We start from the raw sequence: 144,179 nt of genomic DNA on the forward strand, positions 1-144,179 counted from the left end.
AAAAAGGGGTATAAGTTGTGGAATCTGGATGAAAAAAAGAGTTCTATTGTAGAGATGTAAAGTTTTATGAATCTGTTTACCCCTTTAAATCTAATGTGTGGAATAACAAAGAATTTTGTTTTTGATAATAATAATAATAATAATAATAATAATAATAATAATAATAATAATAATAATAATAATAATAATAATAATATAAATCATTTGAATTTTTGTTTATTGTTTAAAACACCTACCATGTAAAGTTTCTGAAAAAGAGAATGTTTAACTCCTAATAATGAAGAGGGGAAACAGGTTCTCATGGGAGTTCTGGTGATAATTAGCAGCTAGCTAACTCTATCCCAGCTGCCACAACCAGTGAGGTTGGTTTAAACTAACAACTAGGTAGTACAATAGAGAGTAGTAGTGGTGTCAGTTTTGGTAGGGCAGATGACATAGAATTCTCAAGTGCTGAGACCAACCCATCTGAGGGAAATAGGATAGAAACTAGAAGGTCTACTAGGAATGTTTCTTTAACTTTGAAGACTTGATTATTTTGTGTTAGATGGTAGTTAAGTATGGTATTGAAAGAGTTGTAAATTATTCTTGCTTTTCTATTGAAAATTTGTGTTTTGTGGCAAATTTGAATAAAGCGGTTAAAAACAATAAGTGTGTAGAGGGTATGAATGCTGAGATGGAAGCATTACATAGAAACAATACTTCGGTCTTAGTTTATTTTCCTATAGGTAGAAAACCTATAGAATGTAAATGGGTATATAAGATAAAGTATAAATCTAATGGTGAAATTGAAAGGTTTAAAGTCAGACTTGTTTCTAAAGGCTATAACCGAAGGAAATGGATAGACTTTGGTGAAACTGTTTCACCAGTAGTTAAAATGGTTACTGAATTGTACACACTAACAATGTGTCAAAAAAAATTAAGGTCATATATAAGAAGTTATTAGACAACATAAAATTAGGTCATGCTTTCATTTTAGACAACATATTATCAATTACTTACCTTATTTCTATATCAAACATGTACACTAAAACAAACTGTCTTTAACATTCTTTTATAAAGATATGTAACTAAATGCAAATAATTTAAATAGTATATTATAATCTGTTTTTTAGTATTTGATTTCGATCGTTATTAAACATACCCGTGTGTTCACACGGGTGTTACAACTAGTAGATCAATAAAAGAAGATGTGTACATGATTAGTCTGATTGAGTACTCTTAAGCTGCTTTTATTTGGACCGACCAACTATCAGTCAAATCGATTGACCAACGAACTAGATTATTGGTTTTATATAAATATAAAATTTTAAACTAGTTATTTAGATCAGTAAAGCAACTACTTCAATAGCCGATACCGTTATAAAAGTATTTAGTGCTTAATTTGAAAAGAATCAAAAGTAAAAATAAACATAATAAAAAATGAGGGTATTTAGTATTTTGCACATTCTTTCATCAATGCTTGATGGGTAAGCTGAGCGTAGAGATGACAATGGGTCGGATTTGGGACGGGTTTAGGTAATTCCAACCCCAAACCCGGTTAGATAAGCTTATCCTAAACCCGTCCCAAAACCCGTCGGGTTTCTAGCGGGTAAATACCCATCGAGTATCGGGTATACCCTCGGGTTTCGGGTAAACCTGTTAATATAATAAGCTTACCCGTTGGGTATACCCAACCCCAAACCCACCAGGTATCTATCGGGTAACATTACTAATCGGTTACATTTAGTATTATCACTATAAAATATATCAAATAGCTACAACGTTTACAGAATAAAATACCTATATGTATAAAAAGTGGATGTATCATATACATGCATATTTAGTATTAAAGAAATTATATGGGGTATACAATTAGTTAAACGAGTACACTTTATCGGGTAATTGGGTCGGGTAAACAGGTGTATCACCAAATCCCAAACCCGTCCCAAACCTGCGAAAAAAATAAAAACTAATCACAAACCCATCACAAACACATCCCAAACCCGATTAATCTACCCAAAACCCGTCCCAAATGTGTCAGGTTTCGGGTTTACCCATCGGGTTCGGGTTCGATTGCCATCTCTAGCTGAGCGAAGCTAACTTTAACTCAGACTTGAATTTGATGTTAAACTAGTGATATTTCCCTGCGCTTCGTCACGGGATTTTGATCGACATCTGTTCTGTTAGTTACAGTATCGGCACTCGCTATAGTAATCGAAAGAAAAAACCTTACATCGACAGAAAACAATAAAAACGAATATCGGTACCGATGATGTAACACCCCAAATCTCGTATGACATAAAGAAATAGTCTAAATGGGAAGTGTTAATAATAAAGAATGGTGAAATATAAATTCTTACCATTTCGAAAGTTTTACAAGTAATAATAAATTAGAACTCCTTATGTAAATAAAAGGGAATCAAGTTAGTATGAGAAATAACCATTTGGACACACTTTAATAGTTAAAGGACTAAAAGTGAAAATGTGTAATTAGATTTTGATAAAAAAAAAGGTGGCCAGAACTTGTTTCCTGGCTGGTACGTTCGAACGAGAGAGAGAGAGACCAAGGGAACCCTAGTTCTCCGAATTTCCACAAAATTGAAGGAGTAAAAGTCTGAATTTTCGATGCATGAGTTAGGAATCATGACCCTTTAAGTGTTATAAGTATCAAGTAAGTCGAATTTCATGTTTTAATGCTAGTTGATGAATTGTGTTATGTGAAATCAGTGATTTTTATGTGAAATTTGATGTGAATACATGATGTAATAGCATATGGGAGTCGAAATTATGCTTGAAATTGTAAGCATTAATGATTTGAAATAAAAACCCATTTGCATGTCATAGGATGATTAGATATGGTGAAACCCTATATTCAAACTAGCATGGTGTTAATGATTTAGGCAATGTGTTGATGAAATATTGATAAGTAATTGTTGTTAAAACTATGTGTTCATAGTTAGGATGGCAAGATATGGAATTATGGATGTTTATGTTAATCAATGAGTGACCTATGGAAATTGTGCTTAAGATGCTTGTACCTTATGCTAAACTTGTGATACGCACACAATGTGTTCGATGAAATGCCTAAGTGAGTTTAGTTATGGCTTTTACATGAATACTCGTTAAGTCGATGCAACTTCTTTATGATAATGGCGTATGTGATTAGTAGACACCATAATGTACTCTAAGGATTGTGAAAGTAATGTTTTTGAAAGCTAAAGTATGGGATTATGACATATAGGCACGAAGAAGGAAGAAGGCGCAAGTCACTCGAAGGCACAAGTATCTCAAGATCGCGGTAAGTTCTTTTGAACTTTATTTACTCTACTAGTAGATTTACGAATGATATTGAATGTTATTATTTGATAATACGATTCGTGCAATTCCTTTATGGATAAAGATTGGTTAGATGTAAGAGTTTATGTCAAAAAAGGTTTTAGAAGTTATGTTGTAGTGGATGCGAAATAGCAAATCCCTTGCGGATTTGGTTATGCTAACAAAGGGTATGATAAGCTATGCAAGTCGACCGGTTCAAGTTGAACAAGTCGAGTAAGGATAAGGTACCATCCGTTTTGAACGGGTGGTCATGAATGCAATAACGAATGTATGGAGTTCAATCCGTTATACGGGTAGGACGAAAGATTTATGTTGAAAGCAATTAACCCGATGTTACCGGGTTGTAAGTGGTATGCTTGAATCTCATTATGAGAGTATATGCCGTTACCCAATTAATTGGGTAGTTGAATGCGTAAAAGAAATGATAGTATGTAAGCGAATGGAGCTAAAATGTTAGTATTGTAAGCGAAATAGATTTTTATGACTAACTTTATAAAGCTTGTTGTTGAATGTAGGTAATCCTCGATTTAGGTGACTTGGAGAAACGGAGCGAGCACATGTTCATTATATGTCATACCAAGCGCTTCCGCTAGTTGCACTAATGTTTTGGGTCAAAATTTTTATTTTGTACAACTTGTTAGTAGACATATACTTTAACGCTTGATGTCTAGGTTTTTAGTCGTGTCTTGTCGAACAAGTCGTAGAATGGTATTTGTCTTTCTTATATTTAAAACAAGGGTATATCCGCTTTACGGACGGGTCATGCCCAATTTTTGTCAAAAGTATGCATTAATGTTATGATTTTGAAGTCCTCCAATTACCCTTGTAAGTTAATTTATTAAGACGAAAAAGCGGTCGTTACAAGTTGGTATCAGAGCCCAGGTTTGAGGGATTCGAGCAAAAGTAATAGTGCTTGAACTCAAACCGACGGCTCGTGTAAAAGTGTGCTCGCTCCGAGATCGCCAGTGAGGTAAAATTTTAAGTTTTTATTTAATATAAGTATCTATAGTGTGTTTATGATAAATATTTAAGTTAAGTATGTGAAATAGTAATAATGGGAGTTAAACATTAGGTTATATCAGATCTGGCGTCGCACACAATTGTGTCGTTAAGTGACACAGCTATGCCGACCACTGATGCTTGTTGCTGAGATCAGGGTGTATAGCAAGGCTGACACAGCTGTGTGACATTGTACTCAGATAATCAACACAGCTGTGTCTGGGCAATTTTTTTTCCAGTATTTCAACAAAGGAAGGGCCGTCGCCGACGGGCTTCCATGCCGTCGCCGACGCCCCCCATTGATCCGACGCACTAACTCGCTGTCTACGGACAAAATGGGCGATGGCCACTTTTTAGAACCCGTCGCCGACGGAAGTCAAAGCCGTCGCCGACGGCTGTTAGAAATGCGATCTGCTGAAATTTGTTGTTTTGCTTGTTTTTCATGATTAGGATTTTTGTATGATCTAAAAGACATTTAGATAATGATATAAGATCCTTATAAACATAAGGATAAGATACTTATGATCACAATCCGTGATCACAACGAAAAAGAATTTGTAAAGAATTAAAGGTAACGATATGAATAACATAAGTTGAATAATGAGACTTAGGTGATCAAGATTTTGAATTGTACAATTACAAGTATAGTAAACAAAAGTCGAAGTATGTGTTATATGGAAAGCTTATGATTTGTATTAAACGGAAACATGATGTTGTGTTAAGCTGGTCCGCCAGATTTTTATGTTTTTCATGTTTTAGCCAAAAGTACTTTCTGAAAGCCACTTCAATGTTTATTTAGGGTCCATGTAAGACCTAACATAATATATGTAACCACAATTAGTGGTTACGATGGAAAGAAATTTGTAAAGGTCAAAAGTAAAGTGTCGAATGACACGAATGAATGCTGAAAGTTTAAAAAGTGAGTAAAGTCTAAAATATGAGAATGCGGATGAAGTAAATACGGACTTATGAACTATGATGTACTGAAGCTTGTAAATTATGATTTAGGATCCCATACTTCTCAGAAATGCCCGTTTTATGTTCCTGTCAAGTTATAAGAAGATATAATAAGGTATGTAAAGTTATGTAGATCTTCGGCGCTAAAGTAAAATTTATAAAAGTCGAATGTAACATATGGAATAGCATGAAATGAATGACGAATGTATAAAGTGGAGCAGGAATTCGTATGAAAATTCGGATGAATGTATGCTTTGATAAAATTATGTATTAGAGGCTTGTACCTTGTACATGAATGGTGTGATGTTTATGTGAATTTAATGATTTGCTTTAGTATGATTAAGGGGCGAATATGTGCTAAATGTGAATCATACGAGCTAATTAGTAAAGGATATGTTCAAATTATGTTACATAGATGTTCCGAATGAAATTGCTAATTGTAGAATCATGGAGCATTAGCATGTGAAAATACATGTATGTGAATGTATATATATGTATTGTTTAGAGGATCACATAAACTATACCTGTTGTACAATACAAGTATTAGATACGCAAGATATTATTATTATGACCTACCATATTTAGATGAATACATGTTCAAAGGTTTGAAGTGTGTAAACGAGACAGTTGACTTTCTGAAGGTCAACAGTATAGGGATGTCATGAGATGGCCATTAGACACAATCGTTTAAGTAAAGAGTTAATGTGTTACATACTAGGTGAATTACGTGTTATGATGGATGATAGTTAGTTGTATGGAATTGAAATGAGATAACTATTAATGAACGACTCACTTATACAAAATTCTACTAACGAAAGTCGATTAACGTATGAATAGAAAGAAAGTGAACAGTCGTATATATGCTCACATAAACTAATGATATTACGAAAGTACTGATATGTAAGGATGGGAATCCGTCAATTTACTTGAGCATGGATGGCAAAAAGGGTTAAGAGGAAGTAATAAAGTAAGCATGAACATGGACGCTATAGGAAGGTGAAATTGCAATCGCTTCGAATGTATTTGCATAAAGATGTATGCGTGTTAGAATAATTGAAATTAAGTGGAACGTATAAATAAATGAGAACTTGGTAATGTTAATGAAAGGTGTGGAAAGGATAATAGTTCAGATGTTAGCTAAAGGCGCTTTGTAAGTGTGTTCGAATTGAAAATAAGAACAACCCGTACTACAATACTTATATACAAAAGTACTGGGTGGTGGTTGACCTTAAAAGGTTATATTGTAGAAGTCAGTGAATAATAATCACTTGCAAATGCTGGAAGTATTACGTAAGAATTACAACGTGTAAAGTAGAATACTCATTAGTAAAAGACATGTTAGAGAACGTAGGTGAATTAACACCTATTACGGTGAACAAACAAATGGAAATGGTATATTAAGCGATGGGCATGTATTGACCGAAGCTCGAGAAAAACATGAGAATCACCTCACTTATGTCCGGTCAAGCTAGCAAAAAGGGGTCTAACGATTCTTAAAGGAACAGATCAATATAAGAAAGAAAGAAGGATAAGAATGAAAAGTTGAATCCGTAAGCAATCACGGATCAAACCAGTAAGAATGAAGGGTAATGAATTAAAAGTTCGAATCCGTAAATGAAGATGGATTAAACGAATAAGAATAGAAACTAGAAACGAAACTCAAATGAGTCATACGGGTCAAATGGCGATCGCCATTTGAACCCGGTACTTAGTGTTCGATTTGTCAAGTTTATTACTTATAGGTGAGCATAATGTATGGGCATGCATTGTCACAGTTTGGGAAGTATTAACCGTCGCAAAGTATGAATGACGAGTCAGGGGTTCTGACTCGCGCCAGATAGGTATAAAAAGATTATATTTTTAATAGAAGCATAGGGCTCGACTAGAGAATGGTGTGTCAGAATAGGATAACTGATACCCATATGTGAGAATGTATTTACAATTAGACTTCCGAAAGGTCAAACGAAATAAATGAAGTCCTTGCAAGTATGCAAGTATAAAGTGCGAACGTGTACCTCGATACGACCACAATAAGTAAGGGGTGTTAGGCTGACCTTGAAAGGTCAAACTGCGAAAGTTGGCAAAATGACCAATAAATATGAAGGAATTCTTAGAGAGGTGATAGTAATAAAGCTAGTGGAAGGATGCTCACGAGTGAGAGCATATTTCATGAATGGATGAGACCAACTCTGGTACGGAAGGTACATATAAAGAAGTGGATCGATCCGGCTCACGGATAACTGATTTTTGCAATAAAGTCGAGGTTAGTATAATAAGTAGTTCATGCAAAGAGCTAATAATAAAGTGTTGCGAAGGATTAAATTTGAGGCTAAACTCAAAAGGTTTAATTAGTTCAAGTAACAGTAGTAACCATAGAACGATACTTTATGCTCATACTAAGCATGAAAAAGTAATTAGGAAGAGGGTAGTTTTGTTTTAATACTACTAAGTCATTAAATGTTTATAGTATGCGTATAATGATATGCTAAGCCCTCATATGAATAAGAAAGTAATTAGAAGAATGTTAGTAATGGGATGACAAGGTTTCCTTATGGTTACAATAATGAATTATATTGTGTATGATACGTAAGTGGAATGAAATAAATCAAATTATTTTCGTTAGCAAATTTATGCATATATTATGCTGAGTTAGAAAGATAGAAACGAGCCGTAAACATAGGCTTGTACGACCAATAGTATACACTTGAAATAAATTTCAATGAACGAACCTCTAGTAATGATGTATGCTAGGAACTAGCATTATAAGGTGAAAACGACACTAATAAGAGCTTTGGATCAGATTCTGACTTATATGCGATTATGAAAGTAATTTACATAATTTAAGAATGGAGGGATAATGCGTTCAAATATGTGTGCATAAATGAAACTTTTTGCCAAGATCCCGAATGTATCTAGGTCGTAGTAAGCATCGTGAATGAATAGATGAAAAAGTAATGGTAGAATTAGTCTAGTTAGAATGAGAAAGATTTCGGGGACGAAACCTCTTTTAAGAGGGTAGACTTGTAACACCCCAAATCTCGTATGACATAATGAAATAGTTTAAATGGGAAGTGTTAATAATAAAGAATGGTGAAATATAAATTCTTACCATTTCGAAAGTTTTACAAGTAATAATAAATTAGAACTCCTTATGTAAATAAAAGGGAATCAAGTTAGTATGAGAAATAACCATTTGGACACACTTTAATAGTTAAAGGACTAAAAGTGAAAATGTGTAATTAGATTTTGATAAAAAAAGGGGGTGGCCAGAAATTGTTTCCTGGCTGGTACGTTCGAATGAGAGAGAGAGAGACCAAGGGAACCCTAGTTCTCTAAATTTCCACAAAATTGAAGGAGTAAAAGTCTGAATTTTCGATGCATGAGTTAGGAATCATGACCCTTTAAGTGTTATAAGTATCAAGTAAGTCGAATTTCATGTTTTAATGCTAGTTGATGAATTGTGTTATGTGAAATCAGTGATTTTTATGTGAAATTTGATGTGAATACATGATGTAATAGCATATGGGAGTCGAAATTATGCTTGAAATTGTAAGCATTAATGATTTGAAATAAAAACCCATTTGCATGTCATATGATGATTAGATATGGTGAAACCCTATATTCAAACTAGCATGGTGTTAATGATTTAGGCAATGTGTTGATGAAATATTGATAAGTAATTGTTGTTAAAACTATGTGTTCATAGTTAGGATGACAAGATATGGAATTATGGATGTTTATGTTAATCAATGAGTGACCTATGGAAATTGTGCTTAAGATGCTTGTACCTTATGCTAAACTTGTGATACGCACACAATGTGTTCGATGAAATGCCTAAGTGAGTTTAGTTATGGCTTTTACATGAATACTCGTTAAGTCGATGCAACTTCTTTATGATAATGGCGTATGTGATTAGTAGACACCATAATGTACTATAAGGATTGTGAAAGTAATGTTTTTGAAAGCTAAAGTATGGGATTATGACATATAGGCACGAAGAAGGAAGAAGGCGCAAGTCACTCGAAGGCACAAGTATCTCAAGATCGCGGTAAGTTCTTTTGAACTTTATTTACTCTACTAGTAGATTTACGAATGATATTGAATGTTATTATTTGATAATACGATTCGTGCAATTCCTTTATGGATAAAGATTGGTTAGATGTAAGAGTTTATGTCGAAAAAGGTTTTAGAAGTTATGTTGTAGTGGATGCGAAATAGCAAATCCCTTGCGGATTTGGTTATGCTAACAAAGGGTATGATAAGCTATGCAAGTCGACCGGTTCAAGTTGAACAAGTCGAGTAAGGATAAGGTACCATCCGTTTTGAACGGGTGGTCGTGAATGCAATAACGAATGTATGGAGTTCAATCCGTTATACGGGTAGGATGAAAGATTTATGTTGAAAGCAATTAACCCGATGTTACCGGGTTGTAAGTGGTATGCTTGAATCTCATTATGAGAGTATATGCCGTTACCCAATTAATTGGGTAGTTGAATGCGTAAAAGAAATGATAGTATGTAAGCGAATGGAGCTAAAATGTTAGTATTGTAAGTGAAATAGATTTTTATGACTAACTTTATAAAGCTTGTTGTTGAATGTAGGTAATCCTCAATTTAGGCGACTTGGAGAAACGGAGCGAGCACATGTTCATGATATGTCATACCAAGCGCTTCCGCTAGTTGCACTAATGTTTTGGGTCAAAATTTTTATTTTGTACAACTTGTTGGTAGACATATACTTTAACGCTTGATGTCTAGGTTTTTATTCGTGTCTTGTCGAACAAGTCGTAGAATGGTATTTGTCTTTCTTATGTTTAAAACAGGGGTATATCCGCTTTACGGACGAGTCATGCCCAATTTTTGTCAAAAGTATGCATTAATGTTATGATTTTGAAGTCCTCCAATTACCCTTGTAAGTTAATTTATTAAGACGAAAAAGCGGTCGTTACAGATGATTTTCAGTTGAAATCGGTTTAGTTGGTTTACGTTCTATGCTGATTTGTTCAACACTGTCATATGAACTTTATTGAAAAGGGTTATCGTGACACTCTCGTACCAAACAAAATTGACACCGACTGAGTTGTCGGTACCATTATTTATTTTTATTTTTTATTTTGCTTTCGATAAACTAAGATCGTATTGCTACCATACCGTACCGAATCGAACAACATCGATATATGTATGTTTGTATGTATTTTTATGGTTTTTTTGTTTGATAACATATATCGTGCTGCTACCATAGTGAACCAAACCCAAAGCGAACGAACAACATCGGTTCGGTACCGATATTTGTTTTTACTGACTTTTCTTTCGATAAACTGACATCACGTCGCTTGCGTATCGTACCAAACAACATCTGTACCGATACCTGTATTCATTTTATGGTTTTTAGTTTCATTTTTTTATTTATTTATACAACTCCGTCTATGACGATAAATAAATATCGGTATCATTACCGAGACAATTTGAACTGATCGATACCATTTAAACAATACCGGTTTCAGTACCGGTGTTTGTTTTTACTGTACCGATACTGTAATGAATCAAACCGATATCGAATTGATTGCTAAACAAAAAACTATCAATTAAAAATAAAAAAACAAATACCTAAGAATTATTATTTACTCTTTATAACTAGAAAATCAAAAAATAATAAATTAATTAATTGCTATTTATTACTAAAAATATTACAAAAAGCAAATACTACAATTACTATTTATGAGAACTATCTATTCATGTATAAAGTAATGAGCCAGTTTGGCTCAATTCGTTTATTATTAACAAGATGATATGTTGAGATCGAGTTCGCCTCCTAAAAAACTTGAGTTAGTTTGTTTAAATTGAAACTAGTATTCAATATTTATTTTATTACCATAAGTAAAAATACTATTATTTTGGTTTCATGTGGGCTTATAGACCATGTGTATTTACGATGGAAATGAGTCATAACCTATAAAAATTTAAACTTTGGCTTCACTTAAATAACACAAACGAGCAAGCTTATCTTAGTTTGAGTTCTGCTCAATTACAAACCAAGTCAGGTTGACTTGACTCATTTACAAATCTAGTCATTGAGTCAGGTTGACTTCTTTTGTTTATAGTTTTTAATAGACAAACTATAAAATTGGAAAGTGAAAAACATTTTGTGTAGCTTTTGATAGGGATGTGCAAATCGTAGTTTGGTTTGGTTTAACCGCTAGCTCTTCGATTGTGGGATTTCCTTAACCATAAACATAAGTGATCTTCAGTTATGGTTGATTGGTTATGAAGCTTGGTTGTGGTTTGGTTCTAGCTAATTTTGGTTAATTAACCTAGCCCAATTTGAACTAAAAGAATATAGAAAAAGAATTGGTGAAATTAAACATAAATTGCCTGTTATGATTTAAAAATATTCTGAAGAACCCTACATGTTTAGTGGGGACCATTTTAATGACGTGTCAGTAGTGAACCATCCACCGTCACTTGAGGATCAAAATAATAACAACCCGCTTCATGGAATCATTTATAGCGCAACGCGTTTCATGAAACACACTTTAACAGTGAAACAATAAGCTACTCAATCCAAACATACTCTGAATACTCTAGGTTTTTCATTACAACATTGACACATAGACCAAATCCACATATAGTCATATCATATATAGTCATATATAGATATTGTTTTTTAGTTCATCTGAACGTAAGCACGTCTTATTGTTTTTTAGTTCAATGAACGTTCAATTATTGGACACCATTAACCATATATATCATATATGACCAATTTATTGGTTAATCCAATGACTTTAACTATAGCGGTTGGTTAATCTCAGATATTGTTAGGGGACTCGAGGTGATCCGTTATACCACCCCCAATCACTCGTTCTCATCAACCATACATCACCGCCACTCCTACTCATCACTCGTTGATTTGATAACGTGTCAAGTTTATCACGCGTGAAGAATTGATTTGAATTCAGTTTTGTTTTGTTTTTTAATGATTTTGATAGTGTGTGGTGAGTGATGGGTATTTCCACTAAAAACCATCACTATTGACGGAATAAAGCTCGATGATATGGCGAAAATTGATTGGATATTGTGAGTGATGAGTGAGTGGTTAGTAATGACCACCCCTATCCCTTATTGGTTTAACCTGGTTTTGTGATGGTCCAGTTATCAATAAATTTCAGTTAACAGTTTTTGGACTTTGAGTACCTTTTTCATACTTTATATACCTATAAAAATATAATAAAATATTTTCAAGGTTGACCTAAAACTGTTGAAAAGCTCAAACCCTAACCGTTTAAACCAACCCAATGAGAACTCCAAGAAAATTTAACCCTACTTTTCCTCGTGGGTCTCCAATCCTTAAACTAATTACGCCATTTATCACGGCCACATGGCACATGATCACTATATAACACCGTCTGCAACATGACCGTATCTCTCACTCCAACCTTCTTCTATCACTTCTAAAATGGCCACCATTTTTCTACCAATGATCCTCTTGGCATCTTCACTAGCCATTGCTTCTTCTTCATCATCATCAAACCAAACCCCAGATGCAATAGTCAATGAAGTCCACCAGAGCATCAATGCCTCTAGGAGAAGCTTGGGTTACCTCTCTTGCGGCACGGGTAACCCGATCGACGACTGCTGGCGGTGTGACTCTAACTGGGCCACCAACCGCCAGCGGCTCGCTGACTGCGCCATTGGGTTCGGAAAGAACGCAATGGGCGGGCGAAACGGCAAGATATATGTAGTCACGGATCCCGGGAACGATAACCCGGTGAACCCTGTTCCCGGGACCCTTCGACATGCGGTTATTCAAGATGAACCGTTATGGATCATTTTTAAACGTGACATGGTTATTCAGTTACGTCAAGAACTTGTTATGAACTCTTTTAAAACTATAGATGGAAGGGGTGTGAATGTGCATATTGGTAATGGGCCATGCATTACCATACATTATGCTACTAATATTATCATACATGGTATTCACATACATGATTGTAAGCAGGCTGGAAATGGTAATATTAGGAACTCACCACATCATAGTGGATGGTGGACACAATCTGATGGTGATGGGATATCCATTTTTGCAAGTCAACATATATGGATTGACCATTGTTCTTTGTCTAATTGTCATGATGGGCTCATTGATGCCATACATGGATCCACAGCCATTACTATTTCTAACAATTACATGACTCATCATGATAAGGTCATGCTTTTGGGTCATAGTGATAGTTATACACAAGATAAAAACATGCAAGTTACTATTGCATTTAACCATTTTGGTGAAGGTCTTGTTCAAAGAATGCCAAGGTACAACCACACACAATTTTACATTACATTTAAGTACAATCACTTGATGCATGGTTTTGACTTTTGAATGTGAAATTTTGTAGATGTAGACATGGATATTTCCATGTGGTGAATAATGACTATACACATTGGGAAATGTATGCTATTGGAGGTAGTGCAAACCCTACTGTCTATAGCCAAGGCAATAGATTTTTGGCACCCAATACAAGATTTGACAAGGAGGTATATGCATACATACACATACATATTAATATGCATACAATACCACCTAGGCTCATGGTCTAGTGGCATTGATAATTACGTACCCTCTACAAATGTAATTTGGGTTTAAATTCATGAAGGTGCAAATTGATTAGATAGTATTCAAAAGTAAAAAAAAAAAAATGTTGTAAAATATATGTACATACAACAAAGAGTAACAAGAAAGTGAGACTATTGTATATAAATGTTTGTACGTTTGTTACATTTATCGATGGTTTAATGAATGCACAGGTGACAAAACACGAGAGCGCACCCGAAAGTGAATGGAAGAACTGGAATTGGAGATCAGAAGGGGATTTGATGTTAAATGGTGCGTATTTTAGGGAATCGGGTAGAGGTGCTGCTTCATCTTATGCAAGAGCGTCGAGTTTAAGTGGCAGACCATCTACACTCGTGGCGTCAATGACTCGGGCAGCCGGGGCACTCAATTGCAGAAAAGGATCACGATGTTAATTATTGACCAAAAATATATATAGTGTTATTGCAATTTGTAATTTGAGTTATTTTGTTGTTCTATGTTTTTGTGACTTATTTTTACTAAAATGTCAACCTTTGTGCTTTGGTTGGATATGAATCAAGATGAGTCTTTCATATGGACCGACAAAATAAGTGCAAAAGAGTTGACCAAATGAATATCTATCTATTATTTCTCTAATTGCCGCCAATCCATGCATCATTTTAGGCCAATATCCCCTTGTTTTGTGTACAAGAATACATTTTTCAAACTTTATGCTTTTTCAAAGATGGAAGTAGGAAAACCATAGACATTATTAGATTAAATATTTACTTTATTTAAACAAAACTAAAATTTGTTTAATAAACTTATTATAACTTCTTTTTTTAATCATAATTTGTAGTTATTGCTAAATCACATTTCGTTTGTAGTTATTTCCAGTACCGTAATAGCAATGATCGCCAATGTAGGCTAGCCCACTTGGTAAAGCCACATGCCTCTTAAAGGGAATATCCCAAGCTCAAATCTGGGTAAGAGAGTTATTTAATTAATTGGTGTAATATAGGGTAGGAGCAAGCTTTGACATTCAGAAACAAGAAGCAAGCGTTTCGACACATTCATAGCTCTGCCGCAGTAGAGTCGCCACTATGGTCATTGATCTATTATCGCCGTTCGTACTAACAAAGTTCTCTTAATATTTTAGTTTATTATATTTTCTTTTTAAGATGGTTCGCTCTTGTTATTTCAGTGACTTCATTGTTTTTTTATTTTGTTCTAGATTGAGTGTTTGATCTTCCCCACTTTGAATCCACATTATATATGCAATATATTAGTTATGTTTATACAAAGCTCAGACTTATTGAGATTATCATTATGATAGTTAGAAGTCATGATTTGTACATTAGAATTCTTTTAAAATTATTCTCAGTTATTTTATAGTAATCGGTGTTACTTGTTTATGACTTAATGATCGTAAATCTGTCGTTGAGTGTACTTAACAAACAATACGGTTTACATATATATAATACTTTAATTCACATGTAAATATTATAACTATAAGATTTTAAAGGTCTAGAGTTTTTAATATTTTAATATTTGTTTCTTCACAACTTTGGGGGTTTTTTATCTAAAAAATAATAGAATGTGGTGATGAAGATTGTTTTTTTTTTCACAACTTTGGGGTCTTTTTATCCAAAACATAATAGAATGTGGTGATGAGAAGATAAGCTGCTGGGCCGTCAATCATGGGTGTGGCCCATAAGACCACGAGATTTCAACACCCATAATTAAGGTGAATGCAAGTACACTCCATGGCCATGCTCTGCTTTTGTTCTTGACTTCTAGAAGTACTAATTGCTTTATATCCTACACCCTCAGCTCCTCCGTCCTATGTATTTTAAAGCATTCACATCTCATCCCCATTTTCCATCTTTAAGGCAACAGGTGACTAAATGCTTGGTTGATTGGTTAAAAAAATAATAAATAATAAAATTCATTTAAATCTCATGACTGGGTTGTGGGTGCAACTTTGATTTGTGATTTTCTTAAATATTTTGAAGATGTCATATGTTGGCTAGTTAATGGTTAGTTTTTTAATTATGTTTTTCATTTTTTATAACAATTAATCCTACCTAAAACATGATTTTTTTTAATAAATTTTTAATATTTAATTATTAAAAAAATCTGAAAAGACAGTGTGTAACTTTTTTTTGAACATATCTATATAAATTTTACAAAAAACAGAGTTCCTTCAAATAAATATATTTTTTAATTAAATTTTTTATAAAAAAACGCATTATCTTTGTTTTTCCACATGTACTGATCTTACTGGTTTGTTAGATTTTTTCGATAATTTTATAAAAAATGCATTATCTTTGTATTTTATGTACCTGTAATTTTACATTTCATGTGATCGTTGTAATTTGTTTGTCATATTTATTAACTATGTTTGATGAATGTATGTGTTTTTTTATTAAAAGATTTCTTATATTGTTGTTATTTATTTTGCTTTTAAAATAAATCAGTTTCAAATGAAAATATTAATTGTAATTATTTCTAACACATTTATGGATAAATAATAAGCATAAAAATGTATATTTAATAAAAATGTTTTAAAGGTTGAGTGGTGAATCTGAGTAGAAGGTTGAGTTAGCCGTGGGGTATGGTGGGGCGGGGGTTGGGTATTAGTTGACACGTGGCTTGGGTGGCAGACATGGCTAAACCCACATTCAACACGGTATGGTGGGGCGGGGGTTTGGGGCGTGGGTTTGGTGGGCTTCGCTGGGCTGACCCGCTGGGCTATTTGAATATTATTTAAAACAACAAATTTAATTTTTTTAATATTTTTAAATAAAGAAAATTACAAAAAAATTCCTAACTTTTATATTTGTTTTTTATCTCTTCTCTCATCGCCAAGACTAGTTGTAACTCGTCACCCTGTAGGTGATCAATGGGTTGGGATAGAGATTTCAAATCATCCCGTTTTTGTTTCTATGCATCTCTAGCGGCATCTCTAGCTTCTTTGCTCCTTCGTATTTCGGCCCTTTGTTGTTGGAATACGTTGAATGTATCCAACTTGCATGAAATGTCATCCAACTGGTCGCTGTATATTCCCCTACGCGAGCCCGAACTCCCAGCTGAAGGCGTTGCCGTACCAGCTCTTGATTTTTGAGCACGCCTTCTTGCGGAATTTCTTCCATACTCAGGCCGGTTTGGGCTTGGCGAATCATCCAAAAGGTCCTCAAACTCTTGATCTCGTGCATCAGATTGTGCTTGGGACGAGGCCCTTGACCTTTTTGGAAGACGAGTTACTTTCGCTACCAATGGGGATATTCGCCCACTTTGGATGGAACTTACAAATCTCCCAACAATGCATGAAACGGAAGTCGGTCCCCACATTTGATTTGAATGTGACCACTGCATTTGTCACAATGTCGGCTTCGGTTTCACCACTTTTTGGGTTTTGCATTTTAATAAAAACAAAATTTAATATATTACAAAGTTATATAAAAAAATAACCATTAATAAAAACAAAATTTAAGAATACCTAAAGTTGGATGTTGAGATTGTTGACACCATGCCCTCGCCAATGCAACTTCTTCAAACGACCCATTTTTGTTGTTTTCGTTTGACGGTTTCAACTGCTTTATCCGCCTCGATTTTTTTCTTATGACTTCTCTTTTTGATGGGTTTGGAAGCGGAAGGACCATCGTTGGGTGGTTGAGTTTCGGGGACGGTTTCGGTTAGTGAAAGGTCGATGGAGGTTGGTGAAAGGTCGATGGGCGATTGTGTAAACGGGGTAGGTATCGAATCGTCGGTGTGTTGGAAGTTAGTAAACACACGATTCCCGAGATACGATGCATAACTCGTTTCAACGGGCATAGAAGAGTGTATGAAAAATGGACGAGGCATTGGACGAGTGGGTGGTGGGCTAGGATTATTTTCTTGGAATGCATACGGGTTGTTCGAGTCAAAAGGACGGTTGTAAGGATGCATTTTTTCGTTTTGTAGAAGGAGAATTGAAGATGTATAGAAGATGTGGTTGAATGTGATAAAAAATGGAAGAAAAATGTGAGTTTTATAGTGAAAAATTAATTCTTTTTTTTTAATATAGTCGTTGGCCAACGGCTATTTTGTTTTGGCCATACACAACCCGCCATGTCACCTCGCTTCCCCCGCCCCACGCCCGGCTTGAAACCCAAGCCCCAAGGGCCACGCCCCAACCCAAGCCCACCCGGGGTGGTGTCTTGGGCGTTTTCCCCCAACCCAAGCCCCATACCCCATGGCCTTAGCTTGGGTTGTGTAGGTTGAAAAGAGATAAATTAGTTTTTTATTAAAAGGTTAGGTTGGAGAAGGTTGTAGATGGACATAGCCTAACCATATAATAATATTAAAACCATGCGTAGTGGAAGACACCCCACCCTTGGGCGTTTTGCGCTATGTGGCGGTTTAGTCAGCAAAGGGGCTTTATGAGGCGTTTTTCTAAAATGGGTGTAGCGGGGATGTGAGCATTATGTTAAAAGGAAGAATGCCTGTGATTGAGCAAGAAAACAAGAATGCATGTGATTGGCCAGAGAATTGGAAGTTGGACGTGGATTAAAGAACGCTGGAGACCAAATTTGCCTCAATAACACCCAGGGGGGGTCATAGGGGCGTCCTTTTGTGAAAAGACCCCCAAAATTTATACCACTACGGGTGGTCTAAGAGTAAATTACAAGTTTTGCCCTTTATGTTTGTATCAAATTGCAGGCGGTGTCATTTGCCTTTAAATTTGACGAGTTTTGTCCTTAACGTTTCAAAATCTAGCACGTTATGTCTTTTAGTCCTAGCTCAGTCAAATTTTTTTTTTTGGTTAAATATGACCATGTGCCTTGCACATAAGGGTATTTTTGTCATTTTACTTCTCTAGTGGCTATTAAGTAAATAACTTGTATCAAGGGACTAAATGTGTAAAAAGATTAAAGAATAAGATATAAATAAAAAACCTAATTAACTTCACTTTCTTTTCTCTCTCTCACTCTCTCAAACGCCTCTCCACCGTCTCTCTCTCAAAAAAACTAGTGTTGTAAAAGTCGGATTCCAAGGCCGAGTACTCGGCGACTACTCGGTACTCGGAACCTTACCTTGGAGAGTTCCTACAAGTCGACCTTTATAAGTCGGAGGCGGTCAAACTGGCCTACTCGGCGACTACTCGGAATACTCGGCCAACTACTCGGAATACTCGATCGACTGCTCGGCCTACTCGGCGACTACTCGAGAATCGAGATTATGCTAATTTTGACATGAGTTATGCTAACTTTGACATGAATAATGATAGTTTTGAGATGAATTACGCTTATTTTGACACATATAAAATATCCAATAATTAATTTCTTTATATTTAACATGTCCAAGTACTCATCGAGTACTCCCTAAGTACCCCGAGTACTCCCAACTCATCACTCGGCGGACTAGGGAGCGCCTAGCGACTTCTGCAACACTGCTAAAAACCCTGCAACAAGTATGAAGACCCAGACCCAGGCTCATTACCAAATATGCGTGGATCTGCTTGCTGACTTTGACTAAGAGATGAATTGAAGAACAATGTCGTGTTATTGTGAGCCCTAAATCCCGAATTAGCATAGTGAGCTGAAAACGACGAGCCACCGTAGCCGCCATAATTGTTACCAGGCAAGCTCTTGATCTTCCATTGATTCCGATCAAACCTCCATAGATTTTCGATCAATCCTTTTTCATTTCTTCTTCTCAATTCATCATTATCTCGGTGAATTTTTCTTCAAAATTTGTTGATTCTTTTTGTCATTCTCAATCAAATCTTCAAATTCTTTATGATTTTCTGCTTATCAATGGCATCTCATTCAATTACCAGTGATGCAACATCCGTTCATCAACAATCTTTTCCGAATATCAAAAATTATGCTCTGATCAAACTTGATGATGATAATTTTCTGAATTAGAAGCATCAAATGCTTTCAATATTAAAGACCAGAATATAGAAGATTTATTTTATCAACAAGTCTTTGAAAAACAATCTCTGTATAGTATTGAATTTCATATGCCGAAACAAAACTCTCGATCAATTTCTGACTATTGTTCTCGAGCAAAAGAATAATATGATGCACTATTTACTGAGTCTTCATATTTGTTGCAGGGTTTTTAGAGAGAGAGAGAGAGAGTGAAGAGGCGTTTGAGAGAGTGAGAGAGAGCAGAGAGAGTGAAGTTAATTAGATTTTGTATTTATATCTTATTCTTTAATCGTTTTACTCATTTAGTACCTTGATATAAGTTAATTACGCAATAGTCCCTGGAGAGGTGAAATGACAAGAATACCCTTATGTGCAAGGCACATGACCATATTTAACAAAAAAATATGACTGAGTTAGGGCTAAAGGACATAACGTGCAGGATTTTGAAATATTAAGGACAAAACTCGTCAAATTTAAAGCAAAGGACACCGTCTGCAATTTGGTACAAACATAAAGGACAAAACTTGTAATTTACTCTAATATTAATAAAATCATGTTTTCCTAAAATTTTTATACCTTTTAAAAACCTTTTACATCATATTCCCCGTGTTTACCTCTATTTAATTAAATAATTCTTTTTTATTTTTTTCATTACTTTTTCTGTTTCTTCCACTCATATCCATCTACCCATAAAAAATAATATGGGGAATGAATAGTGAGAAACAAATTTTGAGGATTTGTAATTTGTTTTCCCGTATTCAGACGAGGAATGGGATGAAGAGGTGTCTTCTATGTTTTTTTTGTTTGTGATTTTTCCTCAAATTCTATGAATGAGGCTGGGAAAGATGTGAATACTCTTAGGGTATGTTTGGTATGAAGTAATGAATGAACAAAAGAATAGAATGGACTAAGAAATAGAATGGACAATGGAATGAAATAAATCATTTCATTACATTGTATTGTTTGGTTACCCATATATAAATAAATGAATTATTACTTTATACAGTTTTATAGACAAAAAAACGAGTAATGAAATACAATTAATAAAAATGACAAAATATAATTGTTACAATAATAATAATAGTAATAATAATAATAATAATAATAATAATAATAATAATAATAATAATAATAATAATAATAATAATAATAATAAGGGTGTAGTTACTCTACAAAGTGTGTTTTGTCTAAAAAGTGTAAGAAGTGAGGGCAAAATTGTAATATTTGTTTTAATTAAATTGATTGATTTATTAAATTAAGGGTATATAAGTAAATTTCATGCAACTCATATGCAACTTCCCCCATCTTTTTAAAACATCAATAAATTTTTTATACATAATTTGTTTTTTTAAAAAATTATACCATAATAATAAGCGTTTTTTTATCTTTAATATGAGTACCATATTGCTACATATCTAAAAAATTTTTATTCAAGTAATTTAACACTAGTGTGTTCTATACAGTGGCTGTGTGTTTTATATTGTGTATTTCACTGGTGTGTTTTATATTGTGCATTTCAGACACTATTGTGTTTTATGAGTGAGGGGTGTGTTTAATTGTAAAAATTGGTATAACACAATGTGAAGAAATCAGAAACTGATAAAACATAATGTCAAGAAATAATGAATGTGTTTTATGTTTCGAAATATACGAGAGGTGTGTTTAATTGTGAAAATTGATATAACACAGTGTGAAGTAACCGTAAACTGATAAAACACAATGTTAAGAAACAATGAATTTGTTTATGTTTCGAACTTCGGATGATTTAGTCGTTGATACTAATGATGTAACTGCCAATTTCGAATAGTTAATAGACATAAGTTTCCATAAAAATAGTCTTTTATTTTTATGATATAAAATCTTTCATAAATTGTTGTAATTATTCAATTACCTTAATGCCCTTTAGTAAAATAAAACTAGATGTCACATGTCACAAGGAGATTGCTTCCTACACTTTGTAGGAAAAGTAAGCTTTGTAGCCAACTCCTACTCATAATAATAATAATAATGATAATGATAATGATAATAATAATAATAATAATAATAATAATAATAATAATAATAATAATAATAATTATTATTATTATTATTATTATTATTATTATTATTATTATTATTATTATTATTATTATTATTATTGTAGATGTCTTTCCATTCCTTGAAGGAATGAAAAAAACCCCTTACTAAGGAATGAAAATTCTTATATTTAGAAAGAATCACATTCTTATAGAATGATCCATTTCATTACCATGTGATAACTGGAATTTTTTTTCATTCAATTAAAATGATCCATTCTATTTCACCTTCAATTCCCCCATACCAAACACTACCTTAGTGAACAAATAAGAGAAGTTTATATAACACAATAAAAAAAATAAAATCTAAATGGTTATTTTATTTAAGCTCCGATGATTATTAATGAGAACTAATCTCAACAAGCAGGATGGGCCGGATAACGGTTGAAGTTGGGTATAGATTAAAAGGAGTTATGACTATGTTCATTAATGAGAACTAAGCTCAACAAGCAGTTATTAAGGCCACTCGGTATGGTCCCCGTCCTCCCTCCGGCGCCGCCACATCACCACCGTCCTCCCACGCCGCCCCCCTCCGTCCCCCTCCGTCCCGTCCTCCCCGTCGGAGTTGTGTTGGTTGCGACGGACCAAACAGGTGGGCCATCCCCCCGCGACGCCAGTCCTCCCACGCCGCCCCCTCCGTCTTCCCTCCGTCGCCGGCCTTCCCTCCGTCACCATACCCACCAGCCTAATGAGAACTAAGCTCAACAAGCAGGATGGGCCAGATAACGGTTGAAATTAGGTTTAGATTAAAACGAGTTATGACTAAATTTGTTTGGGTCAAAACAAACCATTTTGAATTGACTTCGGGTTAAATTGTGACACTAGGGGGGATGGTGGCGAGTAGTGTCGGACCCAGGATTTTTTTCCAATGGGTTTTGTTTTTTTCGGTATTCAAAATTTTCATAACAAAACATTAAACATTTTTTTCAATAGATTACACATGTGTTTGACCATTGCTAGTGATTGAGTGCAAAATGAGGAGTGGAATGAGGACTTGATATATCATTACATTATTGGTTAAAAAATTGTTTAAATACTCGTCAAGGGGTGACCACTCCCTCCACTCAAGATTAGAAGAGAGAGGTTGGTTCTAATCTTCCTATGTCAAATATCATGGTAACAACACACGTATTTTATAGTGAGAGTTTATGCGTCCGTTAAATAAAATGTGGTTTTAGACACATTTTTAATGGTGTGTACATACCATTATACTCACGTAATATATTCATGAATAAAGTAAAACATGTGCAAATTGGGCACACTTTCGCCAGTGGTTTAATTGAATACACTGTTGTAACTGATTTAGACGCTCCGTTATAATTAACAATGCCTCAACAGCTAACAAACGCCGTTTTTGAGTTTTTGTATGACATTACGAAAATTTGAAGAGAATATACAAAATATTGTACTTTCCCCCCTAATTTCAGCACTAATAACAGGCATGGGAAGTTTGAATACGTCTGTTGCGTCGTTTAATGAAAATGTAATTGTATTTTCATATCCTGGGGGCCAAATGGCATTACAAAATTAGGTTCAATTTAACCCGTATATCTGAATTATATCATTTTCATTATTCAACCTGTAATACACGGATCTATAACCTAGTATTATTATACATGAATAGAAAGAATTAAACAATTACCAAAGCTTTACCAAGTTTGCCTTTCCTTGTACATTAAATACGTGTTGGCGCTAATTTAGTTATAATCTATTTTTTACGTACTCTATCTTAAGTTTTTACCATAATCAATCTAAAAAATGAAGAATCCTGCAACTGCAACAACAGCGGACACGATAGAAGCCTTCAAGGTATGGGCAGAGTCTTCCATGTATTCGGATTCTAGATCCTCAGCCTCAGGTCCTTCAGCATCAGGATCGGGTGCTTCAGCGTCTTCTTCTTCTGTTGCATCAGCACCAGAATCGGGTGGTGCTGGTGGGCTAGCGTTTGATTCTTGGGCAGATGGGCTAGGTGATGAACCGTCAGCGCTCGAGGGTGCAGATGGAGATGGAGAAGTAGGCGAGGGACCCTTGGATGGAGACGGGGCATTAGGGCGTGTAGATGGCGATGGTGTTGATCCCTTTCCTGGACCGGTTGGCGGTGATGCTTTGGGGGCGTTTGTCGGTGGATCGGCTGCGCCAACTATGGTGATGAAAATGACAAGGAGAAGAAGAACCAATGGTTGTGCCATTATGCTGCACAAATGTAAAGATTGTTTGAAAGAGGGAAGTTATATATGAATATTTAAAAATTGCATGAGCGTCTCCAGGTTTTAATGTAATGTGGAGGAAAATGATATACAAAGTGAATGAAGGGATATAAGAGAAGTGGGTGTGAGGTGTAGATATAAATTAGGGAGAGAATTATGGGATTTATTCTAGCGATTCAAAATAAATTCTAAAAATAGAAAATAACACAACTTTGATTCCAACAATTGCAAGTTGATAATAAGACAACCCATTGACTTTCCAAATTGGTCAATTACCATTGATAAAATGTACTTCCATAGTATTACCACGAAATTCTTATTCTTGAGCGGAGTTGATCGCTAAATATAATATAATGGACGTTATGTATTACCGTTAGAGCAATATGTAGATTTGTTTTTCTTTCAGTTCTCTACTTATAATTAGGTATGTGCTCTCTACTTATTAGTAGGTATGTACTGAAACTTCTTATATATATATTTTATCATTTTAGGTTTATTTTCATTTAAATAGAAAATAGCTAAAAAGAAAATCATGAAATGGGCAGAAAACCATTGAAAGTGAAATACTAATGCATATCATTTCTTATATATTTTAGGAAATCATATGGTATGCTTCTATGCGGTAACTATCCTAGAAGAATTTGCAGAATGTAGTTAAAAAAAGTGTTCGCCGGCTAACCCAACCCCTTTGCCACGGCAATATTGACCCCATACTAATGCGCACATATACAGCCTAACAGTCGCAACTCACAAGTTGCAACATTACACAAAACATCGATCCTAGGTCCAGATTCAAACACTTGCGAAATCAGAAGCCAAGTTAACCGTTTTCGAATTTTCAATTCTGATTCAACTCACAATGTAACACTTCCAAAGATACCAATTACTCAGAGTCCACCTATTGGCGGACCTAGCATATAAATAGGGGCAACCTCCGCTACGGCTTGGCGCTCCGGCGGTAGTGTAAAATTAGTGTAAATTTTGGAAAAAATTGACGTTTTTATGAGATCGTTACAGCTTTTTTATAAAACGTTACGGCTTGGCGGATTTTCTAGATCCGCCACCTAATTAACACCTTCATACCAAATAAACCTATTCGATTAAAACCCGATGTCCTTATGTTTTCCTATGCAGACGCTTTAGCAGTTTCTTCAACTTATGTTTGTTCCTCTCTATCCACCCAAATTATTTTATCTTCTTCCCTCACCCGAAGCAATCTCTTTTTCTGCTAACAGCATCCAATTTGAGAAACTGGATACAGTAAAAGCTCAAATGAGAAGCTACTGTTGAAAACAGAGGATTAGGGTTTGTTGAAGGGGATTGGAGTGGGTCGGGTAACAGAGGGTTGGGTGTTGTTTCCTAACAAACTTGAAAAAAATGTTTTGGAAAATGTATAAAAATGCCCCCATGCAGGATCGAACTACAGACCTCCAGTTTACAAGACTGGCGCTCTACCACTGAGCTATAGGGACGTTGTTGTCTTGACCAGTCGTTTATATTTTTCATAAGAATTTGAGGTTTTATATTATATTATATTTATTTGAATATAATAAAATCATAAATTGGATGCTACTGATAACTTTTTTGAACATCCGTTTTCTGAGCATATTCAAACACTACACCAAATTTTCCATGGAAGGTTTTTATTATAAAAAGTGGTTGTGAGTGGAGAAGAGATAAATTATTACTGTTTATCTGTATATTTGATGAGACACTGTTTACCCTTTATAATTTTTTAATATATTTTGAAAATGGTTATAACTGCAGGAAAGGAAAAAAAGTAATGATAAATGTATAAGAAAGTATTATTTAACTGGACAAAGAAAGAAAATGTATTTGTTTTTAGTGGAATTATAGGGTATTGTATATTTGGTGGAAGGGATGTGAATGCTCTACTACTACAGTGTGTGGTATAAAGCCCATAGGGGCTTTATCACGTCACCTCACCCCCACGTCACATAGGGGGCTTTAAAGCCCCTTCCTTTAACTTGCATACAATGGTTTAAAGCCCACATCATCATTACCTAATTATTATTTTTATTTAAATTTAAATATTGTTTAATTTTGATATATTAATTTTTAACTCATAATTTAAACAATAAAAATAAAATGCCATATTTTAAATAAAAAAATACAATGTCATAATTTAAATAAAAAAAATGCAAAGTCACTAAAAAAATCACTCGTCGTCTTCGTTTAAACTGTTCATCATCGTACAACGGATCTTCACAAAAATAATCTTGCATTAAACGTTCATGAGCACCTAACCGATCTCGTTCAAGAGCCGGTTGTCTGTTACGCGATGTAGAGGATTGGGCTTCTTCTTGCAAATAATTAATCGTCTCTTGCGTAACTGCGATAAACATATTGTCAATAACACTTAAAAATGATTGGATAGAATTTATGTGGTTTTTTGTGAGTGGTATGTGTTTTAGTTTGTGATTGGTGTGTGTTTTAGTTTGTGATAGGTTCGTATATATATTTGAATTAATTTTTTTAAATGAACGTTGCATAACGGTTATATTGACCACTCACTTCGAAAATGCCAATTTTCTTCTGTTAGCACAATGGCGAGGGCATGATAGCGCCCCCCATTTAATTGTCTCGGTTTGGTCCATAGCCCCTCGGGGCGCTAAAATAGGTGATGTGGCGGTGTGGCGTTAAGCCACACCCCCTTTTTTAAAATTCCACTTTGAGGACATGCACCATTTTTATGAGAATAAATATCGTACCAGTAGACCAGTAGATTATACGTGAGTGTATGCGCATTGTACAATTTTTTTAAGAGGGAAACTACAATAACAATGGTGCACCGCACAAGACAATTAGGGGTCTGGCATAGGGTGGAAAGAGACAGAACATGTATGGACCATTCGTAATTTTTAAATCTTAGAAACTAGAAATTAAATATAAAAGATAATGATAAAACACTAAATCGTTTATCTATTCTTTAATTAATTATTGGTGGTTGAGATGGCGGTGGTGATCTGTGGTGGAGGATAGGGGTGTTCAGAATTCGTTTTGAATTCGAAAAATTCGAAATTCGATTTAATTCAATTCGATTATCAAAATTTCGTTTCGATTATCAAGAATTCGAATTTGAGTCCCATAAACGAATCGAATACGAAATTATAATTTTAAATTCGATTCGATTCGAAATTCGAATTAAAACTGTACATCGTTCTTATGCTTAACACAATGTCACATGTAATTGACATTGAGTTAACTCAGTGCATCATCCGGTTTAAGGTGCTCCCATCTAAGTATGTTAGTTCTGACGAACCAGCTATGGCCAAAGCACTAAACACAGTTCCAACTGCTGTTTATTGGAGTGTTAGAGGGATTATCTCTTGTGCCGAACATATTACTTGCCTCCCCGCAAGGGACACGAGTATAAATAATACTTTAAATGTTATATAAATAATCCAGATTAAATAAAAAAATGTGATAGTCAAGTTTAATGACAATTCAGGTACTGAATCTTCCTTGGTCCTCAAGATCAACCACCTATTTGAGTTTCTCAAGAAACAACTGTAAGAATGTAATCGTCTTACAAGCTATTAGTGTTTTATAAAAAAAGATAAATAGAGATGACCGTGTTCCTGTTTGATTGATGTCACACCCCAACCGATGGCGGAAACATCAGAGTGAGACAAACGAGATTGCTCGAGACTTCATAACACTATTGTGACAATATTCAATTCGAAACCGATTTCATTCATAGATAATAATTGTCAAGATACATCAAAGGAAATCAAAGTACAACATGGAAAAGATAAAATACAACAAAGTTCAACAACATAACAAGAACATAATCTAGTATTTCGATATGTGTTTCTAAAGTCGTCCCTACTAGATTTCATCAAGATCATCATCATCAACCTTCAACATGTTTAAAAGTATAGTTCAACATACAAGGCATTGGCGAGTACACAAGTTTAATATAGCATAAGTATGTAAAACAGTTTAAACGAATCCACATGGAAAAAATAGTTTAACTAGATAAATGTATCATGGCATGCAATTTAACAAGTCAATCCTCTGATTACCGCATTAAATAAACTTAACATGACCACAAGTCTACAGGCGGTGCGTTACTCCTATAGCGCTATACATGTTAAGGGGAGGCTCGTACAAAGTTAATGACAAGTAAATCACACAAGAGAATCATCCAAGTATACAAATCAAGTATCATGTATTTAAGCATGTATGATGGATTGTTTGTGTTTGCATAAAGTATAAGTGTGTTTGCATATTTGATAGGTTAAACATATTGCACCCAAAAAGTGTAAAACATAAAAAGGGCGTTCGAGTGTACTCACGGTTTTGCAAAGCTTTCCTTTGGAATCCCGTGAAGAGTTCGAGTGTTGGAGGATGGAACTCCGAGGTCACCCTACATGGGGTAAACGAAGGTGTGTGAGTAACGGAATCAAGACAAAAGATTCGGATTGGAATTTAAAGTACAAAAAGTATATATGCATAAATGTATATCTAGCCTAAGTACTCGTTTTGACACTAAGTTGTATGTGATTTCATGGGTCCTAGTTTGCCCATTAGAATCAACAACGAGAGACTTAAAATCATAGATAAAGTAACCTAAGTTTATGATGAATAATCACAAACCGATTATCATCATAAATTCAGCCATGTTCATATATATATATATATATATATATATATATATATATATATATACACACACATATATATATATATATATATAGTTATAATAATAATCCTAAGCTAAGTCCATCATGAGTTTCATAGATTGTCATATAAGTCAAGTATGGAGGATTAACCTTATTGTATGATTCACCAATACACAAATCATCACAAGGATGATTCGGATGGTCATGAATGAAAAGAAATAACAACTAACTAATACATCATCAAGTAGTCAAGTAAGACTTAACTCGGGTGAACCACCACAACATGGAAAGAGTTAACTAAATGCTGGAGGCTAGACGAGGTTATGTTACATTGAGACTAGCAAGCTACTTGAGTGTTCATACACAAGGTACACAAGGAAGGTAGTGGAACTAGCTTGGAAAGCGAAAGCTCCCACGGTTCACACTTTTACAAGACAAAAGTTCAACCATATGGAAGATGGTAAATTGTTGATGTTTTCAACACTTGGAATATAACATGTATAAACTTAAAGTAAAAGAGTTTTGAACTCACTTCTTGGTGGAAATCAACCTCTACACAAATCCAAAACTGTGGACTTAGTTGTGAGCTTGGTGGGTACAAGATTTCACCAAGCTTTAGCCAAGAACTACAAGGTACAATAACTTTGAACAAAACAGAATTTAAATCTTACTTTGGACCTCAAATATGGTCAGATTTCACCTTAGTTTTCCATGGCAAACTTATGAAAATATTCATAGAGGTTATCCAAGTAAAATGATAAAAGAAACAAGAAGAACTAAGTAGTGAAGTGAGCTAGAACTCACTTAAAAGTCTTGCAAACTTTCTGCCAAAAATCAGAATTCTTGAGTGTTTTTGAGAGGATTTGAGAGTGAATTTGGTGTTTGAAAAATGAAAATGAGGGTTAGGGAGGTTGTATTTATAGTGGGGAAGTTAGGTTAAGTGTTAATGGTGTTTTAAAGAGAGTTAGGTGGAAGTTGGAGTGCAAAAATAGGCCAATCCGTGAAACAAAAGGAGCTGGCTGCGGATCGTCCCTGCAGGTGCGTCGTGGAGCAAAGGGGGTGCCCGTCCATGTGTCGCTGGTTGTTTCAGCCGAGAAAACTTTCAATTTTTTTTACAATTTGGCCCCTAATGTTTGATATGTTTGATGTTTTAAGGTATAACTTGTATATAGAACATATAATCAACTGTCAAACATGAATAAAAGTATAGATTTAGTATTGCAAATATATAATTAAGTATTTTAGGTTTAAAGTGTATAAAAACATGTATTTACGATAGTTTGTTTGTAAGATAAGTATGTGTCTATGAGAATGATGAATATGTATCAAGTATGTGAATAAATCGAATGACAAATAAGTACGAATAATCAATGTATAATTCTTATAAACTGATCAAGTTTTATTACGATTAATGCCTCTGATTACAATGATTTGAAACGGAATACGATTACAAGGGAATACAAGTTTCCAAAAATAGAAGTACAAGACAAACTTTCAAATTAAGGAAAGTTACAAAAGCGAGGCGTTACAATTGATGCAGGAAAGAGGAAGGAGATGGATTTCAGAAACTCATTTCACTAGCGTTTTGAGATGATTCATATCAACAACATGAAAATCCTCAAGATCTTGTTTAATTTCAGGGATGACCCGCTGCCACTTTTCGATGGGGCTACTAAACAAAGGGTTTGTTGAATATTTCGTATATACGTGTATTTTATTTATTGGTTTTCTTTAACTAATTTCCTGTTAAACTTTGACCTCAAACAAGCCAGGCTAAAAGTTTTGAGGAAAAGGAATGAGTTGTTGTTGATATCAGGGCTAGACTTTTCCCGTGATGAGCTGTCAATTCTTGAGCAAATTTACAGTGAGTCGCGTATTCAAGGCTCAAGGATTGATGCATTGTATGATTTGGTGTGGGTTCCTATCGTGGACCTTTATATTGAATACACTAATGCTGATAAAGACCAATTCGAGATGGTCAATCTCCCAAGATAAAATTTTCTAGTAGGCAAACACTCCCAAGAAACACGATAAAGGAGTAGAACTTTTTTATCCAAAATTTTCTCTCCTCTTTTATCATTTCTTCAATCTATTTAAATACATAATAATATAATATGTATAACTGAAATAAACATGCATATGAGCACAGGTTAGACAAGGAGTTCAAGGTTGGCGACATGGTGTTTTTGCGGCTATAGAATTATCGCCAAAGTTCGGTACAACTTCGTTTCTCAATGAAGTTGTCAAGACGTTTTTACGGTTGCTTATTGCTTAAAACTGCCAACTATTTCGAAAATTCATCCGGTATTTCACGTTTCTTTGCTACGTGAGGCGCGTGGGAATTCAGAACACGTTCCATTACCATTGGGCATTGAAGAAGAGCACCAGTTATATCAGCCAAGCTACATCATTAAGTCTCATTGGTTAAATGGGAAACTTCAACTTTTGGTCTCTGGGAAGGTCAAGAGGTAGTTGAGACAACATGGGAGTATCATGCAGATCTTCGTTCACGTTTTCCAGATTTCCAACTTGAGGACGAGCTGTACTTCGAGGGGATGGCAGTTGATGCGGCCCAGTACAATGACACGACCCAGTCCACTAACGATATTAGCAACAGGCCCAAAAGGAATCTCAAGAAGCCTGCTAGACTCATGGAATGATCCAACCGATTCGTGTACCATGACAAAACCTCGGTGATAAATTTACCGGTGTTATCATCCATTCGTTCCCCATTCGTGACTTCCAGCTTTCATTATGTTGCATAATAAGTGAATTGGTTGAATAACAAGGGCTGTGATGTTATTAGTCCACAATAGCATGCATGTTATGTCAATGTATTCACAAGTTTGTTTGGTCAAGTTCGTTAGTTTGTGGGAATACTTAAGCTTGTGTTTAGTCTTGTAATCGGAATTTAGTTAATAGAAATTTCCGTTTCCCTTTCTAGATTCTCTCTTGATCTTAGTTGGATCTTCTCACATCATTCGATTTATGGTATCCTCGATAGGGGTATCTAGTATTCGATTTGGATTCAAGAAATTTGAAATTCGACTAGATTCAAATTAAGTTATCAAGCTTCGAATTCAGTCTTCAAATATTCGAGTTCCATTCGATTGGAATATGAGTTAAGTAATCGAATTCGAATTTACGATTTTCAGTTCGATTCAATTCTAAATTCGAAATCAAATTATACACATGGAAAAAACCTTTTAGTTTATAGTAATTTAAAAAAAAGTAAAATAATTTATCATCTAGGGTAAATTATTCACAACAAAAATATAGGGACTGGTTTGAGGATATATGAAAGTTCTGGGGCTATTATCATACTTTAACAGTTTGAAAATTCTTTGCAGTTTCCTGTTCATTCACTCGCATTTCGTTTAGAAACCCTCAGTTTACGTAAGCCTCACCGGTCGCCGGAGAATCGCCACGAAACCGTCGCCGGTCGCCGGAAATTAGCTTCAGCAACTTGCTATCCAGGTTAGTATCATCTATCATCAATCGATTGTATTCGTAACACGTAAAAACGTTTAACAAATCAGGTATTCACTTCCGTAGTACGTGATTTGTCGTTTGTGGAGATAATTTGATCATATTTGACCTAAATTACAACGTTTACGATCGTCGAGTTCATTACATTTGATTATCTGGTTAATATTTGATACAAATTGAGAGTAATTATGAAGGCCTTATATGTTGTTATTATAGGTTATAAGGATATTTAGAAGGACGACCAGGTATTTTATTAGGTTCTTGTTGTTGTAGGAGCTTAGCTTTCGGTTTATACGAGGTTTTATATGTCGTTACTATAGGGTTTTCACCATTTTCCTGTGTGGTTGTTTTACTAAGAATTATTTTATTTATTTATTTATTTATTTATCATTTTTTGTATCTTTGTTTTATCTGTTTTTATTTATTTACTTATTTATATTTTTACTAGATATGTGCCTATATATGTATGTTTTCCTGACTCATATCTTGGTTATGGTTTTTGGAGCTGAGTTTCACCGAAAGTAGCCTCTTTATCCTCTAGAATAGAGGTAAGAGTTAAGACTTTCCTACTCCCACCCACCTCACCAATATGTGGAACTATCTGGATTAGGTTGTTGTGTATAGTAATTTTGTTGAATGTTAAGGAATCAACATCAATAATTCAGGTACTTAAGTTCATAGTTATCTCCCATGCATTTAAAGGAAATAAGTTTATTAAGATTCATACAGTATTTTATTACATCAAAAGTAGGTCTAAACCATACATCAGTTTAGACCATAAGATTACACTTAGGTAAACATTTGCACTCTTCACACAATATATATTTATTTTAGTACAATACAATCATTTGCCACTGTGGATCTTCTTAGTAAATAGTAATAATAATAAGCAGCATCAGAGGTCGCCAGATCGGTAGTTTTGGATTGATGTTGCTTGATCAGTAGGGTTCTAGAAGGCCGGTTTGGTCATGGCAACAAAGGAAAGCAATGTATTTCTCCATCAACCGATGGCACTCAGGGCAACGCATGCCTTCAGGGATTCTGCCTGCCGCAATGGGAAACTCAAATCGGCAGCAGTTATTTGCTGCGACATGAAGCTTGTCGTGGTAGTCTTTAAATGACAAATCAAAGCCCCTTGAGGGGATGTGCTCCTTCCAGAGGTCAAAGTCAATAGGAGTTTGCAGCATGGTGGATCCATGACCATTGGTTAGAATCTGTGACCCTCTACAAAGCAAAGCCCATGATCCATCCTTGTCATAGCTGAGTAGTTTCTTGATCTGTAGCATTATGAGGTCTTGATCATCAGCGCGCTTGAGTTGGATCTTGGAGAACAACATGCTCTCTATTCGGGTCCAGAAATACCACATCAGGGAGGTGTCTTGCCAGCAGTAACTGAGCTTTTCTACGTTGATGGTGGCAATCGCTCTACGCACATTTTCTATTTTCTTGCTTTTTCCAACATACGCCATCTCTAATGGGATGCGTGCAGCAGTTGCCATGGCCCTTGCATTGTTTGTGAACTTGCGAATCCACTCGATGTCATCCCCTCCATACAAGAAAATGTATTTGCCTTCGCTTACCTAAAAACATTAAAGTATATCCATTTATTAGTTGGAAAATGTTGAGTTACACTACCTCTTACAGAGTTGAGCTTAGGACTTGGGATCAGCCCAGACATAAGCCTGCGCTTGGCCTAGGATGGGCTTGTACTTTAGCCATGTTTTCATCTATAGCTAGTATCTATAATTTGAGGATAATATATAAGTTAAATGGTGAACTGACCCAATTGAGTATGGTTGGGTCCATGCCGCTGACTAGCAACTCTAGCCTCCAAGTTTCATCCCTCCACAATGCTTCCTCTCTGGCTGTAGTGAAAGGGAAGGCGGTGCTTCCCCAAATCCACATCATGTGGAGTGCATTTGGGCTCAACTCTCTTCCCTGTGGGTCCAGAACAACAAGGATCGGCTTGTTCCTAAAATGCCATCTGTCTCCAATGGACTTCTTAACCACCCGGTCAATATTTGAAGGGTGATTGACCGAGTACCATGGCATAGTGCTCCTCATTTCCTCAAAGCGTCTGTGCATTGCATCAGTGTACTCAACATACGGGTCCACAATAGGAACCCACACCAGATCATACACAGTATCCATCCTCGAGCCTTGAATACGCGACTCACTGTAAATTTGCTCAAGAATTGACAACTCATCATTTGACATGTCTAGCCCTGATATCAACAATAACACATTCCTTTTCCTCAAAACTTCTAGGCTGACCTGTTTGAGGTCAAAGTTCAACAGGAAATTAGTTAAAGAAAGTTATTAATGAAAATTCACGTAATATACCAAAATATTCCACCAACCCTTTGTTTAGTAGCCCCATCGAAAAGTGGCAGCGGGTCATCCCTGAGATTAAGCAAGATCTTGAGGATTTTCATGTTGTCGATATGGACCGTATCAAAAAGCTGATTAAATGAGTTTCTGAAATCCATCTCCTTCCTCTCTCCTGCATTAATCAATGGGAACATTGTCATCTCTATTTTTATAAGATATTTTCATAAAATGTTGATAGCATACCTATAAGACGGTGACATTCTTCCAGTTGTTTCCTGAGAAACTCCAGTAGGTGGTTGATCTTGTGGACTAAGGAAGATATTTCCCATGACTGCATATCACTGGATGATATCCCATACCTGAAGTCATTAAACTTGTTAATCATTATCTTTTTTAGTTAATCTGGATTATCTTTTTGTAAGATAAAATATTATTTACTCGTGTCCCATGCTGGTGAGGTTAGTAATCTGTGCAGCACAAGCAATAATCCCTCTAACATTCCAATAAACAGCAGTTGGAACTATGTTTAGTGCTCTGGCCATTGCTGGTACCTCATAACTAACATACGTAGATGGGAGCTCCTTAAACTGGATAATGCACTGAGTTAACTCAAGGACCGAGTGAATGAGTCTGTTGAGTGCATCAAATCTAGGCTTCAATGGCGCCGAATGCTCCATGATCATTGGTACTTGTTTAAGAATAGCCATTGATTTTGCAAGTTGGTTTGATGAATAGATTTGAGCCAGAAGCCAGAATTCACCATAGTTTAGAGCAAAAGCTGCAAGGATCAGTGTCAGCTTGGCGTCCCAGTGGTAGTTCCCTACCGTGTGGAATAGTGAAAGTGCTATTGAGTGTCCATCCCCGCCAGTTAAGCACTTGAATGACATCTATAACATATTAATGACTAAATCGCGTGTTGGACTTAAAAGAATGAGAATATTAATATAGGTGTACAGTTTTGAGATCAAACCTCACAAGCAAGCTTGTCAATTATATGTGACAATAAGTTAAGCATCACAACTGTGTTGGTTTGGTGAGATTTGCCCACATCAGCATGTGCAACCTTCAGACGAGTTCAAGAACCACGATCATCATTAAGTCATTAACATTAATAGTAACAATAATAATAACAATAGAATTACCAATGAAGTAGAAGCATCTTCGTCAATGGCAGCTTTAATGGTAGCAAGTCGAAGAATATCTTCGACAATGTGGACAAGTGGTTTGACATCAACATCAGTGCCATCAGGGAGATGGGTATCAAGCACTTGCTTCATGATAACATTATCATCCGAAGCGCTAAAAATCGAGTTTCTTTCACCTTGGTTCAGCTGCTGCGTCATTGGATTAATCGTGGAATTCAGCATTGGGTTATTTTTGGGAGCCATTAGCAGTTGCTGGTGCATGGGGTTAGGTGACATACCCAGCAGCTGCTGTGCCACTGGGTTAGTCACAGGACCCATAAGCGGCTGCTTTTGGTGTTGCTGGTGTGGTAGTTGCTGCTGCAACTGGTTCATTGCTGAATTGACCACCCCTGTAAAGGGGTTGGCGGTGGTTGTTAATGGGTTGGTGGCTGTTAAGAGCCGTTTCTCAGGGTTGGTTGATGGTGAGGTTTGGTTGGTGTAGTTGGACAGTGATTTGTCCATTTTGGTGCAACAAAGTTAAAGCTTTTGGGTCTAAGGATTGGTAGTTTGGTTGTGATGATCCTTTGGACTTGGTTGGCTTTAAATAGTTACTAAATACAGAATAAAGTGGTTTCCAAAACAGGATTAATGTTCCTTTCTTCTAATGGAGTCAAGAAAACCTTATGTTAATTTCAAGATTGTCACTTTTGTAATCTAGACTCTTATTCTTACACTTTGGCAGTTGTCCCTTGTACAGTTGTGCATAAGCATGTGTAGTTCTTTAAAATGTGTATTTTTGTAGACCGACCTTTATTATGGTATGGGTTTAAGGTTTTAGTTGTATATGACTGCAATAGTAACAGGTTAACCTTTTGTAATTCAACAGGGGAGAAAGGGGAAACATGCTTCTGGTTTATTAATGTTTTTTTGTCTGGGAATATAATAATGAAATGGAAATATTATATTCCAAGAGTACGATAAATATTTCTAGATTCGGATGTTGCTTACTCATCTACTTCGATTGAGGAACTTAATCCTATATCTATATATTATATATATAATAAGGAAAAGGTTCAAATACATAGCAACTCTCCTAAAAGTAGGAAATCATACGTAGAAAGGGTATATATCCAACGGACGGACTCCGATTGTACCCATTTTAGCGGCATTAGAACCGTTCCTTGAACTTTACAATTTTAGATTTTAGGTTTTTGCTTTTTGCTTTTTGCTTTTAGACTTTGAGTTTGTAGATTTTAGAATGTTTGTTTAGATCATTGTGTCTTTTTATGAGGCATTGCATTTTTTTTTTAATTTTCGTCATTGTGTCTTTCTTGCGATTAATTATGTCTTTTTCCTCAGCATTCTGTTAAATTTCTTGGCATCATGTTATGTTTTACAATCCATTATGTCTTTATTGATATTCTAGAGTTAGGAGACTTTGTAGTATCACTTTACCCTATATGATAATACATATTAAATAAAATGTTATATGAGATATTTTTATATAAAATGTAGCAAGAAATTTATTTATTGATTGGAAAAAACTCATGGTTAAAATTAATCTTATACTTTTTAAGGTCTAACAAAAGAAATAGTTTCCGCGACCTTTTAGTTCTACACAATTGTTAATATACTTCGTTGTCTTTATAAAAGAATTCTACCATAGAAGTCCAACACGCGATTCACTAGTTGTTAATATACTTCGTTGTCTTTGTAAAAGAATTCTACCATAGAAGTCCAACACGCGATTCACTAATTAGTGAATCATACCTAGAATCAACACTGCATCAAATTAAAGTGAATAAATTTGAGAATTGGATAGGTGAACGTTAATAATCGACGATAACCATCATGAGTAAAGGTCGACAATCGGTACTTTCTTGGCGAAGAAAAGGAAAAGAGAAAAGATATTGAAACGTTATTTGATTCTCCGTGGATCAAAAGATTTTTGGATGGTGCTCTAATTAAAACTCGAGATGGGTTTTGATTTTCATGTGTGTTATTTACTCTATTGCATTGTTTCTTTCATTTTAGTTTAGGTGTTCTGGAACCTTCAATTTGAAGATTTTCATGTGGGGGTTTGCTGTTAGTATTCTGCTACTACTGATTGAAATCGACAGATAATCTGAAACAGAAACAAATAAAGTAAAAGAGACAGTAATAGTGAACGGGCTTGTTTTTGACACAATTCCCTTAAACATATTCGCGGTTTGTTCCTAGGGTACGCCGGTTCGAAGCAGCAACAGCGCATTGCCGGACTTGAACACTTGCCTGAAATGAAACAGGAGAGATGTTGCAGAGATTGAGAGAGAGGAAAAGATATGTTGTTGGTGTGTCTAAACTGTTTAGCTTGATCTGATTTTATAGTGCCAGAACCATAACCGAATTCTGGCCATTATTGCAGTGAATTAAAACCAAATAATGGTGGTCATTTGTACATCAGTTTTAAAACTGATAATAATAACCGTTTAAAAATTGAAAACTAAATAATGATCATCATCAATACTGAATAATCATTTCAGTTTTAAACTCATTAAAAAGAACAACATTTATTAGTCTCGAGTGCAAAAACTGCCTCACGCGGGCCCAGGTTTTTGGAGCTACATTCATGTCCGCAGGACGTGCGGGCACGCATGAGTTCAACCAAATTCCAGTTCCGAAACTCAATTTTTGCACCCCCCCTCCGCGCGTGCGGGTAAGACTTGTGGTAAAACATGTCATAAGGCTACAATTGTTTGGTAGATGTTTTACCTTATAAACAACCATTCCCTTTGTTCCCACATCAATATGGGACAAGGTGTTTTACCATTTTGAGACTTTCATTCATACACACCCAAAACTTCCAACAATTCCCCACATGAATGGAGGTCGATCTCAGAAACACCATTATTTCAATTAGATTTCAGCAGTTGAGTTTTGCATACGATATGTAGGTGTTACCCTTTGAACCTTCGCTCATGAAATGCACTTAGCCCACTAGCTCTAAGTAGACATCGATGTCTTTGAACTCGTCTGCCGTTTGTGTAGACAACAATACACTTCACACAAGACTTTCCCTCACAAAGTCAAGTCCTCATAGTTATGTTCGTTATGGTCATGAACATGAGCCTGGTTCTGCGAGAGCCATTAAGTATTGTGCCCCAACAATACCCTTCGAAGTGACCCCACTTCTCTCTCACATAGGTGATTAACTATGTATGGTTACCTTAGTCGAATCATTAAAAGCCAAGGATAAGCTCACACTTGTCACTTTTAGGAATGGACTAGGAAGTTTACGAAGCTTTGTAATAAACTCCCTTTTAAATACGTAGGGTTATCCCCCACAGTGACCTCACTAATTCATACAATTTGGTTTTTCTATTGAACTCAGTTCTTGGGATCTCCAGTATGTTGAGTTAGGTTTCCTTCATATGAAACTTAATTTTTCAAGGGCTTCAGTCCCATTCCCATGGACGACTTCTGAACTAACTCTCTACTTAGGCCTTTTATTAGCGGATCCACGATATTATCCTTTGACCTCACGTAGTCAACAGTGATAATTCCTGGTACGTCACATGCCTCGCGGTCATTTCCGCATGTGGTATTTTGGGAGTGTGACAGATTAGTCCAAACGTTATGTGATGCGTTAACCATATGAAAACACACGTTTCGACATATCTGATTGAAGTCAATGTAATCTATATAAGCATTGCAATTGGATCAAACAAAAAGTAAATCAAATTTATACTGTACAATCATAACGTATTATATGTGACCCGAGTCATACATAGAAAATGTAACGGGCATAATGGAAAAGCTAACACATATAATCAAAAGAGATGAATTAGAGCTTTTGAAAAAATGGAAAAAAAGAAACCACAATTTGACTCCACTCGGTTCGAAACAAAATTTACAAAACATCACTTGACTCGTTTCCGAAAAAAGTTTACGTTGAAACATACACCAACTCAAATATATACCGAAACATACATAAAAATATGCACGTAAAAAATGTTTTTTACACGAAAACGTATTATATTTGACCTGACACGTTTCTAGAAAAAGTTTATGTCGACACATAGAGCAAATTGAATTTATACTGGTACGTACATAAAAATATACACGTGAAAAAAAATTGTTTAAGTAAAGGAGGTATAACGGTAAACTCGAAACAAATTATTAGTAACAAACTTAATAGGTTAAATACGTTCGTAAAATTATGCCAAGTAGCACTAATGCCAAACCACTGCCAACGAACACCAACATCAGAAGAGCTTGTAAAAATAAATTAAATAAAAAAGTAAAACATAACACCGAACAAAAAAACATATGTAAAATCGTTGAACCACGCAAGTCAGTTGTGGCGTGTTAATGCGAAACAATTAGACAAAAACGTAAAACGTAGAAAAGAATAACTAGGTCGATCTAGGATCCGCGCGTTGCGACGAACTTGTCAAACGGAGAAAAATAGACGCGTTGCGACTTGCCTATCAAACGGGAAAAAACAGGCAAAAAAAACATTGAACCCCACACGTATGTTGCTGCGTGTTGACTCACAAAATTTAGAATGAAACGTAAAACAAAAACTTGCGAAAGATGAAAAGTATGGGGAGACCAAAGTTGAAAATAAAATAGTATTGGGTTAAATTGAAAAGTTGAAAAGCCTTGGGTTAAATTTAAAAAAGCCAAAGGGGTTAAAATATAAAAGATAAAAACAATTAGATTGAAAGTGAAAAATACAAAAACTTTTTTGAAAAGCTCCCAATGCACATGTTACAAGTATATAAAGCAAGAACATGTTTCTAAGTTATAGTTTGGAAATATAACCAAAATAAGCCTTGAACTCTTATTTGTACAAGTGGTCTATGCAAAAGGTACAAGTAATCTATGTAGGAACTCGCTTAACAACTTTATCAGCTCATTAAGCACAATATACAAGCTCAGTGCACAATTCTACTATATAGTGGTCGATTTCAGAAAAGTGCTTGTATTAGGGTGCTTTATGCGAGCACATTATGCGATTTAGAGCGCATCAACCTCGCATCATGTAATCGCAGCGCATCGTGTCACCTGATGCAATGCATTTTAAAACCAAGCCTAGCATAACCATGGATGGTTGACTGTAAACCAATTGAAAAACCAATCATGGGATACAGATAAGAGGAAGAGAATTTGCAAACAAAGAATGTATTAAAGATTGGTGGGAGAGTTGCCATCTCTTGCCTACACTCAACCAGGCATAACTTACTTTATGGGGTGATAAATTAGTTTATGCACAGTCCACAAACGAAACATAAAGGTTGCACTCAAAATAGTGAGGTATTTGAAAGTTTCACCATGAAATACTATGATATGAGGCATGCTATTTGAAATATTATGGCTCGGGAAGTACTTACATCAAACAACAACCATACACAATAAATTCCACAAATAGCAAAGTTACCAGTATAGTTTGAGAAGGGTGAGATGTTGGCAAACATTACCTCCACCCTTAGAGAATGAGAAACACTCAGCTCCAAAACAAACAACACCTGATAAATATATAGAAATAGGAAGCTACCACATGCAAAGTCCCCCTAAAGTGTAGGAATAACTATGCCCCTAACTAAGACACTATTGTATCCTCTCCTAGAAGTGCTTAACCTTAATTCTACGCCTCCATGAACTTTTATCCTGGACCATGTCCTTAGAGAGGTGCAACTCTAGTGAAGGTTTGCATTATTCTAACTAGCACGTCATTTGCCTCTTTTTTGATATGCCCAAACCATCTCAATCTCCCCTTCTTTATCTTATCTGATAGACTTGTCACTTTTAACCTTTTCCTAAAAATCTCATTTCTTATGGGTCTATGATAGAGACTGAATTGAATAGAGATGATGAAAGCTAAATCTGTAACCATATTGACAGATTGAAGAAGACAATACAAAATAATAACCACCAAAGTGGCCAGGGCTATGCCCTTCTCAACGCATAAGCATGAGCCTAACAACTTACTAATTTCTCTCCCCCCCTTCACTAATGACTAATGTCTTATTTACAGAAGTAGCAATTACACTAATCCCCCTTACACTATTACAATATACTAATACGTATGTAATTTCTATCAATACTCCCTCCATAAGCCAAGACTTGTCCTCAAGGCTTGTGAATAGAGCCCCCAACATGAAGAACACCCTCATCCGAATGCAAAATCAGCTCGTCCCTTTCATCCCATTCATCATCCCCAAGTAGTAAGACAGAAGACTACCCGCTGGACACTTGTGGCTGGGACTGTAAACCTGTCCACATTTAAAACACAAGCCCTTCTTCTTCCGATCCTCCCACTCGACACGAGATAAGGAACGAATGCCTCGATCATTGACACCCCCTTGCACATTTGCAGCCCCATCATTTCCAACACTTTTAGATCCCGTGGTACCCCATACACGATGGTTGATCCCCGAATCCATAGAAGGCAGCCCGGTATGTGACACATACCGAAAACGAGATATCAATGAACCGGATTTGGATGGTCGAAGCATCAACTCCACATCTTTAACAAAGTACATAGCATCCACACAAGTAATAGGGCGATGTAAACAGACTTGTTGCTTGACATCCTCTTTCAAACCCGCAATGAAATAGCCAATAGTTTGCGACTCCGGCAAACGAGGGACCAAGGATAACACATACTCAAAATCACCAATATAATCAAAGATGGAATCTGACTGCTTAATAGTAGCTAACTGTTCATACGGATTCTGAATTGAGAGACCAGTGAAACGTTGCAACAATTCGGACTGAAATTGGAGCCAAGTCAAAGACGGATGAACCTGATTGATGATTGTGAACCAATGTTGAGCAGCATCAATCATACTCAGTTGAGCAAGCTGTAAACGAGAAGCCTCAGGAGTCTGATTGAGATCGAAGAACAGGTTCGCCTTCCGGATCCAGCCTTGTGGATCAAAACTAGAGAATTCAGGCAAGTGCACCTTCTTCACAGCCCATGGTAAGCCCGACGGTGGATCCGAAGAGTTAGATTTGGGATCGAGCGTCGAGAACACTATACCTGAAGATCCAGGACCTGATGAATCATCCACATGCTTCTTCTCCTGCGATTTCATCCATGTTAACACAGCCTTACGAAACTCAGAGGATTCCAGACGATCCTCTTCCAAAATCTGCAAGGAAGCCTTAATTTTGGCAACGTCGGCTTGTAACTGCTGAATCTGTTGATCATGAACATCCAGACGAGCGTTATGATTCACCATAACGGAAATGGAAATTGAAGTGATATTGGAATCAGAAAAGAGATCGGAAATAGAATAGGAAATCTGAATCGGAAATTGAAACGGAAATCCAATCAGAAATCGGAAATCGAATCAGAAATCTAAATCAGAAATCTGAATCGGAGCAGATTTGAAACGAATTTTGAGCAGATCTGAAACAAATTAAAATGAACGAAGGTGACACAGATCCGAAAATTGGATCTGAAACCAAACGAATGGGATTCGAGCAGTGGTAGAACAGAAGTGGCAATTGAAGAACAGTGAAGTTCGAGAAGAACCAGGAGGAAGAAGAAGAATGGCGAAGGTGCAATGAAAACAGAGGAAGAAGGGAAAGCTGAATTGAGACGCTAAATTTGAAGAATCATCTGAAATTGAAGATGAATGGAGAGCAGAGTAGGCAGGTCGGACCAATGATAGAGACTGAATTGAATAGAGATGATGAAAGCTAAATCTGTAACTATATTGATAGATTGAAGAAGACAATACAAAATAATAACCACCAAAGTGGCCAGGGCTATGCCCTTCTCAATGCATAAGCATGAGCCTAACAACTTACTAATTTCTCTCCCCCCCCCCTTCACTAATGACTAATGTCTTATTTATAGAAGTAGCAATTACACTAATCCCCCTTACACTATTACAATATACTAATATGTATGTAATTTCTATCAGAGTAACCTCGTGTGACCACACATCCATCTCAACATCCTCATCTCTGCTTCTTCCATCTTGTGCGCTTAAGTCTTCTTGATGGCCCAATAGTCTGTCCCATATAACAAAGACCAAAGCAGGTAAAATTGCAACCCTTTAAATTTTCTCTTTAATTAATTTAATTAATCGAGGGTCTCACAAAAATATTATGGCTTAGGAAGGGAAGAACCGACAGAAGTTGGGTTTACATTCTTTACGACACGTAGAGGTGGGCAAACACTTTATCAAAATGAAGCTAGAGACTGAGTTGATTGAGTTGCCGCATGTTTGATCAGAAGAGCAGCTAACGTGAATGGGTGAGTCTTCAATACCACATTGTGAGAGTTGGGTATTGGTGATCCCACTTCTCAACTTTAGGGCAAATGTAAAAATATGTGCTAAAATAAGGAACGAAATTTGCTAAAGTTATTGAAAGAATTAGTCAGTGAATTAAATGAATATAATAAATACGAAGACACACATGTTTTATATACGTTTTTTAAATGGCATACAATCGTATGCTATAGTTGGAGTGAATTTTAGTAAAAAGAAAACACTTTCAAGTGTACTGATTCTTTGCTCTCCTAGTCAAAACTGAATATTAAATGAAGTTAACCCATAAATCACCTATTATAATCCAATTTGTGTAACATCATTAAAAAAATGCTTGTGATAGATGGTAGAAAGTCCTTATCACATGTTCCCAACACTTGTTAATATGTTGACAAGACTAAAATTTTTCAGAACCATATTCAAATAATCGAAAAATGTTTTAAAATTTTAATATGTGATCAAGAAAATTGGGTCCCCTTACACGTGAGGCCCAAAGGTAAAACTTATATTTTCTATACATTCGAGTTACACTACCTAAATAATGCTTGAAATGTTAGAATTATAGGCATCTCTCATGCACTCAAGTTTATTTAAGATTAATAAAAGATTTTATTACAACAAATGCAGATCTAACTCATACATCAATTTAGACCCATTACACACTATATTCTTAGTTCAGTACAATAGAAACACAGCAACAATCATTTCACTCTTTTTTATTTTTGCATAGTAGTAATAACCAGCATTAGAGGCTGCCAGATTGATAATTTTGCATTAATGTTGCATGATCAGTAGGGTTCCAGAAGGCCAGTTTGGTCATGGCAACAAAGGAAAGCAATGTATTTCTCCATCACCCGATGACACTCAGGGCACCGCATGCCTTCAGGGATTCTACCTGCTGCAATCGGAAACTCAAATCGGCAGCAGTTATTTGCTGCGACATGAAGCTTATCATGGTAGTCTTTAAATGATAAATCAAAGCCCCTTGAGGGGATGTGCTCCTTCCAGAGGTCAAAGTCAATAGGGGTTTGCAGCATGGTGGATCCATGACCATTGGTTAGGATCTGTGATCCTCTACAAAGCAAAGCCCATGATCCATCCTTGTCATAGCTGAGTAGTTTCTTGATCTGTAGCATTATGGTGTCTTGATCATCAGCACGTTTGAGTTGGATCTTGGAGAACAACATACTCTCTAATCGGGTCCAGAAGTACCATATCAGGGAGGTGTCTTGCCAGCAGTAACTGAGCTTTTCTACGTTAATGGTGGCAATCGCCCTACGCACATTTTCTCTTTTCTTGCTTTTTCCAACATACGCCATCTCCAATGGAATGCGTGCAGCAGTTGCCATGGCCCTTGCATTGTTTGTGAACTTGCGAATCCACTCAATGTCATCCCCTCCATACAAGAAGATGTATTTGCCTTCACTTGCCTAAAACAAGAAGTACGTCCGTTAGTTAGTTGGAAAATGTTGAGTTACACTAATTAGCTCATGCATAGTTGAGCTTAGGACCGGGCCTGGACCACAGTGGACCTAAGATCAGGATGGGCCTAGGATCAGGCCTGGACAAGACTATGAGTAGGAACAGGCTATAGTTGGAAAATGTTGAGTTAGACTAAGCTCATGCCTGGTTGTGCCTAGGACCGGGCCTGGACTAGACTATGCGTTGGACTAGCCGACTAGGCCAGACCTAAGACTGGGCTGATCCTAGGAACGGCTTGTATCCAGGCCCATCTGTACACCTCTAGTATCCATAGTTAAATGGTGAACTGACCCAATTGAGTATGGTTGGGTCCATGCCGCTGACTAGCAACTCTAGCCGCCAAGTTTCATCCCTCCACAATGCTTCCTCTCTGGCAGTGGTGAAAGGGAAGGCGGTGCTTCCCCAAATCCACATCATGTGGAGTGCATTTGGGCTCAACTCTCTTCCCTGTGGGTCGAGCACAACAAGGATTGGCTTGTTCCTAAAGTGCCACCTGTCTCCAATGGACTTCTTAACCGCCCGATCAACATTTGAAGGGTGGTTGACCGAGTACCATGGCATACCATTCTTCATATCCTCAAACTGTGTGTGCATTGCATCAGTGTACTCAACATACGGGTCCACGATAGGAACCCACACCACATCATACAAAGCATCAACCCTTGAGCCTTGAATACGCGACTCACTGTAAATTTGCTCAAGAATTGACAGCTCATCGCGGGACAAGTCTAGCCCTGATATCAACAACAACACATTCCTTTTCCTCAAAACTTCTAGCCTGACCTGTTTGAGGTCAAAGTTCAACAGGAAATTAGTTGAAGAAAGTTATTAAAGAAAATACAAAATATCCACCAACCCTTTGTTTAGTAGCCCCATCGAAAAGTGGCAGCGGGTCATCCCTGAGATTAAGCAAGATCTTGAGGATTTTCATGTTGTCGATATGGACCGTATCAAAAAGCTGATTAAATGAGTTTCTGAAATCCATCTCCTTCTTCTCTCCTGCATTAATCAATGTGAACATAATTATCTCTATTTTTATAAGATATTTTCATAAAATGTTGATAGCATACCTATAAGACGGTGACATTCTTCAAGTTGTTTCCTGAGAAACTCCAGTAGGTGGTTGATCTTGTGGACTAAGGAAGATAGTTCCCATGACTGCATCTCAGAGGATGATATCCCATACCTGAAATCAGACATAAACTTGTTAATCACTATCTTTTTAGCTAATCTGGATTAGTTTTTATAACGCTAAAGATTATTTACTCATGTCCCATGCTGGTGAGGCTAGTAATCTGTGCCGCACAAGCAATAATCCCTCTAACATTCCAATAAACAGCAGTTGGAACTATGTTTAGTGCTCTGGCCATTGCTGGTACTTCATAACTAATATACATAGATGGAAGTTCCTTAAACTGGATAATGCACTGAGTTAACTCGAGGACCGAGTGAATGAGTCTGTTGAGTGCATCAAATTTAGGCTTCAGTGGCGCCGAATGCTCCATGATCATTGGCACTTGTCTAAGAACAGCCATTGATTTTGCAAGCTGATTTGATGAATAGATTTGAGCCAGAAGCCAGAATTCACCGTAGTTTAGAGCAAAAGCTGCAAGGATCAGTGCCAGCTTGGCGTCCCAGTGGTAGTTCCCTACCGTGTGGAATAGTGAAAGTGCTATCGAGTGTCCATCCCCGCCAGTTAAGCACTTGAATGACATCTGTAACATATTAAAGATTAATTTAATTAGTAATCACATGTTATCTTTAAAGAAATGAGAATATTAGTATAGATGTACAGTTTTTTGATCAAACCTCACAAGCAAGCTTTTCAATTACATGTGACAATAAGTTAAGCATCACAACTGTGTTGGCTTGGTGAGACTTGCCCTGCAGTTTGCCCACATCAGCGTGTGCAACCTTAAAAGAGTTCCAGAACAAGGATCGTTATTAACAGTAATAGTAACAGTAATAGTAATAATAGTAAAACTAACAATACCAATGAAGTAGAAGCATCTTCATCGATGGCAGCTTTAATGGTAGCATGTCGAAGGATATCTTCGACAATGTGGACAAGTGGTTTGACATCAACATCAGTGCCATCAGGGAGATGGGTATCAAGCACTTGCTTCATGATAACATTATCATCTGAAGTACTAAAGATCGAGTTTCCTTCACCTCGGTTCAGCTGCTGCATCGTTGGATTATGCACAGGACCGGTCATCCCGTGTTGCCTTGGGGCATGCATCGGATTAATCATGGAATTCAGCATTGGGTTATTTTTGGGACCCATTAGTTGTTGCTGGTGCATGGGGTTAGGTGACATACCCAGCAGCTGCTGTGCCACTGGGTTAGTCACGGGACCCATAAGCGGCTGCTTTTGGTGCTGCTGCAACTGGTTCGTTGCTGAATTGAGCACCCCTGTAAAGGGGTTAGTGGCGGTTGTTAACGGGTTGGTGGCGGTTAAGAGCAGTTTCTCAGGGTTTGATGATGGCGAGGTTTGGTTGGTGTAGTTGGACAGTGTTTGGTCCATTTTGATGCAACAAAGTTAAAGCTTTTGGGTTTAAAGATATGTGGATTGGTTGTGATGATCCTTTGGACTTGGTTGGCTTTAAATACTTACTAAACACAGAATAAAGTGGTTTCATAAACAGGATTAATGTTCCTTTCTTCTAATGGAGTCAAGAAAACCTTATGTTAATTTCAAGATTGTCACTTTTGTGATCTAGACTCTATTTCATATACTTTAATCATTTAGAATCAATGAAATGTTGTGTTTCATGCAGCCACTTTGGCAGTTATACCTTGTGCATAAGCATGTGTACTCTTTTAAAAATGTGTATTTTTGTAGACCAACCTTCTTCGTGATATAGTAGTAAGGTTTAAGTTTTTAATATTATATTGACTGCTAATAGTAACAGGTTAACCTTTTTGTGATTCAACAGGGAGAAAGGGGGAAACATGCTTCTGGTTTATTTATTGTTCTTTTTTGTGTGGGAATATAATAAAGAAAATGGTATAGATTTATTACCTAATTAAGTTATGTTACCAAGTCTATATTATTTTTATTTTTAAAAGTGATATTTCCCTGACCGTCTACATATAACCGGTTAGGCTATAGAATATGGTTGGAGCCCCATGGGGCTTTATCAAGTCCACCTAAGCTTCACGTCACCCCATGGGGCTTTACAGTGATGTATCTAACGCATGACAAGGTGCATTTGATTTTTCAGTATTAATTGGTTTATACAATGAGCTTTGAAGTTTGATACACTGTTGATTTAAGGTATGGTTTGCTAATGTGATATGTTTTAATTACACCGGTATATAATATAATATCGTTACAAAAGTGCTTTTAAAGCATTATTAAGTTGAAGTAGTAAAATGCCAAAACTACCACATAAATATTTGTGCATTCTAAGCGTCCTACAATGTGAGATAGACAGAGACAGTTATGCGGCTACATAATCATATTATGTATTACAAATAGAACATTATATACAAGTGGTTTTCCCGTTTTCAAACTTAGAATTGATTATGTAGTGAATGGTTCTCTCAGAAAGTATTGTCTTTTTTTGTAGTACTTAGCCTTTATGGTATATAAATATATTTTCTATTTGTATAATATCTTATTGCTTCATAAAAATTTCACATTTAATGAGTAATTTCGTATAAAACATAAAATTTGAAGCGAGTAAAATCATATTATAAGAATTCGATAAGATGATTCTACCCACCTTCACCTTTTTTAAAACGACATGTTTAGATGTGAACCCATCCTGACCTAGTACTCTGTCAACCCATCCGTTCTACCAGGGACATATAGGAGCATAGTTACATAGATTGCAGTTTGCTCCGGTAAGGGAACAAAGATTGGGTACAAGATTCACTAGAGTGGACTTATTCGGTACGGAGGGGTTAGGTTCTATGGGGTAAGATGGAGTCAAGTTCGGTATACCCAATTCAAAACATAAATTACCGAAACAAAAAATCCAAATTATAAAAACAAAAAATCCAAATTACGAACACAGATTAGTCCTAGTCGGGAACAAAACAGAAAGCAAAAACACAAAAGTTCTAAATTTCTAATCTAAGCGCTACCTTTTTTCCTTTCCTGTTCTCAACGTCTTCGTAATCGAGATCTTCCCAAACCATTTCTTTTAAACGAGCACTTGATAGATACTTCTATATATGTGCTATTCGGATTTATTTATAAGAATCTGAAAAATGAGATTAAGTCTAATGTTGGAGTGAATAAGACAAGTTTATCGTTTATGCAATTTAAACGATTCAGCTTGACATTATGCATTATGGATACAAGAGTATGTACTCTAGTTTCTCTCCGCCAAAAATCTACTAATCGGTTGGGAGAATTCTTTTTTTTGCTACTTCCATATGTAGCCCACCAATCAATTCCATCCATTGTCACGACATCAGCTTGTGTTGCGGTCCTTTCATAACTTGCAACTTTCATCACAGAGATGAATTTTGTCGATCGGGTTGGTTTATCTCCTTTGATTGTGATCTTTTTACCACTTGGTGTACTTACTTGTACTGACTTTTGACCTCATAATATACTGGCACGATTGGCTACCAACCAATCCATTCCTAATACGACATCAAAACCAGCCAGATTCATTGGGTAAAGGTTAGCAAAGAATTGATGGTTCAGGATTTCTATTCTTGCTCCCTGCAAGATTTCACTTATCTTAATGGATTCTCCGTTGGCTGTCTCTACCAGACAATCTTGTTGAAGTTTGGCTAAGGGTTGGTCAAGAAGTTTGTAGAAAGAAGTATTGATAAAACTTTGATTTGCACTAGAGTCAAACAATACTTTGGCAAATATATTATTAACTAAGAACGTACTGGCAATCACATCCGGAATCATCTTGGCTTCCTCAGCTGTCAGAACAAAGGCTCTGGCATTCTTCTTAGGTGCTTCAGTTGTCTTGGCCTTGTTGGTTGTGGCTAGAGCTAGTTTCGGACAGTTCGGTCTGATGTGCCCACTTTCTCCACAATTGAAACATATTCCATTGCTAGGTTTCCTCCTACAGTTTTCTTCCTTGTGTCCCGGCATTTTGAAAAAGTTGTAGTATATAGAGAATGTTCCAGAATACTTTCTTTTGCAATATCTACAATAAGGTGTAGAGGAAGAACCTGTTCCTTTTCCATGGTTGGAATTACCGTAGCGAAATTCTTGGGTAAGATTTTGAGCTACGTTCTTTCTCTGGTTTTCCTTTTGTGTACGTACCAGTTCATCAGTCAGGGTATTGGCTAGTGCTACTGCTTCTTCTATGGTTTGTGGTCTAGCTGCCTTGACTACGTGTCTAGTCTCACTAATTAATCCCCAAATATAACGGGAGATTAACACTGGTTCAGGTGAGGCTAAGGTTGGCACTATCCTAACATATTCAAAGAATATGGTAGTGTAACCTTTGCAGTCTATTCCAGTCATTTTGAAATTTAGGAACTTATTGGTGATTTGTTCCTTTTCATTAGGAGGACCGAATTTTCTTTCAACCATTTCCTTAAAGTTGATCCATTCCATATTATAAACTCTGTCATTTCCCCTAGACTGGAGAATAGTATTCCACCATTCTATGGCTGCATTTTTGAAAAGATTAGAAGCAAACATAATCTTATCTTCATCTGCACATTTACTTATTTTTTTGACTGCTTCTGTCTTTTCTATCCAACGTAAGGCTGCAATGGCTCCTTCATTGCCTGAGAATTCTATTGGTTTGCAAGCCAAGAATTCTTTATAAGAACAACCGTAAAAAGCGGTTCTTCTTCTTTTGGGGATTGGAGCTTGGATAATAGGTTCGTTATCATTGTTCACACTGTGACTTGGTTCAGTGTGTTGGCGTTTACTTCCATTATTTTCTGTCTTTTTAACAGTCTTGATAATATAAGGCATAGCATCTATAATTACTTGTGCTACTATATGTTGGATGACACTGTTATCTATTTGGTTTCCGTTATTCTCATTATTCTGGTTTTCCTGATTTACTTCGTTGTCCATCTGAATTTGGGAATATTTAGCAAGTATTAATTATCACAGAATGAATTTAATATAATTACTTATACATAATCACACAAACAAATTGATCAAAAACGTCGATCATTGTGACTTTTACTCTTTTCTATATATACATATATGCATCAATTACATACTACAACTGGAAATCAAATATACTAGTAGTTATGCATCCATATCTATTATATATATATATATATATATATATATATATATATATATATATATATATTTTTTAAAGTACAAAATTACATATACATCTAGGCATTATTCTAGGTGTCATGTATCCAATCATGTATATCGCGCTCGACATGTTTCCACATAAGCTTTTCTCCTATTAGTCGAGTTCTATCTCTTTCCTCTACTAATTCATCACCCAATGAGCGAAGTTCCTCCAAATTTTCCTGCCTCATAGGTGGCATGGGTGCTGGTATTGGATGAGGGTGTTGGGGGATAGGTTGTCCATAAGGGTATGGGTTTCTTATTACACTCTTCGTCCACCATTCGCTGCTCCAAAAAGGATCTAAAGGGTTAAGGTCAGTGTACTGAGTTATGGGGTTTGGTGGGGGAATTCTGGGAATCTCTTAGGGATCTATATCTGGGAGTGGAAACAGATCTTCCTGGTCAGGCTCTTGCATCTGTTGGTCTGGGAATAAAGGTAACAGTGGCGGTTCAGCTATTTGATTTAGGTTAGAGTCTACTGTTGTAGTGGCTAACATGTGGAAATTAGCCAGCTGTCTATCTAGTTCCTCTTCCAAAGGTGGCCTATTGACTGTCTCCTGAATCTGTGCATTTGCTTCCCTATTAGCCCTGACTATCGCCCTCTGTTGTTGTAACTTCTTCACTCTTTTTCTTCTCTCATGTGCTCCTCTATTAAACCAACCTCTCTTTTTAGTAGTAAAGGGTTCCTCAGACTGTGCCATAAATATAAATATCCCTTCCTCAGTATCAGCTGAGTATCATGAGGGATTAGATTGAGATGATGTTCCCTCATCTTTTGGTGAACTATCTAAATGACGATAAGCGTCTGAAGTTCCTTGCTCACTTATACTGTAAACTAACAAATAGTCAAATAACACAAAACACATAATCACATAAGTTATTTCCTAACACAGAATTTAAAATTTAAGTGTCAGCATAACACTTCTTTTTGGCTTAAACCAGTGGCTGTAGCTCTGATACCACTCTCTGTCGCAGCCCCCGACTCGCACCCTGGGAGCGGGCGCCGCGAGGACAGTATCAGCGGTATCGGTGTTTATTAATTTGGCAACGGAATACATCAGGACCGTAGTTAGAAAATATTTTTATCAGAGTAAAACACCAAACTTTTTATAATGATAATTTATTGGGATAAAACCCAAGTTCATTTGACAATACATTTGTAGGAATAAACCCTAATTATTGAAAACAAAAACTTCTTCTTATTTAGGTAACTTTTATAGCCACTTTTCCAAGCCTTCAGTGCTCACTAGCTGGCTTCTAATGGCGTTCACACTGTGTTACCTGAAACGCGTTTTAAAAACATTTTATCAGCAAGAAATACTGGCGAGTGCATCCTAGTTTAATCAAAACAATTTTTATCACTTTACAATATTGAGGGCATCCGCAATTACATTTGTTTATATCTACAGTTACTCATTCAGTATTGTCAACACCTGACCTGTGGGTCATATTAACCATTGGCTATCTCTTTGTCCAACGGTAACGTCTTTCATATTTTGTATACAAAACCCCAACATATCGGCAGTAATTGTAGAATCACAAATACTCAATTACTGTTAAGTGTAATTTAAAACATTGAGGTTTTGGTAAAACATTTTGACTCACACAAGATTTACAAAAAAGGTGTCAAAAAGCAGATGTACTGTCACACCCCGATTTTCACACGTTTCACCAGTGGGCCTGGTGGGGGATTACCGTGACGTAGTTGGCAACAATACAGTCAAACAACACAATATATAAATGCACAGTAGAAGCAAAAGATAGATATATTTCAACTGAATGTTATTGTAATATCATGTATCACAAACAGCTGAAAATAATCCACAGGGGATCAAAAATAAAATAGGAACATTGTTCAACAGCTTGACGTCCAAGCTTGCGAGACTTATCGTGGACGCTAGGAGAAAGCCAGCCTAGTTCGTTTAGTACCTGCAGTTAACCTTTTTGGAAAAATACGTCAGTTTACACTGGTAAATACATTCAACCGAGACATGGTTATTAACCCCCCAAAGGCTTTAAGCAAACAAATCAAATTTCTAATGGGTCATCTTGACAATACTTAACCACTAATCGATTAAGGTCAAATGCCCGACCAAGCGGTATTTTATATAACGTACCCCAAGCCCGTATAGGGAAATAAGTTAAAAGTATTTACCTTTGCAAGTATAATTCACAAACAGCTAGTGCAAGTAGCTTTTACCGGGTCTCCTATTCTGGATTTTGAAATAAAAAACGACAAGGTTTGACCCGTTTCTGCTAATTTATGTAAACTAGTTACATAAACCGAACCGAACGCGTAAATGGCGTAACCGGTGACCGTAAGAGTCTTATACAGGTTTCCTAAGTCAATATGCTCTAAAGAGGTTGTGATATCAGTAGGATACCTTCCATTATGCCCATAACGAGTTTAATCCCAATATATGCCCCGTAGGGATATTTTGGTCACTTTAAAGATTATAAAAGAGATTATTTATACTTCTGATGATCGGGTCTGAAATAATCAGTAAAACCACTCATTTTAACAAGTCATATCAGTAGGCAATAAGCCTTACTTGACAAAATGGTTTTAAACTCAAACTATGCGTTTAATAGGCGTATATAGTCGTTTTAAGCGATTTTCGAGTTATACAGGAAATCTGAGTTTTCTGATCAGGTTATAAAGTTCAAAATACTTTATTTATTATTTAAAATCAGTAGCAACCGGATTCGTGTCAAAATACCATGTAGAACTCATTTTAGGTCCGAAAAGGGTATATTCGGTATTTACCGAATCAACGCCATAACCGCAGGTTATGAGCAGGTTAAAAATAATTAAAAATCTTTAAAAATCTCAAAATATTATATTACATCAGTGTGTAAAAGGTTTGGTGTCGAAATTTGGGTCTAGATAGGCTTTATGCTAATTGCGCCGTTTAATTACTAAAGTTTCCTTAATTGCGCTATTTAGCATAACTCCTATTCTGGACCTCGTATTGACATGAAATTTTAGGGACATGTTTAGAAATCAGTAACTAAGGTTACTGTCCTTTCATATATCCAAAATTCTCGTTTTAAGATGAAAAGGGCATTATGGTCAACTTTTAAGCATATAACGGAAATGTGCAAACGACTCGGACAAACAACGAACCAGCCACAGAGGGTTATACCATCATGTAACCTGGTCCTAAGAGAGTCCTAAGGCATATCTAAAACATACCATATCGGTTCAGAACTGAAGTCAAAGCAAAAGTCAAAGTTTTGCGACTTTCGGTTCCAAACCGGGTCAAAACAGTAAATGGTCGGATCAAACAAGCTTAGACCAGTTATAATACTTACTATCAAGTTATATGAGTGATAAAACAGGTTACATGCCATCTACATTGTTAATTATGCGTTAAATCGAAAATTAGCATTCTGTTGACTTTTTTCTAAGCAACTTTGACCAGACATTTGGACTAGTTAGAGTGGGAATCAGAGGGTGCCCTTTAAAGTTTTAATGCCCACATAATTACCAACATATAACTACCTTTGATTCGAATAATCACTGGACCATTTGTGATTAATCGTTAAGTCAATCGTTAATTACGACGGATAGACTTTTAAGCTAAAACTAAGCAAAAACTTAACTAAGAAAGGTTAAGCATACTTACTGAAGTCTAGTGAACGACCAGAGATGCTTAGAGAGGACTCTTGTGCTCCAGAAAGCTCCAGGAGTGAAGAAATGAGGTGTGAGCATTTGTTACAACATGAGTGGCCTTTTATAGTGATCATGGATGCATTAGATCTTGACACACAAGTCTACAAGTGTAACCAGTTCATCAACAAGTGTCTCTGAGGCCTAGGGGTCGTTTAGGGGGCGCCCATGCTGTTGTAATAATGGTTTAAGTCGGTTAAAACACCAAACAGTGCTGTTGTTGCCTTTTTCTGTATCTGGGAGGCTGACGCGGCCTGCGTCAAAGGTCCTTCAACCTTTACGCGGCCCGCCTGAATCTTCCTGTCAGAACCCATATCTTTTACTGTCCACGCGGCCCACATAAACTTGGGATAACTCTTACGCGGCCCGCCTGAGGCCTGCTGTAAGATTTTTCAAATCTTTTTCATTATTGCAGCTGGCTCTTGGCGTTTCGAAGGGGTAACTTTGCACTTTGGGCCTTTCTTATTTACGTATAAGGGCCTCGTGACTTTTATCCGCTTTGTTAAGTCCTCGGTTACTTTGTTACTACTCAAAAAGTCATAACTTTCAATGTTGACGCTTTTAACCCCTCATGTACGCATTTGATCACAACTTTCTCATTTTATAACGGAACTTTATGAAATTTATATCGTGCATTCTGGTGAGCGTAATTTACCATTACAAAGCCTCGGGTTTGCTAAAGGGTCACTCAGAGGTATAACTTAAACATGTTGACACATTTAACCCCTGTAGTTTGTAATCTCTCACTTTCTTCCACATTTCGTTCCGTATGATCCATGATTCATTCGTTTGAAGGTACGAGCATCATGCAGGGTTACTGTAAAGTATATTTATCCCTTGTTGACATTTTGAACCCTTGAATTCACATACTTTCTATGTTTGTCAACTTTAGTCCCTCGGTAGTATTTATTATGACGTGCAAACTTATGATACGTGTCAATACATTATAGGACGCAAATTTTCGAGGTGTTACATCCTCACCCCCTTAAAAGAAATCTCGACCTCGAGATTTTACTGAAACAAATGAGGGTACTTTTCTTGCATTGTGGATTCTACTTCCCACATGTACTCGGGACCTCTACGGGCATTCCATTTTACCTTTACAATCGGTATGTACTTCCTTCGAAGCTTCTTAACCTGTCGATCCTCGATCAACACAGGTTTTTCAACAAACTTCAAGCTCTCATCTATGTGTACATCTGTATGCAGTATAACTAGTGATTCATCAGCGAAACACTTCTTCAGATTGCAGATGTAGAAAACATTATGAATACTTCTGAGCTCTTCTGGTAAGTTTAACTTATAGGCAACCGATCCGACACGTTCGATGATCTCGAAGGGTCCGATGTATCTCGGGCTTAACTTGCCTTTCTTACCAAATCACATCACTCCCTTCCAGGGTGATACTTTAAGCAATACCTTGTGACCTACTTCGAAGTTAAAAGGTTTACGCTTCAAGTCTGCGTAGCTTTTCTGCCTATCTCGGGCAGCTTTCAAACGGTCACGAATTTGGACAATCTTGTCCGTCGTTTCAAAGATTATTTCTGGTCCTGTCAACTGGACATCTCCAACTTCCGCCCAACAGACGGGCGTTCTACACTTTCTACCATATAAGGCTTCGAAAGGAGCAGCCTTAATGCCCGTATGGTAGCTATTGTTATACGAGAACTCGATTAAGGGTAGGTGGTTATCCCAACTACCACCTAAGTCAATCACACATGCACGAAGCATGTCTTCCCAGGTTTGGATTGTACGCTCACTCTGTCCGTTCGTCTGATGATGGTAAGCCGTACTGAAGTTTAGACGTGTGCCCAAAGATTGTTGGAAACTTTTCCAAAAATGTGACGTGTATCTGGTATCTCTGTCAGAGATAATAGACACAGGCACGCCATGTAGAGATACAATCTTATCTACGTATAATTGGGCTAACATGTCGGAGCTATAAGTCTCCTTAATGGGTAGGAAATGTGCTGACTTAGTCAGTCTATCAACTATTATCCATATCGTATCGTTTCCTTTCCTTGTCTTCGGCAACTTAGTGATGAAATCTATCGTCACCATTTCCCACTTCCACTCGGGAAGTTCAGGTTGTTGCAGCAAACCTGACGGTTTTTGATGCTCAGCCTTGACTTGCGCACAAGTCAAACATTTAGCTACATAGGTGGCTATAGACTTCTTCAAGCCTATCCACCAAAAGTTTGCTTTCAAATCCTGGTACATCTTGTCAGCTCTAGGATGAACGGAGTATTTGGAACTGTGGGCTTCCTGGAGGATAACATCTCGTAGTCCTCCAAAAACTGGAACCCATATTCGTCCATTTAACCTTAGAATTCCGTCCTTTCCATAGGATAACTGTTCTTCAGTTACTCCTAGCTTTTCATTAGGATAGTTAGCTTCCAGCACAGCTTCCTTCTATGCAACTAACAACCTTTCATTCAAACTATTCTTTATCTCAATGCTCTTGGCATTGATCCTTATAGGCTTTACTCTTTCCTTCCGACTCAAGGCATCGACGACTACATTCGCCTTGCCAGGATGGTATCTTATCTCGCAATCATAGTCGTTCAAAGTCTCCATCCACCGTCGTTGCCTCATGTTCAAATCTTTTTGGTTGAACAGGTGCTGGAGGCTCTTGTGATCAGAATAGATCACACATTTGATGCCATATAAATAGTGCCTCCACAGCTTCAGTGCAAATACAACGACACCCAACTCCAAGTCATGGGTGGTGTAATTCTTTTCATGCACCTTTAACTGGCGTGAAGCATAGGCAATAACCTTGCCTTTCTGCATAAGAACACAACCCATCCCGATGTGTGATGCATCACAATATACTACAAACTCTTCTATCCCGTCCGGCAATGTCAACACAGGTGCATTGCTTAGCTTCTGCTTAAGGATATCGAAGGACTTTTCCTGCTTAGGACCCCAGTTAAACTTAACATTCTTTCTGGTCAAAGAAGTCAGGGGTGCAGCAATCCTTGAAAAATTTTCAATAAAGCGTCTGTAATAACCTGCCAATCCTAAGAAGCTGCGAATTTCTGTGGGCGTCTTCGGCTCTTGCCAATTCATGAAAGCTTCCACCTTGGCGGGATCCACTTGAATACCATGCTCACTAACCATGTGTCCAAGGAATTGGACTTCTCGAAGCCAGAATTCACATTTAGAGAATTTGGCGTAAAGCTTCTCCTGTTGAAGTAGTGAAAGAATACAGCGAAGATGCTTCTCATGATCAGCTTGGTTCTTTGAATAGATGAGATTGTCGTCTATGAAGACGATGACAAATTTGTCCAAGTATGGTTTGCAGACACGGTTCATGAGGTCCATGAATGCTGCTGGTGCATTAGTGAGCCCAAAAGGCATCACTAGGAACTCGTAATGACCATAACGAGTCCTAAACGCAGTCTTGTGTACGTCTTCATCTCTAACCTTCAGTTGGTGATAACCTGATCTTAGGTCAATCTTAGAGAAGTAGCTTGCCCCTTGAAGTTGATCGAACAAATCGTCGATCCTGGGTAATGGATATCTATTCTTGATAGTGACCTTGTTCAGCTCACGGTAATCGATGCACAGATACATCGATCCATCCTTCTTCTTGACAAATAAGATTGGTGCTCCCCAAGGAGACGAACTAGGTCTAATGAAACCCTTGGCTAGCAATTCATCCAGTTGTGTTCTTAATTCCTTCATCTCTGTTGGTGCCAATCTGTAGGGTGCTCTAGCAACAGGTGCTGCCCCAGGGATAATGTCGATCCTGAACTCCACTTGCCTATCTTAGGGTAAACCAGGTAGTTCTTCGGGAAAAACTTCAGGGTATTCAGAAATAACAGGGATATCTTCAATCTTGGGTTTCGGCTCATCGATAGTTATTTGTGCCATGTAGATGACACGACCCTTCTTCAGACACTGAGAGGCCTTGAGCATAGATACTTGCTCCGGCAACCCATACCGGGTATCTCCCTGAATGGTAAGTGATTCACCTGATAGAGTCTTGATCACCACTTGCTTCTTATTGCAGACAATCTGGGCCTGGTTATGATATAACCAGTCCATGCCCAAAACTATATCGAAACCGGCTAACTTCAAAGGAAGTAGGGTCAAAGGAAAAGAGTGGTTCTTAATAGATATGAAACATCCCTCTAAAATGGTTGAGGCGGTTTCTAAGGTGCCATCAGCTATTTCCACCTCATACTTCACACTTAAGGTCTTAACAGGTAAATTCAGCAATTTGCAAAACTTATTGTCTACAAAAGATTTATCAGCTCCTGAATCAAATAGTACTCTTGCATAGACATCATCTATAAGGAAGGTACCTGTGATCACATTATCGTCCTGCACAGCTTCCTTTGCATCCATTCTGAAGACTCTCGCATTGGTCTTCTTCCTTTCGTCAGCTTTCTTTGCATTCTTTGGGCAATTTGTCTTAATGTGCCCCTTCTCATTGCAACTGTAACACGTTGCGTCCTTCAGCTTCTTGCATTCCAGGGTCTTATGTTCCGTGGATTTGCAAATCCCACAACATCCCGACTGAGATTGGGATTTGGAGTCAAGTCTGCATTTCCCAAAATGGTACTTCTGGCAAGTCTTACACTTGGGCTTATCTCCAGATTGGTGCCCATCTTTTCTTGAACCAGATCCCTTCCTATGGTCATTGCTTCCACGGTGCTTCTTGTTTGATCGACGAGAGTTGTCGTCATCATCATGCTTCCTCTTCTCGGCATCCTTGTTCCTCAGCGATCTCAGCCTGACCGCATCCAGAGTGAGGGATAAGGATATATCAGCTACTGATCTGAATGTAGCTGGCCGAGAGGCTTTCACACTCGCCTTGATCTCCGGAGCTAAGCCCCCTATGAAACGAGCTATTTTTTTAGGTTCCGGGGTCACCAGATAAGGAACCAACCTTGACATCGTGTTAAAGCTCGTAAGGTAAGCTTGGCAATCCAGATTCTTCATAGTTAATGACAGAAAATCCAACTCAATCTTTTCCACCTCATGTTGAGGGCAGTAGTTCTCTCGGATGAGGGCAATAAATTGATCCCATGACATATCGTACAGTGGAATCTTCCCAGTAGTTTGAATCAATGATCTCCACCAGGCCAAGGCCTCACCCTTGAACGATTGCGACATAAACTTCACCACATCCTTTTCAGCGCATCCGCTGATATCAACCACCGTGTCCATCTCATCTAACCATGTCATGCAGTCTATCGCTCCTTTCTCCCCTGTAAAATCCCGGGGCTTGCATGAAACGAAGTACTTGTAGGAGCAACCCTTATCACGGGGTCCTTGGTTCAGCACAACCTTTTGAGACGGGACACTGTGATGGTTTGAAGAGTGACGATCGTCATCTTTCTTCGGTTCTTCCTTCTTGGAGGGTGGTGGCTTGCTATGTGCCTCAGAATGAGTCTTGGGCCTAGAATGTGGTGCGGATAGCGTCCTACTTCGAGACCCGCTATATTCCTCATACTGTCGTTCTAAGGCCTTTGTAACAGCGTTTTCTACTAACGCTTTCAGTTCAGCACCCGTTATATTAATTTGGGCGTTATCATTTTCATTCTCCTTTGGATGACTATTTATTTCATCCGAGTCAGCCATTGTAATCTTGAGCTGCAACATAAGATAATGACAAAAGTTTTATTCGGGAGTTTATTATGGAATTGCCCTTTTTGGCGATTCATTAACCATGGTAAACATAGACCATATTTGGTTAATTTGTTACTCACATTTATTTAGGATTTTAATATAACTTATCCTAATTACAAACAATGTTGTTAGTGGCACAAAAGCCTAGTCACAGGGACATTTTAAATTATAAGCCAGAATTTCAGAGAATCAAGGCATAAGGGTTTGAACATAGTTCCTTACCCTTTTCTGACAGGGAGTCATAGACTACAACTGTCTTTCGTCTTATATGACAATGAGTATGACCTGTAGGCACTACATCACTAAAGGATGCTTGATAAGTGATCATCTTAATTGATGATTTAAACCCATGATTTATAGATCATTAAGTTAGGGTTTGGAATCCCTTGAAGGATCCTTGTGTAAAAATGACACGTGTGATTTTAACGAATTACGTCTGCCAAGAGTGTTAACATGTTTACAGAGGTTAACAGGAATTTGAATCTTTTAATCCGATCTTACCATCTTGGCCGGGTCTTATAATGACACGAAGGCTAGGTTACACCATTAAGATTCTTTATTTAATACATGGTAGGCAGATTAATTTAAAAAGGAATGATTTTTTATTTATTTATTTCATATAATTATGCATATAATGACAAAGATGAAATATATAAACTTAGCATTCCAATATATATAAAAAATAGTACACACTGCCCTAAACGGGACTTTTTTTATAAACAAATACCTACGCACAGGTTAAACAGAAACAAGTCCACGCAGGGACCAAATACAAGGATAGATGTCCACACAGGGACTGAAAGATAAGTCCACGCAGGGACTGAAAGGCAAGTCCACGCAGGGACTAAACACACAATAAATGTCCACGCAGGGACTAAAACAAGTCCACGCAGGGACTAAATACTAAGATAAATGTCCACGCAGGGACTTGATGAAATAGGAAATACAATAGTACATATAGAGACTAATGATCTCGCTTCTTCTTCTTCTTCCCTTTTAACAGGTTTGCTAGGCCTTTGAGGAATCCACGATTGTTCTTACGCTCTTGCTCGAAATCTCGTTCCACCCTGTTTAAACGGTGGAGGATTTCTTCCTGTTCCGGTGTGGAAAAACGTGGCTGCTGCGACAGCTGCTGAACCGGAGGTCTAACAGGTGCTGGATACCCATGAGCTGAGTATCCCAGTCCCCAAGGATTTCCATAAGGTCCTTCGGGATGGAGGGCGTTGTAATTTGCCGCTACCAGGTATGGGTCGGCATCAGCATAATTATAGTGGGTGTGAGTCGGCAGCTCAAACGGGTTATATGCTGTGGAACCGGCGTACGTAGGTATCGGGTTATCATAGCCGAATGGTGGCGGAGGTGGTGCAACTGGTGCAGAATTCACCTCTGCAGGTGGATTAGAAGGTCCACCCATTTTTGGGTCTTCAGGCAGTGGCGGAAAATGACTTCCACTTGAGTGACGAGGGGTGCTAAAGTGAAAATCCTCTGCTCGTGTGGACATCCGCGCGCCTGTTCTCCTACGCCTTGGTGGATCCGGAGGTGCTTGATGAACTGGTGGCGGTGGAGGCGGTGGCATAACTGCCACGAAACGCGAATCCTCGGAGGGATCCTGCTGCTGCTGTTGTTGTTGCTCATGAGGCGATAAATGGTGAGAGGGTGTAAAGTACCACTCACACTGGTTGGACCTCGCTTGGTAACTGTCTGGACCCTGATAGGGTGTTCCATGGAAGGATGATCCATCAGAGATCTCGATTGGATGGTTGGGGGTACCTCTTGCAGGCTCGACGGGATCCGTATCCTCGTCCATGTCCATCGCATTGTCTTCGTAGAAATGGTCCTCTGGTCCTAGTGGGTTAAAACCTACTGGTTCCTGGACAAAGTTTGCCGGGTTGAACCGGCCCTGAAAGACAGGAGTAGGGTCGCCAAAGGAATGGTGCGAAAGGGATCGCTGGAGAGGTATATATGAAGGTTGAGGGTTATCGGGCTCGTTTTCTGAATTCGGCCCAAAAGAGTGACGGTAAGAAGGTGTCGAACTGTGTGAGGCAGACCGTCTAGCAGGCTCGAAGAGGTTCCTTCTGTTCCTCTGGGGTTCGGCATTCCTTGTGCTGGAAGGAGCGCGCATGTGTGAAGGTCCGGCCTCGTGATCATTGTGGGTAGTGGTTGGCCCTTTGCCTCTTCCTCCTCTTCTGATTCCTGGTGGCATATTTCCTGCTTTCACAATTGAAATAAATAACAAACAATAAAGACAAACTAAAGCAACAATTCGGGATTGTCCTAAGTTCTTGTCTAGACTCGATTACGTGCAATTGTGTCATTGAGATTAAACACAACAGATAGTGTTTAATTCACTCAACGTTGGCTCTGATACCAACCTGTCACACCCCGATTTCCACGCGTTTCACCAGTGGGCCCGGTGGGGGATTACCGTGACGTAGTTGGCAACAATACAGTCAAACAACACAATATATAAATGCACAGCGGAAGCAAAAGATAGATATATTTCAACTGAATGTTATTGTAATATCATGTATCACAAACAGCTGAAAATAATCCACAGGGGATCAAAAATAAAATAGGAACATTGTTCAACAGCTTGACGTCTAAGCTTGCGAGACTTATCGTGGACGCTAGGAGAAAGCCAGCCTAGTTCGTTTAGTACCTGCAGTTAACCTTTTTGGAAAAATACATCAGTTTACACTGGTAAATACATTCAACCGACACTTTTGTAAAAGGTTTAATAAAAATTGATTTGAATGCACGTGGCACAAACTTTTATAACTTGGGATAGTTAAATATAATACTTGTAAACGAATTACATGATTCTTTGTGTTCAGTGGCCCGTTCCGTAGACCGGGTTAAAGACTAATAGACACACCACAGGTATAATACCCACAAGGTTAAACCCTAAGTGAGATACCATTTTTCATATGCAGCTGTCAGGTGTACGCCTACACCCCGTGCTTAGGTCGTGGCCATCTCGTAAGATGATGCCAGGGATATCCGAGACATGGTTATTAACCCCCCAAAGGCTTTAAGCAAACAAATCAAATTTCTAATGGGTCATCTTGACAATACTTAACCACTAATCGATTAAGGTCAAATGCCCGACCAAGCGGTATTTTATATAACGTACCCCAAGCCCGTATAGGGAAATAAGTTAAAAGTATTTACCTTTGCAAGTATAATTCACAAACAGCTAGTGCAAGTAGCTTTTACCGGGTCTCCTATTCTGGATTTTGAAATAAAAAACGACAAGGTTTGACCCGTTTCTGCTAATTTATGTAAACTAGTTACATAAACCGAACCGAACGCGTAAATGGCGTAACCGGTGACCGTAAGAGTCTTATACAGGTTTCCTAAGTCAATATGCTCTAAAGAGGTTGTGATATCAGTAGGATACCTTCCATTATGCCCATAACGAGTTTAATCTCAATATATGCCCCGTAGGGGTATTTTGGTCACTTTAAAGATTATAAAAGAGATTATTTATACTTCTGATGTTCGGGTCTGAAATAATTAGTAAAACCACTTATTTTAACAAGTCATATCAGTGGGCAATAAGCCTTACTTGACAAAATGGTTTTAAACTCAAACTATGCGTTTAATAGGCGTATATAGTCGTTTTAAGCGATTTCCGAGTTATACAGGAAATCTGAGTTTTCTGATCAAGTTATAAAGTTCAAAATACTTTATTTATTATTTAAAATCAGTAGCAACCAGATTCGTGTCAAAATACCTTGTAGAACTCATTTTAGGTCCAAAAAGGGTATATTCGGTATTTACCGAATCAACGCCATAACCGCAGGTTATGAGCAGGTTAAAAATAATTAAAAATCTTTAAAAATCTCAAAATATTATATTACATCAGTGTGTAAAAGGTTTGGTGTCGAAATTTGGGTCTAGATAGGCTTTATGCTAATTGCGCCGTTTAATTACTAAAGTTTCCTTAATTGCGCTATTTAGCATAACTCCTATTCTGGACCTCGGATTGACATGAAATTTTAGGGACATGTTTAGAAATTAGTAACTAAGGTTACTATCCTTTCACATATCCAAAATTCTCGTTTTAAGATCAAAAGGGCATTATGGTCAACTTTTATGCATATAACGGAAATGTGCAAACGACTCGGACAAACAACGAACCAACCACAGAGGGTTATACCATCATGTAACCTGGTCCTAAGAGAGTCCTAAGGCATATCTAAAACATACCAAATCGGGTCAGAACTGAAGTCAAAGCAAAAGTCAAAGTTTTGCGACTTTCGGTTCTGAACCGGGTCAAAACAGTAAATGGTCGGATCAAACAAGCTTAGACCAGTTATAATACTTATTATCAAGTTATATGAGTGATAAAACAGGTTACATGCCATCTACATTGTTAATTATGCGTTAAATCGAAAATTAGCATTCTGTTGACTTTTTCTAAGCAACTTTGACCCGACATTTGGACTAGTTAGAGTGGGAATCAGAGGGTGCCCTTTTAAGGGTTTAATGCCCACATAATTACCAACATATAACTACCATTGATTCGACTAATCACTAGACCATTTGTGATTAATCGTTAAGTCAATCGTTAATTACGACGGATTAACTTTTAAGCTAAAACTATGCAAAAACTTAACTAAGAAAGGTTAAGCATACTTACTGAAGTCTAGTGAACGACCAGAGATGCTTAAAGAGGACTCTTGTGCTCCATAAAGCTCCAGGAGTGAAAAAATGAGGTGTGAGCATTTGTTACAACATGAGTGGCCTTTTATAGTGATCATAGATGCATTAGATCTTGACACACAAGTCTACAAGTGTAACCAGATCATCAACAAGTGTCTCTGAGGCCTAGGGGTCGTTTAGGGGGCGCCCATGCTGTTGTAATAATGGTTTAAGTCGGTTAAAACACCAAACAGTGCTGCTGTTGCCTTTTTCTGTATCTGGGAGGCTGACGCGGCCCGCGTCAAAGGTGCTTCAACCTTTACGCGGCCCGCCTGAATCTTCCTGTCAGAACCCATATCTTTTACTGTCCACGCGGCCCGCATAAACTTGGGATAACTCTTACGTGGCCCGCCTGAGGCCTGCTGTAAGATTTTTCAAATCTTTTTCATTATTGTAGCTGGCTCTTGGCGTTTCGAAGGGGTAACTTTGCACTTTGGGCCTTTCTTATTTACGTATAAGGGCCTCGTGACTTTTACCCACTTTGTTAAGTCCTCGGTTACTTTTTTACTACTCAAAAAGTCATAACTTTCAATGTTGACGCTTTTAACCCCTCATGTACGAATTTGATCACAACTTTCTCATTTTATAACGGAACTTTATGAAATTTATATCGTGCATTCTAGTGAGCGTAATTTACCGTTACAAAGCCTCGGGTTTGCTAAAGGGTCACTCAGAGGTATAACTTAAACATGTTGACACATTTAACCCCTGTAGTTTGTAATCTCTCACTTTCTTCCACAGTTCGTTCCGTATGATCCATGATTCATTCGTTTGAAGGTACGCGCATCATGCAGGGTTACTGTAAAGTATATTTATCCCTTGTTGACATTTTGAACCCTTGAATTCACATACTTTCTATGTTTCAACTTTAGTCCCTCGGTAGTATTTATTATCACGTGCAAACTTATGACACGTGTCAATACATTATAGGACACAAATTTTCGAGGTGTTACATGTACTCACATTGTTGACTTAGGTAAAACTAAAGCTTTCTGGTGATTCTCCTGGTTATTATCTATTAAAATCAAACAATGCACACGTATTAGTAAAATAACCCAATTCACATTAACCGTACAACTCGAGACAGAATTCCAATGACTGAGTCGGGCAGAGCCGACATGCATTACAGAATCCTAGATCAATCGAGTGTAACACGAGATAGAATTCCAACGAATGAGTCGGGCAGAGCCGACATGCGTTACAGAATCCTAAATCGACCGTGTAGGGTAATAGCAGGGTTATAGTACTTACAACGAGGCAGAGCTTCGCTTTATAGTGGGTATTATGCCTGGGTATAGTAATTACTATTCAGAAATAGAGAGAGAGTTTTCGATTTTGAATGTTTGATCAAATGAGCCGAAGCCCTCCATTTATAAGCCTGATGGCCACTCTCTCACGCCCCGCGAGAGATATAGTTAGGGCCTTCGCTGCCCGCGAGAGCCTAAAAGGCGGTTGTAGGTCCGGTGAGTCAGGATAGTAGCTTCGACAAGTGTTTGGACACGTGGCACTAGGGGGGGGGGTGCATCGTAAGCAATTGAGCTCGCGCCCCATGAAAGCCAAAGGTTAAGGGGTTCGCGGCCCGCGAGCGACTCCTAGTCTTGGTTTTTCTTGTTTTTAACAAGTACAAAGGTATATCGGGTCCGTTTCTTGCGTACGGGGTATGTAAGGAACGTTTAGGAGTGTCCAAGAACCTTTTAGGAGGGTTGTTATAGAAAGTACCAGAGGGGAAATAAGGGATCATAGGTGATCATGCTAACTTGCGTTTGGATTCAAATCAGAATGTTCATACGAGACACATTTTGAAAGAAACAATTCAAGATTACATGTGATTGATTCAAGCAAAGAAGAGAAGGAGAATGTGGAGACACAAGATCAAGAAAACTTGCATCAACAATTAGCGGGGTGAATGTTGGAATAACTGTTTGATACAAGTGTAGGGTTATTTGTGTTGTTAGTTAATAGTTATATTCAGTGTTAATTATGTAATTATGTCAAGTTGTAAGGGTCAAGTATGTAAAGTTTGTGTTGTTAGTTAATAGTTATATTTAGTGTTAATTATGTAATTATGTCAAGTTGTAAGGGTCAAGTATGTAAAGTTTTAATCATAGAAAATGATTAGGATTAGGGTTACGTTGGTATGTGAAGAAACACGATGTTTCATCCATGTTGTATGTCTATGACGTGATGTAAACATTCAAGAGTTATCAATCCCCTAATAGAAATTCTCTATTCAACTCTTTTCTTTTGTGTTCTTATCGCATGAATTAATTTAATGTTGCCAGAGATTCAAGACATTGTTTAATAAACATAATTAACAACATGCTTTTGGATGATTTTAAATTGGTACTTTAGGATCTATAAGATAAAATTATGCTACTATATTAGTTACACTGCCTTGTAAAAGAACCTTACCAATAAAACCCCGATGGGATAAACCTAGTGGAAGGAAAAAAGTGGAACATTTAAGATAATAACTTTATCTTGCAAATACATCTATCTAGAACTCAATATAAAGTGTCACTTAGTTTGCAAGATACATCAATGCTTTAATGCAATCAAGTATGGTATTTCTAGACCAAGTACTTCACCATCATCTTCATAGGGAAGGTAAAGATCTTTTTCTATGCCAGGTGATCGATCGGAAAATCATTAATGTACTCAAAGAAGAGTTTTCCCATATAAAATCTTCTAGACATCGTTTGATTGATGAGAAAATGTTACATATCTACTTGCGCTACAAGTTGAGAAATAATTATGTTGTTATTTAATGTCCTTTAAAATTTTCTATTTATTTTAACGGTTCATCATCACCATTGTAATAAGTAATTATAGTGAGCCTTAAGAGTAAAATTTCGATAAATAGATGGTGCTCATTTATTAAACTTACACTCTTTTATATATAACATACTAGTATGATGTCTATGGGTGTTCGAATTGTAGGTTCGAACTTGTTTAATTATTCAAGCCGATTTAATTTAACCTTTAGTGTCATCTAGCCATTTTGGATATTTTTGTGTATACAATCTTACCTAGTTTTTGTAGCTATTATTTTTCATCGATTACATATGTTGCTAAAGCATATATAAAATACATCATTTTACGCGTGCTACATTTTTATTCGTATTGTACCATTTTGTACATAATTTATTAAGATCTCATATTTGTTTGTTATTTGAGTTTCTTCTCGAATGTTGCTAAACCCTTTATCCTCCTTTAGTATTTTGTTATTTATTTTAGATTTTATTAATAACCTCTTCTAAGGTTTTATGTGCAACCCCTTCTAGGTTTGTGTTTTTAACCACTTCTAGGTTTTGTATGCAACATGTTCTGGGGTTACGTCAACTGCGTTACTCTTCTCTTTCTGTGTTAATGGGTTATGTCCTTTGGAACCGGTTTACCTCCCACATTTTCTTAATATTGTAATTGTTTTGTGATTACTTCAATTCGGGCAGGTGAATTTGTTGATGAGATATGTGATTTTATCACTTTATTTGTGTTTGTGAGTGCATTGGTATTTCATTTGCTATTATTTGCAAATTCAATCTCTTTTGGACTTTTGACCACTTTAGAGGTTATAATTTAATTATGATGCATTTCATTCCATGTTTTTCTTATATTACCTATCTTTTCTTGTCTTATCTAATCTCCCCCTAAGACTTGGAATGTCTTATTAGATAGTCAGCATTTAGTGGTGTAAACATGTCCCATTTTGGTATATTATGCTGGCGGTATTAATAAATATCGCGCACAACCAAATATAATTAGTTAAGAACAAAGTCGGTTCTCTTCTCGAGATCAGTTGTAATGGGGAAGTATATGTGATTGGCAGTTGGTCTTAAACTTATTGGTGTAGTGGTGTAGGAAATAGGATGATGTCATGTAGAGATGACTATAATTATGGAGTTGTTAAAAAGCGATATGTTGGTCTAGTGCATGTCACAGAAACACCCACAATATGTCTTAATCTGCCATTGATGAATTCATTGCTTCATGAATTGAGTTTGACAAGGGTTAGAGGTTAAGGTTATGATGACCAAGCAGTTATTGCTTGCAAGTTGAATGGATTGAAAACCTTAGTTTGGAAAGAAAACTCTTCAGCATATTATGTACACTATATTGCGCACCAAAGAGGTATGGTATTAAATGAACCTTTGGCCAGACATAAACGGTCGACCATCTTGAGGATACTGATTTTTTATCTTACTTATTATGTTTCTAGTATTATTAAATATTGTTTACTAACCCATTAGCGAAGTCCAGCGCAATGTAGCTGATCATGCTACACTTTCTGGACTGGAGGACTTGTAGAGATTAGCCCTAATTGGATCGGGTCCATTGAGGTTAGGGTTCCAATATGGTGGCCCATGTACGTATAAGAGGTCTCCATCTCTTTTCTAGGGCAACATGTTGATGCCCCACCACTTGTTGTGATGGGAGATCTCCGGGCAGCCATATGTACTCCCCCACGTCTCTTTCCCTTTCTTTAATGCAGATTTGGAAACAATGGATGAAGACAAGGTGTGCTTCAAATCTCTTGTGGAGGACGGTTTTAATCATCCAAGTGATTCGGTGCTTCTTCACCCACAACTTCAACTAATTGTTGTAGCCATTGCAAGCAAACATATTGAAGTTTGAAAATAAAATATGATATCTACTTTGACGAACATGGTTTGTGCATCTTGTAAATGCCATGATATGATACTAGAAAGTCATAAAAGAGAATTTGGAAGGCACAATGGGTGATTTGTAAGTTGATACCGGAAAAGCAGAACTGGTTAAAATCAAGATATATCTCATGCAAAAGCCGGAGATACTTGTTGGAGTTCTCATCACAAAACACTTGTGCGTTTGGTTGGTTTGAATTCATCTATTTCTAAAGTGTTTGAACATATTGAAAACAAATTGTCCTTATTGCTAGCAAAAAACAGGCATATGGAAATCCGTTATATTTGTAATCATTTGATTTCTGTTTAATTTGCACTTCATGATGCACTTGTTAGTGTTATAAATTCATTGTCATAGGATCTTCAAAGGAAAGATGAAGATATCTTGAATGTAATTTGGATGGTTAATTCAGTCAAGCTACGATTACAAAAGTTTCAAGCTTGCCCTTTGATTCACTTATGAAAGAAATCAAATCTTTTTGTGAAGAGTATGACACTGAAATGGTCAACATGAACGACAATTACATTAACCTGAAAAGTCGAAAACAAAGGACTAATATCACCAATCACCATTATTATGAGTTTGGTAGTTATGCAAATCCAATAGTTTGGCGATTGTTTCAACAAGGTAGCCTCTTAATTACGTATATGACTTCAAGCCAGGGCCGTTCCAACCTTTCTGGAGGCTCAAGGCGAAATGAAATTTTGGGGCCCTTTTTCCTTCTTGATTATTATAGACGATACTCCTTTATCCGTATTTGAAACCAACCAATAATCCAGCAAAACTATAACAGAGAGTGGTCTGTTTGTATAAGAATCAAACAAATCTAAAACAATAAGTTTGCACTGGATTAGGTTCAAATGTGAACAAAATCTCAAGAGTGAACTGCGTGAACTGATCTGGGCCCTTGATTTTTATGATCTTGAGATTAAAGTGAGTGGCATGATGGTAATTATTTGGTTAATTTTTTCATTTAATTAAATACAAAAAGGGTATATGTGTAATTTCAATCTTAAATTAATTGCATAAATCTCTCACAAATCAAGTAATTAATTATCCTCTTAAATTGATTGCATAAATCTCTCACAAATCAAATCAAGGATTAGGAAAGATGTAACTTTATTCAATTATTAAAATAAATATTTGTTTAAATACGATGTACACATGTGTATTCTGATTTAGCCCTCTTTTTAATGCGATGTACACATGTGTATATCGTCTGTTTTTGTGATATCTCAGAATTTTTTTGTATTGAATGTTGATGTACACCTGTGAATTACTGTACACATATGTACGATGCTGAGTACACATGTGTACTGTTCTATTTATATCCAAGTACACATGTGTATGCCGTTGAAATATGAAGGTTACGTGGATCTTAAAAATCAAAATTTGAATTCTGGTGATGAAATCTGAAATAAAAATTAAAATTGAAATCTGGTGATTTGTTGTTTGTTATGATAATTATCTTATTAATAAAAAACATGATGTGGATAATGAATTTAAATTAGGAAAGATGTAACTTAATTCAATTATTAAAATAATGATTTAAATCTAATTTTTTATATAATTACAATCCTACCCTTAACAACTAAAAAGGAAATCAAGGGTCCATATCTGTTCACGCAGTTCACTCTTGAGAGGTTGTTCACGCTGGAACCCTACCCAGTTTGCACTAATATTGATGGTTAGCATATTAAGTTTCTTTTAAGTGGGGGTCCTATTTTTTGGAGGCCCTAGGCCCAAGCCTGATTACTTGTACTATAGGTCGGCCGGCTTCAAGCATACAAGGACTGATCACAGTCAAGATGCATGTTGATCATAATTTAATTCTATTTTTTGCTTGGTAACAAGCATACAAGGACTGGTTTGAACACATACGAAAATTGTGGGGCTGTTGTGAAATTTTGGTAAAATTGTTAGATACGTAGTTATCTCCCATGCATTCAAGCTTTATTTAAGATTCATAAAATATGTTTATTACATCAAAAGATCTAACTTATACATAAGTTTAGACCCAGCACACACTATATTCTTATTTCAGTACAATAGAAACACAACAACAACAACCATTTGCCACTATTTATTTGCTTACTTATAATATCACCAGCATCAGAGGTTGCCAGATTGGTAGATTCCCATTACTTCATCAGTAGTGTTCGAGAAGGCCAGTTTGGTCATGGCAACAAGAGAAGGCAATGTGTTTCTCCATCAACCGATGGCACTCAGGGCACCGCATGCCTTCAGGGATTCTACCTGCTGCAATGGGAAACTCAAATCGGCAGCAGTTATTTGCTTCGACATGCAGCTTATCATGGTACTGTTTAAATGATGAATCAAAACCGATTGAGGGGATGTCCGGCTTCCAGCGTTCAAAGTCAACAGGGGTTTGCAGCATGGTGGATCCATGACCATTGGTCAGAATCTGTGATCCTTTACAAAGCAAAGCCCATGATCCATCCTTGTCATAGCTGAGTAGTTTCTTGATCTGTAGCATTATGAGGTCTTGATCATCAGCGCGTTTGAGTTGGATCTTGGAGAACAACATGCTCTCTAATCGGGTCCAGAAGAACCATATCAGGGCAGTGTCTTGCCAGCAGTAACTGAGCTTTTCAACATTGATGGTGGCAATCGCCCTACGCACATTTTCTTTTTTCTTGCTTTTTCCAACATATGCCATCTCTAGTTGGATGCCTGCGGCATTTGCCATTGCCCGTGCACTACTTGTGAACTTGCGAATCCACTCAATGTCATCCCCTCCATACAAGAAGATGTATTTGCCATCTCTTACCTAAAACATAAGGTACATCCAATTATTAGTTGGAAAAAAGTAGAGTTACACTAGGCTCATGATTAGTTGGGCCTAAACCAGGTTGGGCCTATGACCAGGCCAGGCCCAGAATGGACCTAGGATCAGGATGGGCCTAGGACCGAGCCTGGAGCTAGACTAGGCGTAGGACCAGGCTAGGCCTAGGACCGAGCTGGGCCTTGGATGGGCTTGTACCCACTCCCATTTGTGCATCTCAAGTATATATCATAAGAGCATAATAAGTTAAATGGTAAACTGACCCAATCGAGTATGGTTGGGTCCATGCTACTGACTAGCAACTCTAGCCGCCAAGTTTCATCCCTCCACAATGCTTCCTCTCTGGCTATGGTGAAAGGGAAGGCAACGCTTCCCCAAATCCACATCATGTGGAGTGCATTTGGGCTCAACTCCCTTCCCTGTGGGTCGAGCACAACAAGGATAGGCTTGTTCCTAAAGTGCCACCTGTCTCCAATGGACTTCTTAACCGCCCGGTCAATATTTGAAGGGTGGTTGACCGAGTACCATGGCATAGTGCTCCTCATTTCCTCAAAGCGTCTATGCATTGCCTCAGTGTACTCGACGTCCGGGTCCACGATAGGAACCCACACCAGATCATACAGAGTATCCATCCTCGAGCCTTGAATACGCGACTCACTGTAAATTTGCTCAAGAATTGACAACTCATCATTGGACATGTCTAGCCCTGATATCAGCAACAACACATTCCTTTTCCTCAAAACCTCTAGGTTCACCTGATTGAAGTCAAAGTTTAACAGGAAACAAGTTAAAGAAAGTTACTAGAGAAAATACATGTATATACGAAATATTCCTCCCACCCTTTGTTTAGTAACTCCATCGAAAAGTGGCAGCGGGTCATCCCTGTAATTAAGTATGATCTTGAGGATTTTCATGTTGTCGATATGGACTGTATCAAACATCTGACTAAATGACTGTCTGAAATCCATCTCCTTCCTCTCTCCTGCATCAATTAAACATGAACATAGTCATCTCTATTAATATAAAATATACTTAATAAAATGTTGATAGCATACCTATAAGACGGTGACATTCTTCCAGTTGTTTCTTGAGAAACTCAATCAGGTGATCGATCTTGTGGACTAAGGAAGTTAGTTCCCATGACTGCATCTCAGAGGATGATATCCCATACCTGAAGTCAGACATAAACTTGTTAATCACTATCTTTATAGTTGATCTGAATTATTTTTTATAACGTTAAGTATTATTTACTCGTGTCCCATGCTGGTGAGGCTAGTAATCTGTGCAGCACAAGCAATAATCCCTCTAACATTCCAATAAACAGCAGTTGGAACTTTGCTTAAAGCTCTAGCCATAGCTGGTACTTCAGTAGTAACATACATAGATGGGAGCTCCTTAAACTGTAGAATGCACCGAGTTAACTCAATGATCGAGTGAATGAGTTTGTTCAGTGCATCAAATTTAGGCTTCAACGGTGCCGAATGCTCCATGATCATGGGTACTTGTCTAAGAACAGCCATTGATTTTGCAAGTTGGTTTGATGAATAGATTTGAGCTAGAAGCCAGAATTCACCATAGTTTAGAGCAAACGCTGCAAGGATCAGTGCCAGCTTTGCGTCCCAGTGGTAGTTCGCTACGTCGTGGAATAGTCCAAGAGCTATTGAGTGTCCATCCCCACCAGTTAAGCACTTGAAGGCCATCTATAACATATTAATGATAATCAAAAGGGATCTTCTTTAATCAAGTGTGTTGGTCTCTACAGTAGATGAGAATATTAATATAGGAGTACTATAGTTTTAAGATCAGACCTCACAAGCAAGCTTGTCAATTGTATGTGACAATAAGTGAAGCATAGCAACTGTGTCGGTTTGGTGAGATCTGTCCTCCAGTTTGCCCACATGATCAGTGTGTGCAACCTAAAAAGAATTCAAGAATCACAATCATCATCCACAGCAATAGTAAGAGTAATGGTAACTGTAATAGTAATAATAATAACAATAGTTATACCATTGAAGTCGAAGCATCAACATCAATGGCAGCTTTAATGGTAGCGTGTTTAAGGATTTCTTCGACAATGTTGACAAGTGGCTTCACATCAACCTCAGTGCCATCAGGGAGATGGGTATCAAGAACTTGCTTCATGATAACATTATCATCCGAAGCGCTAAAAATCGAGTTACTTTCACCTCGGTTCAGCTGCTGCATCATTGGATTATGCATTGGACCCATCAGCTCGTGTTGCCTCGGGGTATGCATTGGATTCATCATTGAATTCAGCATTTGGTTGTTTTTGGGGCCCATTAGCTGCTGCTGGTGCATTGGGTTAGGTGACATACCTAGCAGCTGCTGTGCCACTGGGTTAGTCATAGGACCCAAAAGTTGCTGCTGTGCCACTGGGCTAGTCATACGACCCAAAAGTGGCTGCCGTTGGTGCTGCTGGTGTGGTAGTTGTTGCTGCAACTGGTTCATTGCTGAATTGGCAGCCCCTGTAAAGGGGTTGGTAGTGGGTGTTAACGGGTTGGTGGCGCTTGTTAATGGGTTGGAGGTGGTTAAGAGCCGTTTCTCGGGGTTCAATGATGGTGAGGTTTGGTTGGTGTAGTTGGACAGTGATTGGTCCATTTTGATGCAACCAAGTTAAAGCTGTTGGGTTTAAGGATATGTAGTTTGGTTGTGGTCATCCCAGGACTTGGTAGGGTTTAAATACTAGGTAAAAACAGAATAAAGTGGTTGCTTCAAATGGGGTAAAGAAAACCTAATGTTAATATCAAGATTGTCACTTTTGTGGTGTATACTCTATTATTTTTTACACTTTATATCGTCTGGAGTCAAAGAATCTACAAGCAAGATGGAAAGAATAAAATGTGTATTTTTGTAGACACAACCTTTTCATGGTATAATATTGTAGTGTAGAGGTTTAAGGTTTTTACTTTTATATTAGTGCTAATAGACTAATAGCATTGGGTTTAACTTTTTGTGATTCAAACATGCTTCTGGTTATAATTAACGTTCTTTTTGTTTGGGAATATAATAAGAAAAGGTTGATTTGTTACTTAATTACACAATATTAGTAAGCCTAAAGGCTAAACTAATATGTTATATTCAAAGAGTATGAAGAGATATTTCTAGATTCGGATGAAGCTTACTCGGATATCGTGGAATCATAAAAGTATTGATAAATTTACACACATATCGTCACATATAAAAGTATTGATTTTTACTTGATTAAAATATATTCCCACGTTCGGTCACTGATTGGAATAAATTAATGGTTAATGGGTGAAGAATGATTTGCTTATTGATGATTAAACTTGATTTGTTGGCAAGATTAATTTAATTATCAAGTTAAAAATGACTGGAAGTATAATTTAGAAAAGGTTAACACTTTTTTATTCAAATCTAAACAGGAAGTTTTATCACCTCTTTCTTAGTTTAAAAAATCGTTAATATATACCATAAAATTCAGAAATTCTATTTTTTTTTTTAATTTTACATGAGTTTGCTATATTATTTTAGGAAACAATATTTTTTTAAAAGGTTTGATACATCTATTACAACGTACATATAACCTATTACACTGTTACGTCTAACTTACTACAATGGTGTCTCTAACTTTGCGGTTTTAATTGGTTTTGTAAAGAGTTTTGATGTTACATAGACTAGAGAGTACGCTCAACATTCTATACATGATTTGCTGATGTAATGAAGTTTGGCAAGTACATATCCCTGTTATAATGGTGTGTATAAATTACCATTACAATGGTGCACACGACTTTATGTCTATTGGTATAAGAAAAAATAATTTAGTTAAATTGCTTCAAATGGAGTCATGAAACCTAATGTTACTTTCAAGCTTGTCACTTTTGTGGTGTATACTCTATTTTTTTTTTTTTTTTTCACTTTTATCATTTGGAGTCCAAGAATCTGCAAGCAAGTTGGAAAGAATGAAATGGTGTGTTTCATGCAGCCACTTTGGGAGTTGCACCTTGTGCATAATGGATGGGTACACTTTTAAAAATATGTATTTTTGTAGACACAGCTTTTTCATGGTATTAGGTACATTACATTGTAGGGTAGATGTTTTAAGGTTAACCTTCTGTGATTCAAACAAGCTTCTGGTTTATTAATGTTTTTTTTTGTCTGGGAATATTATAAAGACAACATTATAGAAAACGTATTTTGCGTTTATAAAAAATTGCAGGTTTTAACGTCTGTTACAAAAATCACGCTGTCATCTCTGTTTCAGGTCTTATCCTTTAAGGCAACCTTCATTAGTTTTTATAGTTAAGTCATATCAAGTGATTTTAAGCGTGGGTAAAATTGTACTTTAAACCCACCCCCTTTAAAAGCAAATTAATAAAACAGTCTGAAAAAATAGTTACCACGATCATTAAGTTTTGACTTTAAGGATGAAAATCACATGATATGACTTAACTACAAAATGTAACTGGGTTTACCTTAAATGACGAGACCTGTAACATAAATGAAATGTAAAGGATAATTAACAAGTGTGATTTTTAAACATAAAAATTCAAACCAACAAGTATTTATAAACATAAAGGAAGTTTTCTATAATTTTTGTCTATTAAGAATATGATTTATTATTATTTAAAAATATCTCACTAAGTGTGAAATCCAAAGTAACATCTTACTTCTAACAAATAATTGCAATCAATGTCACGTGTCATTCTCTTTTTCAACATCACAATTTTACTTACATTTTGTTTTAATATATTTTTTAACATTCTCTCCGTAAACCTCACAATTTTACTTATATTTTATTTTGCCCTATTTTTTTAATAATTAATACATGGATACCACTTATTATACATGTAGAAATAATTCTTTCATGATCTTTAATAATATGAATATTTAAATTTTCGGTAAATCAAATATTCAATATCGTATTTTATGGTAATTGATATAATTTTAGATTTATACCTAACTTATCTCCAAATTAATTTTTGTTATTATCCATAACTTAATTTTATTATTTAAAATCCTTCTTTAAACAAGTTTACCATCAAATCTATACTATATAATAAAGAAATCATTTTTGGGACACTTGTCGTCACATTAGGCCATGTTTTACAGATAAGTATTATTTTAGTTTAATCTTTTCTAATTAATTATAGATAATCCTCCTACTAAATATTATTTAGTATATAATTTCTTATGGATAATTATTATTTAGTTTAATCTCCTTCTCATTTATAATATTATTTATTTAACTAATAGAGTAAACTACGATTTTGGCCCATGTGGTTATATCACTTTTACTTTTTTAGCCCAAAAAGAATTTTTAACATCAACCATTTTGGGGACATTTGTCGTCATATTAGGCCATGTTTTACAGATAAGTATTATTTTAGTTTAATCTTTTCTAATTAATTATAGATAATCATTCTACTAAATATTATTTAGTATATAATTTCTTATGGATAGTTATTATTTAGTTTAATCTCTTCTCATTTATAATATTATTTATTTAACTAATAGAGTAAACTACGATTTTGGCCCCTGTGGTTATATCACTTTTACTCTTTTAGCCCAAAAAAATTTTTAACATCTGAGCCACTGTCTTTTTTTCTAATTTTTTTGGCCCCTAACGTTTTTTTAACCCTTTTGGCCCCTAACATTTAATGGATGAGGTTAGTGTTATGGGGTTAGAAAAAAAAAGATGTTGGGGGCTCAGATGTTAAAAAATTATTTTTTAGGCTAAAAGGGTAAAAGTGATATAACCACAGGGGCCAAAATCGTAATTTACTCTAACTAATATTATTTATCATTTATACATTTACAGAGTTTTAAATAATGGGTTAAATTTATTGAGACTTCATTAACAAATTTTGCTACAACAAAATAATCTATTTATATCAATCTAAATTTTTATCTATACTATACTATATAATAAAACATTAATGTGTGACACATGTCGTTCATTGTAGGTATGTATTTTATGATTTTCTCGCCTCACTTCTAAACTTATCTTATATTAATTAAATAAATAAATGAATAATCAGCTAATATTAAATTTTATCCTACTTTAAATTTCGAATACCATTCTTCTATTTTTCTAATAAAATATTATCCGAAACTGTAAATTATTAATTTAAAACATTTTAAATAAAATAAATTATTTATCACGAAAACCAAACTTTGTGTTGATATATTAAATATTTTTATTTTCACTATACAAAATTACATTTACTAACTTTTTTATTATTTGGTATATAAAATTACATTTATTTAACTCGTGTAATAAATGAGGTTTTTTAAAGATGTATTATTTTATTATTTGGTAAACAATATTACATTTATTCAACTCGTGTAATACATGTGGTTTTAAAGATAAAATTTTTTTATTTGGTATATAAAATTACTTTAATTCAACTCGTACAATATGGTTCTTATATATATATAACTTTTTTATTATTTAATATATAAAATTATATTTATTCAACCCGTGTAATAAAGGAAGTTTTTAAAGATATAATGTTTTATTATTTAGTATATAAATTTATTTACTCAACCCGTGTAATACACAGGGTTATAACCTAGTATAATAATATGTTAAATTATATAAAAACGTGTAACTTAATAAAAAACAGTTTAAAAAATTTAATAAATACTCATACTTTTTCATCTCATATTGTAACATTTATCCAGCCTTAATAATTTACAACGAGATCAAAGAAGACTATTTTCTCTAACTATGTCTTTCGTGATAAGAATAAATAAAATTTAAGGACAATCTCTATCGAGAGTATGTTTGTTTTTAAAATGACAAATGTTTTCATATTGTCTGTACGTGGCTTTTTCAGAGTCAAAAGTAAATATTGACTTAAATTGTTAATTGTTGATAAAAATGATAATCTTTAAAGTAGGACATATAATGTTGTCTACCAAATAGTTTTTGAGATTTGTAACATGTATTTGTATTAATGGATGTAAACTGTAAATGTAATACTAATTTCTAAATATTAGTTATTACATGTAATTTAATATGTAATTATTAAACAAGAATATAAACTACCTAGTATTATATTAATGAGTATGGGAAATAGTTCTATAGAGGAAGGTTAACGTACATTATGGCTTAACGTACATCACGTACGACAGGTAATTACGCACGTTCATTTTAAAATCACGCACGTTATAACTTAAAAATCCAAAATCACGCATGTTGAAACACAATAATCACACATATTGAAAACATTAATCACACATGTTATATAACAAATCACGCACGTTGTTGTACGTGAAGTACGTTAAGCCGTAATGTACAATATACTTTTTCTAGTTCTATATTCAGAAGTAGCTTACTCGGATGTAGTGGAATCATACAAGTATTGACTTTTTATGATATCATCTTTCTATATATGTTCATATACTAGATGGTTGCATTTTGATGCAGTACTAGAGAACACAGACAAACACTGCTAATCACGTAAAGATATTATTATTATTTTTTTTATGAAATAAAAAGTAAACTATAGAACTAACATACTCAAATTAAAGAGAATAAAATGTTCATTGTTTTTATGTTGTAACTTAAAGAAAATATTAACATATGAGAAACGTTGTTGCCGCTTAAAGATCGTGAAGACACTTGGTGTAAAAGTCAACAATATATTAAGAAAGATTGTACCATATCTTTTAAAAGTTGTATTATTTAAACTCTTAAATTATGTAAAATTACCCTTTGTCCTCCTTATATGTATTATAATATAGTACTAGATGTAAAACCCGTGTGCAAACACGGGTGGTTTTTAGAAAACCATGCATACTACATTTTATTAAACGACGAATGACTATACATTTTTTAAGGTTTAATTAAAAATAGATTATAGAAAAGGGAACATCTTTTAAATAGACCTCCTCCTTGAGATCTCCGTGTAAGAAATGGAGACTTCACGTCTAAGTGATGTACCTCCCAACCTTGATATGCTACTAAAGCCAACATTAGTCGAACTGTCTCTATGCGTGCTACTGGTGCAAAGACTTCATCAAAGTCTATCTCATGTTGCTAAACATAACCTTTTGCTACCACCCTTGCTTTGTATCTTACAACTTCTTCATTAGCATCCTTCTTAGTCTTGAATACCCACTTTAATCCTATGGTCTTGGGATCTCTTGGTAATTCTGTCAATTTCCAAGTGTTATTCTTGTTTATCGAGTCTAACTTAGCCTTCATTGCTTCAATCAATTTTCTGTCATTAGATGCTTCCTTGTAATTCCATGGTTCTTCTTCAGCAAATAGTAATTCTTGTGGATCTACTTTATTTCCTCCACCTTTTCGTATAGTTCTTTGTCACTAATACTCCCTCTTGTACTTTCAGATCTAGATGGACCTCTATTTGATAATCTTCTTGAACTTCCTCATGAGTTCTGATTGTACGAATGTGTTGGCGGGGTTACATAGGAGTCTGGATTATTTTCTGACTGATCCACTCCTGAATCTTCATGATGTGGCCCGCTACTATTAGGACTACTTGGTGCATTTTCTTCTAACTCAGGTGGGTTGTCATCTTTTTGAATGACAAAGTTTGTCCATTCGGGATTCCCTGAATCTACTGTTTCCATATAACTATTGCAGTTCCATGGTTGACCTTCCATGAACTTTACATATCTACTGACACATATCTTGTTCTTCGCCGGATCATACAATTTGTCTGCCTTTGATCCTTCTTCTATTCCAAGATATATCGTAGGTTCACTTCTATCATCAAATTTCTTTTGTTGAAGTCGTAGTACCTTAGCGTACGCTGTGCAGCTAAAAACCTTTAGGTGTTCCAGATTCGGCTTTCTTCCTTTTAATGCTTCATACGGGGGTCTGGTTTACCAAAGCCTTCACTGGAATCCGGTTTAACACATATTGAACAAATTATATTATGAACCAAGGAATAGATATTGAATAAACTATTAGAACCAAAAACAAAATAAGTGAAGACAATTCACAAATCATAGAGGTTAATAATTGAAGCTTTCTGTACCATAATAGATTAACTCCATACAAAACAAGTTCAAATCTCACATAAGAAGTCACCGCAAGAAGATAATCACGTGCGATAAAACACAAATAGCAACCAAACAGGGCTAAAGTACTCATAAAAAATAAAGAGTGAATTAAAAACTTTGTTCTTTATCTATATAGAAAATTTTAAGCGGTGTCTTTTGTTTTTAAAATTGACGAGTTTTGCACTTAGTGTTTTAAAACGCTACACGTTATATCCTTTAGGCCTAACCTAGTTTATTTTTTCAGTAAAATGTGACCATATGTAGGTCACATGAGGGAAAATTAGTCATTTCACACCATTCACAATTTCCCCTAATTAATACCCACCTAAACCCTAGTTCAACAGTTCATCCCCAACACACATTTGCTGTTCACCAACTATTCAACCACCCACCCACTGGTTATCATCTTCTATATATAATTATATTTAGTGTGTAATCCATTAATTTGAATTACAATTACGTTCATGTTGATAACCCAATGGCTGCAATCTTGAACCGACCTTCAAAATCATTGACCGACTTTCAAAATCATGCACCAACCTCACAAAACACATCAAAATTGAAATCTCTAATCTTTCGCATCCAAGTACAAGGGTTAAATAGTATTTAGTATAAAATTAATCTAGAAGGTAGTTATGAAGTTCGGGGACCAAAACTGGCAAGTCAGAAGTTTGTAACCAACACCCCAAGGGAATCGACATCTCCCTTGGGTCACACTCTTTGGATCGCAGGAACAAAGAAAGAAACAAGGGATGCGGCTTTTGATTCAATAGACACACCTCTTCATGTTTATTCACAGCCACAAGATTCAAGAGACGCACCCGTTCGTGACAGAACACGTCTTTACACTCACACCCTTTGAACACTATAAATAGGGATAGATTTATTTACAAAAGATCCACGAACCAAAGAATTGATATTGAATAAATTGTTAGAACCAAAAACAAAATAAGTGAAGACAATTCACAAATCATAGAGGTTAATAATTGAAGCTATCTTTACCATAATAGATCAACTCCATACAAAACAAGTTCAAATCTCACATAAGAAGTCACCGCAAGAAGATAATCACGTGCGATAAAACACAAATAGCAAACAAACAGGGCTAAGGTACTCATAAAAAATAAAGAGTGAATTAAAAACTTTGTTCTTTATCTATGTAGGAAATTTCAAGCGGTGTCTTTTGTTTTTAAAATTGACGAGTTTTGCACTTAGTGTTTTAAAACGCTACACGTTATATCCTTTAGGCCTAACCTAGTTTATTTTTTCAGTAAAATGTGACCAAATGTAGGTCACATGAGGGCAAATTAGTCATTTCATCCACCATTCACAATTTCCCCCAATTAATACCCACCTACACCCTAGTTCAACAGTTCATCCCTAACACACATTTGCTGTTCACCAACTATTCAACCACCCACTGGTTATCATCTTCTATATATGATTATATATTAGTTTGTAATCCATTAATTTGAATTACAATTTCGTTCATGTTGATAACCCAATGGCTGCAATCTTGAACCGACTTTCAAAATCATACACTAACCTCACAAAACACATCTAAATTGAAATCTCTAATCTTTCACATCTAAGCACAAGGGTTAAATAGTATTTAGTATAAAGTTAATTTAGAAGGTAGTTATGAAGTTCGGGGACCAAAACTGGCAAGTCACAAGTTTGAACCAACACCCCAAGGGAATCGACATCTCCCTTGGATCGCAGGAACAAAGAAAGAAACAAGGGACGCGACTTTTGATTCAATAGACACACCTCTTCATGTTTATTCACAGCCACAAGATTCAAGAGACGCACCCGTTCGTGAAAGAACACGTCTTTACACTCACACCCTTTAAACGCTATAATAGGGATAGATTTATTTACAAAAGATCCACGAACCAAAGAATTGATATTGAATAAATTGTTAGAACCAAAAACAAAATAAGTGAAGACAATTCACAAATCATAGAGGTTAATAATTGAAGCTATCTTTACCATAATAGATCAACTCCATACAAAACAAGTTCATATCGCACATTAGAAGTCACCGCAAGAAGATAATCACGTGTGATACAACACAAATAGCAACCAAACAGGGCTAAAGTACTCATAAAAAAATAAAGAGTGAATTACAAGCTTTGTCCTTTATCTATATAGGAAATTTCAAGCGATGTCCTTCGTCTTTAAAATTGACGAGTTTTGCACTTAATGTTTTAAAACGATACACGTTATATCCTTTAGGTCTAACCTAGTTTACTTTTCAAAAAAAAAATGTGACCACTTGCAGGTCACATAAGGGCAAATTAGTCATTTCAAGCGGATATATTCATTCATTATAAATACATTCACATTTTCTTTGCAAATTCTACAAGAAAATTCAACACAACAAGTAGACTATAAATGGTTTGTGGCTTAATTGACTTTACTCCATACACAATATTAATCCTTCATCTATATATATGATAGTTTTTTCTTTCATTTTAGGTTTTACTCTTTGTTAAAAATCCAAATTTTTATTAGTAGTTAAGTAATTGATGAATATATTATCCGTTTTTATATAAGTTTTGTCTCTTCATTATACTTACCATACACCTCCATTCAAATTAATGGATGGAGAACTTACGATATATATATATATATAGGGCAATGATAAATAAAAAATCTACTTGAGTTGAAGAAATCCTGAAAACCTAATAACAACCATTGATTAAACAAGATGAATGGTTGTGATCCATTTGCAGTAAAAGTAATCACACTTTTACTAAAATAATAACAATAAGTACAGACAAGGGCATTTTCGGCATGGAGGACAAAGTTTGTTTCTTTTGAAAAAAGTGTAATTATGATGACTAATTAATATAAAAAAAGTTGTCAGAATAAAAAATTAAAACTTACAAATATCTTGAAGATATAATGAATATTATATGTGGCTTTGGGTAGTTGAACAAACAAAAAATACATAGAGCTAAAATAAAGTCAAACTTTCTCTCTCTTCCTGTGATATCTTGAAACACACAAAAGTCTCTCTCATATTCCTCCTACATCCACATTTTATTTCTCTTTTATTCTCATATTAACCCTTAAAAAACATTTTATTATATATTATAAAACGTAAGACATATGTTATATATAAATTTTAGTTATTAAATATATGCAACCTTTAATTTACATGATTTTATCTGTAACTTCAAAAATAAATGTTACATACATCAAATAATTTGTTTTTTTAGAATTGTTAAATATGTTACAAGCAAAACATATATGAATATAGGATTTGTTACATTGCTAAAACCCACTTACGTTGTGTTACATAAAAACCTTTCTAAAAAAATAGGAAATGTAATAAACAAATATTTGAACATTTTTAAAAAAAGAAACACAAAAAAACACCGAGTAGTTTTTTTTTAAATGTACAAATTTCAGGTTACATAATATATATGTCCAAAAAAAATGTAACATACGAATTTTCAACATACATTTTTTAATTATCAATTTATGCCACATTTATAATAACACACTTTATTTCTGTAACATAAAATATTACATAGAAGCATAACATATAATTTTTACATGATCAAATGCACTTTATTTTCTGTAATGGACATTATTTTTGTAATATGAAAAAATGTAACAGGCATTTTTGCTTTGATTGATTGTTACATTTCTAACACAAAAAAAAATGTAACAACACACTTTGTTTCTGTAACACTCACTTTGTTTTTACAATAATCTGGGGAAAATGTAACAACACTTTATTTTTATAACAGTTATTTTCAGTCACGTGCATTATTTATGTAACACGAAAAAATGTAACATGCATTTTTTAATTATCAATTTATGCCACATTTGTAATAACACACTTTATTTCTGTAACATAAAAAATTACATAGAAACGTAACATTTAATTTTTACATGATCAAATGCACTTTATTTTCTGTAACGGACATTATTTCTGTAACATAAAAAAATGTAACAGGCATTTTTGCTTTGATTGATTGTTACATTTTTAACACACAAAAAAATGTAACAACACACTTTGTTTCTGTAACAGTCACTTTGTTTTTATAATAATCTGAGAAAAAATGTAACAACACACTTTATGTTTACAAACAGTCTAAAAAAGTGTAACAATGCACTTTATTTTCAGTAACGTGCATTATTTATGTAACACGAAAAAATGTAACATGCATTTTTTCTTTGATTGTTACATTTCGTAACTATGTTCAACATCAAACATCTTTTGAATCATCTTCAACATCTGAAACATCATCTTCAAATTGACATGGTTGGTATAGATCTGAAACAAATTTTACACAAAAAAATTGATGCATTCAATAATAAAAACAAGAAACCCATAAAACAAGAAATTAAAAACCTCCATCTTCTTATACAAAAAAAAATTGCATATCCACAAAACACAACAAAAATGCAGACTAAAAAAGTGCAGATTTGCAAACAAAGCTGAAAAAAAAATACTTATTCACCTTCTTGAACAAGATTTTCGAACAAACCCCTTCAGCCTCCTCAAAAACGTAAAAAAGTTTGTAATTTCTTCAGATCTTTCCTTGGTTTCGAACAAAACTTCAGCCTTCTCTTCGATATCTGATTCATCATCTTCTTCGTGTACGATTTTCTTCAAAATAAACCAAAGAGGATTCTCCTTCATGGGGTTTGAAAAGAAACATGATAGATCCAGATCTAGATGACGGGTCCAGATCTAGATCTTGACGGGTTTAAAAGAAACATGATGGATCCAGATTTAGATGGCGTCTACATGGATCTAATGCTCATCAGTTTCTCTAATTTCATTTTTGATCTTGTTTTATCTATATTGGAACAAGAAAGAGAGGGGGAAAAGTGTGCTAGAGAAGAGAGATGAAGGAGGAATATGAGATATGAGATCTTTCAAAGATGCACATCATTTTATGTTAAAAAGATCTGGTGAGTTTTAATTGTAGAGAGAGAAAATGTATATAAAAAGAAAGAGAGAGAATGCATCATAACTGTTACATTTTCTGCCATCATGCGAAATGACGTATATACCCCTCACTTATCAATGTGGCAGATATGACGTGGATGAATCCTAGCCACATATGTGGGTTTCTTGAGTTTTCTCAACTGGAGTGAGTTTTCACATTATAATTAGCCTATATATATATGCCTATATATATAGGGTCAGGATTTAGGAAAAACGGTTAAAAGTGTGAGAACAGTGAGAAAGGTTATGGATCGTTCGATCAAAACAATTTATGGACTAGATTGGCGCGGTGGCATTTTCATAAATCACATAAATTTTATTACGTGGACGCGCTTCATTAAGGGTAAAAAAAGGTAAAACATCCTTTCTTACATAAAATGCCATTGAAAATATAAAACGCCAAGTAAATACAAAATGCCAATTTTATTACTGCATAATTTTTTCTGTGTTTTAGTTAAGATCTTAGCCTACAAAAACGCCATAAAACGTAAAACGCCATAATATATAAACGCCAAGCCTTACATCCGGATAATTGTTAATTGAATTTATTGTTATAATAATACCCCGCCTAAACTATGCGCCAAAAAAATCCTATAAATAGAAACGTCTTACCACCTTCCGTTGATCACACCAAAAAAACACACAAAACACAATGGTTCCTAAATACCACTCATTGTAAAACGATAAAAGTTGAGAGAAATCAACGATGGCAAACTTCTTTTCTTTGATACTCAGTAATGTTCTGCATGAAGTTTCGCTGAATGGTTTGCTAGGTGAGGGGAGTAAGATTTTGCTGCATGAGATGGACAAATTTCAAGAAAAAGGGACTGATGACACCCATATGTCATTTTGTCTTCTTTGTTCTTGAAGAAGGTTTGGATCAGGAGAAGAGACCGATCCCAGTGTAAATGCTACTTTGGCCGCGATGATGATAATGAAGATGACGAGCAAATAACATCCACCCACACGGAGTCGATCTATGTCTCCAACATCCACAAACCCACTTCAACACATGAACAAGAAAATAAACCACGCCAAACCCAAAACGTCATTTATTTGTGACAGTTCTTGTAGTTTCAAAAGAAGAAAGAGACTGATGACAGTGAAGATTTGAATCATAAATTGCTTCTATTTGTTTGTTTTTAATTTTCTTTTTCTATTGTTTGTTATGTAATTTTCAGCTAAGAACAACAATACATTAATTCTCTAAATACAAAATATAATAAAACGCCAAACGGGCAAATGCTTGTGAAACGCCATCATGCCATAAAACGCCCAAACTACCAAACTATAATAAAATTACTTTGGACAAGTACTATTATAATAAATCTAAAAAAAGGTTAAAACAATGTGCAAGAGAATAAAACAAAGGTGTCATCTTATCTAAACGTCATTGGAAAACAAAACACCATAATTACAGTCGTAAAGATAGGACATGTTACAGCCATAAACATATAATCTGAAACAAAACACAGTAACTGCAAACAGTAAAATGAAGCGACGGAAACATAATTACTAACATTTATTATATAAAAAGCCAAATACATGGGGAATTGAATTTATTTATCTTTTTCAAAACGCCATAATTACCTGTCACTGTGCGGGAAAAAAAGTCATTATAAAAGTAGAACATGAGAACATAACTTAACACGCCAAACATTGTCTAAAACGCCACATATTGTGCAAAACACCAAAAACTTTTAAAAATGGCTAAGGTTATTGCATGGAGGTTTGAAAGGTCGGAGAGACGTTTCATCCTAAAGTTCTCTGATAGGAGAAGGGTGAAGGTCAGGACAATCAAAGCCATACTTGGTATGCATGAATTGGTTCAAAGGGATATCTGGCCCTTGGGGTTCCAATGGACAACGATTGTGAAATAACTCGATCGGTAATAAAAAGATTGCAGAGAAAATTTCTGGCAGAAGATGATGATGATGATGATGATGATGATGATGATATTGACGGTACTCCTCTACCAACAGTTAGTAGTTGGGTGGTGCATGAAGAAGCAGGAACGGTTGAAGTGAGTTATCGACACGGGGTGCATTATTCATTGCCGATGGAGGAAATGTTGAAGACAGAGAGGCTATTTCTCCTTGAACAACTCTGTGATTTAGCACCTTCGAACGATGCAAGATCCAGGGTTGCAGTGATATTCAAGAATAGGTTGTAGCAAAGAAGAGACGAGGTGATGGCATTATACGCTAATCTAAAATTTGATGATGATGAATCTGAAGAAAGTGATGAACAAAACGATGGGTACATCTCTGATGTAATCCCATCCACAGAAGAACTCTGTGATTTAGCACCTTCGAACGATGCAAGATCCAGGGTTGCAATGATATTCAAGAATAGGTTGTAGCAAAGAAGAGACGAGGTGATGGCATTATACGCTAATCTAAAATTTGATGATGATGAATCTGAAGAAAGTGATGAACAAAACGATGGGTACATCTCTTATTGTAATCTTATGAAAATATTAATCAATGGTAATCAATTATTAACAAACGCCAAAAAATTGACATGGGAAACGCCATAACGCCAAAAAAATTAAGTATCAGACACAAAAAGAATTAATTCAAAGTGACAGATCGAAGAAACAATAAAACGCCAAGTAGTTAATGAATCTAGTTAACGCTAGAATTATCTTAGACGCCAAAAATGAAGCAGCATGTTACAAGAAATTGGGAAATAAAGAAGATTGAAAAGACAAAAAAACCCCCTAACGCCCTGATCATATCCCGCGCCACGTGTTAGACCAGGATGCATTCTCACCGTTCTCACACTTTAGGGCGTTTTCTCCTGATCCCGTTTATATATATAGCTAATGCGTTCCACTTATTGAACAGGGTTCTATGGTCAGTCCGTGACCCCTGGATGCCGAAGGCGTCCTTGGGGTAATCTCGTAGTTCCTACGGGGTGGAGATGACGGGGTCGGTCCATGGATTTTCCTTCCTTTTGCCGTATTTCGCTCAAAGGGTTGAAGGGAGATAGTGCATCAAGCTGTTCGCAAGGGCCAACTTGATCCTCTTCCCCAGGGATCCCCGATAAGGGAACCCTAGGAGAGCCGCCGACTCCAACTACCGTCCATGTACGATCCATACTAGATCTGACCAACTGCCCATCCTACCTCCTCTACGTTCTTGACAGCCCATCTTTGTCTCAGTAGAGTCTTTCAGTGGCATGTTTCGGTCCTCTTCCCCATTACTTAGAAAAAGTGAGCCACCGGTTCAGGTACAAGATACTATCATTACCGCCTGGACAATTAGACATCCAACCCGTAATCGCAATGACCCAATTGCAAGAGCGGAGCTCTACCAACTGAGCTATATCCCCCCGAGCCAAGTGGAGCATCCATGAAGGAGTCAGACGCTTCTTCTATTCTTTTCCCTGGCGCAGCTGGGCCATCCTGGACTTGAACCAGAGACCTCGCCCGTGAAGTAAATCATCGCACCTACGGTCCAACCAATTGGGAGAGAATCAAGGTCTTCCTTTTCGGGAGCGATTCATCCTTCCCGAACGCAGCATACAACTCTCCGTTGTAGTGCGCTCTCCAAGTGTGCCTGTTCCAAAGCCAGGTCCTCAACAGGGGAAGAAGATGAGTGGATGGCTGGTTCGATTACGGAGAAGTAAATAATCAATGATTATGCGGCTGTACCTAATTACCCAGGACAATGACACTAGCTAACAAACTGAGAGAGTCAAATAGATAGATGAATTACTTGCTAAAGGAAAGGAAAGAAGTGGAATCAGACTCAGTTTCAGTAGCCGTATTTGATGATGTTGATGTTTCAAAGTCACTTCAGTAATTTAGCATTGAAGATAAGGACAGAAGAAGATAGGTAGTTTTCCGCCCTAACTAAAACATCTAAATCTTAATAGGATGCAGCTCGTCCCGATCTGTCTCCGGTCGTAACTAAGATAGATCTATTAATCTCCGAGAAGTCCTAAAGCAGAAGTCATCTATTGAGGACAGGACTAGGCAGACGGAGGTCTAGGAGCTTGAATAGCTTACTGAATTAGCTCAGTAAGGCCTACAGCTTCGCTTGAGTCTATAGGAGTTCAGTCGGGAAGATCAGGGCAGATATGCCCCGGAAAGCAAGAAATCCCTAAATTCAGTCAGTTGGAAATCTGATTTAGGGTAAAAGGCTGGTTTAGCTCAACAATTGATAGATTGCTTTATATTGTCCGCTTCGTTCTATTTGCCGCTAAAAGCATTCTGTCCTGATGGTTTTAAAAACCTAAAAAGATGGCTGTTATCACCTGCTGACGAAGTGGTGAGGTTTGCCGAGAAAGAGAATACACTAAAGATCCCCTAGCTTCTAAAAGCAGAAATTCTCACAGGCCTTTATTTCGAAGTTTCAGATTCGATTTCAAGGCAGCTTTTCTTTAGTCCTCAGGATATGATTCTTATGATTCTTTAGTATGTTACCAGGGGCTGAGCTCAATAGCAACTTACTCAAAGACTAAGACTTAGACTTTAGCCTCAGTATGTTCCTACTGTGAGGATAGGGGAATCCCCGGTGGTAAGGAATCCAAATAGAATCCAAGGGAATAGACTTCCTTGCTGCCGAACTTATCAGAAGAGACTGGGCCTGTAGAATGTAGAAAAAAAGACTATTTCGATTTGAGTATTAGAAACAGAATGCCTTGGTTTAGACTTCTAAGGAAGGGCTTTTCTTTTGTAACTACCTAATCCCGGTCAATGGCCTGACTAAAGAAATTGCTGAAGCTGCAGTTACAGAGGGGAGAATTGGAATTGAATCCAAGGCTTTGCCTCTAGGATCATCTTACCTTCTAACTAAGGCAGTTTTCTACTAATTCAATTCAATCGATGTTTTCACCTTACTTAACTAGAGAGCAGATGCTGGAGGGGAAGGAAGACCGGGCTTTCGCCCCAGGCTTGAGCCTTTAAATGAAAGGTATAAGCTATGATGTGATAGGCACGAAGTCAAGCAACCTATGAGTAAGTACTCCCGGTCTATACCTTGGTTAAAGTATCTTGCCAGGTATGCTAAGCTACATTGGTTTTCTATCCCTAAAGAGAATAGGCATCTTATTACGGATAAAACTACGTTTAAGCCTGTTACATGAATCAAGTTTTCATTTTCTCCGGAAAAGCCCCTTTCCAGCTGACGCTGTCAGTCCACTAACAGCGGTATACAGTAAGTCAGTATAAGTCAGTACAGGAAGGGCACATGAAATAGACAACTACTTACTAGGCTAGGGTAGTAGTTTTTTCATCTTCCCTTTATTTTACTTTACCCTAGTGGAAATTCATTTTTCAAAGTTACTAGGTAATTAGTGAAGAGGTTGATAAAAGTGACAAGCTTGGTGGAAAGCTCTTATCTTAGGAGGAAAAGCTAAGTATGTCCGAGTAGTCTTGATATTGGTTGGTTTGAGGTTTCGTTAGTTTTATACTAACAAGCAAGCTTCGGCGACCGCTCGACCTAGCGCGTTAGCCCCAGTACTATATATAGGGAAGGCCTATGCGAAGAAAAGGCATGCCCATCATCAAAGCAAGCCCAAGTCCATGCAAGAAGGCCCTCCAGATCTGTCCAAATTAAAAGCCCGTCAAAGGCATATGAAATCATGCAAAGGATCCGAGCCCATCCAAATGATGTTCAGCGGGCTAAACCCAAGTAGCTCTGGCCCATGATCCAAGAGACCCGAAACTAGTTAATCATGCTATCCTTACCTTCTAACCAATCGGCCAATCACGCTATCCTTACCTTTCAACCAACCCCTTCGATTCAGTTTCTGCAGTAGTACAAAATCTCGGACCCGATGGATGCATATATATATATATATATATATATATATATATATATATATATATATATATATATATATATATATATATATATATATATATATATATAGGGGAAGGTTCATTTGAGAAGAAAATTAAATTAAGAAGAAAAAGAACAAAGGGTACAAATGTAAAACATTAAATAGTTTTTCTCTCGACTCATTTATTATTATCTTTGGCTAATTAACTAGTCATAAACACTATCATCCTACACACTTAAATTTTTGCTTACACACATCAAAATTTATCCTACACGTTTTGAAATTTATCCTACACATATTGAAATTTATCCTACACAGCTCGTAATTCATCCTACACACCTCGTAATTTATGTTACACTTTAAATTATATATTTTTTTATTTTTTTGAAAAATATGTTTTTTTGAAAATAAGTTAAAAATTTAATGTAGTTAGCTATTAAAAAGGAAGAGTACCAATTAATGATCCATCTAAGTTTACCAATATACCCTTACACTAACATTATTAAATACAAAAATTAAATGAAGTAAAATGAAACATTCTTATTTGTTGAAATTTCTTCTTTTTTATTCTTACAAAAAATTTCTTCTCATTTGAACTTTCCACTATATATATATATATATATATATATATATATATATATATATGGTAAGGTTCATGCGAGAACCACCTTTATTGCGAGATCCACGAGAACCAATGTGAACACAACCTAAAATAGCTAAAAAAAAACCTAAAAAAACCTAACCCCCACCCCCCCCCCACCCCCAAGCTAAAATGCTAAAACCTAAACCCTAAAAAAACCTAAAAAATCTTAAAAAAATCTAAAAAACTCAAAAAAAAAATCTAAATTTTTTTAACATTAAAAAAAATTGGCTACTAAAAGTAGCAATTTTTTTATAAAAAATATTAAAAAAAATTTGTGTGTTTTTTAGCTATTTTTAGGCATTTTTGGTTGTGTTCACATTGGTTCTCGCGATTCTCGCAATAAAGGGTGGTTCCTAACGGATCTTTGTCCTATATATATATATATATATATATATATATATATATATATATATATATAGGGTTAGGTTCATTTCTTAACAACCCCCTTAACTGTTGAACGAGGGATTTGAACCCAGGTCTCACCAACATCCATACATACACAAAACCCTTAACTATGAACACTAGTGATATAATCCTAGCCCATGATTGTCAATACACAAGTGTAAATCAATGACTAGGATATGATGATGAAAATACACTAGTGTATTTTACGATTTGATGATGTAAATCAATTGACAGGATTTGTTCACTCGGTTCACAAATATATTAGTGTTCACTCTAGAACGCCACCCTACGCGAATAAATTACGCATATTATAAAACTCAAACCCTAATCACGCATGAACCAACATCACATACTCACGCATGAACAATGAACATAATTATGCATGCCCTAATCACATATGAATAAAAATCACATAATCACTCATGAACAAATACCTAATCACGCATGACTACCCTAATCACGCACGTTATTTTTTTGGTCGTGTATGCTTTGCACGCTAAGGGACTTTTGTATTCTAAACGTTTTCTATGTGTGTGTGTGTTTTTTAACTTAATTTTTAGAACTAATCACACACATGGTCCTTGTGGTATACCTAAATTATGTATACAATTATCAATCTACCGCAATGCGTGGGTAATCAATACTATTTTTTTAGAGAAAATTGCCTGGATAGTTCCTGTGTTTTTCCCAAATTTAACCTTTAGTTCTCAACTTTCTAAAATTATACTCGTGTCCCCTCTTGTTTAAGTAATTCTATTTTGATCGAAGTGTCACACCCTGGCTTTGCGGAAGCGTGGTTAATTTGGTGTGACTTCTTAATACCATAGCTTAATCATAACAAAGCTATATGAATTAAAAATATGCAAGATCATCCATTAAAATAAAATATCAAAACATTGTCTTAACGGGTTAACACCCTATCAACCACAAACTTGTCCCACAAACATTACAACCCTAAACATAACATAACATAACATGATTCGAGGACTGTGACTTGTCCAGGAAAGAGTCACATTCCCCAAACCCTGGATGACCTTGGTGACTAATGCAGCGGAAAACATGCCATACCGTGCCAGATCTTTAATTCCCTGAAATACATGTAAGTTGAAAAATCAACAATAATGTTGAGCGAGTTCATGCGAAAGTGAGTAAATAAACCTTTGTATTTATCAAAAACCCTGGTATGTAGCAAATAAGGAAAAAGAGATCACCAATGGTTTGCAAGGCCATTGATATGTGTGAAATGCAAGTAGGAAGGCTCAAACCTAGCAAATTTATGCGTCGGGAACAAAGTCATCCCAAGGTCCGTTATGCTGGACCTAGGACTGGGCTCGCTACACCCAAATAGATCTACCGCTCCTGCCCCTTGGTCCTACCCTGAGGATTAATGACCTCAAGTTTCCGCCTACCCATTCACATGATCTAAAAGTAACCCTCCTTACGCTAACCATACCATGTATAAAGTAATCATAACCATTGTAACATGTATTTCACCCCCGCAGTTTAGAAAACTGAAAACAGTTAAGAGAAAAGGGGGACATGAACTCACAGTCAGTGCGTCGCTATACCAAGTACTCCGAATGTCAGGCAGCTGTGCAACGACCTACATGTGCTAATTCTATTAGACGGATGGCCGTGCCTTAGCTTTATAGTTTAAGTTTTGGGAAACAGTTAGACAACCGTTCCTTGTATATACTTGGTAATTAATTTCCTTCCCAAGGATGGGGGATTTAATACATGTGTATTTGTATCATCTCATTAAGTCCCACTTAATACATTTTTACTTCTCATTCCAAAATATAAATATTTTTCTCAAAAATATTATATTTTCTCTTCACTTAATACTTTCCAAAATAATACGTTGACAAAATACGCGTTTATGAATATTTCCGTATAAAGCGTAAGTTACGTTTTAACGATTAAGTGGTAATAGTAATTACCGTTGTAACTTATACGTTTGTCGTGTAAGCGTTTGTATTATTTTGGGTCCGCCAACGTTTGTAAATATTATTTTTACTCTAAAAATAATATTTGTATATTTTCAGAAAATAATCATAAACAGTGTGGTGAAAAATATATTTATCGAATAAATATTTATCACGTTTAGTTTTTTTTGTGAAAATCCCACCTCCGATTATTTAATAAATAAAGTCATGGCGAAATATATTTTGAAAACATCTCAAAATAGTTTAACACTTGTAAATAATTCTAAGTGTTATATTTTTAGAAAAATTTCGCCAGAGTTTCCCCTGTAACTGGAGGTGGCCACGCTTTCAAGCGTATCATTTTCTTTTACAAAATCATTTCAACACTTCTTTAAATCAACCAACCAATTTCCGACACATCAAACTAGTTTAAATCAACCAACCAATTTCATGTAAATCGCATTATTACATGAACTTGTAGTTTTTCCGAAAACTATAGTGTAGATCTCCTTATATTTGGTGGATCTATGTGTAAAATAGTTTAATCTTGTAAAAACCCCGTTTTTAGAATAAATCATTCTTTACAACTTCCCGACAACTTTTATAAAAATTGTTATTTTGTCGAAACTTCTTATTTCACAAGCGTTTATACACTTGTGGTTTGTAAAATCATATTCATTAGTTTGTCATCCGACTTTTATAAAACATGATTTTCTCGACACCTGGTTCTACGAATATACCACTTGTACATGCGTAGATCCGCTAGTTTTAAATACTATTTTACAAGTCAAAATACTTTTACACAAGTTCATGTCTTCCGTGTGGTAGAGTTTCACCTTTTAACCCTTGTACCGATAGAAACAAGCTTATGTCAAGATCTATGATCTTAACAAAGTCGGGTTAAACGATGATCAGAGCCACCACAACGTAGATCGGGCCTCAATAATCAACATATTCAAACACTACAACTTTTACACAAGTCATGATCTTTTATCCAACAAAATTCAAGTTTTAGTAAACTTTAAAGATTCAAAAGATGGGTTTCCGCATTTTAACCGTTATAAATCATATTAACCACTTTAGATATGTTCGAGAGTGAGTTTTAAACATTATACCTCTAGCTCGGGGCTAGGGAAGAATCTAGGCGAAAAGGTGGTGGATAAAAGCAAAGTAACGAGGTCCTTCCGCTTCCGTTTGCTCCAAGCTTCCTAATACGTGACCCGTGAAGCTTGTATATACTTGGAATGGATGAACAAGAGTCGACAAATGATGGATGGGGGTGGGGGGCCTTCGGCCAAGAGTGGGGAGTGCAAGAGAGAGTAGAGTGTGTTGGTGAAATGTGGTGTGAGATCTCATGGGTTATGTGAAGGTATTTATAGACAAAGTCATGTTCTTGATCCAATGGTTAGTGTGCTCCCTAGATATTAAACATAACTTAATTAAATAATTAAAAGTTGTACTCTCTAGTTACATGAGGACCAAACCGGCCCAAGGGGGGGGTCCTATGGTTCGATTTCAAGTGTGTAGTTAGGACTTAGTTACGTTAAGTAGGTTAACTTTAGGGGTTAACTCCGTTAGTTGTGTGATGCGTTATATCGCGGGTGTTAGGGTAATCAGGGACCCTAACTGGCTCAGAAAAAGACTAATAATATTTCTGGCAATATTTTTATGTTCCGGGTATAGTCCGGTTGCTCGGTTGGATAGTAATCCGTTAAAGTGCTTAAGTAATCTTTAAAGCGTCGTAAATGATATTTTTAGCGACACAATTTATTCTGCAAAGTGTCAGGAATATTTCCTCATGTTTTGGCACTTTATTAGTTAGCTAGAAGCTAGTATGTTGAATAAAGTGTTGTGTTTCGTGCTTAGAGTACGTTTTAGGCACATCCAATCATTACATCTTATTCCTAGAGACGCAGTTATACAACCCTTGTATCCCTACACACACTATGGGTGTAGTAAAATATTTCTGGCTCATATAGGCCTTTAGAGGCAGTGTCTGCCTGATGCTGGCTATATCAGCATGTTCAATAGGTTATCCGTTCAAATGCTACTGTGCTTTTGTGCATCATGTTTGTCACTAAAGTTCAGTACGTAAATAATGTAGTGACGGAAATCAAAGTATGATGCAGATATGTACAAATATCAACAGTCAAGTAGCAGTTCATCAGTAATCTCAGTTAAGCACAGTAATTAAGCAGCAATTAATAGTTAATTAAGTCGTACGGATACCTGGTTTAGTGAGGGTTGTCACATTCTCCCCCCGTTAGAAAAATTTCATCCCGAAATTTTAAGTTCTGCTTGTAGAAGCAGGGTTCTCAGGAAATAAGTGGGGGTATTTCTCTTTCATTCGGTCCTCACGCTCCTAGGTGAATTCAGGACCATGTCTAGCATTCCAACGAACTTTAACGAGCTTGACACTGCTCCGGCGGGTCTTGTTAACTTTCCAATCCGTGACCTCGACAGGTTCTTCAACGAAGTGAAGCGTGTCATCAATATGAATTTCGTCGGTAGGAATGGCAACGTTATCTTGTGTTGGACTCTTCTTCAGATTGGATACATGAAATGTATCATGAACACCATTTAGTTCGGCAGGTAGGTCCAACTTGTATGCTACTAACCCGATTCTCTCCAAGATCTTGAATGGTCCAATATACCTCGGGTTCAACTTTCCACGTTTCCCAAAGCGTGCCACACCCTTCCAGGGTGATACCTTCAACAAAACCATCTCACCAACCTCAAACTCTAGAGGTTTCCTGCTTCGATCCGCGTAGGCTTTCTGCCTGTCACGAGCCGCGCTGATACGGTCTCGGATTTGCGCGATCTTATCTGTGGTTTCCTGTACCATTTCAGGACCAACCAACTGTCTATCACCAGCGTCAGCCCAACAAAGCGGCGATCTGCACTTGCGCCCATATAAAGCTTCGAATGGCGCGGCACCAATACTGGTGTGGTAGCTGTTGTTGTATGAAAACTCAACCAGGGGTAAATGCTTATCCCAGCTACCGCCCAAATCCATCACACATGCTCTCAGCATGTCTTCTAACGTCTGAATCGTCCGCTCGCTTTGACCGTCGGTCTGCGGGTGAAAAGCTGTGCTCAGATTCAACTTGGAGCCAAAAGCTTCCTGGAAGGATTGCCATATCCTTGACACGAACCTTCCGTCTCTATCAGAGATAATCGAGAGACGTACTCCATGGCGTGTAACAATCTCTCTCATGTAAATTTCGGCCATTTTGCTCGTATTATCCTTCTCGCGGATAGGTAAGAAGTGTGCTGACTTCGTTAATCGATCCACTATCACCCAGATAGTGTCATGGCCTCTTGGCGTTCTTGGCAATTTCGTAATAAAATCCATAGAGATTTGTTCCCACTTCCACTTGGGGATCTCTGGTTGTTGTAGAAGTCCTGAAGGCTTCTGGTATTCTGCCTTAACCTTGGCACATGTTAAACATTTGCTCACATAAACAGCAACATCGCCTTTCATCCTAGGCCACCAATAGTAATCTTTAAGATCCTGGTACATCTTATCCGCTCCCGGGTGGATAGAGTACCGCGATTTGTGAGCTTCATCGAAAATAACCTTCCTTAAACCACCAAACAAAGGAACCCAAATCCTGTTCTCAAAACACAACGTTCCTTCCCTGTTTGGTACCAATAACTTCTCCATCCCACGGAGATACTCTTCTGCAAGGTTTCTTTCCTTGAGAGCTTCTTGTTGCGCTGCACGAACGCGCGAGGAAAGATCGGTCTGAATAATCATCTCCAATGCTCTAACCCTTATGGGTTTGATCCTCTCCTTACGACTTAGGGCATCGGCGACCACATTCGCCTTCCCTGGGTGATACTTTATCTCACAGTCGTAGTCGTTCAGCAACTCGACCTATCTTCTTTGCCTCATGTTCAACTCCTTCTGGTTGAATATGTGCTGGAGGCTCTTGTGATCGCTGAAGATCGTACACTTCGTACCATAAAGGTAGTGTCTCCAGATCTTCAAAGCGAAAACCACTGCGCCAAGCTCCAAATCATGCGTGGTATAATTCTTCTCGTGCACTTTCAGTTGGCGTGACGCGTAGGCAATAACCTTTTGGCGTTGCATCAACACACAACCCAATCCTTGACGCGAAGCGTCGCAGTATACCACGAAATCATCTGTACCTTCTGGTAGAGCTAAGATTGGCGCGTTACAAAGCTTATCTTTCAATATCTGAAACGCTTCATCCTGTTTGATTCCCCAATCAAACTTCTTATCCTTCTGCGTGAGGAGCGTCAATGGTTGAGCGATCTTTGAAAAGTTCTCAATGAACCTTCGATAATAGCCAGCCAAACCCAAGAATTGCCGAATCTCGGTTGGCGTCTTTGGCGTTCCCCAATCTTTGATCGCCTTGATCTTGGTGGGATCCACGTGGATTCCATCTCTGTTCACCACGTGCCCAAGGAATTGCACTTCCCTTAGCCAAAACTCGCACTTAGAGAATTTGGCGTACAACTGTTCTTTCTTTAGCAGCTCCAGAATGGCTCTAAGATGCTGCTCATGCTCAGCCTTCGTCTTTGAATAAATCAAAATATCATCGATGAATACAATCACGAACTTATCCAAGTACGGCTTGCAAACCCGATTCATCAAATCCATGAACACGGCAGGTGCGTTTGTCAGACCAAACGGCATAACGAGAAACTCGTAGTGTCCATATCGAGTTCTGAAGGCTGTCTTTGGGATACTCTCCTCCTGTATCTGTAACTGATGGTATCCAGATCGAAGATCGATCTTTGAGTAAAAGCTTGAACCTTGAAGCTGGTCGAATAGATCATCGATTCTTGGCAGGGGATACCTATTCTTGATCGTCAGCTTGTTCAACTCTCTGTAGTCAATGCACATACGGAAACTACCGTCCTTCTTCTTCACAAACAAAACTGGAGCTCCCCAAGGCGAGAAGCTTGGTCGGATAAATCCCTTGTCTAACAACTCTTGAAGTTGTGTCGACCGTTCTTGCATCTCAGACGGAGCAAGTCTGTAGGGTGCCTTATCCACAGGCGCGGCGCCTGGAACTAAGTCAATGCGAAACTCCACTTGCCTTTGAGGCGGCAATCCAGGCAAGTCTTCAGGAAAGACTTCTGGATATTCCCTTACGACAGGGATGTCTTCGATCTTCGGCTCAGCAGCCTTTTTATCTACAATGTGTGCCAGAAAAGCAACACATCCTTTCTGTAAACACTTTCTCGCTTTCAGGCAGCTAATCATCCTTAACGGCGTCTCACGCTTCTCCCCATGAACAACAATGGTCTCACCATTATCGGTCGGGATACGAATAATCTTCTCGTGACAAACTATCTCGGCCTTGTTACTCGATAACCAATCCATCCCTACTACCACGTCGAAGCTTTCCAACTGGACTGGTAGTAGATCCAGAGCGAACTCACGCTCTCCCAATTCGATTGCGCAACCTCGAATCACCTCGTTAGCCTCTACTAACTTCCCATTCGCTAATTCGATCGAGTATGGAATATCTAATTTACTAGCGGCTAAACCAAGCATATTCTTAAATTCTAGCGATACGAAGCTGTAATCGGCACCAGTATCAAACAAAACGGATGCATAGCGTTGGTTTACAGGGAACGTACCAGTGACTACATTGGGATCCTGGCGCGCTTCCCATGCTTCTATGTTGAAAACTCTTCCACGTGCTTGGTTTAATTCTGGGCAATTCCTTTTGTAATGCCCAACATCACCGCAGTTAAAACATCCGGGCCTCTGCCCGTTCCCACCATTGTTTCCCGCTTGGTTGTTTCCCTGATTTCGATTCATGGCGCCCGCTTGGTTAGCATGATTGGTACGTTTTCCATCACCTCCCTGGTTTCCTTGTGGGCGGTTCCCAGCACCACCACGGTTGTTCCTATTCCCATATCCTCCTTGGCCTCCCCGGCCAGCAGTGGCCCAACAAGTCTCCTTCAGGTGGCCAGCCTTCCCACATGCTTCACAAACCTTTAACCCACAACGACCAGAGTGATGTCGTTGGCATGAGTTGCACTTGGGTTGTGCACCCATATATCCCTTACTTTTCTTTCTCCCACCAGCTGTATCTTGAGCTGGCGCATTCGATTCCCCTTTCTTAACCACCATCCCGGTGCCCTGCTTGAAATTTGAAAACTTCCTCTTGTTTCCTTCAGATGAATCCACATGAGTCTCCTTTTTCTTGGGCTCAGTTTCATCAAACTTGTTCAACCGAATTGCCTCTTCGGTGAGAGCCACACTCAAATCAATGGCTTCTGTGATAGTTGCAGGTTTGGAGGAGGTCACCATGCTGATTATTTGAGGAGCCAATCCCCAAATGAAGCGTTCAATTCTCTTGAACTCAGGTGTAACCATGTAGGGTACCACATGCGACAAGTCGTGGAACCTCTGAACATACTCTGCTATCTTAGAACCTTCCATTTTTAGATGCCAAAACTCGGTCTCCAATCTCTGAATTTCAGTGCGAGAACAGTACTTCTTGCGCATGAGTTCTTTCAGCTCAGTCCAGGTCAGCGCGTAAGCAGCAGCTTCGCCAAGTGTTTGGACTTGTAGATTCCACCATGATAGGGCTCCATCCAAAAATAGCCCTGAGATGTAAGTGACTTGTTGATCCAGCGCGCATTTGCTCATGCGAAGTACGGATTCGGTTTTCTCAGCCCAGCGGACGAAAGCAACAGCACCTCCTGTGCCATCGAAGTTTACGGGCTTGCAGTCCAAGAACTGTTTGTAGGTGCACCCATGCGGTGGATTGTTGTTGTTGCCCGTGTTGCCAGAGTTGCTTCCACTCATTCCTCCTTGAGAGGCAGCATATTGAGCAATAGCAGCAGCAATGACTTGCTGTAGTTCGTCCTGAGTCGTAGGCATTGGCTGAGGTTGACGTCTTGGCGGCATCTTCTAAAGATGTATACGTCGGTCAGGCCATAGTAAGCATACGTATATAGTAATAGTAATAGCACATAACATCTCATGTTATCGATATATCACACACAACATCCCATGTTACGATCATTATACACACAACATCCCATGTCACAAATATTATATACACAACATCCCATGTCCCAACATCCCATGTCACAAAAATATAAATAAGCAATCAAGTGAATCAGATATGGTGAGAATACCGCGATTGCCATATATATCGAGACCACAATGTAGTAAGTGTATCAGTACATCACTGTGTCATACAATCATCAATCAATTAGGGGCTACATCACCCCTGTCCAAAAACTATATCATGTCAGTGTCAAATACATCAAGTACATCAAATAAGTGTCAACAAAAGTCAGTATCATCAGCTGGTCTCCAAAATGCTGTGCAGTCACAATCGCTGTCGTCTCACCAACGTCTACCTATATAGCACTGATGAGCTCTATGCGGATGGCGGGGGAGGAGGGGGAAAGTGAGGGTAAAGCAAGCGGCGTAACAGAAGCCAATCCTCCTCCATAGCCTGCTGAGTGCGAATAACAGAAGCAACCTGCTGCTCTAGTGTAAAGAGACGAGCAGCAAAATCTGGGGATAATGATCGACCTGGCTGAAGAGGGGAGTGTATCTGACCATGGCATGAACATGGTGGCAGCTGAGCTCTCTCGAGCTCCTGGAGACGCTGCGTGTGCGACTCATGCTGAGGACATCAAAACGTCCTCTATAGTGTGTCCAACATGAAACGAATGGTATGGGTCAGTAGGTGGCATGGCTGATGGCGTCGGCCAAAGCAAGGGCTCACTGGTGGGGTCAAATGGCGCCACATGAAATGATGAAGTAGAGGGTGGAACAGATAACATCTGAGGCATGAAGGGAATAGACATCAGTACGTGCCCAAAAGGATGGGCTGAAGAGCCCTCTCCAGGCCTCGCTGGAGGTACGAACTGAGGAACCTGAAAAGTAAAATCAATAGGTCGTGTAACAGGGATCTGAGGGGGCAAAGGTGGGACGTCCTCCTCAGCAGGTATCCAACCGTGCTGAGCATCCTCATCGGGTGGATCCATGCGGTCTGCAAACAGTGCGTGCTCAGGCTCGAGTGGAATGGGATCAAATGGAGGAACAACGACAGGGTCAACTGGTGCAACAGGATGGTCAACCGGTATATCAGCAACAAAAGGTGGATCAACAACAGGATCGATAGCAACAACATGATCACCCTCCAGATGATCATCAACGGGCGGGTCAGCCAGAACGGGCTCAACTGGGATGCCAGCATGTACGGGGTCATGCTCGGGCATAGGATCTAGAGCAGCTGCCTGCTCAGGAGCCAAGGCAGGCTCATGGTCATCAAAAGCCATATCAAAGTCGAACTCAGGATCAATAGGGTCAACTGGATCAGCGGGATCCTCCATAGGCTGGTCCATCGGGATAAACTCAATGTCGTGGTCCGGGTCGAATCCCGGAGGGAAAATGGGATCAGAATCCTCTATGTCGTCATGCTCAAATGCAAAGCTCGGAATAGGTGCTGCTGAGGATGCCTGGTCAGGATCCGAGTCGTGTGCAAAGTGCTGTGCGCTCACCTCGTGAGAAGGTGCGGATGCCACAGACTCAAAGGAGTCTGGGACCGGTGAATGTGCGGGTGAGTCCTCAGCAGGGGCATCAGCGATCATCAGAAGATCGCCAGCGGGACGAAGGGCTGCATCCGGAATCTCATCCTCAATAGGCTCGTCCTCAAACAAATCGATATCGCCGTCAGCCTCGGCGTCGAGTAGCAAGTCATATGCGGGATAGACAGCTAAAGGAATAGGAGCTGGTATCACAACTAGGGGTAAGTACTCAGCAGGGGGGTCATCAATAGGCTCATCAGCGCCATCGGGCAGAGCGAAGGGCTGGAAGTCATCGTCATCAGTGCTCGTGTAATCGGAGGTATGCACCTCGTGCTCTGAGGATATAATGTCGTCAGATACTATGGGTAAAGGTCCGGTGGTATCCGAATCACCTGTGCCTGGTGAATCCATGTGTCTGTAACAAACACAAATATGCACAAATAATCAGTAAATCAGGTAATCACATAAGCTACCAAATAATTATCACATAATCCTCCTAGTCCCACTAGCCAATTTTTCCCAGCCTCCCAGACTGCTCTTCCTAGTCCCACTAGCCTCCCAGTCTCTCAGACTGACTCCCTAGTCCCACTAGAAAATTCTCCCAGCCTCCCAGACTGACTCCCTAGTCCCACTAGACAACTACCTCGATCCATTGGACCGAGCCTCGGCCTCCCAGACCGAGCCTCAACCTCCCAGACTGAGCCTAAAAATAATAAATAAAATGCGCTCAACATTTGTTTATGAAAAGGTTTTGGATCTGGACTTAAGTGGTATGCAGTAAAAATGTTTTCGTGAGAGCCCTAGTGATCATAGTCTAGACTCAAGAAGGAATCCTAGTTCGCTATGATCAGAGCTCTGATACCAAGCTGTCACACCCTGGCTTTGCGGAAGCGTGGTTAATTTGGTGTGACTTCTTAATACCATAGCTTAATCATAACAAAGCTATATGAATTAAAAATATGCAAGATCATCCATTAAAATAAAATATCAAAACATTGTCTTAACGGGTTAACACCCTATCAACCACAAACTTGTCCCACAAACATTACAACCCTAAACATAACATAACATAACATGATTCGAGGACTGTGACTTGTCCAGGAAAGAGTCACATTCCCCAAACCCTGGATGACCTTGGTGACTAATGCAGCGGAAAACATGCCATACCGTGCCAGATCTTTAATTCCCTGAAATACATGTAAGTTGAAAAATCAACAATAATGTTGAGCGAGTTCATGCGAAAGTGAGTAAATAAACCTTTGTATTTATCAAAAACCCTGGTATGTAGCAAATAAGGAAAAAGAGATCACCAATGGTTTGCAAGGCCATTGATATGTGTGAAATGCAAGTAGGAAGGCTCAAACCTAGCAAATTTATGCGTCGGGAACAAAGTCATCCCAAGGTCCGTTATGCTGGACCTAGGACTGGGCTCGCTACACCCAAATAGATCTACCGCTCCTGCCCCTTGGTCCTACCCTGAGGATTAATGACCTCAAGTTTCCGCCTACCCATTCACATGATCTAAAAGTAACCCTCCTTACGCTAACCATACCATGTATAAAGTAATCATAACCATTGTAACATGTATTTCACCCCCGCAGTTTAGAAAACTGAAAACAGTTAAGAGAAAAGGGGGACATGAACTCACAGTCAGTGCGTCGCTATACCAAGTACTCCGAATGTCAGGCAGCTGTGCAACGACCTACATGTGCTAATTCTATTAGACGGATGGCCGTGCCTTAGCTTTATAGTTTAAGTTTTGGGAAACAGTTAGACAACTGTTCCTTGTATATACTTGGTAATTAATTTCCTTCCCAAGGATGGGGGATTTAATACATGTGTATTTGTATCATCTCATTAAGTCCCACTTAATACATTTTTACTTCTCATTCCAAAATATAAATATTTTTCTCAAAAATATTATATTTTCTCTTCACTTAATACTTTCCAAAATAATACGTTGACAAAATACGCGTTTATGAATATTTCCGTATAAAGCGTAAGTTACGTTTTAACGATTAAGTGGTAATAGTAATTACCGTTGTAACTTATACGTTTGTCGTGTAAGCGTTTGTATTATTTTGGGTCCGCCAACGTTTGTAAATATTATTTTTACTCTAAAAATAATATTTGTATATTTTCACAAAATAATCATAAACAGTGTGGTGAAAAATATATTTATCGAATAAATATTTATCACGTTTAGTTTTTTTTTGTGAAAATCCCACCTCCGATTATTTAATAAATAAAGTCATGGCGAAATATATTTTGAAAACATCTCAAAATAGTTTAACACTTGTAAATAATTCTAAGTGTTATATTTTTAGAAAAATTTCGCCAGAGTTTCCCCTGTAACTGGAGGTGGCCACGCTTTCAAGCGTATCATTTTCTTTTACAAAATCATTTCAACACTTCTTTAAATCAACCAATCAATTTCCGACACATCAAACTAGTTTCAACACACCAAACTTGCCGACTAGTATGTAAATCGCATTATTACATGAACTTGTAGTTTTTCCGAAAACTATAGTGTAGATCTCCTTATATTTGGTGGATCTATGTGTAAAATAGTTTAATCTTGTAAAAACCCCGTTTTTAGAATAAATCATTCTTTACAACTTCCCGACAACTTTTATAAAAATTGTTATTTTGTCGAAACTTCTTATTTCACAAGCGTTTATACACTTGTGGTTTGTAAAATCATATTCATTAGTTTGTCATCCGACTTTTATAAAACATGATTTTCTCGACACCTGGTTCTACGAATATACCACTTGTACATGCGTAGATCCGCTAGTTTTAAATACTATTTTACAAGTCAAAATACTTTTACACAAGTTCATGTCTTCCGTGTGGTAGAGTTTCACCTTTTAACCCTTGTACCGATAGAAACAAGCTTATGTCAAGATCTATGATCTTAACAAAGTCAGGTTAAACGATGATCAGAGCCACCACAACGTAGATCGGGCCTCAATAATCAACATATTCAAACACTACAACTTTTACACAAGTCATGATCTTTTATCCAACAAAATTCAAGTTTTAGTAAACTTTAAAGATTCAAAAGATGGGTTTCCGCATTTTAACCGTTATAAATCATATTAACCACTTTAGATATGTTCGAGAGTGAGTTTTAAACATTATACCTCTAGCTCGGGGCTAGGGAAGAATCTAGGCGAAAAGGTGGTGGATAAAAGCAAAGTAACGAGGTCCTTCCGCTTCCGTTTGCTCCAAGCTTCCTAATACGTGACCCGTGAAGCTTGTATATACTTGGAATGGATGAACAAGAGTCGACAAATGATGGATGGGGGTGGGGGGTCTTCGGCCAAGAGTGGGGAGTGCAAGAGAGAGTAGAGTGTGTTGGTGAAATGTGGTGTGAGATCTCATGGGTTATGTGAAGGTATTTATAGACAAAGTCATGTTCTTGATCCAATGGTTAGTGTGCTCCCTAGATATTAAACATAACTTAATTAAATAATTAAAAGTTGTACTCTCTAGTTACATGAGGACCAAACCGGCCCAAGGGGGGGTCTTATGGTTCGATTTCAAGTGTGTAGTTAGGACTTAGTTACGTTAAGTAGGTTAACTTTAGGGGTTAACTCCGTTAGTTGTGTGATGCGTTATATCGCGGGTGTTAGGGTAATCAGGGACCCTAACTGGCTCAGAAAAAGACTAATAATATTTCTGGCAATATTTTTATGTTCCGGGTATAGTCCGGTTGCTCGGTTGGATAGTAATCCGTTAAAGTGCTTAAGTAATCTTTAAAGCGTCGTAAATGATATTTTTAGCGACACAATTTATTCTGCAAAGTGTCAGGAATATTTCCTCATGTTTTGGCACTTTATTAGTTAGCTAGAAGCTAGTATGTTGAATAAAGTGCTGTGTTTCGTGCTTAGAGTACGTTTTAGGCACATCCAATCATTACATCTTATTCCTAGAGACGCAGTTATACAACCCTTGTATCCCTACACACACTATGGGTGTAGTAAAATATTTCTGGCTCATATAGGCCTTTAGAGGCAGTGTCTGCCTGATGCTGGCTATATCAGCATGTTCAATAGGTTATCCGTTCAAATGCTACTGAGCTTTTGTGCATCATGTTTGTCACTAAAGTTCAGTACGTAAATAATGTAGTGACGGAAATCAAAGTATGATGCAGATATGTACAAATATCAACAGTTAAGTAGCAGTTCATCAGTAATCTCAGTTAAGCACGGTAATTAAGCAGCAATTAATAGTTAATTAAGTCGTACGGATACCTGGTTTAGTGAGGGTTGTCACACGAAGTACCACTCGATTAACTCTATTTAGTAGATGTTGGTGATCTTCACTACATGCGCATTGTCCGATGCAAAGTCACACTCGAATGCTACTTCATTCCATACATCATCTTCAGTCACTTTCTTGATTCCACCTTTGACAGTTACCACTCGGTGTAGCAAGATGAGACTTATTTCCCTACCGTCAACCAACGTCGGTGGCATAGTATTTTCTTTGAATATCCCGAGGAAACTTGGTATAAACCATAAGAGAATCTCCTTAAAAGTGGCGCCATAGAACCTTTCATGCCCGACCAACTCTTCATGTAACAACATTAAATCCAACGCTTCTAAGAAACTTTCAACAATCATGTCATTTTCAATGACATCCTTGTCACACCCCAACCGATGGCGGAAACATCGGGGTGCGAGCACTAAGCGTTCAGATTGCTCATGAGAATTCCATAACATTATTGTTTCAATATAAATTAAGTAGATTTCATGCATAATTGTCTAGAATTCAAACATCACCAAATATCACATTACAAAAACCCATATCATAATTTTTCAAAAGACTAAATTAGCTAGAGTGACGTTTCTAGGCATTCCCCTAGCTTGATTTCCATGTTCCATCTCTACCTATCAACCTGCAACATGTATTAAAATATCAATACAAAAGTATTGGTGAGTATACAAGTTTGATAATAGAATAATAGATTAAAACAACTCATATCCACAGTGTAAGCAATAAAAATAGTTTAAGCCGTGCTAGTGTCGCAGTCCACGCAGTGATAGCCCAAGTATCCTGATGCTTTAGTGTTTTCCAAAGACTCAAGGTAAACTAGAATCCTCCTAACAATACCCCCTGAGAATAATGGGAGAGGTGCACCCCCTATAGAGCTACTATTGTTAAGGCGGAACTACACACCCTGGATTAAACGTCACATAGCACAAATAAAATACTAGAATGCACAAGTTTTCACATACACATAGGATAGAGTTTAGACTGCAAAAGATTCAAGTTTATATAGAATAATGTTACACCCCAAAAGTTTAAAGTAAAAGGGGATCGAGTATACTCACAGTGATTGCTTAACAGTCGCAACTGTTATTGGATCAAAGGGAGCTCTTTTTAGAATTAGCCTGATTAGATTACAATAGGATAAGAGTCGGGCGGAATAACGAGGTTGCTCAAAGTGCCAAATTGGTCATTGGATCGGATGGCTGTCCGATCGGATGGCAATCCGATCGGATTGCCGGTCGACCGGATGACACATAAGTGTGAGAAGACAGATGGCTGCCCGATCGGATGGCCATCCGATCGGGTTGCTACTGGGTGAAAGAAGAATAGGATGTTGCCCGATCGGATGGCCATCCGATCGGGTTGCCACTTGACTTGTAGTTTGGAAACGAGGGTAGCTACCTGATCGGACGACTGTTCGATCAGGTTGCCACTCGATCCGAATGGTAAGCACTCTAGGTCATCTCAATCGGATGGTTGTTTGGTCGGACGGCTGTCCGATCGAATTGTCATTCGATCAAGACTTCCCAATTTTGAAAAGTTATTAAGTGTGGAAATATTTCAAGGGCAAGTGTCACCTGATAGGGTGGTTGTCCAATCGGACAGCTGTCCGATCGGGTTGCCGCGCGATCGGGCGACCCTTGTTCTTGTCTACCATTTTTGTAAGAATTTCTAACTTTCTAGTTTAACGGTGACGGTACGACACGTATTGAGACAACGGTAAACCTATCAGCTCACAACCATTCTGATCGGTGGGAACCACCCCTGACCGATCAGTTATATGTCTCTGACGGGTTTATGTCGGAATCTGTGCTTTGCTCGTCTTTTCCGGTAAGGACATAGACCAACACCAACTCTAGACTATTCATCAGATCTACAGTTAGTGTAGACCCGGTTCTTACCGAATAAAGTAAAAGTTTAAGAAAAGATGATGGTATTCAAGTTTTATAGGAAAAAGTCTAGATTTAGCTTGGATTTAGTGTGAAAACGCATGAAATAGCTTAGATCTGAGCTAGATCTTGCTCAGAATGACATCACATGGCAGTTTTTACAAACCTCCATGATGACATCACCCTCAAGAACTCAGATCCGAGAGATTTCACGGTGAAAAAGGTGATTTCAAGTGAGAATCACGTAAAGAATGATGTGTAGAGCGAGAAATACAAAGATCTAGCTTGAAACGTTCCGAAATCGATGAGAAAATGAAGAAATGAGAAGGTAGATTGCCTGGTCGAGCAGAGTTGTCACATCACTGAAAATGGTGATGTGACAGGTCTATTTATAGGGGAAGAGAGTGTGTGAAGGAGACAAGTGTGCACGGGTCGGATGGCTGTCCGATCAGACGGTCATCTGATAGGGTGACAATCCGATCGGATGATAATCCGATCGGATGGCAATCCGATCGGATTGCCATTCTGGCCAATCCAATCTTTCCGCGTTTCCCGTTTTTGATTCGTCTTACGAGTTAGATTAGGCGTTGCGTATTATTTGAGCAATAGAATAAATAGATTACAATATACATGTCAGAAGTTTACAAAATTAATAGATTCCGCCAGTGACAAGGCTCTAGTCTCTCGTTCAACCAAGAATCAAGTTTCACGAGTCTAAAGATTCAAGCACCAAATTGATTTAGACATTCCAAACATAGATTTAGGCATTCCATCATAGATTTAGACATTCCAGGCATGGATTTAGGCATTCCAGATATAAAATTAGGCATTTCAATCATATAGATATAGATATTCCCAAGATATAGACATTTCACATAGATTAGGGGCTTAGAATGACAAATAGACAAACTTCAGGGACTAATCTTGACAAAGTCCTAAAGTTTAGGGACGCTGGGCGTTACAGTCTCCCCTCCTTTAGGAGATTTCGTCCCCGAAATCTTAGATGAAGACTGCTCGAAGAGCTGCGGGTACTTGGCCTTCCTACCACTTTTCAGCTCCCAAGTGAAGTCGGCACCAAGCTTTTCCTTCCCATCGAACCTTAACAATGGGAATTTTGCTGCGCCTCAGACGCTTGACAGCTTGATCCATGATTTCGACCGGTTTCTTCACAAATTGAACAACTTCATTTATTTGTAAGTCCTCAAGGGGAACCCGAAGTTCCTCGTCGGCTAGGCATTTACGAAGATTGGACACGTGGAACACCGGGTGCACATTGTTTAGTTCTTGCGGTAAGTCGAGTCTGTATGCCACTTTGCCAATCCTTTCAAGTATCACGAAAGGCCCCACATAGCGAGGAGCGAGCTTTCCCTTCTTACCAAAACGAACTACCCCCTTCCAGGGAGATACTTTGAGTAGAACTCGGTCACCAACGGCAAATTCTAGAGGCTTGCCCCTTCTGTCAGCATAACTCTTTTGTCTGCTCCTAGCCTTAATCAAGTTATCAGGATCTGAAGAATCTTATCCGTTGTCTCTTGAATAATCTCAGGGCCAGTGAACTGCTTTTCCCCAACCTCATGCCAACTGAGGGGAGATCGGCATTTTCGTCCACACAAAGCTTCGAAAGGAGCCATCTGAATACTGGAATGATAGCTATTGTTGTACGAGAATTCTATCAATGGTAAATGTACATCCCAGTTACCACCAAAGTCGATAACACAAGAACGGAGCATGTCCTCCAGGGTTTGAATAGTACGCTCGGTCTGTCCATCCGTCTGAGGATGAAAGGTCATGCTAAGATTCAAGTGCGAACCCATAGCGGACTGAAATGTTTGCCAAAGACGTGAAGTAAAACGACCATCACGGTCAGAGATTATGTCAAGAGGGATGCCATGACGGCATATAATCTCATCGGTATAGATCCTAGCAAGTTTCTCCACTTTATAATCTTCACGGATAGGAAGAAAGTGGGCTGACTTAGTTAAACGGTCAATAATCACCCAAATACTATCATGAACGGCAGGTGTACGAGGTAACTTAGTAATAAAGTCACTAGCGAGACTATCCCACTTCCAAATAGGGATCTTAGGCTGCTCTAAAAGTCCAGAGGGATGCTGGTGTTCAACCTTCACCTTCAAACAGGTAAGGCATTTTGAAACATACACATTGACGGGTGGTCCGTTGGACAACCCTTAATCATGTTAAAAGACGAAATAATCCTTCACTTAATCGTGTAATTATCTTGAATTAGATAACTACTGTTGCTTATGTTTCAGGTGCGGCTTGGAGGCTTAAAGAGAGAAAAATGCAGTTTTAGAAGCTCTCGAGTCGAACGGGTTGGAGGTGCGGAGCAAAAGAAGAACAAAGCATTGAACTCAGGCTTCCACCGTAAATTACGGTCCCACCGTAAGTTACGGTGGACCTGAAAATCATTTGGCCTCCACCGTAAGGCAGTCTCTTCACACCGTAGCAATTTGAAGTTCACCGTAAATTACGGTGATACCGTAATTTACGGTGGAGCCTGACGGAAAAGTGTAACTGCCACTTTAATTAGTTTTGATGGGGTCTTTTCATCATTCCTCATCATTGGACGTTTGTGAAACACTTGAGGGGCGAATTTTGGCTGTCTGGCTTGGTTTTGAACAATTGCTAACATTCGGTTTGTGTTTATGATTCCTATGAACATTAGATTTGTTGGTATGATGATTCACCAAACTATGTCCGGCTAAACTTTTCGGTGATCATCTTAGGTGAAGGTTTCTCTTGAACTTTTATGTGTTTATTTCTGAATTTCTAGAATGATAACTTGCATTGCTTGAATATCATGGTGTATGTTTAATTTCTTGTAACTTGTTAATCGATATTGCAATTTCTAGTCTTACTCGTACGTTCTTGGTGCCGTTGGCAATCGAGATATCACGGGAAGGGTTAGGGTTGGTTATTGATTAATTGGTCATCGGGAAACAACCTCGCGTTTATATAATCCGAGTACTTTGTTCCCTTTTATCACTTCAATTATCTATACACGAGTTATGTCTATGTAACTCTTTCTAGTTGGAATTACACACAATTGTTTAGAGAAACTGAAACCTAAGATGGTCATTGTTCTCTCCTAATCTGTTTTACAACCAACATTCAATTTGCTCTTAGTATTAATTTAGTTTTCCAAAACAACAATCTAAATCACTGAGTTTTAATTTTTGCATTTTAGTCTAATCTTAGTTTAAGTGCAAAGCTATACAATCGACATACTTTCCACCTACTCCCTGAGTTCGATACCCTATTACCACTATCTATAGTTGTTTTTGGGATTAAATTTGATTGTGACCACGACATCACGTCAAATTTTGGCGCCGTTGCAGGGGAGTAGTGCGCAACGTGTGTTAGTTTAATAGTTTTGTTTTGTTATTTTCGGGTTTATGCTGGTTGTGTTTTAGTGTGCAGGTACTTCAGGTGTATGCATACTAGGGGCTCTCACAGGTCATCACCGCTATCGTTTGATCCAGAAATTGAAAGAACGCTAAGACAAAACAGAGTTTTAGTACGAGAAAACAAGATCATTGGTTCACCCACTTCACCCATCACACCGAGAAACATCATGGCTGATTCTCAAATTCCACCTACAACGGGTCAATCATCCTCATCCTTTACACCTACTTCCACCCAACCATCACCAAACACCACATTACCTAACACCACCGCTGAATTCACACCATCCAATGTCACTCAACCAATCACCACCCACGTTGAACCTACCGTTACCTATAACCCTTCTACCACAATTCCACCCTTATCCCACTTCTTTCCCCCAACTACGGGTCAATCATCATCCACTTTCACAATTGCACCAAATTCAACCATTGTGCATACTACTTCATCCTTTAGACCACAACAATCGGGTTTTCAGTATTCGACCATCCCATTTGGGCAAACTTCGGGAATTCAAGGAGATGGTTATGATGAGGGATTTGAAGATTTTGAGGGGTATGATGATGATGGTTACGCTTATGGAGGTTATGGTGATCAAGGGGAGTTTGGGTATGTGCAAAGTCAATCTCAAGGGATGGCAAGTGTTGGTGGAATGCCTCAACAACAACTCATACCACAACACATTCGGCCAAGACCACAAGGGCCACCAATGCAACAACCTATCCCATTGCAACAAGTCCGGCCACAAAATGTACAACCTAATGTTCAACAATTCCAAAGGCAAATTCAACGCCCACCGATGCCGCAACAGCAATTTTAACAACCAAATGCACCACAAGGGTATGTACCAAGGCCAATGGGTCCTATTCGCCCAAGGGGTAGGTTTGGTGTACCAAGGAGACACCTTAGAGAAAATGTGAGGGGCATCGAAGCACATTTTCGGCCGGTAATCACTCAAAACCCTTCACCGGTAGTCATTCCTCATAATGATCAAGGGCGAACATTTGAAGTAAGGACCAACTCTTTGCAAAGTTTACCAAAGTACAAGGGGTTGGTAACGGAGGAGCCTTACTTTCATTTAGAGGCTTATGACTCGATTTGCAACACTCTTGGGAGTCAAGGGTTTTCGGCCGACGATATCAAATTGGTATTATTCCAATTTTCTTTGGAAGATAAGGCAAAGAAATGGTTTTACACGTTACCTTCGGCATCCATATATACATGGGGGGAGATGCAACAAACTTTCTTGGATGAGTTTTACACCGCCCAAAAGACTAACGATGCAAGAAAGGGGTTGAGAAGCTTCCAACAACAACATGGTGAGATGTTTCACGAGGCGTTTGAACGCTTCAATATGATGATAAAGAATTGCCCTCACCATGGAATTGAATTGTGGGAGTTGATGAATGCCTTTCACGAGGGGTTGAGTGCCGAAGATGCACGTGATTTGATGTCTATTACCGGTGGGACTTTTGGAACAAATTATGAGAACGATGATTGGGAGTTCTTGGAAAGCATGGCAACTACATCAAAGAGGAAAGCTCAAGCCTCAAGAAGAGCCCGACCGGCCATTGCCCGACCTCAAGTGCACGCCATAGATGATGGTAATGTTCAAACCACTAACCAAATTTATGATGTTTGTGCTTTGTGTAATGAAATAGGTCACGCGGCTGAAAATTGCCAAGGGATGTTGGAAGGGCAATACGAAGAGGTCCATGCGGTTCAAGGTCAAGGTCAAGGAGGGGGTGGTAGGAATTACAACAACATGAACTCTAATACCTACCACCCCGGGTTGAGGAATCACCCGAATTTTCAGTATGGGAACCCTTCAAATCAAGCCAACCCGAACTTTCAAGGTAGTCAAGGTAACTTTGGTTCACGCCAATCTTACAATAACCAAGGTGGATACCGAGGCGGAAATAACCAAGGCTATCAAAAACAATATCAAACGGGTCAAGAACAAGGGGGTCTTCGGGTGGAAACGAGATGATGGAGATGCTAAAGAGTATGCAAATGGAGATGCAAAAACGGAACCAACTTGATGAAGTGCGAATGCAAAAGGATGAGGTTCGTGACAAAAGCATCCAATCACTAACAACCCAAATGGGTCAATTAGCAACCGATGTGGCGAAATTGAAGAAAGGTAAGGGTCAACTTCCAAGCGACACTAAGGTAAACCCTTCACATGGTTCGTCACGAGATAATGTTAATATTAATCATGTTAGTGTTTTGAGAAGTGGAAAAGAATTTAAAGCTAATTTGTCACCCGAATTGGTTGAGGGGGTAGTTGAGGATGTCATGGGTAATGAAAGTGATGATGAAATTTCACCGGTTAAACCAAAAGAAACAATTGTTAAAAAACCGGGTTTGGGTGAAAAGGAAAAGAATGAAAAAGTTGAGGGTGAACCGAGTCAAGTCCCGTTTCCATCGGCCTTACTTGACCCGGGAAAGAAAAATTTTATTGTGACGAGAGGTCCTCAAAAAGAGGAGATGTGGGACATGTTTAAACAAGTAAAAATAAATCTCCCACTTCTCGATGCAATAAAACAAGTCCCCGCTTATGCAAAATTCTTAAAAGAATTATGTACACAAAAAGGCAAAACAAGAAGAAAGTGCCTAAGCGGGTGGATTTAACCGGGCAAGTGAGTGCGGTTTTAAATGGGGAGCTTCCTCCTAAGCTCCAAGATCCGGGCACGCCATTGATTAATATACAAGTTGGTAATTTTCAAATGGCTAAGGCGTTGCTAGATCTTGGAGCCGGAGTTAGCATTTTACCGGGGGCTTATATGACCAATATGACTTTGGTCCGTTAGCAAGGGTGGAGACAACGGTTGTTTTGGCCGATTTGTCTCATAAGCTACCTCGGGGTATGGTCCAAAATGTAATTGTAAAAATTGATGAGTTTTACTACCCGGTTGACTTTTTAGTCTTGGATTACTCATCGGCGGACCCTAAGCAACAACAAAATATAATTTTGGGTTGGCCATTTTTGAGCACCGCACATGCTATTATCGATTGTAGATTTGGTACAGTTGATATGGCTTTTGGAAATAGAAAAATGCGTTTGAATGTTTTTACTAACAATTCTAATGCTAATGGTGTTGATGAGTGTTTCATGGCAGATATAGTTGATAGATGCAACCCGCATGAGTATGAGGAGGATGGTTTGGATATTTGCCTGTGTGATTTTTCTGAACAGGTACATGCTTATGCACTCCGAGTTGAAGAGGAAGCGCAAGATGCGATGGCGTTGAAAGAAGGTCGACCACCATGGACCCACCAGTTTGAAGGTCTACCGGTGGAGATTGATTCGGGTACGAAACCATCATTAGAGGTACCTCCAAAGTTGGAGCTCAAAGACTTGCCTAGCCACTTGAAGTATGTGTTTTTAGGGGATAATGACACTTTACCGGTCATTATTGCCTCTAATTTGGAGTTGGCACAAGAGCAAGCGTTGATGGAGGTTTTAAAAGAGAACAAGGGAGCTATTGGATGGACGATTGCCGACCTTAAAGGAATTAGTCCATCCATTGTCATGCATAAAATCATTACCACTGAAGATGCAAAGCCGACACGAGAGGCTCAAAGGTGATTGAATCCGAACCTACGGGAGGTAGTTAAAAAAGAGGTAATTAAATGGTTGGATGCGGGAATTATTTATCCAATTTCGGATAGTGCTTGGGTGAGTCCCACCCAAGTTGTGCCTAAAAAGGCCGGCATTCAAGTAGTCAAGGATGAAAGTGGTGAACAAATTGCCACCCGACCGGTTACCGGGTGGCGTGTGTGTATTGACTACCGGAAATTGAATGCCGCCACTTCTAAGGTTCATTTCCCGCTACCATTCATTGATCAAATCATTGAGAAACTATCGGGTCAAAAATACTATTGTTTTTTAGATGGGTATTCGGGTTACAACCAAATCGCCATACACCCGGATGACCAACACAAGACCACTTTCACTTGTCCATATGGCACCTTTGCCTTTAGGCGAATGCCATTTGGCTTGTGTAATGCTCCGGCAACTTTCCAACGATGTATGATGAGTATTTTCTCGGACATGGTTGGAGAGTCGCTCGAAGTATTCATGGATGATTTTTCCATTTTTGGCACTAGTTTTGATGCTTGTCTCAACGAATTACAAAAAGTGTTAAAAAGATGTGTTGAGAAAAATTTAGTGCTAAGTTGGGAGAAGAGTCATTTCATGGTGCAAGAGGGCATTGTGTTGGGTCATGTGATTTCGGAAAGGGGGATGGAGGTGGATAAGGCAAAAATACGGGGAATATCATCTTTGCCACCTCCGAAAAATGTTAAGGCGGTAAGGTCATTCTTGGGACACGCGGGTTTTTATAGACGTTTCATTAAGGGTTTTAGTGTTATCACCAAACCCTTATGCAACTTGTTATTAAAAGATGTCCCATTTGATTTTACTAACGAGTGTATGCAAGCTTTCACTGTTTTGAAGGAACACTTGGTCAAAGCTCCTATTTTGCAACCACCTGATTGGTCAAAGCCGTTCGAGATAATGTGTGATGCAAGCGACACCACTATTGGTGCAGTTTTGGGTCAACGGGTTGATAGAAAGCCGGTGGTGATTTACTATGCAAGTAAAACTTTATCCGAAGCGCAACTTAACTACACCACAACCGAGAAGGAATTACTAGCGGTGGTGTATGCTTTGGATAAGTTTCGCTCGTATATTTGGGGGAGCAAAGTGGTGGTTTATTCGGATCATAGCGCGGTCCGATACTTGATGGAGAAAAAGGACGCGAAGCCTCGTTTGATTCGGTGGGTCTTATTGTTACAAGAGTTCGATCTAGAAATCCGAGACAAAAAGGGAAGTGAGAATGTAGTAGCGGATCACTTGTCTCAGATTCCGGTGGAAGGAACCGATGATGTGAGTGAAATCAATGAAAGTTTTCCCGATAGGCAACTTTTAGCCGTTTCCACTTTCGTTGCACCGTGGTATGCTCATTATGTCAACTATTTAGCCACGGATGCCATTCCAAGTCATTGGACCAAAAAGCGTCGACAACAATTCATGGTCCAAGTAAAGCAATACATTTGGGATGAACCGGATCTCTTCAAGATTGGACCGGATCAAGTTATACGAAGGTGTGTGCCCGAAACAGAAGTGTTGGAAATTTTGACCCATGCCCATTCGTCCGCATGTGGGGGTCATTTTAGTGGGCATAAAACAGGCTATTGGGTTCTTTCATGTGGGTTTTATTGGCCCACCATTTTCAAGGATGCGTGTGAATTTGCTAGAAATTGTATAAATTGCCAAAAGATGGGTAGTATATCGAAGAGGGATGAGATGCCATTACAACCAATCTTGGTTGTTGAGATATTTGATGTATGGGGTATAGATTTTATGGGTCCCTTCCCGAATTCGAATGGCTTCTTATACATTTTGGTAGCGGTGGATTATGTCTCGAGGTGGATTGAGGCTATTGCAACACGAACGAACGACCATTCGGTTGTTTGTAAATTTGTTCAATCCAACATCTTTTCTCGCTTTGGAATCCCGCGGGTTATTATAAGTGATGGTGGTTCGCATTTTAAGAACTTCAATTTCGGGAAATTATTGAAAAGGTATAGCGTGAACCACCGAGTTGCCACACCTTACCATCCGCAAACAAGTGGACAAGTCGAAGTGTCCAACTGTCAAATCAAAGAGATTCTCATGAAGACGGTGAGAACGGATAGAAAGGATTGGTCGAGTAAGTTAGATGATGCGTTGTGGGCATACCGAACGGCCTACAAGACTCCTATTGGCACAACGCCTTACCGGATGGTGTATGGTAAGGGTTGTCACTTGCCAATGGAGTTGGCACATAGAGCACATTGGGCGATTAAGACGGTCAATGCGGATTATGATGAGGCGGGTAAGTTGAGAAAGTTGCAATTGAGCGAGATAGAAGAGATTCGAGATGAGGCGTATGAATGTGCATCGGCGTATAAAGATAAACTCAAAAAAGTGCATGATGCAAAATTGAGAAAGAAAACATTCGAAGTGGGGCAAAAAGTTTGGTTGTATTACTCAAGATTGAAAATGTTCGCGGGCAAGCTTAAAAGCAAATGGATGGGTCCGTACGTCATTCGGAGAGTTGGGAGATTTGGTGATGTAGACATCCAAGACGAGCAAACATTGAAACAACAAACGGTGAACGGTCACCGCTTGAAGCCGTACTTGGAGGGGAACGACATCAACAACTTGGAGCTTGACAAAGCGGGCTACATCTTGCGCCCGGTCGATGAGGAACAACCATGAGAGGCCCAGGTTTGGTAGTGTACATAGTAGTATTTTGTTTTGTTTGTTTTGTATAATTTGCACAATTGCCGTATTTCTTCGAAATCCGTGTTTGAAACAAGTGTAGGGACGTTCGGGTCACGAATTACTCTAACATTGTGTTGAGGACAACACGGGATTTTTGAGGGGGTAGGGTAATTTTTACAAGTTTTTGAAAAAATTAAAAAACATAAAAAAAACGGAAAAAACTAAAAAAATATAAAAAAGTCACCTAAAAAATTTAATTTTTGTGAAACCTTAGATGCCCAGTGTGTACCGTAAATTACGGTATGGCCGTAATTTACGGTGGTTGTTGAAATATTTTGGGCTTTACGGTATTTCATTACTGATTTACGGTGAAAGAATTGAGGTTCAGGTCTCACCGTAAATTACGGTGAGACCGTAATTTACGGTACGGTGAAATTTCGTTTCCGTCGTTTGGGGTTCCGTATGTAACATAAAAAAAATAATAATAATAAAAACACAAAATCACGTGAGTTCTCCTGGCCACACATTCTTACTCTTTCTATCACCATCCAACTATCATTATCATCTCTCTCAAGACCCACAAGAGCTTCTTCTTCACCAACCTTCAATCCTCCATAGCTCCTTCAATTCTTGTCCAAACTAAGTGAAATCGGAGTCTAGTTTGACTGATTTTTCACGTAGTTTCTGATTTTGACAAGAGACTTACAAGAAAACGCTGTTTTTGGGTCCGAATCCCAAACCCTAGTTCGAAATTTTTTTAGGGGTTTTTGGAGTTTTTGTTTCACAAGCACTTGTGCATCTTCAAAACAAGGTATGGAAGTTTAATTTGTGTATTTTGATGGTGCATTGTGAAGATTGAGGTTATTGTGATGTTTGTTCATACCCACTTGCTTGATCATAGTGTTACTTCCTAATTGTTCTTGAACATGAGTATGGTTGTAGATGTAGGATGTTTAGTAAAGTAGTGAACTTTTGGGGATTTCTACATTGTAGAGACACCATGCCCAAATTTTTGAAAAACTCATACATTGTAGTTCACTAGCATCTACAACCATAGTAACAAGCAAGTGTGGGGATATTTTGGAGAAAGGAGCCTAATTTTGTTTTGTTTGCTTGTGTTGTTTGTTCTCATGTGTGTAGGAAAATGGTTAAGACAAAAGAAAAAGCAGGATCTAGTTCGTCATCATCAAAAGGGAAAGGCAAACAAGTGGAACAACAACCGAGAAAGAGACAATTTTTGGGCCGGGTGGATGAAAGTGAGAGCGAAGAAGAAATGGAATTGGATCCAAGTGATAAGCCGTTGTGGAATTCGGGTCCATTGGATTATCAAGCAGAGGAGTGGCAACCGACACTTTACCATGACAGCATGAATAAGTTGAAGAACAAGGCAGCGGCCTTCATTTGTGAACGAGAGGTTCGGGAAGTGGAGTTCCAACAGTTTGGGGTGTTTGATAAGTTTCGGACGTTAGGATGGGAATCGGCGCTTAAATGTTTCGATAAAGACAAAAGCAACTTGTTTATGACCGAGATACAAGAATGGATGGCGACCTTGAAATGTCACAAATTTAACAAGCCGTCACAGATGAAGTTGATTGGTGAGGTGCACGGGGTACCGGTGGAGATGTCATTTGACACTTTGAAGAAGCTCGGGAAGTATGTCAGTCTCCCGGCTCGTGATTACATGGTTCCCACTCTCGATGATCTCTTGCTTAAACCGGAGAAACATGTTCGATGGAATGATATGTTGGCAGCAATATTTTTACCCGGTAAATACAGTGGTATTCTATACCGGAAGAATTTAAAAACTGAAGCTAAATTGTTGCATACAATCTTTCTTCTCAATGTCATTCCAAGAAGGGGAGACAAAGAGCAGGTGAGGTTTCTGGAGGTACCCGTTCTTTATTCGTTAATGCATGGGGCTCCACGTTTCCCGATACGTTATCTTATCATGAACCACTTATGTATCTGCCGGAATAAGTATGGAAGAGACATCGTCCCGTATTGTCGAATAATTACGGGATTGATGAAACAACAGAAGGCGATAACATCTGAAGATCGGGGAGCAACAAAAAGGCACCAGCCTTTTACGTTGGATAAGTTGGGGAATGTTTGGACGTATACTCAGACGGAGCGTTATCACAAGTTAAAGTCGGAAGGCCAAAGGTGGAGAGCTCTTAAGGCGAATGCGAGAGATTTGTTACCGGGTGAAGAGGATGAACCCGAGAGTGAAGCAGAGATCCCAAGCGGGGATGAAGATTATGAGGAGCAACCGCAAGGCGGGGTGAATTTGAATGTGGGTCAAGGGGGTCATGGTGGAGGTTACGGTGGTATGTTTTACGATTATGCACAACAGTCTTATGAGCCGGGTTGGGCTTATAACGGTACAATGCAAGAAGTGATTGAAAGTCAACGTCCTCCGGCATCTATTTTTGATACATGGTCGGGGTCGGAGAGGACGTTGTATGATCAAAACACGAGGAATAGTGCAAGTATAGAGCGGTCGTTAAAACATAGCTTTGATCACCAAGAGTCATGGAACCGCACATTGGTGTATTCCCGAGAGGTGGAAACGAATAATAGATACTTCGACGATCAAGCGAGGAGGATGCATGCAGATTGGCATGCCGGAAGGCCGGTTGTTGAGGATCCACAACATGTGGATTATGCCTCGTTACCGCCTTATGATGGTAGTGTCTCATATCCGACTCCACCGCTTCACCATTCACAATGGCTTGACCCGAGGCAGCAAGAGGGAGCCCAACAACAAGGAGGGAGTAGCAGCGGCGCATTTGGATTTGGAGAATGGAATGACATGATGTCATCCATTTTTGGACCTCCAGGACCGCGCTACTATTAGTCAGGTGGTATTCTCTCTTTTGTATAATTTGCGCATAGTTGTAGTTTTATTTTGTTTATGGTTGGGTGGTTGGGTGGTGTATGATTGTGTTGTTTTGTTGGGTTGGTGCTTGTTGGTGGTGTCATGTGTTAAAAATATATATATATATATATATATATAAAATATAAAATGAAAAAATACAAAAAGAAATTTGTGGTTTGAGTGAAGAAGCTTTTGTTGATGTGGAATGAATTTAGTGATCAAAGCCTCCTAAAGCCATACATTGGGGTCAATGTATCCCAAGTGTGGGGATGGGGGGAAATTTTAAAGATTTTGAAAAATTTTGAGTCAAGCGAAACGATGTGAAAATTTGAACACCCTAGATTAACCCCAAGTTGGTGCACCGGCAACCCTTGATACCTTTTTCATTCTTGGTGAGAGTTGTAGCCACACTTGTACATAAATAATGATTGTCTTTGATGAGAGTGGCTACGGGTGGGGGTGCATTAGAACTTGTGCTTGAATGCGATTTGAGTCCTTAGTTAGACATGAATGTAGAAAGGATAAGGGCATTTAGGTAGCCTCGTCGTTGGTGTGAGCGAGTGTGGGATTTGGGGGGTTGGACCTCATAAGTTATATATATGAGCATGGTTGCGAGAGGGGCGGGGGTTTGGACATTTAGTTGCCCAACTTTGTGCCTAAAAGCCTATCATTTGTTACCCCTAGCTACTTACCTAAAAATTTGCCAAATTTGACCCGGTCTTTTAGTATTAGTAGTAGTCGTAGTAATGTAATGTAGATATGTGATGCTTTATTGCATGGTGCTTGTTAAAAAAAAAAAGAAAGAAAAAAAAAACAGAAAAAACAGAAAAAAAAATATGAAAAAATGAAAAGAAAGGATGTTTGTTGCCTTGTATTTAGTAGCTAGTTTGGTAGTTGTTATCTTGGTTATTTGTGTAATAAAAAGACCGGGTCGAATTTTCGCTACTTCATATATATCCCATTTCCTACCTATACACCTAGCCACGTTACAACCTTGAAGTCCCTTTGATTTGCATTCATGTTTGGCACTTATAGGAGGAGGATCGATTTAGGTACAAGCCTATGATTGTGCAACCACCCGTTTGCCTATTGTGTGTCTAGCTTATCATTGCTAGTATTCACTTGTAGCCGAGAGGAGAGATTTAGAGAGGGGTGCATTGGTTGGGTGTTAAAAAGGGGTTAGTAAAAAGATTGCATGTTTTGTTTGGTTTAATTTGATCACTTGTTTTGAAATTGATTTGATGAGTTGCTTGGGACAAGCAACGGTTAAGTGTGGGGATGTGACGGGTGGTCCGTTGGATAACCCTTAATCATGTTAAAAGACGAAATAATCCTTCACTTAATCGTGTAATTATCTTGAATTAGATAACTACTGTTGCTTATGTTTCAGGTGCGGCTTGGAGGCTTAAAGAGAGAAAAATGCAGTTTTAGAAGCTCTCGAGTCGAACGGGTTGGAGGTACGGAGCAAAAGAAGAACAAAGCATTGAACTCAGGCTTCCACCGTAAATTACGGTCCCACCGTAATTTACGGTGGACCTGAAAATCATTTGGCCTCCACCGTAAGGCAGTCTCTTCACACCGTAGCAATTTGAAGTTCACCGTAAATTACGGTGATACCGTAATTTACGGTGGAGCCTGACGGAAAAGTGTAACTGCCACTTTAATTAGTTTTGATAGGGTCTTTTCATCATTCCTCAGCATTGGACGTTTGTGAAACACTTGAGGGGCGAATTTTGGCTGTCTGGCTTGGTTTTGAACAATTGCTAACATTCGGTTTGTGTTTATGATTCCTATGAACATTAGATTTGTTGGTATGATGATTCACCAAACTATGTCCGGCTAAACTTTTCGGTGATCATCTTAGGTGAAGGTTTCTCTTGAACTTTTGTGTGTTTATTTCTGAATTTCTAGAATGATAACTTGCATTGCTTGAATATCATGGTGTATGTTTAATTGCTTGTAACTTGTTAATCGATATTGCAATTTCTAGTCTTAATCGTACGTTCTTGGTGCCGTTGGCAATCGAGATATCACGGGAATGGTTAGGGTTGGTTATTGATTAATTGGTCATCGGGAAACAACCTCGCGTTTATATAATCCGAGTACTTTGTTCCCTTTTATCACTTCAATTATCTATACACGAGTTATGTCTATGTAACTCTTTCTAGTTGGAATTACACACAATTGTTTAAAGAAACTGAAACCTAAGATGGTCATTGTTCTCTCCTAATCTGTTTTACAACCAACATTCAATTTGCTCTTAGTATTAATTTAGTTTTCCAAAACAACAATCTAAATCACTGAGTTTTAATTTTTGCATTTTAATCTAATTTTAGTTTAAGTGCAAAGCTATACAATCGACATACTTTCCACATACTCCCAGAGTTCGATACCCTATTACCACTATCTATAGTTGTTTTTGGGATTAAATTTGATTGTGACCACGACATCACGTCACACATCAATGTCCCTTTTCATACCAGGCCACTAGTAGGTCATATGCAAATCATGGTACATCTTATCAGCGCCTGGATGGATAGAATAACGGGATTTATGAGCCTCATTCATAATGATCTCACGCAGATTATCGCGATCTAGCACCCAAATGCGATTTAGATAGTACTAAAGACCATCAGATTTAGTTTCGAGCTGATTGACGTTAGCACCAAGAACTTCCACAGATAGACTTTCTTCATTAGCTGATGAATACTGCGCCTCACGAATACAAGCATGAAGATCACTAGAGATGCGGATAGCATTCACATGAGTTTTACGACTAAGAGCGTCAGCCACTACGTTCGCCTTGCCAGGATGATAGCGAATTTCGCAGTCGTAGTCGTTAAGTAATTCCACCCAATGCCTCTGTCGCATGTTCAGTTATTTTTGGTCAAAGATATGTTGAAGACTCCTGTGGTCCATGAAAACCACGCACTTTGTACCATACAGGTAGTGTCGCCAAATCTTTAACGCAAAAATCACCGCACCAAGCTCCAGATCGTGAGTAGTGTAGTTTTTCTCATGCATTTTGAGTTGGCGAGAGGCGTATGCAATGACCTTGTCCCGCTGCATGAGCACACAGCCCAGTCCTCGGTTCGAGGCATCGCAATATACCACAAAATCATCATTCCCATCGGGTAGAGTTAAAACAGGAGCATTACACAAAAGGTTCTTAAGAGTTTGAAAGGATTCCTCTTGTTCGGGACCCCAAACAAACGGCTTCTCCTTTTGGGTTAGAGTAGTAAGAGGAACAACGATTTTTGAAAAATCCACGATGAATCGGCGGTAATAACCCGCCAATCCCAAAAAGGAACGTATTTCAGATACGGACCTAGGCGTACTCCAATTCTTCACTGCCTCGATCTTAGAAGGGTCAACATGAATACCTTGACTACTAACAATATGGCCAAGAAACTGCACTTCATCAATCCAAAACTCACACTTAGAAAATTTAGCATATAAGCGTTCACCACGTAAAAGTTCGAGCATAAGACGCAGATGGCGAGCATGATCGGCTTTAGACTTAGAATAAATCAGAATATCATCAATAAAGACTATAACAAAATGATCAAGATAAGGCTTACAAACACGGTTTATAAGGTCCATGAACACTGCTGGTGCGTTGTTCAAGCCAAAAGGCATGACTACGAACTCTTAGTGCCCATATCGAGTACGAAACGCAGTTTTTGGAATATCATCTTCGAGAACACGCAACTGATGATATCCAGATCGAAGATCGATTTTGGAAAAACAGGACGCGCCTTGTAGTTGGTCAAACAAATCATCAATGTGAGGTAGAGGGTAACAATTCTTCACGGTCAGCTTATTAAGTTCACGGTAGTTGATACACATACGAAACAAACCATCCTTCTTCTTGACAAACAATACGGGAGTACCCCACGGGGAGGTACTCGGACGAATAAAACCCTTATCGAGTAATTCCTACAGTTGGCTAGATAACTCTTGCATCTCGGAAGGTGCAAGACGATAGGGAGCCCTGGCGACAGGAGTCGCACCAGGTATGAGATCAATACGAAAGTCGGCGGATCTAGGAGGAGGAAGACCAGGTAGATCCTCAGGAAAGACATCAGGGAAATCACACACCACTGGAATATCGCTTATGTTCTTCCCCTTGCCCTTTTGTTCCACCACGTGGGCCAAGAAGGCAGGGTTCCATTTACGTAAACTTCTGTTCGCTTGTGTGCATGACATCAGCCTTAGTCCTTTTGAAGGCCGGTCTCCATAGACGTTCAAAATATCACCAGAATGTAGAGGAAGACAAACCAGCTTATCATGACAAACAATCTCGGCATGATTCTTACGCAACCAATCCATACCGATAATGACATCAAAGCTACCCAAACGCATGGGTATGAGATCAATAGAGAACACGTGATCGTTAAGAGTCAAGGAACAATCACGTAGGATAGAATTAACAAGAATTGACTTACCATTGGCGACCTCAACAGAGAACGACTCAGGTAACTTAGAGCGTGTACAATATATCAAAGACTCGAAATCCACGGACACAAAGCTTTTATCAGCACTAGTATCAAATAGAATCGAAGCATAGAGATTATTAACGAGAAACATACCATTCACCACGTCGTCGTTGTTGCGAGCCTGATTAGCATTGAGATTGAATGCTCATCCACGAGCGGCTGCTTGTTGTTCTTGGTTCAGCTAGGGGCAACGATTATAGAGATGGGTAGTATCTCCACACTGGAAGCATGCACGAACAACATTGACTGGCTTAAGGTTCTGCAGAGGAGCTGGAGGTGCCGGTAAAGCTGCCTGAGCTGGGGCTTGCTGAGCTTGCTGAGCTTGACGGCAGTAAGGAGTCGTGTGACCATACCGGTTACAGTTGGTGCACTGCAGAAGTCGTAGGATGATGGAAGTTGCAAGTTGTACACTTGGGGTAAGACCCAGTGTATTGCTTCTTCGCTTCAGGAGCAGTAGGGTTAGCAGCAGCAATAGTAGGAGCGGGTTTTGCTGCAGGGTTCACAGCAGGAGTAATAGCATTACATCCCGAACCCTGAGACTTCCTTTTCTTATTCTTGCTACTGCCTGGCTGCTGGGTAACTTGGTTAGCAAACTTTGAAGTAGCAGGAGTACCAAACTGTTTATCACGCACACGATTGTTGTTCAAACTTGCTGCTAGACAGTAGACTTCCTCAATAGTTTCTAGCTGAGCTGCTCAATGGACTCGCGCATTGCAGGAGGTAGACCATTGATGTACTTGGTTTTCATCTGCTTGGGAGTAGAAACCAAGTGAGGAACGATTAGGCTAAGCTGTTTAAAACGGGTAGTATAAGCCAAGTTGTCATCACCAACTTGCTTCAAATGCCAAAACTCTTCTTCCAGCTTTAACTGCTCATGAGGAGGGCAGAACTCGAGCATCATGAGTTCTCGCACCTCAGCACATGGAAGAGCATAGGATTCTTCGTTAGATCGGATGTTTCTCTCGTTTGACCACCACTCTAACGCTCTGCCTTGAAACATTCCAGTCGCACTCCTAGTTTTCAAATGATCCGGACACTCGCTGTTAATGAAGGTAACTTCGATGCTGTCGAACATTCAAGCATAGCAGTCACCCCATCACTGCCCATGAAAGGCTTAGGGTTGCAAGAGATGAAATGCTTGTAGATGAACTTTGTAGGCTTTTGCTTCTCCGCCTTGGAGTCCACGGAGGATGGAGGGGTGTTTGATCCTTGGAGCTCAGAGACGATCTTTGGCACGACTCGAGCAATCTGGTCGGCCATGAAAGACATCATCTTTTTCTGAGACTTCTCCCTGGATTTCCTGAGAGTGTCGGATAGCTTTCGAGAAGACATCCTAAAGATCCAATAAGAGGATCGTATAAGTCTAGATTAACGTAGATTATCATAGATTAACACATGCAAAACACGTGACCTTCGCGTGGCGCGTTGTACGGAGCTTGGAAATAAGTCAGAAACGCTTATATATAGGAAGTACCAGCGGCGTATCCACCACATTTCGGGCACATCGCTTCTACCCCGTACTCGGCGTCATGTTACGTGTCACAATTGCCAACTAGTGTACTCAACATTACACATATAGACTAACTCGATAGAATTCAATAGATTAACACCACAACTCACGAACTTCACATGGTATGTTGTACGAAGCTTGGCAGCATGCCAGAAGCGCTTATATATAGGAAGTACCAGCGGCGTACCCACCATGCTTCGATGTCATGTTACGTGTCATAATACACACTCACCCTCATGGAATTCAATAGATTACCCTAGATTACAAATAGTCTTTAATAACTCAATAGACTTCAATAGATTAGATAGACTTCGATAGTATTCAATAGACATTCCATAAACTGTAATAGGATCTAATAGACGTTCCATAGATTTCAATAGAATTCAATAGGCTTTAATAGATTAACAACGAAACCCCGTATGGCACGTATTACGAAAGTTCGGTGACATGACAGAAGCACTTATATATAGGAAGTACCAGTGGCGTATCCACCATGTTTCGATCACGCCACTTCCTCCTCGTCATCGGTGTCATACTTCGCCAAGCACAATATTAGATAAATCAAATAGATTTAACAACATAGATTGATCCCATTATCCACATAGATTAACCAATAGTTTGACTTAGATTATAGTTTGATGATCACATCACGGTCCATAACAACAAATTCTCACATGGCACGTTCTACGAAAGTTCGGAAACATGACGGAAGCACTTATATATAGGAAGTACCAGCAGCGTATCCACCATGCTTCAATCACGCCACGTCCCCCTCGTAGTCGGTGTCATGCTTTGTTACCCACAACATTAGAATTCACTCACGAATTCGACCAAAATAGACTTTCAACATAGATTAAACCAGATAGATTTCACAACTCCAACCCGAGCCTACAAAACTACGAACTTCGCTTAGTGCGTGGTACGAAGATTAGGTAGCATGCCAGAAGCACTTATATATAGGAAGTACCAGTGACGTATCCACCACGTTTCGGACATGCCACTTTCTTCCTCGTCTTCGGCGCTAGGCTACGTTTCGTATTTTGTTTCTCAATCCACACATACGCAGTTTACACATAGACTTTACTAGAGTATACGATAGTTTTCACATATAGATTACTCAAATAGGCTTTCCATAACTTTAGAATTCAACAATAACATCGATCTGCAGACACTAAGTTCCGCATGGCACTTGGTACGAAAGTGCGTAACATGCCAGAAACACTTATATATAGGAAGTACCAGTGGCGTATCCACCATGTTTCGGACACGTCACTTTACCCTCGTATTCCATGCCATGTTACGTCTAGTGCCTCACAAATACATTATCACATAGATTGATCAGACAGAGTAAAGCTTTATAAATTTAGCTTGTTCTGAGATTAGAATTAATGTTTTAGATTACGGACACGCGTGTGAGTAGTGTAAAAGCATACTCAAATGAACGAAGAATCGAGTTTAAAACTACATACATAAAAATCGAGATAACATAAAACGATAGGCTTATAAAACATAGGATTGTTCCGGGTAGAGGAACGGTGACTAACCAAAGTATTTCGAACTCCTTTCTAATTGAGGTAACATGTCTTGACTTAATTGGACAAATACGTCATCGATGTTAGGCCTACGATATTTGTCCTTTTAGTCATTTCACGTTCCCGATTGATCGGAAGTCACGAGACTCTGGCGAGACATAAAAATCAAGGAGTGGGACTAGTTATCAAGATCTGAGTTTCACCTCTAACTTGACAACATCGTGCCCTATTTAGCGTGGGTACTTATCCGCAGATAAGACCTACTAGAATAGTATGGAGACTTCCCATCAAGGTTTGGATGTCACTCCTGACTTGAGGGCAAATCTCGTGCAAAATATAAACACTGGTTAACAGTGTTTTCAAGTATAAAGTGCATATTTTGTCAGCCTTAGAAAAGGCAGATAAGTTTAGCAGGAGTATATGTGCTGCTAGGGAGCAGATATGGTAGAATGCATAAGTCTTAAACAACAGATAAGAGTCAAAGTTCCTAGAACTATAGACTAGGCAAGCATTCCTACTTATCCTAATTCCCTATAGTCATGGCTCTGATACCAATCCGTCACACCCCAACCGATGGCGGAAACATCGGGGTGCGAGCACTAGGCGTTCAGATTGCTCATGAGAATTCCATAACACTATTGTTTCAATATAAATTAAGTAGATTTCATGCATAATTGTCTAGAATTCAAACATCACCAAATATCACATAACAAAAACCCATATCATAATTGTTCAAATTGTTCAAAAGACTAAATTAGCTAGAGTGACGTTTCTAGGCATTCCCCTAGCTTGATTTCCATGTTCCATCTCTACCTATCAACCTGCAACATGTATTAAAATATCAATACAAAAGCATTGGCGAGTATACAAGTTTCATAATAGAATAATAGACTAAAACAACTCATATCCACAGTGTAAGCAATAAAAATAGTTTCAGCCGTGCTAGTGTCGCAGTCCACGCAGTGATAGCCCAAGTATCCCGATGCTTTAGTGTTTACCCAAGACTCAAGGTAAACTAGAATCCTCCTAACAATACCCCCTGAGAATAATGGGAGAGGTGCACCCCCTATAGCGCTACTATTGTTAAGGCGGAACTACACACCCTGGATTAAACGTCACATAGCACAAATAGAATACTAGAATGCACAAGTTTTCACATACACATAGGATAGAGTTTAGATTGAAAAAGATTCAAGTTTATATAGAATACATGTTACACCCAAAAGTTTAAAGTAAAAGGGGATCGAGTATACTCACAGTGATTGCTTAACAGTCGCAACTCTTATTAGATCAAAGGGAGCTCTTTTTAGGATTAGCCTGATTAGATTACAATAGGATAAGAGTCGGGCAGAATAACGAGGTTGCTCAAAGTGCCAAATTGGTCATTGGATCGGATGGCTATCCGATCGGATGGCTATCCGATCGGATTGCCGGACGACCGGATGACACATAAGTGTGAGAAGACAGATGGCTGCCCGATCGGATGGCCATCCGATCGGGTTGCTACTGGGTGAAAGAAGAATAGGATGGCTGCCCGATCGGATGGCCATCCGATCGGGTTGCCACTTGACTTGTAGTTTGGAAACTAGGGTGGCTGCCCAATCGGACGACTGTTCGATCAGGTTGCCACTCGATCCGAATGGTAAGCACTCTGGGTCATCTCAATCGGATGGTTGTTTGGCCGGACGGCTGTCCGATCGGATTGCCATTCGATCAAGACTTCCCAATTTTGAAAAGTTATTAAGTGTGGAAATATTTCAAGGGCAAGTGTCACCTGATAGGGTGGCTGTCCGATCGGGTTGCCGCTCGATTGGGCGACCCTTGTTCTTGTCTACCATTTTTGTAAGAATTTCTAAGTTTCTAGTTTAACGGTGACGGTACGACACGTATTGAGACAACGGTAAACCTATCAGCTCACAACCATTCTGATTGGTGGGAACCACCCCTGACCGATCAGTTGTATCTCTCTGACGGGTTTATGTCGGAATCCATGATTTGCTCGTCTTTTCGCGTAAGGACTTAGACCAACACCAACTCTAGACTATTCATCAGATCTACAGTTAGTGTAGACCCGGTTCCTACCGAATAAAGTAAAAGTTTAAGAAAAGATGATGGTATTCAAGTTTTATAGGAAAAAGTCTAGATTTAGCTTGGATTTAGTGTGAAAACGCATGAAATAGCTTAGATCTGAGCTAGATCTTTGTCACACCCCGAATTTCCACGCGTCACCGGTGGGCCCGGTGGGGGTAACGTGACGTAGTTGATAACATCATAGTCAAACAACACAATATATATATATGCACAGCGGAAGCAGAAATAGATTCATTTCAACTTTACATAAACGTAATATTTAATATCACAAGTAGTTGAAACGGATCCACAGGCGGATCAAATAAAATAAGATAAATGTTCAACAGACTTTAGACGCCTAGAACTTGCAAGATTCCTTACTAACGCCCTGAGCAGCTTCCAGCCTATTACGTACTTGTACCTGTCACTTAGACTTTGGAAAATACGTCAGTTTTCACTGGTAAATACACTCAACTGACTCATTTGAAGAGAGTTTATGAAAATTGGTTTAGGCGCACAAGGCACAAAACTATTTTGACACTTGATTAAGATGCACAAGGCAATATTAATCTTTTATACTTGGGACAAACTATATCTCATGTTATCAGTTTTACATAACTTGCTCTACATACGGGGCCCGGTCCTATGCCGGTTCAAGATTAACCGACACACCACTATTCCCTTATTGGGAATCCCTTATTGGGTATAATCAATTAATAGCATAAAGCATCTGTCAGGTGTATGCCTACACCCCGTGCTTAGGTCGTGGCCATTTCATTTAATGAGTCAAGGATATCCAGGACACGGTCGCATTAACCCCCAATGTTTCAGTCAAGCAATACGAATTAAAAACAGGTTATTTGGATTTCCCGACACATTGGTCTTCGAATCCCATACCTGACCATGCGGTATTTATATTACCGTATCCCAAGCCCGTAATAGGGAAAATAAGTTAAGAGTATTTACCTGAGCTAGCTCCTGTCTTAAATAGCAAGAATTATAATAACTCAGCCGTATTCACTTAAGTAAGCGTAGGTACAATTTACCGGAAGGCTCTAGTCTGGAACGATGGTATAAATAACCAATTAGAATACTAACGGGTCTTTAATTAAGCATAAGCTTAGACCGGTTAGTTTTAAGGAAATATATGGTTCAAGCGCACGATTAAGCGAAGACCGGATAGAACGTGATTTAGACCCGACAAGTTTGAATACTTGTATAATATGGGTATACAAAATACATTCTGGATTTTGAGACAAAAATGATAACGTTTGACCCGTTTCGGTTAATTTACGCAACCTAGTTACGTAAACCGAACCGAACGCAAAAAGGGCGATACGGGTAGACCAATGATTCAAATGCAAGTTCCCTGAGATAATATGCTTAAAATATGATATTATATCAGTAAGTTATGTTCCATATTGCCCGGAATAATTTTAAACTCAATTTATGCCTTAGAAGGGCATTTTGGTCATTTAAAAGATAATAAAAGAGTAAAATTAGAAATCTGAGTTTCGGGTCTGGTTCATACAGTAAATATACTTAATATAACATATTATATCCGTAGGGTATGACCCATATATCAAATTTACCATTTAAAACAAAACTATGCACCGTAGGGGTATTTTAGTAATTTCACAAGGGCTAAAAATGCCAAAACTGGAAACCTGAGTTTATATACTTATACTTACTGTTATTATATGAAAATATGCAAGTTACATCAGTAGGTATAGGTCTTATAGGTTTAAAACAAGTATAACGCTTACTATGCGCTTAAAACGCTAAATATGCGATTTAAGGGCGTTTTCGGGTTTTCAAATTAAATCTGAGATTTTTATATTTCCAGAATATTTAAAATAATTTATTCATCATATAAAATCAGTAGAAAAAGGTTTCGGGTCAAAAGGATGTGTAAAACTCATTTTATGGCTTAAACGGTCAAAACCGACATAACCCGAAACAACTAGGCGATCTAGGATCCGTTCAGCCAAAAATTAATTAAAAATCATCAAAATTCCCAGAATATTATATATAATCAGTTGGTAAAAAGTTTCGTATCAAAACGTGGCCAGAAACGGGTTCTACGCGAAAAGGGCCGTTTATGTAAATTTATAATATAGTTTTACGCTAATGGCCATAACTCACAATCTGGACCTCCAACTGATCCGAAATTTTCGGTGCAAGTTTATATAATAAAAATAAAGATTTCTCCTCTTTCACTTTTCCAAAAATCACGTTTTATATCAAAAAGGGCAAGATAGTCAACTTTATGCATAAATCGGAAACATGCATTCGAATAGGCTAAGCATAGACTTTATTAACAAAAATTCCAGAAAGTTTAACCAAAATAAAAATGGTCAAAAATGCTTTTTCAATACAGATCTCGATCATGCATGTATGAATCCGAATCGATAGTCTACGAAATAATCGTTTTACAAGACTTTCGGTTCCGTTTCGTGTCTATACTATAGATTGTCGAGTTGATGATGATTAAAACACATTCTTATATGTATTACAAGTTATTTATGATGATCAATCAGATTGCATGTCATCTATATCATTATTCATGTCATTTTTCTCAAAAATCGTTTCAGTTGACTTTTTAGAAATAGGTTTGACTCGACATTTAGCACGCATGTAGTGGGAATCAGAGAGTGCCCTTTAGAGGGTTTGTTTCCCACATAAATACCAATCTAAAACAAGTTTCAATTCGAGAAATGACTGAAAGAAATCCGTTTAATCAGAAAGTCAAAGGTTATGAACACCCAGTTTGACTTTTAGCAATTAACACAACAAGAACGGATTAAAGAACGAATTGAAAGCTTACAAGAGTCCTATAGGTGTTTAATGAACACTAGGAGTCGGCCTTGTTGATCAGATTTCCTCCAGAAAGCTTGCTTGAAGTTCTTGAATGTTGAGAGCACTTGTTCTTCAATGGTAAATGATCAAAATGAGATCAAAACCTGATTTAAACCCATAAATTCGAGGCCACTGTAGTAGTAGGCATGCATGGCATGTTATTGGGTGAATTGGAGGTGCAAATGAGCTGTATGGCACTTGAATTCGGACCCAAATAACCCAAAAACGAAATTCTGGTCGCTGGCAGTCCCACGCGGCCCGCCTGGGCATGTCCAGGCGGGTCGCCTGACCCTTGTTTCAGCCAAACAACTTTCATATATTGACAGAAATGGTCCCTGAGCTTGTACGTGATGATTCGGCTACTTTTCTCGACCCGTAAACCCCCAAACTTGGTTTTTAAGAACCTTAGGACTTTTACCAACATGGTAATGTCCTCGGATAACTTTGCGCTCAACCGAAAAGCCCTGAAATTCGACGTTGACGCTTTTAGTCCCTTAAGTACGGTTTTGGCCATAACTTTCTCATACGTTGACGAAACTTCATGAAATTTTTACCACATATTCTAGTGAGTATATTTTAGCTATACAAGCTTCGGGTCTGCCAAAAGTTCACTCAGAGGTATAAATTAAACATGTTGACACTTTTGGCCCCTATAGTTTACAATACTTCACTTTTGGGCAATTTCCGCGTCGTATGATCCATGAACCATCCGTTTAAGGTTATAAACATTATGTAGGGTTATCATAGAGTCTATTTATCCATTGTTGACACTTTGGACCCTTACGTTCCATAGTTTTCACTGTTTGTCACTTTTAGTCCCTCTAAAGTATGTTTTCACATAACGGAACCTTATGACACGTGTCAAGACATTATTGGACGAAATTTTTCGAGGTGTTACATCCTCACCCCCTTAAAAGAAATCTCGACCCCGAGATTTATTCAAACAAATGGGGATATTTTTCTGTCATCGTGGATTCCACTTTCCACGTGTATTCGGGACCTCTACGGGCATCCCACTTGACCTTAACAATAGGCACGTGCTTCCTTCGAAGCTTCTTTACCTGTCGATCCTCAATCGACAAAGGTTTTTCAACAAACTTTAGACTCTCGTCTATGTGTATATCCGTATGCGGTATAACCAGTGAATCGTCAGCGAAACACTTCTTCAAGTTACAGATATGGAACACATTATGAATAGCACTAAGCTCTTCAGGCAAATTTAACTTGTAAGCGACTGCCCCGACACGTTCGATTATCTCGAAAGGTCCTATATATCTCGGGCTTAGCTTGCCTTTCTTTCCAAATCGCATTACACCTTTCCAAGGTGATACCTTAAGCAACACTTTTTCACCCACATCAAAGTGAAAATCTTTGCGCTTAGGATTCGCATAACTTTTCTGCCTATCCCTGGCAGCTTTCAAACGATCACGGATCTGAACGATCTTGTCTGTCGTCTCAAAGACGATATCTGGTCCAGACAACTGGACATCTCCAACTTCTGCCCAACAAATGGGCGATCTACACTTTCTACCGTATAGGCCTCAAAAGGCGCGGCCCTAATACTAGTGTGGTAGATATTTTTATAGGAGAATTCTATCAAGGGTAGGCGGTTATCCCAACTGCCACCTAAATTACTCACACATGCTCGAAGCATGTCTTCCAATGTTTGGACGGTACGCTCACTCTGTCCGTCCGTCTGCCAACCGTTATGAGATAGTGCTCCTTGACTTATTGGCGGAACATATCCTTAAATCCTTAGGGTGCCATACATCGCGAGCTCCACCAAGCTCCTTAAATAGGTTTTAGCTCATAAGTTATTTGATCTCGATATATTCGTTTACTTCGAATGGTTTCATATATTCAGAGCTTACTAGCCTGACAATTAACAGCTTGGCACACCTTTCCAGGGTGATATCTTTTGTTGAACCTTATTTCTTAGCAAGAACCTAGAAGGTTTGCTATTTCCATGAATCCTTGATTCTCTGCCGAATACTGGCAACTTATGGATGGTTATGGATTTGCTCGATCTTATTCGTTGTTTCCAAGGCAACTTTTAGATCCCGACAATTGGACTTACCAATTTTTCTATCTAGCAATAGATGTTTAACATCTAGCTATACAAGGTCTCCCAAAGGAGCAGCCCTGATACTTATATAACAACTATTATAGACAAGCTAATCTTAGGGTGAGATGGTTATTCCAATCATTGCTTAAAACTAATCTCAAAGAATAGTTGTTCCTTACAGCTAGTCGAATAAATCGACGATCCTGGCAGAAATTTGGGGATTCCCAGTGATTGCCTAATTAGGGTTGCGGTAATCAATGCATAAGCAAGATGAACCGTCTTTCTTATTTACTAAAAATCGGAGTTCTTAGAACCTTGAATTTTGGCTTTACGAAACCTTATCCAGAACTTATTTATTTGGCTCTTAGTTCTTCCTATTTCGTTGGTAATGACAAATATATGATTCTTACAATAACTGCAGCCCTAAGCGGGACGCTTGTCCTAACATCCTCTTGCCTCTCAGGAGGTAAACATGATAATTCTTATAAAGAAGCTAATTATGACACATAGAGATGTCAGAGATTTCCGCATTCTCAGGCTTTGGCTCATCTATCGCTGTCGGTGTCAGATAAATGACACATTCCTCTTACCATTGCAAGGATGCCCTAAGTAGAGACACTTATAAGGACATTTTTATATTGGATATCTCCTTTGAATACTACTAGTCGACTTTAGTACAATATGACCATTGGAATATCTTCGGGGATCCCATGCATTAAACCTCCATACTGATCAGGCATGGAAGCAATCTATGGGACACACTAGGATACGCAAATCCTCATATGGTACTCTTATCAAACATAGTTTGGCATTCGCAGACGATAGAAAACAATGAGGAAAAATAATAAAATAAAATAATTAGTATATATTGTCGTACTCCTTCTGGGGAAGAGTACTCCAGATTCTTATGAAAGGATTATCTCCTAGGATGGGAGAGAGGTCATTAAAGATTCCATTGGTAAATTATACCTCACATTTAATATATGAAGTCCTTATGAATGTAATCCAGAGTTTTGCTAAGCTTATGGGTTGCTAAAGGTTTATTATCCCTTGCATCAATGCAAAAATACTTGACAGTCATTATAAATGCTAAATGGTATAGGACGTACCTATTGCTATTATCGATGTGCACTGCCGCAGGTATTCAACCGATAGTCTAGGCGGTTCCTTTCTTATCCTTTCCAGACCTAGCTGCTCCTTTCTTGGCAGCCTTAGGGCAATTAGTACTGATGTGCCCCTTTTCTCCACAGCTGAAACAGTTTGCATCCTTCATGTCCCTACATTCGTGGGACTGGTGGCCAGTTCTTTTACAGATGCCACATTGCTTTGTCTTCTGGCTTAATCGACACTGCCCCCAATGTCTTCTTTTGCAGGTTTTGCATGTAGGCTTTTTGTTGGAATCCTGTTGGTTGTTGTTGAGCTTGGATTTGCTCTTCTTAGAATTCTGAGAGTTATTCTCCTCCCTTGGTCTTTTGTCATTAGTTTCATTCATGAACGACTTTTGTCTCACTACATCTTGAGTGAGAGACAAGGATAGATCTACAGCTGATCTGTAGTTGATTGGCCTTGAAGCCTTAACATCCCCTTTTATTTCTGGTGCCAAACCACCGATGAAACGCGCAATGCGTTTTGGTTCCGGGGTGATTAAATAGGGTACTAGTCTAGATAGGGAGTTGAAGTTGGTAACATATTGCTGACAATTTAGGTTTTTCATTGTGAGGTTCAGAAAATCTGTCTCCACCTTTTCCACTTCGTGCTGTGGACAGTAGTTCTCTTTGATAAGGTCCGCAAACTTGGACCATCCCATAAGGTATAGGGGAATTTTCCCCGTGGACTGCATCATGGCCTTCCACCATACAAGAGCCTCTCCTTTAAAAGATTGTGAAACAAATTTTACTACGTCCTTATCAGCACAATCGCTGATGTCCACAACCGTTTCCATTTCCTCAAGCCATTCCATAGCATCAATTGCTCCTTTTTCGCCATTGAAATCTCTGGGTTTGCATGAGACGAAATATTTGTAGGTGCACCCGCCCTCAGTTGAACGGGGCTTATCATAGAGTACTAACTCCTGAGGTTCGCTCTTTTCATCTGAAGAGTGAACGGAGCTCTCCTTACGAGCTGGTGTATTTGTTTCCGTATGGATCTTTGAGTGAGTGACACTCGGTTCCTTTTTGTTCTCAAGGACCTTTTCCACAACTTCACTAATTGCTGCGCTAATCAAGGCCTGAAGAGTAGTGCCATTAACATTTATATTTATACTTGCATCCTTGTTTTTAGTCGCTGCACTGCTGTGTGCTTCGTCGGAAACCTCCATTCTGGAGCTTTGGTACTAACACCAAAATAACATATGCTTAGATGCAAGTTATTATGGAATCATCGTAACGGATGTTTTATAAAGTCATGGTATTACTAAACCATAATGACTGTTAGGTTTATAACTTCCTTATAGTATGCTACTAGAAAGTATGCCAATTATATTTAGCTTAGGTCAAAAAGGACCATCAATTGTGTTTATGGTTTGGACCGAGTCCATTACTTTTTGACTGGGGATCACCACGTCACAATTGTCCTTGTCATAACGACAATCTTTAGATAGTTGGGAGGCTTGACATGAAGGACATTAATAATCATAGGCCCGAAGGCCTTGTCACAAAGGACATACAAAATATGGTACATAAGGCATTAATATATAAGCCGCAATCTTATTGGATCAGAGATCTTAAGGTTCGAACATAGTTCTTCACCTTTGGACAGAGAGTCAAAGACTACAACCGTCATCTTTTGAAAGATAATTTATTTTGCCACAAAGGCTAGTCAATGTACATCATTCTGACTAACTAGATGATTGTGAGCCCCAGAGGAGTCAGCCATGGTGAAGCCTTGAAGGCCAACTAACCATGATGTAATAGCTTACTTAATTATAGGGAATTGCCAAACTTGATAATTTAAATAGCCATGGTGCAAACAAACCATATAGGCCAATAGATAGTATTTAGTTTATTTGATCATGTCTTGCCTAGATTTTTAAATAAACCATCTTTGGCGTTTTTAAATGGAATAAATCCTTTATACTTACTAGACAGGGGACATAAGTCACGACTGTCAATGTCATAGCGACATCTTATATAGCACAACGGCTTGTTCCATAGGACTTTTCGATGGCACAGAAGCCTTGTCACTAGGGAAATTTTTAATACATAATCAATGATTCCTCTGGATCGGAAAATTTCATAATTCATTGTCTTGACAAGAAGTTATGAAATAATACTATCGTTTTCATGTATGCATCTTTGTCCATAGGTATACATCCCAGTAGATGTTTAGATGTGTACATCATGTTCGACGTTTATTAGCCATGATTCCTATCGATCATATAGGCTAATTAAGGGGTTTGGAAGTTCCTAATATAAAGGTGACAATCGCGATTTTATCGCATCACTGTTGTCGGGAGTGTTAACACGTTTTCCGGTGTTTAACAAGGACCCGAGTCTCTTTAAGCAGGTCTTACCATCGTAGCCAGGTCCCTAACAGCATTCAAGCTAGGTTGTACCTTTTGAGACTCTTTTTAATATACTTACAGGCAGGAAAGGACTGATATTTATTTTATTCAGGATTATAATTATCCCAATTTATTGAAAATATAACGTTGGCATAAAAGCCTAGTCACGTAGACAAGTTTAATTTATAACCCATGATCGTCTGGGATCGAGGCATTTAGTAATAGCACAAAGGCTTAGTCACGAGGACAAGTTTAATTTATAAGCCATGATCGTCTGGGATCAAGGCATTTAGTAATAGCACAAAGGCTTAGTCACGAGGACAAGTTAAATTTATAAGCCATGATCGTCTGGGATCAAGGCATTTAGTAATAGCACAAAAGGCTTAGTCACGAGGACATTTATAAATTATAAGCTAGGATTTCAGAGAATCGAAGCCTTGAGGTTTGAACCTAGTTCATTACCTTTTTCTTGACAGGGAGTCATAGACCACCACTGCCTTTTGTCTTATATGACAATTAGTATGGCCCGTAGGCGCTACATCACTATTGGATGTTTAATAAGTTTGGCCCGTAGGCACTACATCACTAATGGATGTTTAATAAGTTTGGCCCGTAGGCACTACATCACTAATGGATGGCTATTTTACTTGCAGGGAATTTTAAATAAATCCCAATTTTCAAATTTTATTACCCGTAGGCACCAAGTCATTATCAGACTTGTATACAGATATAATCTGTAGATAATTTATTAAAAAGGGTGGCTTGTGTGATTCTACAGATCACGCTCAGCCAGGAATGTTAACATGTTTTCAGACGTTAACAGGGAGTTGAATCTTTTCAACCAGGTTTTACCGTCACGGCCAGGCCTGTTAATAAGGCATTCAAGCTAGGTTATACCTTACTAAGATTCTTATAAAATGGCAAATCAACTAAAATTGATATTTTCCATTTATTTAATATTTCTTATTTAGAATGAAAGTCCAAACGTAATCATTCCATTATATAAAAGTAAAAGTATAAAGTTGCCCTAAGCGGGACTTGAAAGGAATAATGTTGTCCTCGCAGGGACTGAAAGATAAATATGCCCTTATAAGGACTAATAAGGAAACGATCTTCAGTAAAAGGAGCTTCTTCTTTATTTTATTTCTGAATGCTTTCTCCTCGGATGTTCATTTCACTTTAGCCGTGGTACGGAGCTCAGCATCTCGGGACTCCGGGTGTGGAGAACTCCTATTACGGCTCCTTCGCTTGGCGACGCAACCAATATATAAAATAATTGGAAGCAGTAAATTCCAGATTAGAATCGGGAGTATTCCTATGTTAGGTCTAGACTCAGAAGGTTAATGAATGTGCTATTGTGTCATTGAGATTAAACACAAAAGGCTAGTGTTTAATTCACTCAATTTTGGCTCTGATACCAACCTGTCACACCCCGAATTTCCACGCGTCACCGGTGGGCCCGGTGGGGGTAACGTGACGTAGTTGATAACATCATAGTCAAACAACACAATATATATATATGCACAGCGGAAGCAGAAATAGATTCATTTCAACTTTACATAAACGTAATATTTAATATCACAAGTAGTTGAAACGGATCCACAGGCGGATCAAATAAAATAAGATAAATGTTCAACAGACTTTAGACGCCTAGAACTTGCAAGATTCCTTACTAACGCCCTGAGCAGCTTCCAGCCTATTACGTACTTGTACCTGTCACTTAGACTTTGGAAAATACGTCAGTTTTCACTGGTAAATACACTCAACTGACTCATTTGAAGAGAGTTTATGAAAATTGGTTTAGGCGCACAAGGCACAAAACTATTTTGACACTTGATTAAGATGCACAAGGCAATATTAATCTTTTATACTTGGGACAAACTATATCTCATGTTATCAGTTTTACATAACTTGCTCTACATACGGGGCCCGGTCCTATGCCGGTTCAAGATTAACCGACACACCACTATTCCCTTATTGGGAATCCCTTATTGGGTATAATCAATTAATAGCATAAAGCATCTGTCAGGTGTATGCCTACACCCCGTGCTTAGGTCGTGGCCATTTCATTTAATGAGTCAAGGATATCCAGGACACGGTCGCATTAACCCCCAATGTTTCAGTCAAGCAATACGAATTAAAAACAGGTTATTTGGATTTCCCGACACATTGGTCTTCGAATCCCATACCTGACCATGCGGTATTTATATTACCGTATCCCAAGCCCGTAATAGGGAAAATAAGTTAAGAGTATTTACCTGAGCTAGCTCCTGTCTTAAATAGCAAGAATTATAATAACTCAGCCGTATTCACTTAAGTAAGCGTAGGTACAATTTACCGGAAGGCTCTAGTCTGGAACGATGGTATAAATAACCAATTAGAATACTAACGGGTCTTTAATTAAGCATAAGCTTAGACCGGTTAGTTTTAAGGAAATATATGGTTCAAGCGCACGATTAAGCGAAGACCGGATAGAACGTGATTTAGACCCGACAAGTTTGAATACTTGTATAATATGGGTATACAAAATACATTCTGGATTTTGAGACAAAAATGATAACGTTTGACCCGTTTCGGTTAATTTACGCAACCTAGTTACGTAAACCGAACCGAACGCAAAAAGGGCGATACGGGTAGACCAATGATTCAAATGCAAGTTCCCTGAGATAATATGCTTAAAATATGATATTATATCAGTAAGTTATGTTCCATATTGCCCGGAATAATTTTAAACTCAATTTATGCCTTAGAAGGGCATTTTGGTCATTTAAAAGATAATAAAAGAGTAAAATTAGAAATCTGAGTTTCGGGTCTGGTTCATACAGTAAATATACTTAATATAACATATTATATCCGTAGGGTATGACCCATATATCAAATTTACCATTTAAAACAAAACTATGCACCGTAGGGGTATTTTAGTAATTTCACAAGGGCTAAAAATGCCAAAACTGGAAACCTGA

General features: G+C 38.0%; 3 protein-coding genes and 1 non-coding gene across 6 annotated transcripts; 1 reads left to right on the forward strand and 3 right to left on the reverse strand.

Moving 5' to 3' along the window:
- Positions 1–12,683: 12,683 nt before the first annotated feature.
- LOC110868670 (pectate lyase) lies at positions 12,684–14,436 on the forward strand. Its single transcript, XM_022117902.2, has 3 exons — positions 12,684–13,574; positions 13,658–13,796; positions 14,067–14,436. The coding sequence occupies exons 1-3, from the start codon at positions 12,724–12,726 to the stop codon at positions 14,286–14,288; spliced, it is 1,212 nt and encodes a 403-aa protein (XP_021973594.1). The 5' UTR covers positions 12,684–12,723; the 3' UTR covers positions 14,289–14,436.
- Positions 14,437–25,436: 11,000 nt separating this feature from the next.
- On the reverse strand, positions 25,437–25,508 carry TRNAT-UGU. The gene has a single exon. It is a non-coding gene; the product is annotated as a tRNA-Thr (tRNA).
- A 7,335-nt stretch (positions 25,509–32,843) lies between these two features.
- LOC110868669 (protein SIEVE ELEMENT OCCLUSION B) lies at positions 32,844–36,205 on the reverse strand. Its single transcript, XM_022117901.2, has 7 exons — positions 35,648–36,205; positions 35,476–35,568; positions 34,944–35,392; positions 34,749–34,864; positions 34,535–34,677; positions 33,957–34,448; positions 32,844–33,754 (listed from the first exon to the last, which is right to left on the reverse strand). Exons 1-7 carry the CDS (start codon positions 36,149–36,151, stop codon positions 33,113–33,115), a joined length of 2,439 nt encoding a protein of 812 aa, XP_021973593.1. The 5' UTR covers positions 36,152–36,205; the 3' UTR covers positions 32,844–33,112.
- Positions 36,206–44,474: 8,269 nt separating this feature from the next.
- LOC110868668 (protein SIEVE ELEMENT OCCLUSION B) lies at positions 44,475–75,813 on the reverse strand. Of its 3 annotated transcripts, none has more exons than XM_022117899.2 (7): positions 75,136–75,813; positions 74,937–75,044; positions 46,648–47,096; positions 46,452–46,567; positions 46,238–46,380; positions 45,673–46,164; positions 44,475–45,329 (listed from the first exon to the last, which is right to left on the reverse strand). In XM_022117899.2, the coding sequence occupies exons 1-7, from the start codon at positions 75,745–75,747 to the stop codon at positions 44,688–44,690; spliced, it is 2,562 nt and encodes an 853-aa protein (XP_021973591.1). In that variant the 5' UTR covers positions 75,748–75,813; the 3' UTR covers positions 44,475–44,687. The 3 variants fall into 3 exon arrangements, with proteins under 3 accessions (XP_021973591.1, XP_021973592.1, XP_021973590.1); XM_022117900.2 differs by lacking the exons at positions 74,937–75,044; positions 75,136–75,813 and adding exons at positions 47,191–47,295; positions 47,375–47,964; XM_022117898.2 differs by lacking the exons at positions 44,475–45,329; positions 45,673–46,164; positions 46,238–46,380; positions 46,452–46,567; positions 46,648–47,096 and adding exons at positions 72,228–73,113; positions 73,392–73,883; positions 73,968–74,110; positions 74,184–74,299; positions 74,380–74,828 and having other exon boundaries at positions 75,136–75,806.
- Positions 75,814–144,179: the final 68,366 nt, after the last annotated feature.

This window comes from Helianthus annuus, chromosome 7 (genome assembly GCF_002127325.2).
Source record: "Helianthus annuus cultivar XRQ/B chromosome 7, HanXRQr2.0-SUNRISE, whole genome shotgun sequence".
NCBI classification, from domain to species: domain Eukaryota; kingdom Viridiplantae; phylum Streptophyta; class Magnoliopsida; order Asterales; family Asteraceae; genus Helianthus; species Helianthus annuus.

What these genes read in the sequence shown, in the direction of transcription:
- LOC110868669 (XM_022117901.2), bottom strand. Translation starts at nt 36,151, where the DNA reads ATGGACAAATCACTGTCCAACTACACCAACCAAACCTCACCATCAACC. An exon ending in TTGACAAGCTTGCTTGTGAG is followed by an intron (nt 35,393 to 35,475) that starts GTTTGATCTCAA and finishes AATATGTTATAG; the next exon opens with ATGTCATTCAAGTGCTTAAC. An exon ending in ATGGGGCTACTAAACAAAGG is followed by an intron (nt 34,449 to 34,534) that starts GTTGGTGGAATA and finishes GACCTCAAACAG; the next exon opens with GTCAGCCTAGAAGTTTTGAG.
- LOC110868668 (XM_022117899.2), bottom strand. Translation starts at nt 75,747, where the DNA reads ATGGACCAATCACTGTCCAACTACACCAACCAAACCTCACCATCATTG. An exon ending in CTCACCAGCATGGGACATGA is followed by an intron (nt 46,568 to 46,647) that starts GTAAATAATCTT and finishes GTCTGATTTCAG; the next exon opens with GTATGGGATATCATCCTCTG. An exon ending in ATGGGGCTACTAAACAAAGG is followed by an intron (nt 46,165 to 46,237) that starts GTTGGTGGATAT and finishes GACCTCAAACAG; the next exon opens with GTCAGGCTAGAAGTTTTGAG.
- LOC110868670 (XM_022117902.2), top strand. Translation starts at nt 12,724, where the DNA reads ATGGCCACCATTTTTCTACCAATGATCCTCTTGGCATCTTCACTAGCC. An exon ending in CTTGTTCAAAGAATGCCAAG is followed by an intron (nt 13,575 to 13,657) that starts GTACAACCACAC and finishes GAAATTTTGTAG; the next exon opens with ATGTAGACATGGATATTTCC. An exon ending in ATACAAGATTTGACAAGGAG is followed by an intron (nt 13,797 to 14,066) that starts GTATATGCATAC and finishes ATGAATGCACAG; the next exon opens with GTGACAAAACACGAGAGCGC.